General features: G+C 35.8%; 4 protein-coding genes, 5 long non-coding RNA genes, 1 other non-coding gene and 1 pseudogene across 84 annotated transcripts in view; 3 read left to right on the top strand and 8 right to left on the bottom strand.

Moving 5' to 3' along the window:
* The first annotated feature begins 17,467 nt into the window (after positions 1 to 17,467).
* Positions 17,468 to 19,131, top strand: LOC123901640. Its single transcript, XR_006807098.1, has 3 exons — positions 17,468 to 17,787; positions 17,956 to 18,026; positions 18,859 to 19,131. It is a non-coding gene; the product is annotated as an uncharacterized LOC123901640 (long non-coding RNA).
* Positions 19,037 to 24,915, bottom strand: LOC123901639. 22 transcript variants are annotated; one of them, XR_006807085.1, is made up of 11 exons: positions 24,480 to 24,914; positions 22,978 to 23,071; positions 22,331 to 22,836; positions 22,113 to 22,201; positions 21,648 to 21,822; positions 21,111 to 21,410; positions 20,580 to 21,024; positions 20,422 to 20,505; positions 19,936 to 20,230; positions 19,334 to 19,414; positions 19,037 to 19,255 (listed from the first exon to the last, which is right to left on the bottom strand). It is a non-coding gene; the product is annotated as an uncharacterized LOC123901639 (long non-coding RNA). The 22 variants fall into 22 exon arrangements; XR_006807084.1 differs by having other exon boundaries at positions 19,037 to 19,414; positions 19,936 to 20,292; positions 22,113 to 22,169; ... (1 more) ...; positions 22,780 to 22,836; positions 24,480 to 24,913; XR_006807078.1 differs by having other exon boundaries at positions 19,037 to 19,414; positions 22,113 to 22,169; positions 22,331 to 22,442; positions 22,780 to 22,836; positions 24,480 to 24,913.
* Positions 24,916 to 51,679: 26,764 nt separating this feature from the next.
* Positions 51,680 to 57,829, bottom strand: LOC123901647 (kinesin-like protein KIN-14I). Its single transcript, XM_045951685.1, has 12 exons — positions 57,749 to 57,829; positions 57,581 to 57,677; positions 57,303 to 57,407; positions 57,041 to 57,105; positions 56,663 to 56,755; positions 56,453 to 56,575; positions 56,025 to 56,113; positions 55,569 to 55,583; positions 55,387 to 55,459; positions 54,194 to 54,473; positions 53,569 to 53,685; positions 51,680 to 51,763 (listed from the first exon to the last, which is right to left on the bottom strand). The coding sequence occupies exons 6-11, from the start codon at positions 56,526 to 56,528 to the stop codon at positions 53,589 to 53,591; spliced, it is 630 nt and encodes a 209-aa protein (XP_045807641.1). The 5' UTR covers positions 56,529 to 56,575; positions 56,663 to 56,755; positions 57,041 to 57,105; positions 57,303 to 57,407; positions 57,581 to 57,677; positions 57,749 to 57,829; the 3' UTR covers positions 51,680 to 51,763; positions 53,569 to 53,588.
* An 8,201-nt stretch (positions 57,830 to 66,030) lies between these two features.
* LOC123901642 lies at positions 66,031 to 68,892 on the bottom strand. The gene is made up of 5 exons (XR_006807099.1): positions 68,118 to 68,892; positions 67,337 to 67,449; positions 67,136 to 67,245; positions 66,370 to 66,504; positions 66,031 to 66,221 (listed from the first exon to the last, which is right to left on the bottom strand). It is a non-coding gene; the product is annotated as an uncharacterized LOC123901642 (long non-coding RNA).
* Positions 68,893 to 69,171: 279 nt separating this feature from the next.
* LOC123901643 lies at positions 69,172 to 71,095 on the top strand. The gene is made up of 2 exons (XR_006807100.1): positions 69,172 to 69,476; positions 70,864 to 71,095. It is a non-coding gene; the product is annotated as an uncharacterized LOC123901643 (long non-coding RNA).
* Positions 71,096 to 76,375: 5,280 nt separating this feature from the next.
* LOC123901638 (LETM1 domain-containing protein mdm28, mitochondrial-like) lies at positions 76,376 to 95,153 on the top strand. The gene is given in 14 exon segments (XM_045951676.1): positions 76,376 to 76,637; positions 90,051 to 90,318; positions 90,397 to 90,709; positions 90,799 to 90,945; positions 91,048 to 91,136; positions 91,255 to 91,327; positions 91,330 to 91,358; positions 92,460 to 92,586; positions 93,024 to 93,088; positions 93,173 to 93,347; positions 93,817 to 94,002; positions 94,089 to 94,136; positions 94,482 to 94,628; positions 94,785 to 95,153. Coding segments are annotated over 14 exon segments (2,028 nt in total). The 3' UTR covers positions 94,884 to 95,153.
* A 4,772-nt stretch (positions 95,154 to 99,925) lies between these two features.
* On the bottom strand, positions 99,926 to 102,691 carry LOC123901636 (annotated as a pseudogene).
* An 890-nt stretch (positions 102,692 to 103,581) lies between these two features.
* Positions 103,582 to 104,468, bottom strand: LOC123901646. Its single transcript, XR_006807101.1, has 3 exons — positions 104,398 to 104,468; positions 104,153 to 104,291; positions 103,582 to 103,611 (listed from the first exon to the last, which is right to left on the bottom strand). It is a non-coding gene; the product is annotated as an uncharacterized LOC123901646 (long non-coding RNA).
* A 261-nt stretch (positions 104,469 to 104,729) lies between these two features.
* Positions 104,730 to 114,458, bottom strand: LOC123901645 (secreted RxLR effector protein 161-like). The gene is made up of 2 exons (XM_045951684.1): positions 114,343 to 114,458; positions 104,730 to 105,451 (listed from the first exon to the last, which is right to left on the bottom strand). Exons 1-2 carry the CDS (start codon positions 114,428 to 114,430, stop codon positions 104,778 to 104,780), a joined length of 762 nt encoding a protein of 253 aa, XP_045807640.1. The 5' UTR covers positions 114,431 to 114,458; the 3' UTR covers positions 104,730 to 104,777.
* A 920-nt stretch (positions 114,459 to 115,378) lies between these two features.
* LOC123901644 lies at positions 115,379 to 121,748 on the bottom strand. Of its 5 annotated transcripts, XM_045951681.1 has the most exons (14): positions 121,467 to 121,748; positions 121,319 to 121,391; positions 120,838 to 121,244; positions 120,614 to 120,725; positions 120,504 to 120,537; positions 119,850 to 119,984; positions 119,588 to 119,678; positions 119,013 to 119,059; positions 118,844 to 118,913; positions 118,628 to 118,726; positions 117,949 to 118,020; positions 117,744 to 117,821; positions 115,797 to 116,114; positions 115,379 to 115,390 (listed from the first exon to the last, which is right to left on the bottom strand). In XM_045951681.1, the coding sequence occupies exons 4-13, from the start codon at positions 120,663 to 120,665 to the stop codon at positions 116,055 to 116,057; spliced, it is 738 nt and encodes a 245-aa protein (XP_045807637.1). In that variant the 5' UTR covers positions 120,666 to 120,725; positions 120,838 to 121,244; positions 121,319 to 121,391; positions 121,467 to 121,748; the 3' UTR covers positions 115,379 to 115,390; positions 115,797 to 116,054. The 5 variants fall into 5 exon arrangements, with proteins under 5 accessions (XP_045807637.1, XP_045807634.1, XP_045807635.1 ...); XM_045951683.1 differs by lacking the exons at positions 115,379 to 115,390; positions 115,797 to 116,114 and adding an exon at positions 118,235 to 118,506 and having other exon boundaries at positions 117,768 to 117,821; XM_045951678.1 differs by lacking the exons at positions 115,379 to 115,390; positions 115,797 to 116,114 and having other exon boundaries at positions 117,596 to 117,821; positions 121,161 to 121,244.
* Positions 121,749 to 137,213: 15,465 nt separating this feature from the next.
* LOC123901633 overlaps positions 137,214 to 144,179 on the bottom strand; it is a 12,806-nt gene continuing 5,840 nt past the window's right edge. For 40 of the 50 annotated variants that reach the window (XR_006807042.1, XR_006807065.1, XR_006807037.1 and 37 more), the window contains 14 exons: positions 142,989 to 143,105; positions 142,794 to 142,893; positions 142,050 to 142,288; positions 141,561 to 141,697; positions 140,532 to 140,655; positions 139,824 to 140,029; positions 139,644 to 139,751; positions 139,471 to 139,564; positions 139,273 to 139,329; positions 138,824 to 138,935; positions 138,605 to 138,693; positions 138,138 to 138,312; positions 137,601 to 137,900; positions 137,214 to 137,511 (listed from right to left, as the gene is read on the bottom strand). This is a non-coding gene — a transcript (uncharacterized LOC123901633). Of the gene's footprint in view, positions 137,512 to 137,600; positions 137,901 to 138,137; positions 138,313 to 138,604; positions 138,694 to 138,823; positions 138,936 to 139,272; positions 139,330 to 139,470; positions 139,752 to 139,823; positions 140,030 to 140,531; positions 141,698 to 142,049; positions 142,289 to 142,793; positions 142,894 to 142,988 lie in introns of those variants that run through there. The other 10 variants (XR_006807027.1, XR_006807028.1, XR_006807026.1 and 7 more) reach the window with 10 other exon arrangements.

The raw sequence follows: 144,179 nt of genomic DNA, 5'->3' as shown, positions 1-144,179 counted from the left end.
TGTTTTTGGCCTATTTTAGTGTCGTTCTTTAGTTTTTGGCCAATTTAAGTGTTTGTAGTCGTTTTTATGGGTTATGGCCAATTTTAGTGTTCGTAGTCGTTTTTTTGATTTTGGCCTATTTTAGGTCGTTTATATGGTTTTTGGCCAATTTTAGTGTTCGTAGTCGTTTTTTTTATTTTGGCCTATTTTAGGTCGTTTATATGGTTTTTGGCCAATTTTAGTGTTTGTAGTCGTTTTTTTTTATTGTTTTTGGCCTATTTTAGGTCGTTTATATGGTTTTTGGCCAATTTTGGTGTTTGTAGTTGTTTTTATGGTTTTTGGCCTATTTTAGGTCGTTTATATGGTTTTTGGCCAATTTTAGTGTTTGTAGTGGTTTTTAATGTTTTTGGCCTATTTTATGTACGTTCTTTTGTTTTTGGCCAATTTAAGTGTTTGTAGTCGTTTTTATGGGTTATGGCCTATTTTAGTGTTCGTAGTCGTTTTTATGGTTTTTGGCCTATTTTAGGGTCGTTTATATGGATTTTGGCCAATTTTAGTGTTTTTAGTCGTTTTTATGGTTTTTGGCCAATTTTTAGTGTTTGTAGTCATTTTTATGTTTTTTGGCCTATTTTAGTGTTTGTAGTGGTTTTTAATGTTTTTGGCCTATTTTACGGTCGTTTATATAGTTTTTTTGCCAATTTAAGTGTTTGTAGTCGTGTTTATGCTTTTTGGCCTATTTTAGGTCGTTTATATGGTTTTTGGCCAATTTTAGTGTTTGTAGTCGTTTTTATGGTTTTTGGCCAATTTTTAGTGTTTGTAGTCATTTTTATGTTTTTGGCCTATTTTAGGTCGTTTATATGGTTTTTGGCCAATTTTTGTGTTTGTAGTCGTTTTTATGGTTTTTGGCCTATTTTAGTGTTTGTAGTGGTTTTTAATGTTTTTGGCCTATTTTAGGGTCGTTTATATAGTTTTTTGCCAATTTTAGTGTTTGTAGTCGTTTTTATGATTTTTGGCCTATTTTATTGTTTGTAGTCGTTTTTATGGTTTTTGGCATATTTTAGGGTCGATATTTGGGATTTTGGCCAATTTTAGTGTTTGTAGTGGTTTTTAATGTTTTTGGCCTATTTTAGGGTCGTTCTTTAGTTTTTGGCCAATTTAAGTGTTTGTAGTCGTTTTTATGGGTTAAGGCCAATTTTAGTGTTCGTAGTCGTTTTTTTGATTTTGGCCTATTTTAGGTCGTTTATATGGTTTTTGGCCAATTTTAGTGTTTGTAGTCGTTTTTTTTTTATTGTTTTTGGCCTATTTTAGGTCGTTTTTATGGTTTTTGGCCAATTTTAGTGTTTGTAGTGGTTTTTAATGTTTTTGGCCTATTTTATGTACGTTCTTTTGTTTTTGGCCAATTTAAGTGTTTGTAGTCGTTTTTATGGGTTATGGCCTATTTTAGTGTTCGTAATCGTTTTTATGGGTTATGGCCTATTTTAGTGTTCGTAGTCGTTTTTATGGTTTTTGGGCTATTTTAGGGTCGTTTATATGGATTTTGGCCAATTTTAGTGTTTTTAGTCGTTTTTATGGTTTTTGGCCAATTTTTAGTGTTTGTAGTCATTTTTATGTTTTTTGGCATATTTTAGTGTTTGTAGTGGTTTTTAATGTTTTTGGCCTATTTTACGGTCGTTTATATAGTTTTTTTGCCAATTTAAGTGTTTGTAGTCGTGTTTATGCTTTTTGGGCTATTTTAGGTCGTTTATATGGTTTTTGGCCAATTTTAGTGTTTGTAGTCGTTTTTATGATTTTTGGCCAATTTTTAGTGTTTGTAGTCATTTTTATGTTTTTGACCTATTTTAGGTCGTTTATATGGTTTTTGGCCAATTTTTGTGTTTGTAGTCGTTTTTATGGTTTTTGGCCTATTTTAGTGTTTGTAGTGGTTTTTAATGTTTTTGGCCTATTTTAGGGTCGTTTATATAGTTTTTTTGCCAATTTTAGTGTTTGTAGTCGTTTTTATGCTTTTTGGCCTATTTTATTGTTTGTAGTCGTTTTTATGGTTTTTGACATATTTTAGGGTCGATATTTGGGATTTTGGCCAATTTTAGTGTTTGTAGTGGTTTTTAATGTTTTTGGCCTATTTTAGGGTCGTTCTTTAGTTTTTGGCCAATTTAAGTGTTTGTAGTCGTTTTTATGGGTTATGGCCAATTTTAGTGCTCGTAGTCGTTTTTTTGATTTTGGCCTATTTTAGGTCGTTTATATGGTTTTTGGCCAATTTTTGTGTTTGTAGTCGTTTTTTTATTTTTTTTGGCCTATTTTAGGTCGTTTATATGGTTTTTGGCCAATTTTGGTGTTTGTAGTTGTTTTTATGGTTTTTGGCCTATTTTAGGTCGTTTATATGGTTTTTGGCCAATTTTAGTGTTTGTAGTGGTTTTTAATGTTTTTGGCCTATTTTATGTACGTTCTTTTGTTTTTGGCCAATTTAAGTGTTTGTAGTCGTTTTTATGGGTTATGGCCTATTTTAGTGTTCGTAGTCGTTTTTATGGTTTTTGGCCTATTTTAGGGTCGTTTATATGGATTTTGGCCAATTTTAGTGTTTTAGTCGTTTTTATGGTTTTTGGCCAATTTTTAGTGTTTGTAGTCATTTTTATGTTTTTTGGCCTATTTTAGTGTTTGTAGTGGTTTTTAATGTTTTTGGCCTATTTTACGGTCGTTTATATAGTTTTTTTGCCAATTTAAGTGTTTGTAGTCGTGTTTATGCTTTTTGGCCTATTTTAGGTTGTTTATATGGTTTTTGGCCAATTTTAGTGTTTGTAGTCGTTTTTATGGTTTTTGGCCAATTTTTAGTGTTTGTAGTCATTTTTATGTTTTTGGCCTATTTTAGGTCGTTTATATGGTTTTTGGCCAATTTTTGTGTTTGTAGTCGTTTTTATGGTTTTTGGCCTATTTTAGTGTTTGTAGTGGTTTTTAATGTTTTTGGCCTATTTTAGGGTCGTTTATATAGCTTTTTGCCAATTTTAGTGTTTGTAGTCGTTTTTATGCTTTTTGGCCTATTTTATTGTTTGTAGTCGTTTTTATGGTTTTTGGCATATTTTAGGGTCGATATTTGGGATTTTGGCCAATTTTAGTGTTTGTAGCGGTTTTTAATGTTTTTGGCCTATTTTAGGGTCGTTCTTTAGTTTTTGGCCAATTTAAGTGTTTGTAGTCGTTTTTATGGATTATGGCCAATTTTAGTGCTCGTAGTCGTTTTTTTGATTTTGGCCTATTTTAGGTCGTTTATATGGTTTTTGGCCAATTTTTGTGTTTGTAGTCGTTTTTTTATTTTTTTTGGCCTATTTTAGGTCGTTTATATGGTTTTTGGCCAATTTTGGTGTTTGTAGTTGTTTTTATGGTTTTTGGCCTATTTTAGGTCGTTTATATGGTTTTTGGCCAATTTTAGTGTTTGTAGTGGTTTTTATGGTTTTTGGCCAATTTTTAGTGTTTGTAGTCATTTTTATGTTTTTGGCCTATTTTAGGTCGTTTATATGGTTTTTGGCCAATTTTTGTGTTTGTAGTCGTTTTTATGGTTTTTGGCCTATTTTAGTGTTTGTAGTGGTTTTTAAAGTTTTTGGCCTATTTTAGGGTCGTTTATATAGTTTTTTGCCAATTTTAGTGTTTGTAGTCGTTTTTATGCTTTTTGGCCTATTTTATTGTTTGTAGTCGTTTTTATGGTTTTTGGCATATTTTAGGGTCGATATTTGGGATTTTGGCCAATTTTAGTGTTTGTAGTGGTTTTTAATGTTTTTGGCCTATTTTAGGGTCGTTCTTTAGTTTTTGGCCAATTTAAGTGTTTGTAGTCGTTTTTATGGGTTAAGGCCAATTTTAGTGTTCGTAGTCGTTTTTTTGATTTTGGCCTATTTTAGGTCGTTTATATGGTTTTTGGCCAATTTTAGTGTTTGTAGTCGTTTTTTTTTATTGTTTTTGGCCTATTTTAGGTCGTTTTTATGGTTTTTGGCCAATTTTAGTGTTTGTAGTGGTTTTTAATGTTTTTGGCCTATTTTATGTACGTTCTTTTGTTTTTGGCCAATTTAAGTGTTTGTAGTCGTTTTTATGGGTTATGGCCTATTTTAGTGTTCGTAATCGTTTTTATGGGTTATGGCCTATTTTAGTGTTCGTAGTCGTTTTTATGGTTTTTGGGCTATTTTAGGGTCGTTTATATGGATTTTGGCCAATTTTAGTGTTTTTAGTCGTTTTTATGGTTTTTGGCCAATTTTTAGTGTTTGTAGTCATTTTTATGTTTTTTGGCATATTTTAGTGTTTGTAGTGGTTTTTAATGTTTTTGGCCTATTTTACGGTCGTTTATATAGTTTTTTTGCCAATTTAAGTGTTTGTAGTCGTGTTTATGCTTTTTGGGCTATTTTAGGTCGTTTATATGGTTTTTGGCCAATTTTAGTGTTTGTAGTCGTTTTTATGATTTTTGGCCAATTTTTAGTGTTTGTAGTCATTTTTATGTTTTTGACCTATTTTAGGTCGTTTATATGGTTTTTGGCCAATTTTTGTGTTTGTAGTCGTTTTTATGGTTTTTGGCCTATTTTAGTGTTTGTAGTGGTTTTTAATGTTTTTGGCCTATTTTAGGGTCGTTTATATAGTTTTTTTGCCAATTTTAGTGTTTGTAGTCGTTTTTATGCTTTTTGGCCTATTTTATTGTTTGTATTCGTTTTTATGGTTTTTGACATATTTTAGGGTCGATATTTGGGATTTTGGCCAATTTTAGTGTTTGTAGTGGTTTTTAATGTTTTTGGCCTATTTTAGGGTCGTTCTTTAGTTTTTGGCCAATTTAAGTGTTTGTAGTCGTTTTTATGGGTTATGGCCAATTTTAGTGCTCGTAGTCGTTTTTTTGATTTTGGCCTATTTTAGGTCGTTTATATGGTTTTTGGCCAATTTTTGTGTTTGTAGTCGTTTTTTTATTTTTTTTGGCCTATTTTAGGTCGTTTATATGGTTTTTGGCCAATTTTGGTGTTTGTAGTTGTTTTTATGGTTTTTGGCCTATTTTAGGTCGTTTATATGGTTTTTGGCCAATTTTAGTGTTTGTAGTGGTTTTTAATGTTTTTGGCCTATTTTATGTACGTTCTTTTGTTTTTGGCCAATTTAAGTGTTTGTAGTCGTTTTTATGGGTTATGGCCTATTTTAGTGTTCGTAGTCGTTTTTATGGTTTTTGGCCTATTTTAGGGTCGTTTATATGGATTTTGGCCAATTTTAGTGTTTTTAGTCGTTTTTATGGTTTTTGGCCAATTTTTAGTGTTTGTAGTCATTTTTATGTTTTTTGGCCTATTTTAGTGTTTGTAGTGGTTTTTAATGTTTTTGGCCTATTTTACGGTCGTTTATATAGTTTTTTTGCCAATTTAAGTGTTTGTAGTCGTGTTTATGCTTTTTGGCCTATTTTAGGTTGTTTATATGGTTTTTGGCCAATTTTAGTGTTTGTAGTCGTTTTTATGGTTTTTGGCCAATTTTTAGTGTTTGTAGTGATTTTTATGTTTTTGGCCTATTTTAGGTCGTTTATATGGTTTTTGGCCAATTTTTGTGTTTGTAGTCGTTTTTATGGTTTTTGGCCTATTTTAGTGTTTGTAGTGGTTTTTAATGTTTTTGGCCTATTTTAGGGTCGTTTATATAGCTTTTTGCCAATTTTAGTGTTTGTAGTCGTTTTTATGCTTTTTGGCCTATTTTATTGTTTGTAGTCGTTTTTATGGTTTTTGGCATATTTTAGGGTCGATATTTGGGATTTTGGCCAATTTTAGTGTTTGTAGCGGTTTTTAATGTTTTTGGCCTATTTTAGGGTCGTTCTTTAGTTTTTGGCCAATTTAAGTGTTTGTAGTCGTTTTTATGGATTATGGCCAATTTTAGTGCTCGTAGTCGTTTTTTTGATTTTGGCCTATTTTAGGTCGTTTATATGGTTTTTGGCCAATTTTTGTGTTTGTAGTCGTTTTTTTATTTTTTTTGGCCTATTTTAGGTCGTTTATATGGTTTTTGGCCAATTTTGGTGTTTGTAGTTGTTTTTATGGTTTTTGGCCTATTTTAGGTCGTTTATATGGTTTTTGGCCAATTTTAGTGTTTGTAGTGGTTTTTAATGTTTTTGGCCTATTTTATGTACGTTCTTTTGTTTTTGGCCAATTTAAGTGTTTGTAGTCGTTTTTATGGGTTATGGCCTATTTTAGTGTTCGTAGTCGTTTTTATGGTTTTTGGCCTATTTTAGGGTCGTTTATATGGATTTTGGCCAATTTTAGTGTTTTTAGTCGTTTTTATGGTTTTTGGCCAATTTTTAGTGTTTGTAGTCATTTTTATGTTTTTTGGCCTATTTTAGTGTTTGTAGTGGTTTTTAATGTTTTTGGCCTATTTTACGGTCGTTTATATAGTTTTTTTGCCAATTTAAGTGTTTGTAGTCGTGTTTATGCTTTTTGGCCTATTTTAGGTCGTTTATATGGTTTTTGGCCAATTTTAGTGTTTGTAGTCGTTTTTATGGTTTTTGGCCAATTTTTAGTGTTTGTAGTCATTTTTATGTTTTTGGCCTATTTTAGGTCGTTTATATGGTTTTTGGCCAATTTTTGTGTTTGTAGTCGTTTTTATGGTTTTTGGCCTATTTTAGTGTTTGTAGTGGTTTTTAATGTTTTTGGCCTATTTTAGGGTCGTTTATATAGTTTTTTGCCAATTTTAGTGTTTGTAGTCGTTTTTATGCTTTTTGGCCTATTTTATTGTTTGTAGTCGTTTTTATGGTTTTTGGCATATTTTAGGGTCGATATTTGGGATTTTGGCCAATTTTAGTGTTTGTAGTGGTTTTTAATGTTTTTGGCCTATTTTAGGGTCGTTCTTTAGTTTTTGGCCAATTTAAGTGTTTGTAGTCGTTTTTATGGGTTAAGGCCAATTTTAGTGTTCGTAGTCGTTTTTTTGATTTTGACCTATTTTAGGTCGTTTATATGGTTTTTGGCCAATTTTAGTGTTTGTAGTCGTTTTTTTTTATTGTTTTTGGCCTATTTTAGGTCGTTTTTATGGTTTTTTTCCAATTTTAGTGTTTGTAGTGGTTTTTAATGTTTTTGGCCTATTTTATGTACGTTCTTTTGTTTTTGGCCAATTTAAGTGTTTGTAGTCGTTTTTATGGGTTATGGCCTATTTTAGTGTTCGTAATCGTTTTTATGGGTTATGGCCTATTTTAGTGTTCGTAGTCGTTTTTATGGTTTTTGGGCTATTTTAGGGTCGTTTATATGGATTTTGGCCAATTTTAGTGTTTTTAGTCGTTTTTATGGTTTTTGGCCAATTTTTAGTGTTTGTAGTCATTTTTATGTTTTTTGGCATATTTTAGTGTTTGTAGTGGTTTTTAATGTTTTTGGCCTATTTTAGGGTCGTTTATATAGTTTTTTTGCCAATTTTAGTGTTTGTAGTCGTTTTTATGCTTTTTGGCCTATTTTATTGTTTGTATTCGTTTTTATGGTTTTTGACATATTTTAGGGTCGATATTTGGGATTTTGGCCAATTTTAGTGTTTGTAGTGGTTTTTAATGTTTTTGGCCTATTTTAGGGTCGTTCTTTAGTTTTTGGCCAATTTAAGTGTTTGTAGTCGTTTTTATGGGTTATGGCCAATTTTAGTGCTCCTAGTCGTTTTTTTGATTTTGGCCTATTTTAGGTCGTTTATATGGTTTTTGGCCAATTTTTGTGTTTGTAGTCGTTTTTTTATTTTTTTTGGCCTATTTTAGGTCGTTTATATGGTTTTTGGCCAATTTTGGTGTTTGTAGTTGTTTTTATGGTTTTTGGCCTATTTTAGGTCGTTTATATGGTTTTTGGCCAATTTTAGTGTTTGTAGTGGTTTTTAATATTTTTGGCCTATTTTATGTACGTTCTTTTGTTTTTGGCCAATTTAAGTGTTTGTAGTCGTTTTTATGGGTTATGGCCTATTTTAGTGTTCGTAGTCGTTTTTATGGTTTTTGGCCTATTTTAGGGTCGTTTATATGGATTTTGGCCAATTTTAGTGTTTTTAGTCGTTTTTATGGTTTTTGGCCAATTTTTAGTGTTTGTAGTCATTTTTATGTTTTTTGGCCTATTTTAGTGTTTGTAGTGGTTTTTAATGTTTTTGGCCTATTTTACGGTCGTTTATATAGTTTTTTTGCCAATTTAAGTGTTTGTAGTCGTGTTTATGCTTTTTGGCCTATTTTAGGTTGTTTATATGGTTTTTGGCCAATTTTAGTGTTTGTAGTCGTTTTTATGGTTTTTGGCCAATTTTTAGTGTTTGTAGTGATTTTTATGTTTTTGGCCTATTTTAGGTCGTTTATATGGTTTTTGGCCAATTTTTGTGTTTGTAGTCGTTTTTATGGTTTTTGGCCTATTTTAGTGTTTGTAGTGGTTTTTAATGTTTTTGGCCTATTTTAGGGTCGTTTATATAGCTTTTTGCCAATTTTAGTGTTTGTAGTCGTTTTTATGCTTTTTGGCCTATTTTATTGTTTGTAGTCGTTTTTATGGTTTTTGGCATATTTTAGGGTCGATATTTGGGATTTTGGCCAATTTTAGTGTTTGCAGCGGTTTTTAATGTTTTTGGCCTATTTTAGGGTCGTTCTTTAGTTTTTGGCCAATTTAAGTGTTTGTAGTCGTTTTTATGGATTATGGCCAATTTTAGTGCTCGTAGTCGTTTTTTTGATTTTGGCCTATTTTAGGTCGTTTATATGGTTTTTGGCCAATTTTTGTGTTTGTAGTCGTTTTTTTTATTTTTTTTGGCCTATTTTAGGTCGTTTATATGGTTTTTGGCCAATTTTGGTGTTTGTAGTTGTTTTTATGGTTTTTGGCCTATTTTAGGTCGTTTATATGGTTTTTGGCCAATTTTAGTGTTTGTAGTGGTTTTTAATGTTTTTGGCCTATTTTATGTACGTTCTTTTGTTTTTGGCCAATTTAAGTGTTTGTAGTCGTTTTTATGGGTTATGGCCTATTTTAGTGTTCGTAGTCGTTTTTATGGTTTTTGGCCTATTTTAGGGTCGTTTATATGGATTTTGGCCAATTTTAGTGTTTTTAGTCGTTTTTATGGTTTTTGGCCAATTTTTAGTGTTTGTAGTCATTTTTATGTTTTTTGGCCTATTTTAGTGTTTGTAGTGGTTTTTAATGTTTTTGGCCTATTTTACGGTCGTTTATATAGTTTTTTTGCCAATTTAAGTGTTTGTAGTCGTGTTTATGCTTTTTGGCCTATTTTAGGTCGTTTATATGGTTTTTGGCCAATTTTAGTGTTTGTAGTCGTTTTTATGGTTTTTGGCCAATTTTTAGTGTTTGTAGTCATTTTTATGTTTTTGGCCTATTTTAGGTCGTTTATATGGTTTTTGGCCAATTTTTGTGTTTGTAGTCGTTTTTATGGTTTTTGGCCTATTTTAGTGTTTGTAGTGGTTTTTAATGTTTTTGGCCTATTTTAGGGTCGTTTATATAGTTTTTTGCCAATTTTAGTGTTTGTAGTCGTTTTTATGCTTTTTGGCCTATTTTATTGTTTGTAGTCGTTTTTATGGTTTTTGGCATATTTTAGGGTCGATATTTGGGATTTTGGCCAATTTTAGTGTTTGTAGTGGTTTTTAATGTTTTTGGCCTATTTTAGGGTCGTTCTTTAGTTTTTGGCCAATTTAAGTGTTTGTAGTCGTTTTTATGGGTTAAGGCCAATTTTAGTGTTCGTAGTCGTTTTTTTGATTTTGACCTATTTTAGGTCGTTTATATGGTTTTTGGCCAATTTTAGTGTTTGTAGTCGTTTTTTTTTATTGTTTTTGGCCTATTTTAGGTCGTTTTTATGGTTTTTTTCCAATTTTAGTGTTTGTAGTGGTTTTTAATGTTTTTGGCCTATTTTATGTACGTTCTTTTGTTTTTGGCCAATTTAAGTGTTTGTAGTCGTTTTTATGGGTTATGGCCTATTTTAGTGTTCGTAATCGTTTTTATGGGTTATGGCCTATTTTAGTGTTCGTAGTCGTTTTTATGGTTTTTGGGCTATTTTAGGGTCGTTTATATGGATTTTGGCCAATTTTAGTGTTTTTAGTCGTTTTTATGGTTTTTGGCCAATTTTTAGTGTTTGTAGTCATTTTTATGTTTTTTGGCATATTTTAGTGTTTGTAGTGGTTTTTAATGTTTTTGGCCTATTTTACGGTCGTTTATATAGTTTTTTTGCCAATTTAAGTGTTTGTAGTCGTGTTTATGCTTTTTGGGCTATTTTAGGTCGTTTATATGGTTTTTGGCCAATTTTAGTGTTTGTAGTCGTTTTTATGATTTTTGGCCAATTTTTAGTGTTTGTAGTCATTTTTATGTTTTTGACCTATTTTAGGTCGTTTATATGGTTTTTGGCCAATTTTTGTGTTTGTAGTCGTTTTTATGGTTTTTGGCCTATTTTAGTGTTTGTAGTGGTTTTTAATGTTTTTGGCCTATTTTAGGGTCGTTTATATAGTTTTTTTGCCAATTTTAGTGTTTGTAGTCGTTTTTATGCTTTTTGGCCTATTTTATTGTTTGTAGTCGTTTTTATGGTTTTTGACATATTTTAGGGTCGATATTTGGGATTTTGGCCAATTTTAGTGTTTGTAGTGGTTTTTAATGTTTTTGGCCTATTTTAGGGTCGTTCTTTAGTTTTTGGCCAATTTAAGTGTTTGTAGTCGTTTTTATGGGTTATGGCCAATTTTAGTGCTCGTAGTCGTTTTTTTGATTTTGGCCTATTTTAGGTCGTTTATATGGTTTTTGGCCAATTTTTGTGTTTGTAGTCGTTTTTTTATTTTTTTTGGCCTATTTTAGGTCGTTTATATGGTTTTTGGCCAATTTTGGTGTTTGTAGTTGTTTTTATGGTTTTTGGCCTATTTTAAGTCGTTTATATGGTTTTTGGCCAATTTTAGTGTTTGTAGTGGTTTTTAATGTTTTTGGCCTATTTTATGTACGTTCTTTTGTTTTTGGCCAATTTAAGTGTTTGTAGTCGTTTTTATGGGTTATGGCCTATTTTAGTGTTCGTAGTCGTTTTTATGGTTTTTGGCCTATTTTAGGGTCGTTTATATGGATTTTGGCCAATTTTAGTGTTTTTAGTCGTTTTTATGGTTTTTGGCCAATTTTTAGTGTTTGTAGTCATTTTTATGTTTTTTGGCCTATTTTAGTGTTTGTAGTGGTTTTTAATGTTTTTGGCCTATTTTACGGTCGTTTATATAGTTTTTTTGCCAATTTAAGTGTTTGTAGTCGTGTTTATGCTTTTTGGCCTATTTTAGGTTGTTTATATGGTTTTTGGCCAATTTTAGTGTTTGTAGTCGTTTTTATGGTTTTTGGCCAATTTTTAGTGTTTGTAGTCATTTTTATGTTTTTGGCCTATTTTAGGTCGTTTATATGGTTTTTGGCCAATTTTTGTGTTTGTAGTCGTTTTTATGGTTTTTGGCCTATTTTAGTGTTTGTAGTGGTTTTTAATGTTTTTGGCCTATTTTAGGGTCGTTTATATAGCTTTTTGCCAATTTTAGTGTTTGTAGTCGTTTTTATGCTTTTTGGCCTATTTTATTGTTTGTAGTCGTTTTTATGGTTTTTGGCATATTTTAGGGTCGATATTTGGGATTTTGGCCAATTTTAGTGTTTGTAGCGGTTTTTAATGTTTTTGGCCTATTTTAGGGTCGTTCTTTAGTTTTTGGCCAATTTAAGTGTTTGTAGTCGTTTTTATGGATTATGGCCAATTTTAGTGCTCGTAGTCGTTTTTTTGATTTTGGCCTATTTTAGGTCGTTTATATGGTTTTTGGCCAATTTTTGTGTTTGTAGTCGTTTTTTTATTTTTTTGGCCTATTTTAGGTCGTTTATATGGTTTTTGGCCAATTTTGGTGTTTGTAGTTGTTTTTATGGTTTTTGGCCTATTTTAGGTCGTTTATATGGTTTTTGGCCAATTTTAGTGTTTGTAGTGGTTTTTAATGTTTTTGGCCTATTTTATGTACGTTCTTTTGTTTTTGGCCAATTTAAGTGTTTGTAGTCGTTTTTATGGGTTATGGCCTATTTTAGTGTTCGTAGTCGTTTTTATGGTTTTTGGCCTATTTTAGGGTCGTTTATATGGATTTTGGCCAATTTTAGTGTTTTTAGTCGTTTTTATGGTTTTTGGCCAATTTTTAGTGTTTGTAGTCATTTTTATGTTTTTTGGCCTATTTTAGTGTTTGTAGTGGTTTTTAATGTTTTTGGCCTATTTTACGGTCGTTTATATAGTTTTTTTGCCAATTTAAGTGTTTGTAGTCGTGTTTATGCTTTTTGGCCTATTTTAGGTCGTTTATATGGTTTTTGGCCAATTTTAGTGTTTGTAGTCGTTTTTATGGTTTTTGGCCAATTTTTAGTGTTTGTAGTCATTTTTATGTTTTTGGCCTATTTTAGGTCGTTTATATGGTTTTTGGCCAATTTTTGTGTTTGTAGTCGTTTTTATGGTTTTTGGCCTATTTTAGTGTTTGTAGTGGTTTTTAATGTTTTTGGCCTATTTTAGGGTCGTTTATATAGTTTTTTGCCAATTTTAGTGTTTGTAGTCGTTTTTATGCTTTTTGGCCTATTTTATTGTTTGTAGTCGTTTTTATGGTTTTTGGCATATTTTAGGGTCGATATTTGGGATTTTGGCCAATTTTAGTGTTTGTAGTGGTTTTTAATGTTTTTGGCCTATTTTAGGGTCGTTCTTTAGTTTTTGGCCAATTTAAGTGTTTGTAGTCGTTTTTATGGGTTAAGGCCAATTTTAGTGTTCGTAGTCGTTTTTTTGATTTTGGCCTATTTTAGGTCGTTTATATGGTTTTTGGCCAATTTTAGTGTTTGTAGTCGTTTTTTTTTATTGTTTTTGGCCTATTTTAGGTCGTTTTTATGGTTTTTTTCCAATTTTAGTGTTTGTAGTGGTTTTTAATGTTTTTGGCCTATTTTATGTACGTTCTTTTGTTTTTGGCCAATTTAAGTGTTTGTAGTCGTTTTTATGGGTTATGGCCTATTTTAGTGTTCGTAATCGTTTTTATGGGTTATGGCCTATTTTAGTGTTCGTAGTCGTTTTTATGGTTTTTGGGCTATTTTAGGGTCGTTTATATGGATTTTGGCCAATTTTAGTGTTTTTAGTCGTTTTTATGGTTTTTGGCCAATTTTTAGTGTTTGTAGTCATTTTTATGTTTTTTGGCATATTTTAGTGTTTGTAGTGGTTTTTAATGTTTTTGGCCTATTTTACGGTCGTTTATATAGTTTTTTTGCCAATTTAAGTGTTTGTAGTCGTGTTTATGCTTTTTGGGCTATTTTAGGTCGTTTATATGGTTTTTGGCCAATTTTAGTGTTTGTAGTCGTTTTTATGATTTTTGGCCAATTTTTAGTGTTTGTAGTCATTTTTATGTTTTTGACCTATTTTAGGTCGTTTATATGGTTTTTGGCCAATTTTTGTGTTTGTAGTCGTTTTTATGGTTTTTGGCCTATTTTAGTGTTTGTAGTGGTTTTTAATGTTTTTGGCCTATTTTAGGGTCGTTTATATAGTTTTTTTGCCAATTTTAGTGTTTGTAGTCGTTTTTATGCTTTTTGGCCTATTTTATTGTTTGTAGTCGTTTTTATGGTTTTTGGCATATTTTAGGGTCGATATTTGGGATTTTGGCCAATTTTAGTGTTTGTAGTGGTTTTTAATGTTTTTGGCCTATTTTAGGGTCGTTCTTTAGTTTTTGGCCAATTTAAGTGTTTGTAGTCGTTTTTATTGGTTATGGCCAATTTTAGTGTTCGTAGTCGTTTTTTTTATTTTGGCCTATTTTAGGTCGTTTATATGGTTTTTGGCCAATTTTAGTGTTTGTAGTCGTTTTTTTTTATTGTTTTTGGCCTATTTTAGGTCGTTTATATGGTTTTTGGCCAATTTTGGTGTTTGTAGTTGTTTTTATGGTTTTTGGCCTATTTTAGGTCGTTTATATGGTTTTTGGCCAATTTTAGTGTTTGTAGTGGTTTTTAATGTTTTTGGCCTATTTTATGTACGTTCTTTTGTTTTTGGCCAATTTAAGTGTTTGTAGTCGTTTTTATGGGTTATGGCCTATTTTAGTGTTCGTAGTCGTTTTTATGGTTTTTGGCCTATTTTAGGGTCGTTTATATGGATTTTGGCCAATTTTAGTGTTTTTAGTCGTTTTTATGGTTTTTGGCCAATTTTTAGTGTTTGTAGTCATTTTTATGTTTTTTGGCCTATTTTAGTGTTTGTAGTGGTTTTTAATGTTTTTGGCCTATTTTACGGTCGTTTATATAGTTTTTTTGCCAATTTAAGTGTTTGTAGTCGTGTTTATGCTTTTTGGCCTATTTTAGGTCGTTTATATGGTTTTTGGCCAATTTTAGTGTTTGTAGTCGTTTTTATGGTTTTTGGCCAATTTTTAGTGTTTGTAGTCATTTTTATGTTTTTGGCCTATTTTAGGTCGTTTATATGGTTTTTGGCCAATTTTTGTGTTTGTAGTCGTTTTTATGGTTTTTGGCCTATTTTAGGTCGTTTATATGGTTTTTGGCCAATTTTTGTGTTTGTAGTCGTTTTTATGGTTTTTGGCCTATTTTATTGTTTGTAGTGGTTTTTAATGTTTTTGGCCTATTTTAGGGTCGTTTATATAGTTTTTTGCCAATTTTAGTGTTTGTAGTCGTTTTTATGCTTTTTGGCCTATTTTATTGTTTGTAGTCGTTTTTATGGTTTTTGGCATATTTTAGGGTCGATATTTGGGATTTTGGCCAATTTTAGTGTTTGTAGTGGTTTTTAATGTTTTTGGCCTATTTTAGGGTCGTTCTTTAGTTTTTGGCCAATTTAAGTGTTTGTAGTCGTTTTTATGGGTTAAGGCCAATTTTAGTGTTCGTAGTCGTTTTTTTGATTTTGGCCTATTTTAGGTCGTTTATATGGTTTTTGGCCAATTTTAGTGTTTGTAGTCGTTTTTTTTTTATTGTTTTTGGCCTATTTTAGGTCGTTTATATGGTTTTTGGCCAATTTTGGTGTTTGTAGTTGTTTTTATGGTTTTTGGCCTATTTTAGGTCGTTTTTATGGTTTTTGGCCAATTTTAGTGTTTGTAGTGGTTTTTAATGTTTTTGGCCTATTTTATGTACGTTCTTTTGTTTTTGGCCAATTTAAGTGTTTGTAGTCGTTTTTATGGGTTATGGCCTATTTTAGTGTTCGTAGTCGTTTTTATGGGTTATGGCCTATTTTAGTGTTCGTAGTCGTTTTTATGGTTTTTGGCCTATTTTAGGGTCATTTATATGAATTTTGGCCAATTTTAGTGTTTTTAGTCGTTTTTATGGTTTTTGGCCAATTTTTAGTGTTTGTAGTCATTTTTATGTTTTTTGGCCTATTTTAGTGTTTGTAGTGGTTTTTAATGTTTTTGGCCTATTTTACGGTCGTTTATATAGTTTTTTTGCCAATTTAAGTGTTTGTAGTCGTGTTTATGCTTTTTGGGCTATTTTAGGTCGTTTATATGGTTTTTGGCCAATTTTAGTGTTTGTAGTCGTTTTTATGATTTTTGGCCAATTTTTAGTGTTTGTAGTCATTTTTATGTTTTTGACCTATTTTAGGTCGTTTATATGGTTTTTGGCCAATTTTTGTGTTTGTAGTCATTTTTATGGTTTTTGGCCTATTTTAGTGTTTGTAGTGGTTTTTAATGTTTTTGGCCTATTTTAGGGTCGTTTATATAGTTTTTTGCCAATTTTAGTGTTTGTAGTCGTTTTTATGCTTTTTGGCCTATTTTATTGTTTGTAGTCGTTTTTATGGTTTTTGGCATATTTTAGGGTCGATATTTGGGTTTTTGGCCAATTTTAGTGTTTGTAGTGGTTTTTAATGTTTTTGGCCTATTTTACGGTCGTTTATATAGTTTTTTTGCCAATTTAAGTGTTTGTAGTCGTGTTTATGCTTTTTGGCCTATTTTAGGTCGTTTATATGGTTTTTGGCCAATTTTAGTGTTTGTAGTCGTTTTTATGGTTTTTGGCCAATTTTTAGTGTTTGTAGTCATTTTTATGTTTTTGGCCTATTTTAGGTCGTTTATATGGTTTTTGGCCAATTTTTGTGTTTGTAGTCGTTTTTATGGTTTTTGGCCTATTTTAAGTGTTTGTAGTGGTTTTTAATGTTTTTGGCCTATTTTAGGTCGTTTATATGGTAAAGTTTCAAACTTCTCAGTTGATTTCGATGGTGTCTTGTGGTTGAATTCTCGGTTATGTGTTCCAAATGTTGGTGAGTTAAGGAGAAAAATATTGGAGGAGGCTCATCATTCTTCTTATACCATACATCCAGGTTCTAACAAGATGTATCAAGATTTGAGAGAATTTTATTGGTGGGAAGGGATGAAGAAAGATGTAGCTGATTTTGTCTCTAAATGCTTGGTGTGTCAATAAGTAAAGGCTGAGCACCAAAAGCCTGCAGGTTTACTTCAACCTGTTAAAATACCTGAATGGAAGTGGGAAGACATTGCGATGGATTTTGTCACAGGTTTACCGCGAACTCAAAAGGGTTATGACTCTGTGTGGGTAATTATAGATCGATTGACCAAGTCTGCACATTTTTTACCTGTGAAGACAACCTATACTGCATCACAGTATGCTAAACTTTATTTGGAGGAGATTGTCTCTTTACATGGTGTTCCGGTGTCTATTATCTCTGATCGTGGGCTCAGTTTACCGCTCAGTTTTGGAAGTCTTTTCAATCTGCATTAGGGACTCGTTTGAATCTTAGTACTGCTTTTCATCCTCAAACTGATGGTCAATCCGAGAGGACTATACAAATCCTAGAAGATATGCTTCGTGCTTGTGTTCTTGATTTTGGAGGAAGTTGGGATCGATATTTGCCTATGATGGAATTTGCATATAATAATAGCTATCAATCTAGTATTCAAATGGCTCCTTTTGAGGCATTGTATGGCAGACGGTGTAGGTCTCCTATAGGATGGTTTGAAGTTGGAGAAGCTAAACTAGTGGGTCCGGAGTTGATTCAAGATGCCATCGAAAAGGTTAAATTGATTCGAGATCGTTTAGTGACAGCCCAGAGTAGACAAAAGTCTTATTCTGACAAGAGGCGTCGTCCCTTAGAGTTCACAGTGGGAGATCATGTATTTTTACGTGTTTCACCAATGAAAGGAGTTTTACGGTTTGGCAAAAAGGGTAAATTAAGTCCAAGGTTCATCGGCCCGTTTGAGATTTTGGAGAGAGTCGGGCCTGTAGCTTATCGCTTAGCACTTCCACCGGATTTGTCAGGAGTCCATCCGGTCTTTCATATTTCAATGCTTCGGAAGTACCTTTATGATCCTTCTCATGTTATTAGTCATGAAAATATTCAATTAGATGAGAATTTGTCATACACAGAACATCCGGTAGCGGTAGTAGACCAGAAAATTAGACGACTACGTTCAAAAGATATTGTTTCGGTGAAGGTTCTTTGGAAAGGACCGTCAGGTGAAGAGACAACGTGGGAATCCGAAGAAGTCATGCGTTCGAAGTATCCACACTTATTTGAAAATCAAGGTTAGTAGTATAAATTCGAGGACGAATTTTCTTTAAGGGGGGAAGATTGAAACGCTCCGTTTAGTTTAAATAAATAATAAAGTTAAAAAAAAAAAAAATGGAATACAGTAAATAACCCAAAACCCACGTGACCCATTCCCACTTTCATTTCACACTTCCATTATCCAATTTCTTTCTCTTCTTCTTTGTTTCCTGTTTCTAGAATTTTCATCCAATATCATCTCATTTCAAACCACCAACTCCATTCATACATCATTCCTCGTCCAAAAGGAAAAATGATACACCTCTAAAAGCTCTCTCATAATTTCACATATGTAATTGAGGATGAATTGGGGTTTAGGGTTAGTCCTCTAAGGAAGAGGATGAGTACCCATTTCTTGAAAATTGCTTATTGAGACTCTTTGAGGTAAATATATCATCTATAACTCAACAATTATCTTTGGGTATATGTAATTTGGTTTAGAAAATTAATATTAGAGATTAGAGTAGATATTTGGGAAATTTATGGTTCCTTATGCTTAGTTTAAACTCTAGAATGATTTTCTAAATTTTAATAAACATGATTGATGTTCAGATTCAACCGTTGCTGCTTCATCTGCTTCTCCCGGAGTTGTTGGAGAGCAAAATTAGCCGGTCTTCATAGTTGTGAGTTGATGACAATCATTATCACTTATTTTAACTACCGTTATAAATTATATGTTACTAATTTTCTATGTTAATATTGATTATAAATATTTTTATTGGGAAACACGCCTTTGAAACCGTTTTCGTCATCCTTATTTGTTTACATAAGAACTCTAGTTTGATTTCTTATGATATATAAAGTAGCGGATTGAAAATTATGGTTTTATTGTGTTTAATTTTACATAAGTTTGGAACTGTTGTTAAAACATGGTTTTAGTGGAATGTATTTTGAATTCACGGTTTTGACCATTTAGCCGTTAACGAGAATAACGATCTAGGTGCACCTAGTTATATGATATCAAGGAGAAAAGGGCTATCCGTTAGATGGAGCCGCCCCTAAGTGAAAGGCCGCTCTTAGGAGGAAAGGGCTATCAACGAGATGGAGCCGTCTCTTGATTCTATCGTAACGAATTCATTTTATTTGATTGGATGAGAATGCGTTTTTGTAATCGGTGAGAAAAGGGCTATCCGTTAGATGGAGCCGCCCCTAAGTGAAAGGCCACTCTTATGAGGAGAGGGCTATCAACGAGATGGAGCCGTCTCTCGATTCTTTCGTAACGAATTATTTTATTTGATTGAATTTCTATATTTGTTTCTTATTTCAATTTTTAAACTCTATAACGAATTGAATCGAATATTATTTATATTACATAGTTACTACTATACAATAATTGTTACAAGCTTCTAAAAATCAAACGCTCGTGCTTTTGTGTGTTCCCCATCTAGTTGGTAGTGGTTGTTATCTGTCACTAAGTCTTTGTGACTTACCCCTTCTTCTTACATTTTTTTTCAGATTCCCAGTCAGCTGAGTAGCAAGTTGTTAGCATATTCAAATCTTCATCAGTCTCACTCTTTTGGTAGGCCTCCTTTATGGTTTGATCAAATATCTGCAGCTATTTTGAGTCTAGGAATATTTCATTTTGGGATGTATAAAGTTAAGAATGTAAATGTTGAAACTTTGACTAATGATGTATATGCTGCAAACAGGGTTTATTTTGATTTGGAAACATTGTAAATACAGATGTGATTTTGTCGAGATTTCAATAAATATTATTTTTGAAGTAAATGGTCATTTTGGAAATCTTATATTTATTGTTAAACTCGGTCATTAGGCTTGCCGGACTAGGTATTAGTTCGCGCGCCGGTCACGATTTGTTTTGGGTCGTGACACCTCTGCTTGCAGCTTGTATCTGTATAGCAGACAAGCGAATCGAGATAAAACTTCGGCGGAACAAATAGGAACGAACTTTCCTTTGAATAATGCTTACCGACTTTCCTAAGATCTCGCTTCTATAAGTATCTAGTTCTGCCATTTGACCAGCTCTAAGAAACACTTTGGTTTTACCGATCTGCAGCAATAAAGAGAACCATTAAAATAATTCACACTTTGATATATATATATATACACACAATTACCTCGTGGTCATTTAGAGTTCATTAGCACACTTAGCAAACAGACAGGCACAAAAGAGTTCTCGTTCCTAAACCTAAAATATACTGTCAAGATTTGCAGCCCTAGGAATGGTCATGAAACATGGAAGAACAAAGAAAGGAAAAATATAGCTATAGTCCCAGCAGAAACTCAAACAGCAACCAGATAAAATGAGTTTTATGATATTAGTTCCCAAAAAGTAAAACATTATTAGAACTTAAAAGAATAAAGTTTGGAGAGTTTTTGTCAATACTCAAGTCAATGAAGATTTCTGAATAAAACATAGCAATGTTCCAATCCAAGTAATCCTCAATGAATTGATAGAAAAGTGTTCCACCCATTTCAGAAACAAACATATCCCAAACTCCGCTGATAAAAGTCAAACACAATAATAAATCTCTATAGAATAAAGTCAGTGGACCACATGGTAATTGTTACCTGATATCCTTTAAGCCCAACCTTCTCCAAAATCCTCTTGCAAGCAGTGACTTCATCAGAACATATTAAAAATCTAATAGCCTGACAAGGAAGGAAGATTAACAACTTATATACCAACGATCAAAAGCTTCAGGTGCAAGAAGCCCGAATTGATCCACGAATTCATCAAACGTTTTTCTGGTGGGATAGCCTCCATGACACCCCCTACAAGCAGGCATACTATGTAATAAGCACAAACTCAAGGGTAGTGTGGCTCAGTGGAACTAAGAATTTCAAGTAGTGCTTGTAATTGTTGCTGCAGGACAAACGAACAAGGATATCAAAAGTGCATAAGGAGGATGAAAACCAAATCATATTCTGTCAAAAAGAGAATTAAAGGGGATTCAAACAAAGAGAATTAACAGTCCTAATTGACAATTGTAAAAGAAATTTGAATATAGTAGCATAAAGAACAGGAATATTAGATATAAAATTTTAAGCACACACATGTTGACATTCAATGTATGATCTCCTTAATTTGCTATCAGACTCTGTACCGAACTTTTTCACAGGTGTGTCAATCTGTGTTTCCTGCAAAGACAACCCATTTTAGATATATGCTATAGAAAGAGAATGTAGATAAGAGTAGAAACTAATGTACTTACAGTAGCTTTCTGATCTTCTACCAAATGGTGACCACTATGCAAATCCATTGGAAGTATATATATGTGGCGGTAACTGCAAAAGAACAAAAAGCATTTTGAGATGAAGAAAAATAGAAAAGTCAATTTAGTTATTTAACAGTCTACTCCCGGTTGACGCCTAGCCGCCATTCCAGCATGGGCTTCAAACTGTGAAGGGCTTATCTGTTTACCTGTGAACAAAAATCATAAAGCTTATCTTGTTTGTAACTTACAAGTAGTTTCTGAAAAGCACATCAGTCAAGTCACATATTTAAGAAAAATAAAAATAACGTGCAGATCAATCCATAAACACAAAATATTAAGAGATAATATCAAGTCAGACTCGTGTCCTTTGACATAGTAAGCCAACTCAGCACCGTCTGGTAGGCCATTAGGCATAAAAAGTAACCTGTGCAAATCATTGTCCCTGAAAAAAGATAAATCCAATTCAAATTTCAAACTTCGGTAGCTAAGATATTTCAGTTCAAATGTTAGATTTTTTAATTGATATACCTTGACTTGCTTTTGAATGATTGCTTCGCCTTCTTTCCTGTTCCAGAACCTCTCTGTTTCGTCTTTTTATCCTTCATGTCAGTCTGGAGTAGCACCCGCATTTCTTCTGTCCTTGAAGAGGAAGGCTTTCACGAAGGATTGGGTTTATTAGATTTCTTTTGAGGCTTCTTCACAATCTTGCCAGAGTGTAGTGCCCTTTGGGTGGCCTTTACTGCTTTTGTCCGTCGGTAATATTGTGGCTACCTTGCTCTTTTGCGCTCTTAAACGAACTTTAAGGCCAATTTCTTCATCTCTTTTGGCCTAAAAGGTAGTGAAAATGCAGATTAGTTCTTCATATTAGGAACAAATATATTTTGGAGTAGAAAGACCAAATAGCAACAGAAAGTTTAAGATAATATATAACAGATTTATCAATGGCATATATCATTGAACTCATATGATTAAGCTTACAAATAGAGGGAATTTATAATTAAGAATAAGTTCCATTCTGTTTAGTTATGTTTTTAATAAACCAATAGCATATTCAAACATAATTACCTTGGAATGCAATATGACGTGGTTTGATAGATTCCACATTCCGCCTAAACGAAGCTCTTGGTGAACATCTTGCACGATTAATAAATGTACCATTATGTACTGTATATTTCCATGTCTTCAACGAACTTATTGTCTGTGATGATTTTGCTGGTTTATTTCAAAGATGAAGAACCAACTGCAGATATACAAAATCAAATTCAAAAACTCTAACTCAATTTCTTCCATAGAAGGCTAATAATTATATTCTGATAGTGAAAAATAACGATGCTGCAAAAAGAGGGCATATTTGGTTCAAAGCACAATTGCTATAAAAATGACACAACCAACACACTTCATGCTGCAAAAAATAAAAAAAAGGGTAAGTCCAAAATCACTACAGCAGGTCGAAATAGCAGTTGCAGAAGTGTATTTCATTTAATTATAATTACACTACTATACAAAATTGCATTTAAATTGATTCATTACCGTTAGCAATATCATTTAAAGGAATTCTTCTCGCCGATCCAATAACACCATGCTCTCCTTGAAACCCATGAAAGGAAGGGGTTTAGTCACTATATTTCATAAAAACAAAATCAAAAATCCCCAAATTCATAATTAAAAAAAGGTGAATATTAATTAGGAGACAACATTAGAAAATATTCAATTAAAGAGAATGAATGGGTTTGTTTGGATATACTCACCTGATTATTCGATAACAATTAGTAGTTAGATCAGCTTTCAAAATTGGCCAAGAGATTATCTTGCATAATTATACAGAGATAGAACAACAAAGGCAGCACATTTTAAATGTCCCTAGACAACCAAAACAAATGAGAGATTTCTCCAATCAACCCAAACTCCTACTCCAACACACTATGGAATACTCGAGAGTCAACTCAACTACTCAAGAATAAATTATGCAATCATCAACCAACAGAAACATATCAAATAATTTATTTCCCCCAAACCCTACTCGAATAACAACCAACACCCAATCTTTTTAATTGAAAAATCAAACAACAACTCTACACAAACACCAACAATTTTTCAAAATAACAATTAGAAGACGAGAACAACATAACATTCAAGTAGTATCATTTGCACAAATTGATAGTGAAAGGGTCTATGACTAAGGACACAATTTTCAAACCTTTTGTGTGTGTAAAGGCATCCCATCCAACATACTAGGACCTCTACCACCTTCTATCTAGAAATAATCATAGAATATCATAAAACTGAATCAAGTGTTAAGAAAAAGTTCAGTAACAGTGAATTAAGTTAAATACAATATTTACAGAGGCTTACATAAAAAGAGACAACAATATTTAGGAATTAGAGAGAAAATTACCTCACAAACAACTTTCATAGATTGTGTCATATTAACAGCTTTTGAAACTTCAAAAACAACATTAACAGTCTCATATGCCTTTGTTAGCTATGCACTGAAAGTAAGTATGAAATCAAGAGAGATTTTAGTTAGATCACATTCTAATTCCATATGGATTCATCAAAGTAATATACCCTTCTGTGTTGATGTAGGATAATCTCTCCTCCATGCGGAAACATGCAACATCAAAAGCATTTTTGCAGGAAGCAGGGATTTCTGTTTGATCAACTAGTCCCTGATCGTGTGACAACGCAATGGTACTGCAAGTATACAGTCGTGTCGTGTAGTTTTAAAAGATATCGAACCCAAAGGACCAATAATCGACCTACCGTATTCTAGTGTTGCTTTGTAAATCTAAGGCTAATGATTTAAAGGGTTATGATTAATTGAATAACTAAAATAAGAGAAATAAATATTTTTTTTAGATTTTTAATATGTAAATAAAATATTGCTAGGACGTGCTATTAGTTGCTTCGGAGGGTTCAATACTTAGTTCGCGCTAGACAAAATTACTACCACATCTAATTGTCGTATTTTAATAAAATCGATGCTCCAGGCGAAAGCCGTTCTCACTTCCAGCTCTCACAACTCTCATCATGAAATTAATAAAATACTTTACAAAGTAGTTGCATTACTTCTAGATTTTAGTGGTGTAACAATTAAATTTTCGAAACTATATTGTTTTAAAAATACAATTCAGATAGTATTATAATTTATAAAGGTGGTGCTTAACTCTCGTCCTCACACCCGCTAATAAAATACTCTTTGAAAAACAATATAATTTAATTAATTCTAATCCCAACTCTCGTTGCGAATTAGATTTAATGTTCAGTTTTTACTATCTAGTAGAAATCTCACGCTCTCGCTCTATTGATTTTTACTTTAATTAATTCTCACTCTCGTGGCGAATTATAATCAACGCTTAATTAAAAACTGCTTAAGAAAATAAAACCGTTGTCAGTTTTCAAGAATTATATTTAATTTAAAAACACTAATCTCAGCTCTCGCAAATCTTGACTAGCGTTATACTTAGATAAAATAAATGCTCAGCTCTCACGCGCTCACTTACCTATATAAGTACCTTTGAAAATCAATATAAAACTCATTAATCCTAAATAGCTCTCGCGGACTTAGAACTAACGGTCAGTTTTAACTATCCGACCCTAAACCTCAACTCTCGTCAATGTTGGTTTAATGCCTTTAAAACAATCCTCACTCTCGTGACGAATTATTTGAAAACGTATTTATTTAAAACTGGTGGTTGAAAACTATTAAGCGCGAATTAACTACCGAACCCCTATTAGCTACTAACTACACATCCTAGCAACGCTAAATTTAGCTAGACATAACTAAAAATAAAGACATAAAATAAATAAATAAAAATAAAGACATTAAATAAAAACAGAAAAATAAAATAAATAAAATAAGCATAAAAATAAAGAAAAGAAAATAAAATAAAGAACCTGAATTAATAAAAGAAATCTTGAGTACGGACACCGACAGCGCAACAGCAGGAAATAAAAATATTAAACTAAGAGAAGAAACCAAGAATTAAATCTTAGTCTCAATTCTCTTCCTCAACTGTTACAAGTTGGTGTGTGTCTAAAGTGTAAGAAAGGACACATATTTATACTAAAATACAAGTGGGGGGAGGAATGGTTTGGCCGATGTGGGACTTAGAATGGTGTGGCGAGAGCCACACGATTTGATTAAGAGGGAATGGCCATGATTAAAAGCTGGCGGTTGCCATTTGTATTTAGCTGGCGAGCGGCACTTCTTTGCTTGTGGACTTGCGTGTTTGTTTTGTGTGGGCTGCACATGTGTGGCCCAATTGGCTGCACATGTGTGGCCCTTTTGTCCATTTTTGCTCCTTTTCGGTCCGTTTTCGCTCCTTTCTTCAACTCGTACACTTTTTATCTGTTTATTTAAAATATGAGAAATAAGTAACTATTTATATAGTAAAACTTCGGAATCGAAATAAAAACATATAAAATATAATAGTGAATTAACTAAATAAATAGCATATTTTTAGGTGTATCAAACTCCCCTAAACTTGAACCATTGCTTGTCCTCAAGCAATTTAGCTTGCATATAGAAAACATTTGAAATGCGAAGTTACTCACACACACGGACTTAGAGAAAAATAACATCACAAGTACTCATACGTGGTCAGAAATTCAAATCGGCTAAGATTAATTAGTTAGGTTCTTTATACAATCAAGAAGGGTATTTCAACGACACACAAAGTTCTCCCTCTTATACATATCGAATTTGGATCATGTCGTTGTACTAAAATCTAAATCTTCTCCTTTGTTTCATCCTTTTTCATTCTAGACAGTCACATTAAAACCCTTTATCTATGCCACACACATGGTAAGAAAGCCGGTTAGCGTCTTTGTTCATCTTTTTCAACTCGCAATTAGCTTGATGATACAAATTTTGATGATACAAATTTTTGTATTAGCAATCATATAAATATATATTTTTTCTAAGGTTTAACCGTATTACCACAGTATGACCTTATATATTTTTTTCTTTAAGGTTTAACCGTATTACCACAGTATGACCTTAAGAATTTGCTTAGATGATTCGCTTATATTCATCGACAAACCTACTTAATGTGTGACTTTATAGATGGTGTCCGACTGGATAGATAAACTACTAAAGGATTCCACAAATTTAAATCAAGAGATTTTGGCACAATGGTTATTCAAATTGATATCTATACTAGGGAGACTTCTGGGTGTTGGAAAAATACCGATTTTGTTGTAAAATTCCCTAATTTCCTTAACTTAGCCTCTCGTCTTTTCTTAACCTATATACTTTCTAAGTGAGCTATTAGCCTAAGTCTTTTGAAAAAAATTTTAATTTGGCTCAAGAAAAGGAAAAATTTAGAAAACCAAAGAATATACTATAAATTCAATTTTTTTTTTATTATGCGAAAGGAAATAAAAATTCAAATAACTAAAAATTAAAAGTAAATAAAGATAGTAGAATACTCCCCTAAACTTAAATCCAACAGTGTCCTCACTGTTGCGACTCAAGAGTAGAATTGGAGCGTAAAACCTGTGGTAGATCATGGGGGAGGCTGTTGATGGTTTTGGAATTTGTTGAACTGAAGCCTCAAACCGCCTAGCTCTTGTATGACATTGTCGAGCTGTTGTTGACGGTGCTCTTCTGAGCTCTCCCATCTATGATAATAGCCCTGCATCTCGTGTTGGTTTTGAAGAATTTGGTTTTGTTGGGCTTGCATGAATGTCATTTGTTCCATCATCTCCTCTTGTTGTTGGTGCATGGCATAAAATAATCCATCGCGCTCTTGATTTAATTCATTTTGGGCGCGTATCTCATGGAGTACATCATCGATGGTGCTTTGCCTTGATGAGGAGGAACTACCTGCAAAAGTGTTAGAAAAATGTGTAGTGTGTGCAGGTGGAACAATGCTTGCGCCCCCACCAGCAGCAGCATTTGGAGAAATGTGCGTGGGAGCTCTATTAGTCGTAGAATTATTAGTATAGCAAAGATTTCTCGGGTCACGTACATCCGTTAGCCATTGGTTAGGAAGGGTGATATTATAAAAAACACGATTTTGAATCATTAAATCATATCTACCATCTTCTCTTAACCTTACTAGGTTCATACTCCTTACCATATCTTCATTGATTAACCGAGGTGGAATATGTTCTAAATTTTCTAATCGAGGTCCTAGTCCTATGGCTTTGGCTATGGTCGTGATTAGGCCTCCAAAAATTATCGCTCCGCCCCGACTTGTATTAACTTGTGAAAGCATATGTGAAAATAAAAACGGGACGGTGTTAATTTTCATTTTTCTAATTGCAGCAAACATGTAAAACATTTCTTTGGAGTTAACTTTGCTTAAAGAGGCTCGGCCAAAGATGGTATGTGCCAATAAGTGACGGAAATAGCGTAAGGCCGGATTATGGATGGATGAGGCCTTATTTCCTTCATGACTATTAATTTGTTTACCGGTGATAGTCATCCAAAAAATGGCTAAAACTATTTTGCCACTGTTCATTATCATGGACTTCACATGTTACATTTGGTCCATGGGGGAAACGCAAAATGTCAGCCATATCATTGAAAGAAAATTCATACTCAGTATTAAACATTCGAAAATAAACAGCGCCATGCGAACTCCTAGTTTCACGAACAGTGTTAACGATTAAAGAGCTTGGGAATTCTAGCGTTAGTTGAGTATAAACAGGATTTTGTTGAGATAGGAAATGTCGAAGATTTAGATTATCAAGCAAATAATTTACGCTATCTAACAATCCTAATTTTCTTAAGAGAGAATTATCGGCATACCTTGTAGCTTGTATTTCCCTTCTTTGCAAATCCTCGTAAATTTGAGATTGATTTGAACTTCTTCTAAAAACTAACTCATAAACCATTTTGTGATTTGGAAATAGATATAGAATTTATGCTTTAGAAAGAATATTGTAGAAATGGTGAGTTTAGTTTATGGTGAAAGACATGTATTTATAACTTGAAAAAGAATCTCCTTATGAAACACAAGGTCCTACCAATTAATTGTCATTGATTGTTTTGAAAGGTGGAAAGGAAATTGTGTAAGGGAATCAAAATTTGCATGCCATGAACTTCCAAAAACATTTTCCCTATGGAATCTATAGCATGGTCACGCCATGCTCCTTGTAAGAGTGTGGGAAATTGAATTTTATTTGCTTTGAAAAAGGCTTTTTGACCAAAGACTACTCTTTTGATTGAATGCACATTTAATTTATGTTTGACCAATTTAATAGACATTTGTAAATGCATATACTAATCGACTAATAGACGGTTACGAAAATAATTAAAAATCATTAAAAATAATTTTCGTAATAATGACTAAAATAAATACTAATGAAAATATTTAAGAACGTATTGAAATGGAAAAGAAAACGTCTGAATGAAAATACTAAAATATGCAGAAATAAAATCACACGGAAAAACAGGGAAATAATTAAAAGAAAAACAAAGCAAAAATAAAAGAAAGTGATTAAAAGTCATGGGTTGCCTCCCACGTAGCGCTTTTGTTTAACGTCGTTGGCTCGACTGTTTAGAAGTGTAAGCACTAAGGGTGTTTTAAAAATGAATCTCCGATTAAACTTCTAATTAATCTTGGTTTCCATCGCCACCTTTCAACCCATCTTCCATAACCTTCACTCTTTATTTTCTTTTTCCTATAGGGAGATTCAGAGGTCTGAACGTGTGGTGGTGGTTCTGGATCAATTTTTATTATTAGTTTTTCGGGACTGAGTTTAGTTTCTTCATTCGCCACCTCAAAGTCTACTCTCCCCTTTTTAACACTAATAATTTCCCTATTGTCCTCTAAATTTCTCTTTTTATACGGGATTTCATACAAAGGGGCATTAGTGTTTATGTTTTTCAACTCTTCTACATCCCTTTTAGATTGGGATTCTCCCTTGGCTTCCACAAGCCCTTGGGTGAAAGGGGTCGGTGGATTGTAAGGGGGAGGAAGAATGTAAGGTGTTTCTTTCTCTACCTCTTTGACAACCTCCTCTTTAGGTGGTGTAGGTGGAATTTTCTCAATCTCTATATTTTCCTCGTTAGATTTCTCATTGATTTCATTATCACTCTCTTTAGGATTTTCAATCTGACTTTCATTAGTTGTTATGTCGTCTACATGATTCTTAGTGAACGATCCTAGAGATGCTTGTGCAAGCAAAGAGATTTGAGTCTCTATTGCCTTGCTATCGGCCGCGAGGGACTCGACCTTAGTGTTTAACTTCATGAAAGCTTCATTTACTTCTTTATTTATGCGAGTTTGTGCTTCCACAAACTCTAGCCTAAAGAGTGTTTGAGTCTTAATGAAATCCTCCATTAATATTTCGAGATTGGATTTATAGTGATTTTGTGGTTCCTCATAATATTGGGGGTGGTGGTCGTAGAGGAAATATGAGTAATCCATTTTAAAAATTTAAAATAAAAGTGCCTTAGTCTCTACGGTGTAACACTGGAGTTACGATATCGACTAAATTGGTCCCCGGCAACGGCGCCAAAAACTTGATCGTGTGACAACGCAATGGTACTGCAAGTATACAGTCGTGTCGTGTAGTTTTAAAAGATATCGAACCCAAAGGACCAATAATCGACCTACCGTATTCTAGTGTTGCTTTGTAAATCTAAGACTAATGATTTAAAGGGTTATGATTAATTGAATAACTAAAATAAGAGAAATAAATATTTTTTTTAGATTTTTAATATGTAAATAAAATATTGCTAGGACGTGCTATTAGTTGCTTCAGAGGGTTCAATACTTAGTTCGCGCTAGACAAAATTACTACCACATCTAATTGTCGTATTTTAATAAAATCGATGCTCCAGGCGAAAGCCGTTCTCACTTCCAGCTCTCACAACTCTCATCATGAAATTAATAAAATACTTTACAAAGTAGTTGCATTACTTCTAGATTTTAGTGGTGTAACAATTAAATTTTCGAAACTATATTGTTTTAAAAATACAATTCAAATAGTATTATAATTTATAAAGGTGGTGCTTAACTCTCGTCCTCACACCCGCTAATAAAATACTCTTTGAAAAACAATATAATTTAATTAATTCTAATCCCAACTCTCGTTGCGAATTAGATTTAATGTTCAGTTTTTACTATCTAGTAGAAATCTCACGCTCTCGCTCTATTGATTTTTACTTTAATTAATTCTCACTCTCGTGACGAATTATAATCAACGCTTAATTAAAAACTGCTTAAGAAAATAAAACCGTTGTCAGTTTTCAAGAATTATATTTAATTTAAAAACACTAATCTCAGCTCTCGCAAATCTTGACTAGCGTTATACTTAGATAAAATAAATGCTCAGCTCTCACGCGCTCACTTACCTATATAAGTACCTTTGAAAATCAATATAAAACTCATTAATCCTAAATAGCTCTCGCGGATTAACTAAAACTGGTGGTTGAAAACTATTAAGCGCGAATTAACTACCGAACCCCTATTAGCTACTAACTACACATCCTAGCAACGCTAAATTTAGCTAGACATAACTAAAAATAAAGACATAAAATAAATAAATAAAAATAAAGACATTAAATAAAAACAGAAAAATAAAATAAATAAAATAAGCATAAAAATAAAGAAAAGAAAATAAAATAAAGAACCTGAATTAATAAAAGAAATCTTGAGTACGGACACCGACAGCGCAACAGCAGGAAATAAAAATATTAAACTAAGAGAAGAAACCAAGAATTAAATCTTAGTCTCAATTCTCTTCCTCAACTGTTACAAGTTGGTGTGTGTCTAAAGTGTAAGAAAGGACACATATTTATACTAAAATACAAGTGGGGGGAGGAATGGTTTGGCCGATGTGGGACTTAGAATGGTGTGGCGAGAGCCACACGATTTGATTAAGAGGGAATGGCCATGATTAAAAGCTGGCGGTTGCCATTTGTATCTAGCTGGCGAGCGGCACTTCTTTGCTTGTGGACTTGCGTGTTTGTTTTGTGTGGGCTGCACATGTGTGGCCCAATTGGCTGCACATGTGTGGCCCTTTTGTCCATTTTTGCTCCTTTTCGGTCCGTTTTCGCTCCTTTCTTCAACTCGTACACTTTTTATCTGTTTATTTAAAATATGAGAAATAAGTAACTATTTATATAGTAAAACTTCGGAATCGAAATAAAAACATATAAAATATAATAGTGAATTAACTAAATAAATAGCATATTTTTAGGTGTATCAAACTCCCCTAAACTTGAACCATTGCTTGTCCTCAAGCAATTTAGCTTGCATATAGAAAACATTTGAAATGCGAAGTTACTCACACACACGGACTTAGAGAAAAATAACATCACAAGTACTCATACGTGGTCAGAAATTCAAATCGGCTAAGATTAATTAGTTAGGTTCTTTATACAATCAAGAAGGGTATTTCAACGACACACAAAGTTCTCCCTCTTATACATATCGAATTTGGATCATGTCGTTGTACTAAAATCTAAATCTTCTCCTTTGTTTCATCCTTTTTCATTCTAGACAGTCACATTAAAACCCTTTATCTATGCCACACACATGGTAAGAAAGCCGGTTAGCGTCTTTGTTCATCTTTTTCAACTCGCAATTAGCTTGATGATACAAATTTTGATGATACAAATTTTTGTATTAGCAATCATATAAATATATATTTTTTCTAAGGTTTAACCGTATTACCACAGTATGACCTTATATATTTTTTTCTTTAAGGTTTAACCGTATTACCACAGTATGACCTTAAGAATTTGCTTAGATGATTCGCTTATATTCATCGACAAACCTACTTAATGTGTGACTTTATAGATGGTGTCCGACTGGATAGATAAACTACTAAAGGATTCCACAAATTTAAATCAAGAGATTTTGGCACAATGGTTATTCAAATTGATATCTATACTAGGGAGACTTCTGGGTGTTGGAAAGATACCGATTTTGTTGTAAAATTCCCTAATTTCCTTAACTTAGCCTCTCGTCTTTTCTTAACCTATATACTTTCTAAGTGAGCTATTAGCCTAAGTCTTTTGAAAAAAATTTTAATTTGGCTCAAGAAAAGGAAAAATTTAGAAAACCAAAGAATATACTATAAATTCAATTTTGTTTTTATTATGCGAAAGGAAATAAAAATTCAAATAACTAAAAATTAAAAGTAAATAAAGATAGTAGAATACTCCCCTAAACTTAAATCCAACAGTGTCCTCACTGTTGCGACTCAAGAGTAGAATTGGAGCGTAAAACCTGTGGTAGATCATGGGGGAGGCTGTTGATGGTTTTGGAATTTGTTGAACTGAAGCCTCAAACCGCCTAGCTCTTGTATGACATTGTCGAGCTGTTGTTGACGGTGCTCTTCTGAGCTCTCCCATCTATGATAATAGCCCTGCATCTCGTGTTGGTTTTGAAGAATTTGGTTTTGTTGGGCTTGCATGAATGTCATTTGTTCCATCATCTCCTCTTGTTGTTGGTGCATGGCATAAAATAATCCATCGCGCTCTTGATTTAATTCATTTTGGGCGCGTATCTCATGGAGTACATCATCGATGGTGCTTTGCCTTGATGAGGAGGAACTACCTGCAAAAGTGTTAGAAAAATGTGTAGTGTGTGCAGGTGGAACAATGCTTGCGCCCCCACCAGCAGCAGCATTTGGAGAAATGTGCGTGGGAGCTCTATTAGTCGTAGAATTATTAGTATAGCAAAGATTTCTCGGGTCACGTACATCCGTTAGCCATTGGTTAGGAAGGGTGATATTATAAAAAACACGATTTTGAATCATTAAATCATATCTACCATCTTCTCTTAACCTTACTAGGTTCATACTCCTTACCATATCTTCATTGATTAACCGAGGTGGAATATGTTCTAAATTTTCTAATCGAGGTCCTAGTCCTATGGCTTTGGCTATGGTCGTGATTAGGCCTCCAAAAATTATCGCTCCGCCCCGACTTGTATTAACTTGTGAAAGCATATGTGAAAATAAAAACGGGACGGTGTTAATTTTCATTTTTCTAATTGCAGCAAACATGTAAAACATTTCTTTGGAGTTAACTTTGCTTAAAGAGGCTCGGCCAAAGATGGTATGTGCCAATAAGTGGCGGAAATAGCGTAAGGCCGGATTATGGATGGATGAGGCCTTATTTCCTTCATGACTATTAATTTGTTTACCGGTGATAGTCATCCAAAAAATGGCTAAAACTATTTTGCCACTGTTCATTATCATGGACTTCACATGTTACATTTGGTCCATGGGGGAAACGCAAAATGTCAGCCATATCATTGAAAGAAAATTCATACTCAGTATTAAACATTCGAAAATAAACAGCGCCATGCGAACTCCTAGTTTCACGAACAGTGTTAACGATTAAAGAGCTTGGGAATTCTAGCGTTAGTTGAGTATAAACAGGATTTTGTTGAGATAGGAAATGTCGAAGATTTAGATTATCAAGCAAATAATTTACGCTATCTAACAATCCTAATTTTCTTAAGAGAGAATTATCGGCATACCTTGTAGCTTGTATTTCCCTTCTTTGCAAATCCTCGTAAATTTGAGATTGATTTGAACTTCTTCTAAAAACTAACTCATAAACCATTTTGTGATTTGGAAATAGATATAGAATTTATGCTTTAGAAAGAATATTGTAGAAATGGTGAGTTTAGTTTATGGTGAAAGACATGTATTTATAACTTGAAAAAGAATCTCCTTATGAAACACAAGGTCCTACCAATTAATTGTCATTGATTGTTTTGAAAGGTGGAAAGGAAATTGTGTAAGGGAATCAAAATTTGCATGCCATGAACTTCCAAAAACATTTTCCCTATGGAATCTATAGCATGGTCACGCCATGCTCCTTGTAAGAGTGTGGGAAATTGAATTTTATTTGCTTTGAAAAAGGCTTTTTGACCAAAGACTACTCTTTTGATTGAATGCACATTTAATTTATGTTTGACCAATTTAATAGACATTTGTAAATGCATATACTAATCGACTAATAGACGGTTACGAAAATAATTAAAAATCATTAAAAATAATTTTCGTAATAATGACTAAAATAAATACTAATGAAAATATTTAAGAACGTATTGAAATGGAAAAGAAAACGTCCTATAATAACCAGCCCAAACAAACGCTTCACATCCCAAACAAACGCTTGATCCTTCCGAGTCAACTGCGTTAATGGCAAAGCCAACTTCGAAAATCCCTCAATGAACCTCCTATAATAACCAGCCAATCCAAGAAAACTTCTTATCTCTGAAACAGACTCCGGCGTTCCCCATTGCAATACGGCATCAACTTTCGCTGGGTCAACCGCTATTCCTCCACTTGAAATCACATGACCAAGAAAACTTACTTCTTTCAACCAAAATTCACACTTCGACAATTTGGCATACAACTTCTTTTCCTTCAAAACTTGTAAAACAATCCGCAAATGCTCCTTATGTTCCTCTTCGGACTTTGAGTAAACCAAAATATCATCGATGAATACCACTACAAACTTATCCAAGAATGAATGAAAAATCCTATTCATGTACTCCATAAAAACACCAGGTGCATTGGTCACACCGAAAGGCATCACCGAATATTCGTAATGACCATACCTCGTCCTAAAAGCAGTCTTTGGTATATCCTCCGTTTTCACTCTAATCTGATGGTATCCGGATCTCAAATCAATCTTACTAAACACGCAAGCTCCAACCAATTGATCCATCAAATCATCTATCCTCGGAAGTGGATACTTATTCTTGATCGTCACTTTGTTCAACTGTCGGTAGTCGATACACAATCTCATACTCCCTTCTTTCTTCTTAACCAACAACACAGGTGCACCCCACGGCGATACACTAGGTCGAATAAACTTCTTCTCAAGTAGTTCCTCTAGTTGCTTCTTCAACTCATTCAACTCTGATGCTGACATTCGATACGGTGCCATAGATATCGGACTAGTACCAAGTACCAAATCGATCGTAAACTCTACTTCTCTTTTCGGCGGTACATCTGACACGCCTTCCGGAAATACATCGGGAAATTCACAAACAACCGGCAACTCTTCCATCTTAACTTCACCTTCCATCTTCAAGGATGCAAACAGCGCATACACCTCTACAGGTTCCTTCAACGATTCTACTACTTCTTTCTTACTCATCAAATGCAAACTCTCCTCCGGTTTAGGAAACACAACAGTCTTCTCGCAACAATTGATATGGACTCGATTAAATATCAACCAGTTCATACCAAAGATAACATCTATTCCACTAAGTTGGATACACACTAGGTCCATTCCAAAGTGTCTACCAAACACGGTTACGGGACAGTCACGACATACGAGATGGGTAGTTACAGAACCATTAGCAGGAGTTTCTATTTCCATACGACCAGACATTTCAGACACAGGTATACTAAGACGCTTCATGCAATCAACGGATATAAAAGAATGTGTTGCTCCCGTATCAATAATCGCAATTAAAGGAGTGTTATAGATGAAACACGTACCTCTAATGAGATTATCCCCCTGATCCGCATCATCTCCACTCAAAGCAAACACCTTTCCCACAGTCTTCTTCGGCTTCTTGCACATAGGACTCTTGTGACCCTCTTCACCACAATTGAAACAAGTCACCTTCACTTGACACACATCCGACTTGTGTCCTAGCCTCCCACAATTGAAACACTTGTCCACCTTCTTTGGGCACTCATAAGACTTATGACCCAACTCACCACACTTGTAGCATTGTCCACCACCTCTCTTCTTTCCACCACTAGTCTCAACAACCTTCTTCCCCTTGTCACCATAAGGCTTCCCACGGTCTTGACCTTTTCCTCTCTTGTCACTCATGGCCTTGTAGTAGTTAGTCTTGGCCTTTCCATCATCATCACAGATACGACACTTATCCACCAAAGTTGCAAAGTCTCGGATTTGAGAAAATCCGATAAGATGCTTGATGTCCGGGCGCAACCCACTTTCAAACTTGACACACTTGTCATTCTCAGCTTCCACGGTGTTGTAGTGCGGACTAAACGCACATAGCTCCTCAAACTTCACGGAATACTCCGCCACAGACATGTTCCCTTGCTTGAGCTCCATGAACTCCACCACTTTCTTGTTCCTAATATCAGCCGGAAAGTACTTCCTCAAGAATTCTCCCTTGAACATCTCCCAAGTGATTACCACACCACCAACTCCCATCCTCAGCTTAGCATTCTTCCACCACTTGTTAGCTTCCTCACGAAGTACATAAGTACCCAAGGTCAACTTACTCTCCTCGGTACACCTCATAGCCTCAAAGACAATCTCTACTTCCTCTATCCACTTGACAGCAGCCTCCGGAGTATAGCCTCCAGTGAAAAGCTTCGGATTATGCTTCATAAACCTCTCCAACCTCATCTCATCTTCCCTCCCGGGGTTGATGATCTCTAGCCACGATGTTGGTTAAAGTAGCTATCGCATCTGCCATCTGATTGTTAGCCCTAGCCGCCATGATCCTGAACAACCAACCAATCCAAGAACAGACTTAGAAAGGTAATATCAACAGTGTTATCTCTACACAAGTTGAATATATGGGCAACTATTCCTAATTGGTTCCACATGAACCGACCTTGCTCTGATACCACTATTGTAACACCCAAACCCCTTAAACGAGAATTTATTAAATATAAATAAATAAAACACTTAAGAAGAATCTAGGCGTCACATGTTAAAAATTACAAACCACGGCATAATTTAAAATCATGCTAGCACAGCGGAATTAAAAGCGAATAATTAACATAGTGCATATCATACAATAGTCATAATTGTTCACACAATATCCCTAGGCTCTAGGCCATATCAACAAAGGATATTATGTTTACAACTCAAAAGATAGGATTAGCAAAGTCTAATATGCCATCACGGGCTTAATACAATTCAAACGAATAACCCGACCCGGTAAAACCCTATCAGAGCAATTCTATACAACCCATCAAAAGAGATATACAAAATATATCTAAAGGAGTAGTCTAGGCTAAACTCCTCACCAAAAAGCGCTACACTAAGCACGAGCAACTCCTCTAACTCCGAGCAGGATCCTCAACCTGAGAACCTGAACCCCCAACGGTCCAGCACATAACACAAAGCATGAGAGTTAGATCACATAATCAAAATATAAGTGCAAGTAAAAGGTACTTAAACACTCCATCAACAACAACAAGCATATTCATAATTTATAAACATGCATCACCATTAACTACTCAATTACAAGTTCTAAACATGTATAATCAAGTACCAAATAATCTATCTACAATTCATTACACTTAGCCAAATTATATGTCACATATCACTTATCAAGTAATGCACACATATAACCTAATGCAACTCTAATGCTTCAACTTCATGAATGTCAATCCTAGACATTACTAATGCATGTGGTACCATCTTCTTTATTAGAGTATCTCACCTCTAATATCCTTCTTTATCGGATAAATATAATCCGATATACTTCTTTATTGGAATATCCAATATCCTATTTAATTCATGAATGCATGTATATGTGTTCATGAATTCACTCACAATTAATTAACATAAGCTCTTCATTTATTATGTGGAACACTATCCAACATACTTCATTATTAAGATTTAACAAAACCTTAATATTCTTCATTTATTACTTCATACATGATTAACAATCTTCAACGAATAGCAATGAGCATTATAAGCATCAACAAGCATCAATAATCATGCAAGAGTATCATTAAACCAAGTTACAATTGCCTACAAGTACTGTAAAACATCAACAAAAAGTTGCAGAAACAGAGGCTGTAACGACCCATTTTTCGTATTCGTATATTTTATTAAATGTTATTTTATTTATTAATTGGCTTTTATTATTTTAGTGAGCGACGAATAATTATTTAGCCGAACGTAAGTTATTAGACGAGAGAACCTTTGTTTTGGGCTTAATGGGCGTGAGAGGCAATGGGCCTAAGCCAATTGGGCTTGGTTCATGACTTTTAGGGAGAGGTATTTAAAGAACCTTGTCATGAGACTTAGCTCATTTCATGACCTTTTGTCTTAGAAGCAAGATAGAGCAAGGGCTAGGGTTTGATCAAGAGAGAAAGCTTGAGCAAGAGAAGGCTTGGATCATCATCTTTGCTTAAGGTAAGAGATTAGAATTCATGATTCTTGAGTGGCAAGGAGAGGGGAGATTGTCTATGTCTCCATTCCCGAACTCTCCCACTCAATTTCTTTTAGACTTTTGATTAAGCTTTTGTATGTGAGTGTGATGTTCTTCATCATCACTTTGTATGTGTTAATCACTAGCTTGATTTCATGAAAAATATGCATGTGTTTGGATCATGTTGAAAAAGTTTATGAAAGTTGCTTAAAACCCAAGAAATTGGCATGATTTTGATTGTTTGAGGTATTTGGATGTTTGGAAGGGATGATTAATGTTCCTTGATACCATATATGCTTGAAATAGCTGTTTATAAGAATTTATAACATGTTTGAGTGAATTTTTGAGTTGATTCAATGTTAAACCGCCTTATTGAAACTCAAGAACAGATATTTTTCTGGTATAGTTCGCTAAGCGACCAGGAGTTCGCTGTAGCGAACATGTTCGCTGAAGCTCGCCAATGCTCGCCATGAGCAGGTGACTTCCGGGTGAGGTTCGCGTAGGCTCGCTAAGCCTTCGCTCAGCGACTAGTTCGTTGAAGCTCGCCAATGCTCGCCATGAGCAGGTAACTTCCTGGTAAGGTTCGCCATGTCCCGCTGAGGCTTCGCTTAGCGAAGGCCTCTGTGACAGCAATTTTTATTGATGTTTGTAAGTGTGATTAGGCACTTGTAACATGGTTTAATGGTATCCTTACATGATTGTTGATACATGTTGATACTGTTAATGCTTATTGTTAATCGTTATATGATTGATAAACGTGTATGCAATAAGTTGTAGCTTAAAGTGAGCAATGTTATGTTTTGGCATTAATTTGCAATGTTAAGTGAATGTGTTAGGATTTGTGTTCCCGCATTCATAAAAGAGTAGCTTCGAGCTAGAGAATATCATATGGTTGATATGTGTATGCATACATGCATTCATGATTGTATGTGAACATTGGAAACTTGGGTTCCAATAACGAAAATGGATTATGTGTCCATAATGAAGCCGAGGATCGGATTAGATAAATCCATGAGTCCGGAGTTGCTATCCAACAGGATATAAAACTGTGTTGGCTTATCCAAGGGAGATAAGATGGTTCGGTAAGTTCCGACATATCCAGCAAGATATAAAACTGTTCTTGGTCCACCGTTGGTGAGACACCTTGGTACCACATGCATTTAGTTATGTCTAGGGATGGCATGACAGTGAATTAATTGGCATTAGATACCTTAGGGTAAATGCGCATATATTTGATAAATGGTATGTGACATTTATTTGGTTGAATTGTGTTGAACTTTATTAATTGATAATTGTTTAGTGCGATGTTTTGACGTGAGTTAGAATATGTATGATGTAGTTCGAAAGTGTAAGACCTTTCTTATACTCGTATGATATGCGGTTATGTTTTCTAACTCTCTGCTTTGTGTTATTTGCTGGACCTTTGGGGGTTCAGATATTCAGGCTGAGGACTGTGCCGACGTTTAGACTGCTTTTTTAGCTCGGTGTTGAAGTACCTTTTGGTGAGGAGACTTAGCATAGATTACTCCTCTTAGTACTAGCTTTTGGTTAGAGTTTGTAAATAGTAAATGCTATGGTAATGTAACATCGAGTCGGGGATTACGCTTGGATTTTCATCGTATATCGATGTTACCTTTTGATATGCTAGTTCTTGTATAAGTGACATCCTTAGGGATGAATATGGCTTATGTATATATATATGTATATATATGCATGCTTGGTGTGATTGAATCCGCTGTTGCTTTTCATGTTAAACTTCATGACGCTCTGTGTGTGTATGCTTGTGTTTTAATTACCGCGTGGCACTCTGCCTTTACACTTGTTAAAAAGTTTTTAAAATTACGTTTTTAAGGGTAGTATGGGTTAGGGTGTTACAATAGTGGTATCAGAGCAGGTCGGTTCGTGTGAACCAATTAGGACTTTTCTTTTCCCCGTATGAGCATGTGTAGGGAACACTGTTAGTACTTTCTAACGTCTAGTTGTGATTCGTTCAGGAATCATGGCTGCTGCGAGAACGAATGCCCAGATTGCGGAAGCTTTGGCCGCACTCACCAACATAGTGGTTAGAGATCATCAACCTGGAAGAGAGGTAGAGATGAGGTTGGAACGGTTCATGAAGCAGAAACCGCCAACATTTACCGGAGGTTACAACCCGGATGGAGCTCACAAGTGGCTGGAGGAACTTGAAATAATTTTTGAAGCAATGGATTGTTCCGAGGAAGGGAAGACAACCCTTGGGACATATGTGTTGCGTGAGGAAGCGAATGTGTGGTGGTAAGAAGCCGGTGAATGGGAATTGTTACAACTGTGGAGAAAGGGGTCATATGTCATATGATTGCCCGAAGAAGGGAGATAGGTGTAAGAATTGTGGAAAGCTGGGCCACAAGACCGAAGCTTGCAGAGTAAAAGTGGTGTGTTTCAATTATGGTGAAGAAGGCCACAAGAGCCTGACTTGTAAGAAGCCCAAGAAGGTGATGGGCAAGGTGTTTGCTTTGAGTGGAGAGGATGCTAGCCTTGAGGACAATCTCATTAGAGGTACGTGTTTCATCTATAACACTCCTTTAATTGCGATTACAGATACGGGAGCGACGCATTCTTTTATTTCTTTGGATTGTGCGAAGTGTCTTAGTATTCCAGTAACGGATATGACGGGTAGGATGGAAATAGAAACTCCTGCTAATGGTTCAGTGATTACCCGACAAGTATGTCGTAATTGCCCCGTAACCATTTTTGATAGGCACTTTGGTATGGATTTAGTGTGTATTCCACTTAGTGGTATGGATGTAATTTTTGGTATGAATTGGTTAATCTTCAACCGAATTCATATCAACTGTCGTGAGAAGGCCGTTGTTTTTCCGAAGCCGGAGGAGAACTTGCATTTGATGAGCGGGAAGGAAGTATCGGAAGCATTGAAAGAACATGCCGAGATGTTCATGATGTTTGCATCATTGAAACTCGAAGGAGGAGTTAAGATAGAAGAGTTACCGATCGTTTGTGAATTCCCAGATGTGTTTCCGGATGATATATCTGACGTGCCTCCAAAGCGAGAGGTAGAGTTTTCTATCGACCTAGTACCTGGAACTAGTCCGATATCGATGGCGCCGTATCGAATGTCAGCGTCAGAGTTGAATGAGTTGAAGAAGCAACTTGAAGAGCTGCTTGAGAAGAGGTTTGTTCGACCGAGTGTTTCGCCATGGGGAGCGCCGGTATTGCTTGTGAAGAAGAAAGATGGAAGCATGAGATTATGTATAGACTATCGTCAGTTGAACAAAGTGACGATCAAGAATAAATATCCACTTCCGAGGATAGATGATTTGATGGATCAACTAGTTGGAGCTTGCGTGTTTAGTAAGATCGATTTGAGATCTGGATACCATCAGATTAGAGTGAAGACGGAAGACATACCTAAGACTGCATTCAGGACGAGGTATGGGCACTACGAGTATTCAGTTATGCCGTTTGGTGTGACCAATGCACCCGGAGTTTTCATGGAATACATGAACCGAATTTTCCATTCATTTTTGGATAGATTCGTGGTGGTGTTCATCGATGACATTTTGATTTACTCGAAATCCGAGGAAGAGCACGAAGAGCACTTGAGGATTGTTTTGCAAGTCTTGAAGGAGAAGAAGTTGTATGCCAAGTTGTCAAAGTGTGAATTTTGGATGAAAGAGGTGAGTTTCCTAGGGCATATAATTTCAAGTGGAGGAATCGCGGTAGATCCTGCGAAGGTTGAAGCTGTGTCACAGTGGGGAACGCCGGAATCTGTTTCAGAGATTAGAAGTTTCCTTGGTTTAGCCGGTTATTATAGAAGATTCATCGAAGGTTTTTCGAAGTTGGCTTTGCCGTTAACCAAGTTGACGAGGAAAGATCAAGCGTTTGTTTGGGATGGTAATTGTGAGAAGAGCTTCCAAGAGCTCAAGAGAAGATTGACTACTGCACCCGTGTTGATTTTACCTGATGCCAAAGAGTCGTTCGTCGTGTATTGCGATGCTTCGAAGTTAGGACTTGGCGGAGTGCTTATGCAAGGGGGTAATGTGGTAGCATATGCTTCAAGGCAACTGAAGGTTCACGAGAGGAACTATCCAACGCATGATTTGGAGTTAGCCGCAGTGGTGTTTGCTTTGAAAGTGTGGAGACACTACTTGTATGGATCGAGGTTTGAAGTGTTTAGTGATCACAAGAGTCTGAAATACTTATTCTACCAGAAGGAGTTGAATATGAGGCAACGAAGATGGCTCGAGTTCTTAAAGGACTACGATTTTGAATTGAGTTATCACCCCGGAAAAGCCAATGTGGTGGCCGATGCATTAAGTAGGAAAACTTTGCATATGTCATCATTGATGGTGAAAGAGTTAGAGTTGATTGAGGAATTCCGAGACTTGAGTCTTGTGTGTGAGGTTACTTCTTCAAGTGTGAAGCTTGGAATGTTAAGATTGACGAATCCTTTTCTTGAAGATATTAAAGAACGTCAGAAATCGGATAAGAAATTGATGGAGAAGATGGTACTCATCAATGAAGGCAAGGAGACCAATATCAAGATTGACGAAAGTGGAGTCATGAGATTTCACGGAAGAGTTTGTGTACCGGATGTACCCGAATTGAAGAGAATGATCATGGAAGAAGGTCACAGAAGTGGTTTGAGTATTCATCCTGGAGTAACCAAGATGTATCAGGATTTGAGGAAGTTATTTTGGTGGCCGGGAATGAAGAGGCAAATTTCTGAATTTGTTTATTCCTGCTTAACTTGTCAGAAATCGAAGATCGAACATCAGAAGCCGTTTGGTTTGTTACAACCAATGTTTATACCCGAATGGAAATGGGATAGCATTGCAATGGATTTTGTGGGAGGTTTACCGAAGACCAAGAAAGGTAACGAGGTGATATGGGTAGTGGTAGATCGTCTGACGAAGTGTGCTCACTTCATTGCTATCAGGAAAGGTACTTTGGTGCCTAAGTTGGCCGAGATTTATGTGGAGCAGATTGTGAAGCTACATGGTATTCCAACAAGTATTATTTCGGATAGAGATTCGAGATTTACTTCCAGATTTTGGGAAAGCTTGCAAGAAGCTTTAGGAACGAAGTTGAGGTTGAGTTCAGCTTATCACCCTCAAACAGATGGTCAGTCGGAGAGGACGATACAATCCTTAGAGGATTTGTTGAGAGCTTGTGTTTTGGAGCAAAACGTGAATTGGGATTCTTGTTTGCCGTTGGTAGAGTTTACATACAACAACAGTTACCATTCTAGTATCGGAATGGCACCGTTTGAGGCTTTGTATGGGAGAAGGTGTAGGACACCTCTGTGTTGGTATGAAACTGGAGAAGGTGCAATTCTTGGACCAGAGATTGTACAAGAAACAACAGAGAAGATTCGGATGATTCGTGAGAAGATGAAAGCGTCTCAGAGTCGACAGAAGAGTTATCATGATAAGAGGAGGAAGGACATTGAATTCCAAGAAGGGGATCATGTATTCCTACGAGTTACATCGACTACTGGAGTAGGACGTGCGTTGAAGTCGCGAAAGTTAACATCGAGGTTTATTGGGCCGTTTGAAATTTTGAAGCGAGTTGGGAAAGTTGCGTATAGGATTGCATTACCGCCATCATTGGCGAATTTGCACGATGTTTTCCATGTATCACAGTTGCGCAAGTATGTGTCTGATCCGACACACGTGATTGAATCGGACGATGTTCAAGTGAGGGATGACTTGACCGTCGAGACTGTGCCTTTGAGAATCGAAGGAAGAGAAGTGAAGAGGTTGAGAAACAAAGAGATTGCATCCGTGAAAGTCGTGTGGGGAGGACCGGCTGGTGAGAATGCGACGTGGGAGCTAGAAAGCAAGATGAGAGATTCTTATCCCGATCTGTTTCTAGGTAATTTCGAGGGCGAAATTCTTTTAAGGGGGGTAGGATTGTAACGACCCATTTTTCGTATTCGTATATTTTATTAAATGTTATTTTATTTATTAATTGGCTTTTATTATTTTAGTGAGCGACGAATAATTATTTAGCCGAACGTAAGTTATTAGACGAGAGAACCTTTGTTTTGGGCTTAATGGGCGTGAGAGGCAATGGGCCTAAGCCAATTGGGCTTGGTTCATGACTTTTAGGGAGAGGTATTTAAAGAACCTTGTCATGAGACTTAGCTCATTTCATGACCTTTTGTCTTAGAAGCAAGATAGAGCAAGGGCTAGGGTTTGATCAAGAGAGAAAGCTTGAGCAAGAGAAGGCTTGGATCATCATCTTTGCTTAAGGTAAGAGATTAGAATTCATGATTCTTGAGTGGCAAGGAGAGGGGAGATTGTCTATGTCTCCATTCCCGAACTCTCCCACTCAATTTCTTTTAGACTTTTGATTAAGCTTTTGTATGTGAGTGTGATGTTCTTCATCATCACTTTGTATGTGTTAATCACTAGCTTGATTTCATGAAAAATATGCATGTGTTTGGATCATGTTGAAAAAGTTTATGAAAGTTGCTTAAAACCCAAGAAATTGGCATGATTTTGATTATTTGAGGTATTTGGATGTTTGGAAGGGATGATTAATGTTCCTTGATACCATATATGCTTGAAATAGTTGTTTATAAGAATTTATAACATGTTTGAGTGAATTTTTGAGTTGATTCAATGTTAAACCGCCTTATTGAAACTCAAGAACAGATATTTTTCTGGTATAGTTCGCTAAGCGACCAGGAGTTCGCTGTAGCGAACATGTTCGCTGAAGCTCGCCAATGCTCGCCATGAGCAGGTGACTTCCGGGTGAGGTTCGCGTAGGCTCGCTAAGCCTTCGCTCAGCGACTAGTTCGTTGAAGCTCGCCAATGCTCGCCATGAGCAGGTAACTTCCTGGTAAGGTTCGCCATGTCTCGCTGAGGCTTCGCTTAGCGAAGGCCTCTGTGACAGCAATTTTTATTGATGTTTGTAAGTGTGATTAGGCACTTGTAACATGGTTTAATGGTATCCTTACATGATTGTTGATACATGTTGATACTGTTAATGCTTATTGTTAATCGTTATATGATTGATAAACGTGTATGCAATAAGTTGTAGCTTAAAGTGAGCAATGTTATGTTTTGGCATTAATTTGCAATGTTAAGTGAATGTGTTAGGATTTGTGTTCCCGCATTCATAAAAGAGTAGCTTCGAGCTAGAGAATATCATATGGTTGATATGTGTATGCATACATGCATTCATGATTGTATGTGAACATTGGAAACTTGGGTTCCAATAACGAAAATGGATTATGTGTCCATAATGAAGCCGAGGATCGGATTAGATGAATCCATGAGTCCGGAGTTGCTATCCAACAGGATATAAAACTGTGTTGGCTTATCCAAGGGAGATAAGATGGTTCGGTAAGTTCCGACATATCCAGCAAGATATAAAACTGTTCTTGGTCCACCGTTGGTGAGACACCTTGGTACCACATGCATTTAGTTATGTCTAGGGATGGCATGACAGTGAATTAATTGGCATTAGATACCTTAGGGTAAATGCGCATATATTTGATAAATGGTATGTGACATTTATTTGGTTGAATTGTGTTGAACTTTATTAATTGATAATTGTTTAGTGCGATGTTTTGACGTGAGTTAGAATATGTATGATGTAGTTCGAAAGTGTAAGACCTTTCTTATACTCGTATGATATGCGGTTATGTTTTCTAACTCTCTGCTTTGTGTTATTTGCTGGACCTTTGGGGGTTCAGATATTCAGGCTGAGGACTGTGCCGACGTTTAGACTACTGTTTTAGCTCGGTGTTGAAGTACCTTTTGGTGAGGAGACTTAGCATAGATTACTCCTCTTAGTACTAGCTTTTGGTTAGAGTTTGTAAATAGTAAATGCTCTGGTAATGTAACATCGAGTCGGGGATTACGCTTGGATTTTCATCGTATATCGGTGTTACCTTTTGATATACTAGTTCTTGTATAAGTGACATCCTTAGGGATGAATATGGCTTATGTATATATATATGTATATATATGCATGCTTGGTGTGATTGAATCCGCTGTTGCTTTTCATGTTAAACTTCATGACGCTCTGTGTGTGTATGCTTGTGTTTTAATTACCGCGTGGCACTCTGCCTTTACACTTGTTAAAAAGTTTTTAAAATTACGTTTTTAAGGGTAGTATGGGTTAGGGTGTTACAGAGGCCTTCGCTAAGCGAAGGCTTAGCGAGACATGGCGAACCTCATCAGTAAGTCACCTGCTCATGGCGAGCATTGGCGAGCTTCAGCGAACTATTCGCTGAGCGAAGGCTTAGCGAGCCTACGCGAACAATGCCAGAGACACACCTGCTCGTGGCGAGCTTCAGCGAGCTGTGGCGAGCTGCTCGCCACACGTTCGCTGAGCGAACCCTTCCTGTCAGGACAGTTCAAAAATTGCGATTTCTACACCAAATCACCAAAAAATCCCATTTTTCATGTTATAAATCCCAAAAGAGTTTGTATTCACACATAACAAACATAGATAGATACAAAAGGACAGTCCATTTCTCAGATCTACCTCTTAAACATCGAAAAAGTAAGGATTGACACTTTTTCATCAAAACTCTCAAGAACACAAAGTTCTTGAGTTTAATCTGTTATAAAACTCGTTTTTATCCATTATTTTCGTTCATTAATCATGTTAAAAGCATGTTAAACATATTAAGAACCTTAGGAACGAATTCCATCAAGAAAATCCGATCTAAGCTAAAACGAAAATGGGGTGGAGGAAGTTCGGGTGAGGAGAAATCGACATTCTCCCCTTCCTCGAGTCACCCACGATTAAGGAATCTACTCTCATACCTGGATTCGAAGAAAATACGAAGATTTGATCTTGATTCTCCTCACTTCCTTTGCCCTAGCTCTTGAGCTCTCTTCTCTCTCCAACTTGTCAAGAACAAGAACAAATGAAATGTTCCCTCATGACTTGGCCATATGGCCGCCCCACTCATGCTCACAAGGCCCATTGGGCCTCAAGCCCATTGGCTTGGCCCAATTCACGTTAACTCTCACTACTCGCCTAATAACTAAAGTACTCGATAAATAACTCTAGTTATTAACTTAATTAAAATGCCACGTTAAATAAAATATTTTAACTCATTAAAATTAATAAATGAAAAATTGGGTCGTTACAACTCTACCCTCCTTAAAGAATTTTCGCCCTCGAAAATTACCTGGAAATAACTCTGGATACGAACTCATCATCTTGCTCTCCAATTCCCACGTCGCATTCTCACCAGCGGGTCGTCCCCATACAACCTTCACCGAGGCGATATCTTTGTTCCTCAACTTCTTTACTTCTCTCCCTTCAATCCTTAAAGGCACAGTCTCGACCGTTAAGTCGTCCCTCACTTGAACATCATCCGATTCAATCACATGTGACGGGTCTCTAACATACCTCCTCAATTGTGACACGTGAAACACATCGTGCAAATTCGCCAATGATGGCGGTAAAGCAATCCTATACGCCACCTTCCCCACTCTTTTCAAAATCTGATAAGGACCAATAAACTTCGACGTCAACTTTCTCGACTTCAAAGCACGTCCAATTCCGGTAGTCGATGTAACTCTTAAGAAAACATGATCACCTTCTTGAAATTCAATGTCTTTCCTCCTCTTGTCGTGATAACTCTTCTGACGACTCTGAGACGCTTTCATCTTCTCTCGAATCCTTCTAATCTTTTTCGTAGTCTCTTGTACAATCTCCGGACCAAGAATCACACTCTCTCCGGATTCAAACCAACAAAGCGGTGTTCTACACCTCCTTCCATACAAAGCCTCAAAAGGTGCCATTCCAATACTCGAATGAAAACTATTGTTGTACGTGAATTCGATCAACGGCAAACACGAGTCCCAACTTACTCCTTGCTCCAAAACACAAGCCCTCAACAAATCTTCCAAAGATTGTATTGTCCTTTCCGATTGGCCATCCGTTTGAGGATGATAAGCCGAACTCAACCTCAACTTAGTCCCTAAAGCCTCTTGTAAACTTTCCCAAAATCTCGAAGTGAACCTCGGATCTCGATCCGAAACAATACTCGACGGAATACCATGCAACTTCACAATTTGCTCCACATAGATCTCGGCCAACTTAGGCACCAAGGTACCTCTCTTAATAGCGATAAAATGCGCACACTTCGTCAAACGGTCTACCACTACCCAAATCACTTCATAACCTTTAGTAGTCTTGGGTAAACCTCCCACAAAATCCATCGCAATACTATCCCACTTCCATTCCGGGATAAACAAAGGTTGCAATAAACCAGACGGTTTCTGATGCTCAATCTTCGACTTCTGGCAAACTAGACAAGCATAAACAAACTCAGAAATTTGCCTCTTCATTCCTGGCCACCAAAATAACTTCTTCAAATCTTGATACATCTTGGTTACTCCAGGGTGAATACTCATTCCACTCCTATGACCTTCTTCCAAAATCATCTTCTTTATTTCGGGCACATCGGGTACGCACACTCTTCCATGAAATCTCACAACTCCATTCTCGTCAACTTTGAAATTAGCTTCTTTTCCTTCCTCAACCACTATTGCCAACTTCTCCATTAACTTCTTATCCGTCTTTTGACATTCTTTGATATTCTCTAGAAAAGGATTCGTCAACTTCAACATTCCCAATTTCACACTCTTAGGAGTCACTTCACACACTAGACTCAAATCTCGGAATTCTTCAATCAACTCTAACTCTTTCACCATAAGTGATGACATGTGCAACGATTTCCTACTCAACGCATCGGCCACCACATTAGCCTTTCCAGGGTGATAACTCAAATCAAAGTCATAATCCTTCAAAAATTCGAGTCATCTTCTTTGTCTCATATTCAACTCCTTCTGATCGAATAGATACTTCAAACTCTTGTGATCACTAAAGACTTCAAACTTCGATCCATACAAGTAATGCCTCCATACTTTCAATGAAAACACAACTGCGGCTAACTCGAGATCATGTGTCGGATAGTTCCTCTCGTGAACCTTCAGTTGTCTCGACGCATACGCTACCACTTGACCTTTTTGCATAAGCACACCTCCTAGTCCCATCTTCGAAGCATCACAATACACGACGAAAGATTCCTTAGCATCCGGTAAAATCAACACAGGCGCGGTAGTCAACCTCTTCTTAAGCTCTTGAAAACTTTCTTCACACTTCACATCCCAAACAAACGCTTGATCCTTCCGAGTCAACTGCGTTAATGGCAAAGCCAACTTCGAAAATCCCTCAATGAACCTCCTATAATAACCAGCCAATCCAAGAAAACTTCTTATCTCTGAAACAGACTCCGGCGTTCCCCATTGCAATACGGCATCAACTTTCGCTGGGTCAACCGCTATTCCTCCACTTGAAATCACATGACCAAGAAAACTTACTTCTTTCAACCAAAATTCACACTTCGACAATTTGGCATACAACTTCTTTTCCTTCAAAACTTGTAAAACAATCCGCAAATGCTCCTTATGTTCCTCTTCGGACTTTGAGTAAACCAAAATATCATCGATGAATACCACTACAAACTTATCCAAGAATGAATGAAAAATCCTATTCATGTACTCCATAAAAACACCAGGTGCATTGGTCACACCGAAAGGCATCACCGAATATTCGTAATGACCATACCTCGTCCTAAAAGCAGTCTTTGGTATATCCTCCGTTTTCACTCTAATCTGATGGTATCCGGATCTCAAATCAATCTTACTAAACACGCAAGCTCCAACCAATTGATCCATCAAATCATCTATCCTCGGAAGTGGATACTTATTCTTGATCGTCACTTTGTTCAACTGTCGGTAGTCGATACACAATCTCATACTCCCTTCTTTCTTCTTAACCAACAACACAGGTGCACCCCACGGCGATACACTAGGTCGAATAAACTTCTTCTCAAGTAGTTCCTCTAGTTGCTTCTTCAACTCATTCAACTCTGATGCTGACATTCGATACGGTGCCATAGATATCGGACTAGTACCAAGTACCAAATCGATCGTAAACTCTACTTCTCTTTTCGGCGGTACATCTGACACGCCTTCCGGAAATACATCGGGAAATTCACAAACAACCGGCAACTCTTCCATCTTAACTTCACCTTCCATCTTCAAGGATGCAAACAGCGCATACACCTCTACAGGTTCCTTCAACGATTCTACTACTTCTTTCTTACTCATCAAATGCAAACTCTCCTCCGGTTTAGGAAACACAACAGTCTTCTCGCAACAATTGATATGGACTCGATTAAATATCAACCAGTTCATACCAAAGATAACATCTATTCCACTAAGTTGGATACACACTAGGTCCATTCCAAAGTGTCTACCAAACACGGTTACGGGACAGTCACGACATACGAGATGGGTAGTTACAGAACCATTAGCAGGAGTTTCTATTTCCATACGACCAGACATTTCAGACACAGGTATACTAAGACGCTTCATGCAATCAACGGATATAAAAGAATGTGTTGCTCCCGTATCAATAATCGCAATTAAAGGAGTGTTATAGATGAAACACGTACCTCTAATGAGATTATCCCCCTGATCCGCATCATCTCCACTCAAAGCAAACACCTTTCCCACAGTCTTCTTCGGCTTCTTGCACATAGGACTCTTGTGACCCTCTTCACCACAATTGAAACAAGTCACCTTCACTTGACACACATCCGACTTGTGTCCTAGCCTCCCACAATTGAAACACTTGTCCACCTTCTTTGGGCACTCATAAGACTTATGACCCAACTCACCACACTTGTAGCATTGTCCACCACCTCTCTTCTTTCCACCACTAGTCTCAACAACCTTCTTCCCCTTGTCACCATAAGGCTTCCCACGGTCTTGACCTTTTCCTCTCTTGTCACTCATGGCCTTGTAGTAGTTAGTCTTGGCCTTTCCATCATCATCACAGATACGACACTTATCCACCAAAGTTGCAAAGTCTCGGATTTGAGAAAATCCGATAAGATGCTTGATGTCCGGGCGCAACCCACTTTCAAACTTGACACACTTGTCATTCTCAGCTTCCACGGTGTTGTAGTGCGGACTAAACGCACATAGCTCCTCAAACTTCACGGAATACTCCGCCACAGACATGTTCCCTTGCTTGAGCTCCATGAACTCCACCACTTTCTTGTTCCTAATATCAGCCGGAAAGTACTTCCTCAAGAACTCTCCCTTGAACATCTCCCAAGTGATTACCACACCACCAACTCCCATCCTCAGCTTAGCATTCTTCCACCACTTGTTAGCTTCCTCACGAAGTACATAAGTACCCAAGGTCAACTTACTCTCCTCGGTACACCTCATAGCCTCAAAGACAATCTCTACTTCCTCTATCCACTTGACAGCAGCCTCCGGAGTATAGCCTCCAGTGAAAAGCTTCGGATTATGCTTCATAAACCTCTCCAACCTCATCTCATCTTCCCTCCCGGGGTTGATGATCTCTAGCCACGATGTTGGTTAAAGTAGCTATCGCATCTGCCATCTGATTGTTAGCCCTAGCCGCCATGATCCTGAACAACCAACCAATCCAAGAACAGACTTAGAAAGGTAATATCAACAGTGTTATCTCTACACAAGTTGAATATATGGGCAACTATTCCTAATTGGTTCCACATGAACCGACCTTGCTCTGATACCACTATTGTAACACCCAAACCCCTTAAACGAGAATTTATTAAATATAAATAAATAAAACACTTAAGAAGAATCTAGGCGTCACATGTTAAAAATTACAAACCACGGCATAATTTAAAATCATGCTAGCACAGCGGAATTAAAAGCGAATAATTAACATAGTGCATATCATACAATAGTCATAATTGTTCACACAATATCCCTAGGCTCTAGGCCATATCAACAAAGGATATTATGTTTACAACTCAAAAGATAGGATTAGCAAAGTCTAATATGCCATCACGGGCTTAATACAATTCAAACGAATAACCCGACCCGGTAAAACCCTATCAGAGCAATTCTATACAACCCATCAAAAGAGATATACAAAATATATCTAAAGGAGTAGTCTAGGCTAAACTCCTCACCAAAAAGCGCTACACTAAGCACGAGCAACTCCTCTAACTCCGAGCAGGATCCTCAACCTGAGAACCTGAACCCCCAACGGTCCAGCACATAACACAAAGCATGAGAGTTAGATCACATAATCAAAATATAAGTGCAAGTAAAAGGTACTTAAACACTCCATCAACAACAACAAGCATATTCATAATTTATAAACATGCATCACCATTAACTACTCAATTACAAGTTCTAAACATGTATAATCAAGTACCAAATAATCTATCTACAATTCATTACACTTAGCCAAATTATATGTCACATATCACTTATCAAGTAATGCACACATATAACCTAATGCAACTCTAATGCTTCAACTTCATGAATGTCAATCCTAGACATTACTAATGCATGTGGTACCATCTTCTTTATTAGAGTATCTCACCTCTAATATCCTTCTTTATCGGATAAATATAATCCGATATACTTCTTTATTGGAATATCCAATATCCTATTTAATTCATGAATGCATGTATATGTGTTCATGAATTCACTCACAATTAATTAGCATAAGCTCTTCATTTATTATGTGGAACACTATCCAACATACTTCATTATTAAGATTTAACAAAACCTTAATATTCTTCATTTATTACTTCATACATGATTAACAATCTTCAACGAATAGCAATGAGCATTATAAGCATCAACAAGCATCAATAATCATGCAAGAGTATCATTAAACCAAGTTACAATTGCCTACAAGTACTGTAAAACATCAACAAAAAGTTGCAGAAACAGAGGCCTTCGCTAAGCGAAGGCTTAGCGAGACATGGCGAACCTCATCAGTAAGTCACCTGCTCATGGCGAGCATTGGCGAGCTTCAGCGAACTATTCGCTGAGCGAAGGCTTAGCGAGCCTACGCGAACAATGCCAGAGACACACCTGCTCGTGGCGAGCTTCAGCGAGCTGTGGCGAGCTGCTCGCCACACGTTCGCTGAGCGAACCCTTCCTGTCAGGACAGTTCAAAAATTGCGATTTCTACACCAAATCACCCAAAAATCCCATTTTTCATGTTATAAATCCCAAAAGAGTTTGTATTCACACATAACAAACATAGATAGATACAAAAGGACAGTCCATTTCTCAGATCTACCTCTTAAACATCGAAAAAGTAAGGATTGACACTTTTTCATCAAAACTCTCAAGAACACAAAGTTCTTGAGTTTAATCTGTTATAAAACTCGTTTTTATCCATTATTTTCGTTCATTAATCATGTTAAAAGCATGTTAAACATATTAAGAACCTTAGGAACGAATTCCATCAAGAAAATCCGATCTAAGCTAAAACGAAAATGGGGTGGAGGAAGTTCGGGTGAGGAGAAATCGACATTCTCCCCTTCCTCGAGTCACCCACGATTAAGGAATCTACTCTCATACCTGGATTCGAAGAAAATACGAAGATTTGATCTTGATTCTCCTCACTTCCTTTGCCCTAGCTCTTGAGCTCTCTTCTCTCTCCAACTTGTCAAGAACAAGAACAAATGAAATGTTCCCTCATGACTTGGCCATATGGCCGCCCCACTCATGCTCACAAGGCCCATTGGGCCTCAAGCCCATTGGCTTGGCCCAATTCACGTTAACTCTCACTACTCGCCTAATAACTAAAGTACTCGATAAATAACTCTAGTTATTAACTTAATTAAAATGCCATGTTAAATAAAATATTTTAACTCATTAAAATTAATAAATGAAAAATTGGGTCGTTACAATGATCAGCAACACCAGGTGCCAAAATGTTCTTAATCTGAATCAAAGCAACATCTCGAGGATCAGGGAAAAGCCTTGTTGTATATCACATATTATTATTTAATCAATCTTGAAAGTGTTACTAACCTAAGATGCTACCTTTCTGTTCATTTGATGTGCGGACTCCAGCAAAAGAAATGAGAAAAAGTTGAGTTTTTGGGGTGACATGCTGGCGGACTTATTATGAAATACCTCCAGCTGGAGCTGCTCCAAGTCATTTAATGTTCATTATCCAAGGAATGTAAGTAATATTGGGTAAGATATCTTGTACTCGGCATATGAAGATGAGTTACACGAATTGAGTATGTCACAATTATGGAAAGAAGAATTTGCAATATATCCATACTGAGACAACTAAAAAGTAGCATTGTTGTGTCAAAACACACCTAAATTTTAGTGCAATAGTAATCCACGAATAGTATCCAGAAAAATAATCAACAAAACTTGGTAGTTAGTTTTTTTACCTTTAATTGTGATGCAAATTTAAATTTAAAAAATGACCAAATTGTTAAGGTTAAATTAGTCGAGAAAATTGTCACACTAAAATAGTGCACATTTCTTACAGACTCATTATCCAGCCTAGCAATAACCAATCGGCTTTCTCAAATTTGGTTTTTGTTAAGAACATATGAAATGACTATCTATTTTGAAATTTAAAATAAAGGACCTAAAAACTACAGTGCTAATTAGATTAAGAAGAATTAAAACTCACTTCTTAGTAGGCTGGGTAGAGTTTTCCACTAGAAGATCTCTTATATTCTCATTGTAAACCTCCAACATACTAACATGTAAGTCATACTTCATTACACCCTTTCTCTCTTCGGATATCCTAAACAATTCTTCAAGTGTTCGGTAATTAACTCCCCTCTCTTCTGGTGTTCCCTCCATTGTAAATGTTTTACTAGTTCTAGTTTGCCCATAAGCAAATATACAGACATTAAAACCATCCTTTACTGATGTAGCAATAGGTTTAGTTTGAGAAAAAACAGCCTCTGCATCATTATCAAATAACACACATTTGATCAGCTTCGAGAATGAAAATGAAATATTTAATGCAACGATATCAAAAGTTGCAACTCCTAATATACCATACCTTGGTTATTGAATGAAAATGCGAAATTTCTCAGCGAGCATTTGAACCAAACAGTTAATTGTATCACAATTGTGTGGGGATAGAAGAGTAAAGTAGTAATTTCCATAGAAATATTTAACATTAACATATATGTGTGGAAGTATAACTAGACCAGAAATACACACACACACATAAACACCAGAGAAAGATATTCCTAACCTGCCTTTACTGCTTCTTGCAACGTTTCAAGTACCGTATGCAAGGAAACCATATTAAGGTAACTAGATAACAACAAGTTGGTGTTCTGAATCAATCAATTTACTGATTTTCTGAATGTGATGGTATGATTAAATTTGATAATTTTCCATTCATTTACTTTAGAAATCATCGAAGGTTAGTCAAGGGGAAAAGAGTTGAAGGAAGTAAAAATTGAAAAGTTGGTGGATGAATTTCCACAGGCTATCTTCTCTTCAGGTATGGTTGTATTGGCTGTCCATTGTGTTTTTTTCCTTCAAAAATACTCGTGAGAAGGAATTCAGATCAGATTGTGGAAATAAAAAGGCTTGGGTTATGTTTCTTTAATCTGCCATACATACATGCATAAAATGAAGGAAAAAATCAATATATCCAGATTTTGCTGAAATCTGAGCGAAACAGTGCTTTAATATGAACTAGAAAGTGAGTAGTTCCTTCAATAGAAGGAAGGAAATTCTTCCACTAACTATTTTTATCAAACTTTGTCCGGTTTAATGTCATTTTCCTGCGTTATTTGAATAAGCTCTGATTTGTAAGCATTCTATTTGCAGGAAAGATAAATGATGACAAAGAATTACCTGGTGCAGCTTTATTATGCTTCTCTTTCACTCCTAAAAATGTGTACTCAGCCTGCTCGAGATAATCTGCAGCCTAAAGTGAAACATAGGTTGCATCATGAACACTTCTTAACTGAAAGTTCTAAAAGAAGTAAAGTATATATCAAGATCAATCAATTAAAATCAGGGCAAATTAAACTCACTTTGGTTACTGCTCGCTGGACAAAGAGAAAAGTGAAATACAAATATCAGACATGATCGGGGTATTTTAGGACTCGATCATACAACAAAGACAATTTTGTCCCCAATAGAATAATAAAAAGGAAGGAAAGAAGTTAGTATCTTCTTAATTTATAGTAACAATTTTATATGTTGCCAAATTATTTTTGTGCATAAGAAAAAATATAACAGAAGAGTACCTACATGCTTAAATATGCTATACTGCATTGATATCATTATCATGAAAGCAATGAAAATGTTTCTTTAAACTGTCTCAAACAGACTTACAAGTGTTTATGCTAGTAGATAAGTTCAAATAAGTCTATCCAAACAGACTCTTATTATATACCAGAAAGACTATTTCCTTATATATTATATACCAGAAAGACAATTTCCTTGTATCAATGAATGGTTGCAAGTAGTAACTTCAATTAACTCACCAGGAATAAACAGAGATTCGGGATCACCACAATTGCAATGGAAGTTGGAATTATCATAATATGATCACTGTATAACCCAGCACAGTAAACTAAACAAAGGTCAGTTATGCTGATATTATAAAATCCAGTGAGTTCAAAATTTATCAGAGAACGAGTGACCTAAATCTCGATATGAAACACGGTATTTCAAATTAGTAACAATTCAAGTAGACATGCAGATGCAGCATGATGAGAAGAATGAATGAAAGAGAGTATTGAAAAAATCTCTCTGCTCAGCCGATTGATCATTTCATTTTTAATTTTTTTTTTCAAAACCACCAAACCTCAATTTAAACAGTGCATAGAAATTTTAAAGAGTAATTGAAAAACATAAACACAATAACATCTGAATAATACCAAAAACAATTTAACAGTAAGATTTCTGGAACCTAGCACGAGTACCACGACCACCAAACTTCTTAGGCTCACAGCGTCTATGATCAGCAACAAGAAGAGTACGATCATAACGAACAAGAATATCAGGGCTTCAAAATTGAGGTAGATGATTTGTCCTGAAAAGAAAAATAATGACAAAATATAGATCAATAGTAGAAACGACGTAAGAGTAAAGAAAATTTTAACTCGAGAATATTGCTTACATTTAATGCCTTTTCAATTCCAGGAATGAGTGACCCAATGTGGTCTGCAAGACAGTTGGCCAAGACAATGAGTTCTTTCAGAACTTGGTCTCACTGATAAGGCCAGCCAAAATAACAGATTTCCATAAATATAAATGAAAAGCATAAGAAAGGGTGCATAGTTGTGTTAAATACTTAATACGAAAATACTGGAGGTACTTCTTGCATTATAATATTTCAATACACGTGGACAAAAATTAAGTCTGTTGTTAACTGTCCAAATACTCACGAAATCACTACGTTTATCAGCTACACAATCTTTAGACTAGTGCAGAAACTTTTTCTAATCCCTAGTTTTCATGTTTGCATATTTATAATAAACTGAGCCTGTCATATTACCTGACACAAATTATAATTTTGTTGTAGTCCCAATCTTCAACCCATCTACATACATATAGCACATCCTGGATAGTTGTTATAAACGTTTAATTACCAATTTAAAAAAGGTGCTAATCTTTTACTACTTGTCACATGTTTTACAGACAAACCAACTAAGTTTATTTAGTTAATAACTATAACAGACAAAAACTATGATGATAAACAAAGCACAATAAAGAAGAAAAAAATTACGTAAAACAATTATGAAGGAGTTTATGCTTACAAGTCAAGGCTTGGAAAATATATTTCTTCCACACCATTGCAGAGAACAATGACCTTCTTTTGAAGTACTACCTGCCCATTGTTTTTGTTGCATCCATAAAAAAACCTCCAATATAGTCAAAAAGACAAACTATAAGAAGCAAAACAAAATTATGTTTATTCAAAAACCTAAAGAAAAGAAATATGTTAAAATGGCAGACATGGTTGACTCTTAAATGGGATAAAGTTACATGGAATTAGTTAGGATACAAATAGGGGATGTGGAGAAAAAACACGAACCATGTCTATAAAACTTTCTTGGTTTTTCAGAATCTGATAATTCAAAATTAAACTTCACTTTACAAGCAGGGAAGAAATAATCGGTGCTTCAAAGATTCTTCAAGAAACAGATAATAAAAATCAGAATAAAACAATTACATATCAACTGTGGTGGTGTAATGGATAAACCTTCAATTATAACGTTTCCATGAATCACTACGTTTATCATCTTCTTTATGTTCCTAGGTATAATTGTAATGAAGTTGTTCTGAGAGAGGAGTGCTAGTTGTAACACCCAAACCCATTATTTATATATTTCTATCTTAGTAAAATCTTTTTCAAAATACGCAACGGAAAATCACATTTAATTTATTGAATATCGGTTCGAGTATTACACTCCTCTACTAAAATAATACTAATGTAATTAATTAGTAAAAACGGTGTTTATACAAAATAATCCTCTTTATCAAAATGTATAGTTTTACAAATAAATATCAAAAGCCATAAAGACTCTATAGTCTAAATACAACCCTTTTCCCGTGTCACAATCAGAGCGGAGCTTCACCGACGACTCGACATCGAATACCACAAAACCTGTGAATCTAGACCCCCAACGGTCCAGCACATAACACATAAAAGAGAGTTAGACAACATACTCAAAATATAAGTGTAAGTAAATGGTACTGAAACACTTCTTCATAAAAACATGCATAATCATACATTATACATATACATCACCATCATTCATGCATATTCATATATCATGCATATACTTCATTTATCACATAATCAATCATTCACAAAATACACCAAACATATAGTTTCACGTCGTCTCGGACAATACCAAAACATCAACAAATATCACATAACTCAATTACAAATAGGGATATACATAAAGTTCCTAATGTAATCTAACACCACAAATACATTGTTCAGATTATGGTCATGACGGACCCTGCGTTGTTCATTTTATAGTCATGACAGACTCTGCTCCTCACATACGGATTAACAATCAACATTTACCAAGTACGTGTCAAACATCATTTATCATAAAATGCACACATAATCCCTAATGCAATCTAATGCTTCACATTCATGCTATGTCCTCTAGACACCTCTAATGCATGTGGTACCATCTTCTTTATTAGAGTATATCACCTCTAATATCCTTCTTTATCGGATAAATATAATCCGATATCCTTCTTTATTGGAATATCCAATATCACATATATTCATGAATGCATGTATGTATTTCATGAATTCACTCACAATCAATAGCATTAAGCTCTTCATTTACTAATGTGGAACACTATCCAACATTACTTCTTTATTAAGATAACACTATACCTTAATATCCTTCTTTATCGAATAACATAATTCGATATACTTCTTTATTAAGTTAATTAACACCTTAATATACTTCTTTGACATTTTAACAAACATCATCAACACAATCAACAACAATTATATTCCACACATATAATCAACAACTATCATCACAATACAATTAATCATGGTTATAAACACCTAATTGCATGTTAGGATACCTTAAATCCATGTTACAAGTGCCTAATTGCAATTAAAACAACTATCAAAAAGTTGCTGGTCCAGTACTGTTCGCTAAGCGAAGGCTTAGCGAACCTCACCAGGGGATCACCTGCTCATGGCGAGCATGCAGCGAGCTGTGGCGAGCTGTTCGCCACACGTTCGCTGAGCGAAGGCCTAGCGAGTGTCTCCTGTCAGGACAGTTCAAAACTTGCGTTTTCTACACCAAATCACCCAAAAATCCCATTTTTCATGTTATAAACCCCAAATAAGTTTATATTCAAGCATAACAAGCATATCTAAACACAAAAGGACGGTTCATTTCACCGATCTACCATTTTTACTACGAAAAAGTAGAGATTTAACATTTTTACTCAAAACTCTCAAGAACACAAAGTTCTTGAGTTTAATCATCTATAAACTTCGTTTTTATCCAATAAATTCGTTCATACATCATGGTAAGAGCATGTTAAACATGTTATGAACCTTAGAATCGATTTTCATTAAGAAAATCCATTCACAACTAAAACGAAAATGGGGTGGAGGAAGTTCGGGTGAGGAGAAATCGACATTCTCCCCTTCCTCGAGTCACCCACGAATATGAAATCTACTCTCTTACCTGGATTCGAAGAAAACACGACGAAGATCTCGAATCCCTAGCTCTCCCTTGCCCTAGCTCCTCAAGCTCTCTGTTCCTCTCTTCAAGAACACAAAGAACATGAGAAATGAATTCTCTCTTCCCTCACTATGCCCATATGGGCGCTCCACACACACACAAGGCCCATTGGGCCTCAAGCCCAATTGGCTTGGCCCAATAACACGTTAACTCACTCTACTCGCCTAATAACTAAAGTACTCGATAAATAACTCAAGTTATTAACTTAATTAAAATGCCACGTTAAATAAAATATTTTAACACATAAAAATAATAATATGAAAATTGGGTCGTTACAACTCTCCCCCACTTAGAAGATTTTCGCCCTCGAAAATTACGCTACTAAAACAACTCCGGATAACTCCTGTATCCGACCCTCCAACGAAACACTCAAAACGCTACACATTACTAAGTTTGACAAAATTGGTTTATCCCATCCAACACAATTTTTGTCTATTTATCAACAAGAGATCAAGGACGGCCAGTTCCTCAATTTGTCGATAGATAGTCAACAATCATGATATCGGCATAAACCATTCTTATCAAACCGCTAAAACGTCAACTTCGCACGAAACATCCACAGACTCACATTCTACGGTACTCACAACTCTGCCCCAAAACAGGTACAACCAATCGAACACTCTCCGAAAGATACTTCCACAACTCCATAATTCTCATAAATCTTTGATTCCCTCATGAATTACTTAACTGTGCTACACCACTTATTCATATTCGAATCTTATTCCAACTTATCACTCGATATTTCAATTCCAACAATCACTTGATGACCAACATTCTCAAACTTCATTGACACATGCTAAAAACTACCGTCTCTAACCGTCAAATTCCTTTTCTCACATTGAGTCGAATCCAATACGACTACTCTGTTCCCAAGTAATCTCTCAACCAATATTTGCATTCCTTAACGCAAACATTTTCCAATACCACTTCTCATTAATCCCTTAGCAAATCGCTACTTCAAAATTAGGCTACCGCCTAAAATTGGTTCTCCAAACAATCATAACCTCTATCTCGTTGATTCTAAACGACATCTTCAATTCGCCCATAATCCATCTATCGATGTTCCTCATCATCTTGCATTGCAACAAGCATACTCTTCTCCGTTTATTCACTCATCGAATTCTTATTCACCTCCGACCTCTACCAATCATTATCTCTCTATGGACAACTATCTTTAAACTCTCCCTTAGTACGTTCGATACCAAAATCAAACTCTTGAATTTAATCTACAAAGCTCCAAATATTCGTCATACAATCTAATTCTATCCATTAAATTCTAATCAACCTTTGTCTTAGTATTCTTACTCATGACTCCTTGTCTAATCCCAATATGACATCTCTAGAAAATTTCCAAAATTCTCGTCCAAATACATTTTAAGTTATGCACCAAGTCACTACCGTTCCATCATCCATGATGAAACAATTTAAAATCCTTTACTTCATTGTCACCGATTGTGACCATACCACATCAACATCCACGATGCATCTAACAAAACTAGTCTCTACCGACTCTTCCATTCCATGAATCCAAATTCCTTAGCAAATACTTACTCACTCTTATCTTTTGGGCACTACAAAATGCTCTCTGACACTTACTTTAGGCATAGCCTTCAACTCCTTACTATATGTGCTAAAACACGACATCTACTCACATGTGCGATAATCCTTTTCGCAAATTCTCACTTAACACAAGTCACTTCCAACATTATCTCCCATTACTCATTCTCTGCACGTTCTTTAACGGCTAACTTTCTTATTCTTCATCATTCAAAAATGATACCTCTCTTTTAGCTTCATCTCCACCTCTAGGATCTCTACGTTCTCGTTCAACATGTGACACAAATTGTCCGGTCATTATCCAAATCCAATCACTCTTTCTTCGACAAGCCTCTCACAAAATCTTTCGAATTGTTATCCTACTTCCATCTTCGAATAAACTCGACTACTCATACAATCCTTACTTCCAACGATTCAACAAACATACCAATCCTATTATGATATTTCTCAATTCCATTCTCATCTACTTTAAAACTTACTTCCCTTCCTTGATTAATTAACACCAACGGTTCACTAATCTTCACATCTCTTTCTCTAAGCTTCTCAAATCTCTTCTGAAAATCACTTCACACACTAGACTTAGAATTCCAAATTGTTCAACCAATTCAACATACTACCATATGCACGACTCACGTAAAACTTCTTACTCCAACATCCGGTACAACATTTGATCCACTTGGATGACAACTTACTTCAAAATCATCACCTCCCCAAGAATCTTAATCACTCCCTCTTCCTCACATTCGACTCCTTTCGATCAAACAGGTACTTCAACTTTGGTCCACAAAACACGCCTCCATACTTTTAGTGCAACACACGATCTCCAATCATTCCGAATACTCTTCATCTCACTTAACCAATCTCACTAACGCCTCACGGCGAAACACTTGGTCCGACAACTCCTCTTCTAATAGTTTCTCACAACTTGTTGTTCCCATCCATTCCACTTCGAACAATGTCACCACTTCCTGAATATTCCGCTTCAAGAACATCTTTACTCATCCAATCTTCTCACGTTCGAAACATCTCGGAGGGATATAACCTTCTCCCCCACTTATCTCAAACCCACGTACACTCTTCCACTAGAACTTCTGGTGCTCACACCTAACGGTTCTATCGCCTCTAAACATATTCTTCCCAAAAGAAGAAACTAGTATCGACATCGTTTACACGCATGTCGCATACAGGGGCAAAACCTAACCCACGATACCTAACACTAACACAAATTCATGCAAGCATTCAAGTAACCTATACTTCCCTCACTTTTCAAAGTTAGGAAATCAAAACAACACAAAAAAAATGAACATTGCATAGCAACAATTCATATTCACATTTATCCTAGCCCTAGTAAACACAAGAAGGCAAGAATCTCACATCCAATCAACTTAGGACACGACATCAACAAAATAAAATTCTTGTCTACTTCCCTCGCTTAGCAAAAGCTAGCGAGCTCCCGGCGAGACAAGTCACAAACATTCACAGGATTTAGCAAGACTTAGCGAGATTTAGCGAGGTTCATTCTTCGCCTAGCGAGCACATCCAAAAATCTGGGTGCTCTGCTACGGTTTTGAACTTACGCTCACTAAACTCTCGTTTTCTCGACTCACTAATCCACAAAATCCAAAACTTCAAGCATATAACATCATTATAAACTTGAAAGCACAATTAGAATCATGCATCAACAATCACAACATAGAATTATGAGATCTTCATGTTTTTACTCATAAAACGCATAGCAATTCAAATTCCTAGTAATCATCTAGCACATGTTATAAACAAAACATATAACAAACACACACAAAGATTCACTAACATCCTACTCTTCTCAATTTCATGAAATATTTTAGTTTTCACTTAAAAGAAAATAATTTTATATTTTCACCAAAATCTTCAAGAAATAATATTAGTTTTTAAAATTATTTCAAATCGTCATCACCACAAGCAGTTTTATATCATGCTGGATTATCACATGCAGTTTTATATCATGCCGGATCATCACATGCAGTTTTATATCATGTCGGATCGTCAACAATTAGCAAATAAGCATCAACCAGCCAAGTTTAAACTACACAAAGGTTAAACTCTAAGCATATACAACTATTATAAACATAGAAGTATAATACTCACACATCTACTCACAAAAAGAATGGATAATCTAATCCAATCCACATCACTCATAGTTCCTAGACGAACAACATGAATGATTTCACAAAACAAACACAACAATATTGTTAGACAAACACGACTGACACACAACACTCAATTGGTCTGACTGCACAGACCTGCTCTGATCGACACATAACCCACACAGTCCGAAGACAACGGGGCTCTGATACCAATTGTAACACTCAAACCCATTATTTATATATTTCTATCTTAGTAAAATCTTTTTCAAAATACGCAACGGAAAATCACATTTAATTTATTGAATATCGGTTCGAGTATTACACTCCTCTACTAAAATAATACTAATGTAATTAATTAGTAAAAACGGTGTTTATACAAAATAATCCTCTTTATCAAAATGTATAGTTTTACAAATAAATATCGAAAGCCATAAAGACTCTATAGTCTAAATACAACCATTTTCCCGTGTCACAATCAGAGCGGAGCTTCACCGACGACTCGGCATCGAATACCACAAAAGCTGTGAATCTGGACCCCCAACGGTCCAGCACATAACACATAAAAGAGAGTTAGACAACATACTCAAAATATAAGTGTAAGTAAATGGTACTTAAACACTTCTTCATAAAAACATGCATAATCATACATTATACATATACATAACCATCATTCATGCATATTCATATATCATGCATATACTTCATTTATCACATAATCAATCATTCACAAAATACACCAAACATATAGTTTCACGTCGTCTCGGACAATACCAAAACATCAACAAATATCACATAACTCAATTACAAATAGGGATATACATAAAGTTCCTAATGTAATCTAACACCACAAATACATTGTTCAGATTATGGTCATGACGGACCCTGCGTTGTTCATTTTATAGTCATGACAGACTCTGCTCATCACATACGGATTAACAATCAACATTTACCAAGTACGTGTCAAACATCATTTATCATAAAATGCACACATAATCCCTAATGCAATCTAATGCTTCACATTCATGCTATGTCCTCTAGACACCTCTAATGCATGTGGTACCATCTTCTTTATTAGAGTATCTCACCTCTAATATCCTTCTTTATCGGATAAATATAATCCGATATCCTTCTTTATTGGAATATCCAATATCACATATATTCATGAATGCATGTATGTATTTCATGAATTCACTCACAATCAATAGCATTAAGCTCTTCATTTACTAATGTGGAACACTATCCAACATTACTTCTTTATTAAGATAACATTATACCTTAATATCCTTCTTTATTGAATAACATAATTCGATATACTTCTTTATTAAGTTAATTAACACCTTAATATACTTCTTTGACATTTTAACAAACATCATCAACACAATCAACAACAATTATATTCCACACATATAATCAACAACTATCATCACAATACAATTAATCATGGTTATAAACACCTAATTGCATGTTAGGATACCTTAAATCCATGTTACAAGTGCCTAATTGCAATTAAAACAACTATCAAAAAGTTGCTGGTCCAGTACTGTTCGCTAAGCGAAGGCTTAGCGAAGGCTTAGCGAACCTCACCAGGGGATCACCTGCTCATGGCGAGCATGCAGCGAGCTGTGGCGAGCTGTTCGCCACACGTTCGCTGAGCGAAGGCCTAGCGAGTGTCTCCTGTCAGGACAGTTCAAAACTTGCGTTTTCTACACCAAATCACCCAAAAATCCCATTTTTCATGTTATAAACCCCAAATAAGTTTATATTCAAGCATAACAAGCATATCTAAACACAAAAGGACGGTTCATTTCACCGATCTACCATTTTTACTACGAAAAAGTAGAGATTTAACACTTTTACTCAAAACTCTCAAGAACACAAAGTTCTTGAGTTTAATCATCTATAAACTTCGTTTTTATCCAATAAATTCGTTCATACATCATGGTAAGAACATGTTAAACATGTTATGAACCTTAGAATCGATTTTCATTAAGAAAATCCATTCACAACTAAAACGAAAATGGGGTGGAGGAAGTTCGGGTGAGGAGAAATCGACATTCTCCCCTTCCTCGAGTCACCCACGAATATGAAATCTACTCTCTTACCTGGATTCGAAGAAAACACGACGAAGATCTCGAATCCCTAGCTCTCCCTTGCCCTAGCTCCTCAAGCTCTCTCTTCCTCTCTTCAAGAACACAAAGAACATGAGAAATGAATTCTCTGTTCCCTCACTATGCCCATATGGGCGCTCCACACACACACTCCCAATTGGCTTGGCCCAATAACACGTTAACTCACTCTACTCGCCTAATAACTAAAGTACTCGATAAATAACTCAAGTTATTAACTTAATTAAAATGCCACGTTAAATAAAATATTTTAACACATAAAAATAATAATATGAAAATTGAGTCGTTACACTAGCAACACACTCTTTAACAAACACACTCTAACACACTCTCTTTTATTGGTTAAAATTTATATGGGTCTCATAAAAGTTATATGGGTCAACATTTTTTTATGGGACCCATGTGAATTTCAACTAATAAAAGAGAGTGTGTTGGAGTGTGTTTGTTAAAGAGTGTGTTGCTAACATTATTCTGTTCTGAGAATACTTGTCCACTGTTGATACAGCCGATGTCAGCAAATATACATGCCAAGCTTAATTAGAATAATGTTTTTATTTAACTACCACCCGGTGATCTGCTCTCCAGAAAGCTCTGCAGCATCAAAGCCCTCCTGTAATACATCATACCACGCACTGCAAATCCAAAGAGGAGGGGATGGAAGAAATATTAGCACAGTGTGCAGGGAAGAAAAATTTTACTGAAAATACACTATTTATGCATAAACTCATGTCAAATGGAAACTCAAACTTATACGAACAGGATTGGGCAAGAAATTATAACCTGTTCTAGCCAGAGTCTGCCCTTGATAAGATGCCCAAAAGCGAAGTTCCAAAGCATCACTAGAATTTTCTTGAAGTTCTGCATCCTCGGTAGACGAATCTCGACCAATTCTTTCAGGAAAATGGACCCACTCATCTGCAATGTAAAATAATTGAATTTTAATCCTAAAATAGCAAGGTTCATCGTAACAAAAATCATTCCATGTCCGTCTCCTATCTACCAAGAGCTATAATTTTTCAAACAGTTCCCTCTTGACAGAAAATTGGCAAGAAAAATTTACTTCCCCTGCTGCATTTTTTTTTTTTGGCTCCAAAATTGACTAAGAATGGGAAAGGGGAACACGATAGGATAATAATGAAGTTAAAAGACATAACGATTAATGGATGAATCTTTCAAGAATCAAAAGTAAATACAACTCTAACAAGGATGGAAACAGCCTGCATTCAGTCAATATTTTAGAAACATAACACTGTATTAGTGTTGTTCTTCGAGAAGAGAAAAAATACAATTCTATGAGGAATGAAATGATTGTATTGTTGATTCTTTCTATGATACATATTATAGTATTTATACAATGCAAATGAAAACAACAGGAAATTCAACCAACACTAACTGTTTCAACTGACCTAACTGCCAGTACAGAAAGTAAGCAAAACTTTCAATTTTACATCATGAATATATACTCTGATACATTGAGTACCGATAACTCTAAGAACTCTAACATTGCATGTTCAAAGGGGGGAATCAAAGAGAAAAGAAACATTACCTGGAAATATCTTTTGAAGATAGAATAGAATAGAAATTCCAACTTCATTCTCCTATTTCAATTCAGATGTACTATAAAGCACAGGTTCACTATAGTATGGAGTGAAAACACTGACAAATAAAACACAATCAACAAATGTTAAATATTAAGAGAGATAGAATTAACACAATAAAGTATAAGTATATGCATGTGCACTCATACCTGAATGGTAATGTTTCACTAACAGGTTTTGCCCTGGCTTCTAGATTTTTTGGAACATTAGCATCAGAGTCCTTTACGGCAAGCAGAAGATATAACCGCTTCACAAGCTCTTTCTACAAAAAGAAACCTTATTAATTACATGATATGTATAAACAGTGAAAAAAGGACTATCAAAATCACTTGTTGTCTTAGAAGATCTATTCCTCTTATGATGGGCTACAGAATGAGAAACTACACAACAATGTTAAACCTATTAATTTATGATTGTTTCCCATATCTTATGTAGATAACTAAGTTACATAAACAAATGAACATATAAATAAATTTCAAAATTCTAAATCTCTTAGCCATATGAATGCACAAATAAAGAAATATGATTCAAACTCTACTGAAGAAACATGCATAATATTCTCAATTATAAACCAGATATGTTGGAATTAAACAAAAAGCTGACTTTTAAAATATTGATAAACAAAATTGGATCTTGAGACAGAAAGAACACCTTTTGCACAATTAGGGTTGTTTTGTTTTTTTCATTTCTTGAATGATCAAGAATCGATTATAAACCAGATGGGGCAAATATGTTAGAATGAAAATTCCAAAAAACGAGTGAAACTCGCTTATCGTGACAAACAAAAAAACTGTCTTTTAATGTTCTTTTGGGACAGAACAGAACATCCTTTGCACAATTAGGGTTCATTTGTTTTTCTCAAGCAGAAGATTTGATGTTCTTGAATAATCAAGAATGGGAAAAAATGGGTAAGAAAGTTGAGAAAATTACCGTAGCAAAGAGAAGAGATTATGTTTGTTGATGTTGAAAATAATAAAGATAACTGAGCGAACCACCGAACATCCACAGAGGTTTGATCAAGAATGTATTGCGCGTGTTTCATTCTTTTCTTGAATACTATACTAAACTACTCAATCCAATTCTCTCATCTCATTTTCCTCTGTCTAACCCTAAAAAATTAATCACAAATTCAAGACTCAAACAAGAAATCAGCACCTTAACAAACCCCAATCTTGTAACAAAAGACAACGCCGTAAAGGAAAAGCTTCTTTAACCTTCTATCTTCAATTAAAGATGGATTCAAACAAAACCTTGAAAACTCAGAACAACATAATCTCTCTCAGAAGAGATAAATTATTCACGAAAACAATCGATTAACCAAAACAAACAAAACCATTCAAGAATTTGGCACGATTGAAAAACCCAAAAAAAAATTATCGCTATCGCCCTATTAGGGCAAAGAATGCTTATCGTAAACAGAAACCCTAGAAATTTGGGAATTGGAAATTGAAAAGGAAATAAAACTAATCCAAAACCTAGGGTTCCAGAGAGAGAAATTTGGGAATTGGAAATTGAAAAGGAAAAAAAGGAGAAAAGGAAACAACAGTTTTATGCAAAGTGTTAGTTGATTGTGTGTTTTGGAATGAGAAATGGAAATGGAAATGGAAACGGAAATAAAAAAAGAAGAGACAAAGAGAACAGTTGAAGAGAGTGGGAAGTTAGAAAAATAGGGTTTTGTTTTGTGAGGAGAGTGGTGTGAGGCGTGTGTGTATGAAAGGAGTTAAGATTTGCTCCAGGTTGTAACGACCCGAAATTTATTATTCGTTATTTAATTATTTTATTACGCGAGGGCGTAATTCATAATTATTTTATTAAGCAGCGAATAATTAATAGGCGCGAATATAAGTTAATACGCGAGTTAGGAGCGTTACGTGAGTGAACCGTATTATTGGACCTTGGATTTGTTATTGGGCTTTTGGCCCAATGGGCCAAGACAAGTGGGAGGGGAGATATTTTCATTGCTTGGTTGTAAGAAAAGTCAATAAGGTGGAAAGGAGATAAGAGCAAGAGAAAGTGAACTTGGTGACTTAGAGGAAATCACAAAACTCATCCTTCTTCTTCCTCCTTGGCCGTGTATCTTCATTCTTCTTTCTCTTCCATCACCAAAATTTCATACCTTCACCAAATTGATCCATCTTAAGCTTGTTGGAAACATGAGAGTTCATGGATCATCATCCCTAAGCTAGGGCAAGCAAGAGAGCAAAGCAAGAGGGTGCTAGGGCTTGAGAAAGAGAGGAGCTCATGAGAGCTAGAACATTAGGAGCTTGAGGATTCATCAACTTTGCGAAGGTAAGAGATTAGAATTCATGATTCTTGAGTGGCAAGGATAGGGGAGATTGTCTATGTCTCCATTCCCGAACTCTCCCACTCAATTTCTTTTTAGACTTTTGATTAAGCTTTTGTATGTGAGTGTGATGTTCTTCATCATCACTTTGTATGTGTTAATCACTAGCTTGATTCCATGAAAAATATGTATGTGTTTGAATCATGTTTGAAAAGTTTATGAAAGTTGCTTAAAATCCAAGAAAAGGGCATGATCATGATTTTGTGAGGTATTTGGAGGTTTGTAAGGGATGATTAATGTTCCTTGATATCATATATGCTTGGAATTGTTGTTTAAGAGAATTTATAACATGTTTGAATGAATTTTTGGTTGGATCCAATGTTAAACCGCCTTAGAAAACTCAAGAACAGATATTTTTCTGGTGTAGTTCGCTAAGCGACCAGGAGCTTCGCTTAGCGAATAGCTCGCTACCTGTTCGCCATGCACCTGTAATCCTCTGACGTAGTTCGCTGCAGCGAACTGAGCTTCGCTTAGCGAATAGTTCGCTACCTGTTCGCTACTGCTTCGCTTAGCGAACAGTACTAAACCTGCAACTTTTGTTAATGGTTGTAAGTGTAATTAGGCACTTGTAACATGGTTTAAGGGTATCCTTACATGATTGTTGATACATGTTGATGCTGTTAATGCTTATTGTTAATCGTTATATGATTGATAAACGTGTATGCAATAAGTTGCAGTTTTAAAGTGAGTAATGTGATGTTTTGGCATTAATTTGTAATGTTAAGTGAATGTGTTAGGATTGTGTTCCCGCATTCATAAAAGAGTAGCTTCGAGCTAAAGAATATCATATGGTTGATATGTGCATAAATACATGCATTCATGATTGTATGTGAACATTGGAAACTTGGGTTCCAATAACGAAAATGGATTATGTGTCCATCATGAAGCCGAGGATCGGATTAGATGAATCCATGAGTCCAGAGCTGCTATCCAACAGGATATAAAACTGTGTTGGCTTATCCAAGGGAGATAAGATGGTTCGGTAAGTTCCGACATATCCAGCAAGATATAAAACTGTTCTTGGTCCACCGTTGGTGAGACACCTTGGTACCACATGCATTTAGTCATGTCTAGGGATGGCATGACAGTGAATTGATTGGCATTAGATACATTAGGGTAAATGCGCATATATTTGATAAATGGTATGTGACATTATCTGGTTGAATTGTGTTAAACTTTATTAATTGATAACTGTTTAGTGCGACGTTATGGCGTGAGTTAGAATATGTATGATAGTTCGAAAGTGTAAGGCCTTTCTTATACTCGTATGATATGCGATTATGTTTTCTAACTCTCTGCTTTGTGTTATTTGCTGGACCTTTGGGGGTTCAGATATCCAGATTGACAGGTTATATGTTAGCTTGTCCGAGTAGCGTGGTGAAGCTCCGCTCTGATTGTGACACGGGGAGAAAATGGGTTTTGTACATATATATATATATAAATTCCTTTAGAAAATTACTCTGTAATTGCTTATGTTTTCATATAAGAATTATTCTTTGTGAAAAGTATTGGTTTTGTATAACTTATAACACATCGTGTTGATGCGGAGGATTTTGTATTTTGTGATATTCAAACCAGCGCTTTATAATCAGATTTTCAATTTTTCCGCTGCGTATTTACGAAAAAGATTTTATAAAGGCAGAGTTAATTAAATAACGGGTTTGGGTGTTACACAGGTCCTCTCTTATATAACATGTGTGCAAAATTCGTCGTAATTATATTTATTTTATTTTTTGTGTGATTTTCGGCCACAACAAAGTGAAGGGTCCGTTTTGATGCATAGGATAAGAGACAAGATAGGATAACTGTATCATATCCTGTCTCAATTCAATGTTTGGTGATACAGAATGATATGATAAGTTAATCCCGAAACTTATCATATCATGTTTCTCTAGTTAAAATATTTATCCTGAATTTGAGTTGAGTTATCAACAGGATAGGATAAGAAAAAAATTTGTAGATTTATTCTATAAAATATATTTTAAAATAAAAAACTGAAAATTAATAAAATATAAATAATAAAATAATTAATCTTTATATATATATATATATATATATATATATATATATATATATATATATATATATATATATATATATATATATATATATATATATATATATATATATATATATATATATATATATATATATATATGTGTGTGTGTGTGTGTGATTTTCTCATAAGGGTAATTTTGTAATTTATATAATCTAAAAAATTAAAATTCTCCTAAAATTTAAAGTAAAATAATTATTAAAAAATTGCAAAATAGGAATGTTAATTTAAATTTAATAACAACTTAAATATAATTCTTTTGCAATGGTAGCTTTATTATTTACATATGAGATGTATCATATATTTATTTAGCTTATCTAACATGTATAATTGAGTTATTTATTTGATCATGATTCATATAAAAAAACTTAATTTGTTTATTTTCTCATGATTTGTATTTAAAATTTAAAGTTATTTGATTACTTATTTATATTTTTATTTATAAAATTCAAAGTATTACAATATAATTTTTAAAAAATAACAATTGTTTTACAAGGGTAATTTTTTCATTTAAATATGTAATGTATCTTATCATATTGGTATGAACAAGTATGTATTAAAAATATGATATAATAGTTATCATGTTTGTTATCTTGTGTGCACCAAACACATGATATGATAACTGAAGATAACTGTTATCCTTGCTGATATCCTATCTTATCAATATCCTGTTGTATATCCTATCATGTCACTATCCTATCCTGCGCACCAAACGGGTCCGAAAAGATCTACTAACCTAAAAACAAACAGAACAGAGTCATGTCCACCTCCAACACCATCACCATTCACCACAAGGTGTTTACCCTTCCTCCACCGCCACTTTTCCATCACCACAAAAACCAACCTCCCAAATCTCTTCAAAATCCCTTCCAGACACAGAAACCTTGTTATTCATGAAGCTCAAAAAGCCCTCATCGATTACCTCCACGGCACAAGGTGTTTACCCTTTACCTATGCAGAACACATTGCCAACAACTCTCTTTGTTCTCTCACAAATCTCATTTCAAAGGTAGATTTTTACCTACCCACTTTCTCTAATAACATTAACAGGGTCTTTAGGTATAACCCCATTAACGAATTTGAGGTCCTTTTTGAAAGCATAGGCATTGATTACAATTTGGTTTCTGGTTTGTTGCCTCATGATAAGTTGTTTTTTTCTCAAGATAGGACTCTTTTATAAGCTGCTTGTACACTTTCTGATTTTGGGTTTCCTTGGGAAAAATTTGGTATTTTGTACCTGGAGAAGAGTTCTATATTTGAGAAAAGTGCTCAGGATTTGAATTCAAGGCTTTGTAGATTAAAAAGATTTGGTTTTGGTAATGTTGAAGTTATTGGGATATGTTTGGCTTTTCATTTTGTTTTGAGTGAGGAACTAGATCAAAAGGGTGTTGTTGGAATTGATGGGTTGTTTAATGATCTAAAGTTGATTTTTTTGGATTTTTCTTTGGGAAGTTTTTTTTTTTTTTGGTTACGTGATTTTTCTTTGGGAAGTTATGTTGCAGGAAATGTAGATTCTTGGCATGAGGTGTGTAGAAAGCTGCGATTGTTTTACGATTTAATTGGATGGAAGGGCAATGTAGGAGAACTTATGGGGAGGAATAAGAGTGTATATTTGTTGAACACAAAAAAGATGAGTTAGTACATAAAGTAGAGTATTTTTGTAGATTTGGCGTGAAGAAGGAGGAAGTTGCTCAGTTGATTCTACTATGTCCTGAATTGTTGAAGGTTGATTTGGAGAAGCAGGTGATTAATGTGTTGGAGCTGTTGAAACACTATGGCATGAGCTCTAAAGATTTGGAGGATATCAGTATGTGTTGGGAACAAATAAAATGGTTAATCTGCCTAATGTGACGAAGGCTATGGGTTTGCAGGAGTGGTTCTTTGAGAAAATCAAAGGCGGACATCATCGGTTGTTAGTGGATTATATCACAAGTTATCCTCCTAATGAAGATCGGGATAAATATTATCAAGATGGTTTGAGGAGAATTCATAGATCACGAGCTCGAGTCATAGCATTAATAAATTAAATTTCTTGCATGGCTTAGGCTTTGGAGAAAACGCCTTGACTATGAATCTTTTGGATCGTTTGCACGGCACAAGCAGTGAGCTACAAGAAAGATTTGACTGCCTTCTACGCTTAAGGATCGAATTCTCAAAGCTCTGCGTGATGGTAAGAAAAACCCCAAGGATTCTAAACCAAAACTATGAAATTATTGGGAACAACTTTGGACTATGTGGAAACTTTTCCAGCAATGTTGCATTATCACTTGGAGGATCGAGTTATACCCAGGTATAGATTCCATATGTGGCTTATAGAAAAGGGTCTGTCAAATAGAAGAAAATATTCCATCCAAAGTATGATCACTGACAGTAAAAAGAAATTTGTAGCTCGAGTGTTTAAAATTCATCCAGCTGCTCCAAAACATTGGTTCGAGCAATTCTGTCGCCGTAAATTGCCAATGTAACGAATGTGGTATTTATACCTAGTATAGTGTAAGAAAGAACGTATGATGAACTTCAGGAATATCTCTCAATAATTTTGTACAGTTTACACAGTTACACACCATTAAACTTTTGATGATTTCAGTTAGCCTGTGACAAAACTCTATCTTCTTTAAACTTACTCACTGAGCCATAAAGAATGTGCTTTATTTGTTGGACCAAATTTCAGGTAAGAGAAGGAAACCTGAAGTTCGGTGAACCGTAAATGATAAGTTCTGCTTTATGGGTTAAATATTTTTTTGTCCTATAAAATGGCGACCTTCTAAGTTTAGTACTTAGTTTATTTTTAGTCCTTAAAAAATTATCGTGCACTCAATTTTGGTCCCTACTGTTTTTTTCTTTGGTCCATACTATTAATCCAACGTGTATTTTTGAATGATTTTTTCGCATGTATGTTTATAATATTATAAAAAGTACTTTAAAAAAAAAGAACATTGTAAAATTTCCTCCAAAAAAACCGAGCTCAAAATTTGATTTTCTGGTCATAATGTTCGTTAGTTTTGCCATTAACTTTTTTTTTGGGATTAATTTTATCTTGAACTTTTGTCATTTAAAAAATTCATATTTAATTCATCTCATGTTAAAAAAATCTAAATTTTGCAAATAAATTTTATATGATATTTTAAATATGTCTAAAAGAAGTCATTCAAAACTTTTAAGAGTTTAATGAGAATTAAACGATACTAAAACTATCCAAGAGCAAGAAAAAATTTATAATATTAAAAATATAATAATAAAAATAAAGTAACCTAAGGGCCCGTTTGATGCACAAGATAAGAGACAGGATAGGATAACTGTATCATATTCTGCCACAATCCAGTGTTTGGTGATACAGCAGGATATGATAAGTTAATCCTGTCTCTCTGGTTATAATTCTTATCTTGAATTTGAGCTGGGTTACCAGCAGGATAGGATAAAAAAAAATTACTGATTTATTTTATAAAATATATTTTAAAATACATAAAATAAAATTAATAAAATATAAATAATAAAATAATTAAATTTCAAATATATATGTGATTTTCTCACAGGGGTAATTTTGTAATTTAAATATTCTAAAAATTCAAAATTTTACTAAAATTACAATATTTTAAAGTAAAATGATTATTAAAAAATTGACAAATAGGGATATTAATTTAAATTTTATAAAAAATAAAATATAATTCTTTTGCAATAGTATTTTTATTATTTACGTATGAGATATATCATATATTTATTTGGCTTATCTAACATGTATATATTATTGAGTTATTTATTTGATCATGATTCATATAAAAAATTAAACTTGATTATTTTCTCATGATTTTTATTTGAAATTATATAAAGTTATTTGATTACTTATTTATATTTTTTATTTATAAATTCAAAGTGTTACAAAATAATTTAAAAAAAATAACAATTGTTTTACAAGAGTAATTTTGTCATTTAAATATGTTATATATCTTATCATATTATTATGAGTTATTAAAAACAAAATATAATAGTTATCATGTTTGTTATCCTGTGTGCATCAAACACAAGATATGATAACTAAGTATAATTGTTATCCTGCTGTTATCATATCCTATCATTATCCTGTTTTATATATCATGTCACTATGCTATCATGCGCACCAAACAGGCTTTTTTCTCAAAATATACCCCATGTCCCTTCTAAGTTCCCGTAATATCCCCTCCATAATTTTTTTCCCGTATTTTCCCTCTGAGGGGACAACTTTTGTTGTTGCAGAAGGGAAAGAAGATAGTGATATTCTGGTTGTCGTCATGCACACAGGGTAGCGACATTGCAAATGTCGCCATTGACCTGAGTTTTTTTTTTTTCGATCTACATGGGGAGAAGTGTTTTTTTTATATATATTTTTATTCAATATAGGATTTTTAGTAAATGTTATTTTTTTTAAATGTCAAAAAAATTATGATAAAATTAAAAACAAATTATACATAATTTGTTTTGGAAGATTTGAAGTTAGTTTATAATATAAATTATAAAACACCGTTCGCTACTTAATTAGCGGATGGGTAAAAATATGAAGCGCGAGAAACTCGTAAGTAGCGGATGAGTAAAAATAGGGCGCGCGAGAAACTCATACGTAGCGGATGAGTAAAATTAAGACGCGCGAGAAACTTGTAAGTAGCGGATGAGTAAAAATAGGGCGCGCGAGAAACTCATAAGTAGCTGATTATGTGATTTATGTGATTTGTGTCAATGACATTGAAGCATTATGTTCTTCTTCTTATTATTATTATTAAGTGTTTTATTTGGGAAAATGTGATATTATTTGTTGTTATGGCTTCAAGACTTATTTTGCAAAAGAAAAGGAACTTTTTGTTTACTCAACATACTCGCTTTATTCTCGGATTCTCGAGTATTGAAACTGGTCAGATATTTGAGTCTAGTGAATTAGATGGTTTGAGTCGGTTTCCCTTCTCGACATCTACAATTACCGGACACCGACATGAACAACGGGAAAGAAATTTATGTACTGTTAACAAAGATGATTTAGTAGTTTCTTCGGCGTCAAGGTTTTACTTGCGTAGACCCTTTGGAGGTTCGAATTTTGGAATTAGAACTGCGAAGGAGGAGTAAGTTTCTCTTTCAAGATTGGGATGGACGTCCCATAGTGTCCGTGTTGGAAAATATTTAGTTTCCTAGTTTGTTATTTCTAGGAGATTTTAAGCTTATCTATTATTTCCTTTTATGTTTGTACTCTTCCTATTTAAACCAGCCTTGAGCTGAGGAATAACATATAACAATATTCACTTATTATTTTCTACATGGTATCGAGAGCTCCCGATTTTGGGGGTCTCGCTTCCGCAAAACCCTAGCCGCTGTCGTGTTTACAATCTGACCACGACAACTGATTTTGTGTGCGGCACTGTTCACCCGAGGTACTGTTCATACGCACTGTTCATCCGCTAGTACTGTTCACGACGGTACTGTTCACGTGGTTACTGTTCACAATTACTGTTCACCGGTATTAATTTTTCTTTGCTGCTTCCGGTACTACTTGGCTAAGATTATTAATTATGACGTTTTTTTATTCTCGACGACGATCATCCACTTTCAAATACCGTCGTGAATGCAAATATTATCATCGTTTGGGACATACTATTTTTCAATGTTGGAAATTACATGGTCTTCCGCGACCTTCAAATCAGAAGAACAAAGGTGGAGGTGAGGGTCATACATTCCAAGCCAGTAATTCTGATCAAGAGCATCAGTCTCCTTCAATTCAGCTTTCATTCACGATGGAACAACTAGACAGACTGTACAAAATTCTTGAATCCAACACTCTTTCTGGCTCTGTTGCCCCCAAAGGTACTTCTGCCCTTTTTAGTGTCAGTCCCAGTCGTGCTTGGATAGTAGATTCGGGTGCAAGTGATCACATGACAGGTGATTCTACTCTGTTTTCTTCTTATAGTCCATGTGCAGGTAACCATAAAATAAAAATTGCGGATGGATCCTGTAACGACCCGTTTTTCGTATTCGTATATTTTATTAAATGTATTTTTATTTATTAATTGGCTTTTATTATTTTAGTGAGCGACGAATAATTATTTAGCCGATCGTAAGTTATTAGGCGCGAGAAACCATTGTTTTGGGCTTAGGGGCGTGAGAGACCTTATGGGCTTAAGCCAATTAGATTTGGGCTTGGTTCATGACACATGAGAAGTAGTATAAGTAGCAAGTCCAACTTATGAATAGTATCATAAATTCATTTCTTTGAGTTTGAGTGAGTAGAAGCAAGATAGAGCAAGAGCTAGGGTTTTGGCTAAGAGAAAGCTTGAGCAAGAGAAGGCTTGGATCATCATCTTTGCTTAAGGTAAGAGATTAGAATTCATGATTCTTGAGTGACAAGGAGGGGGGAGATTGTCTATGTCTCCGTTCCCGAACTCTCCCACTCAATTTCTTTTAGACTTTGATTAAGCTTTTGTATGTGAGTATGATGTTCTTCATCATCACTTTGTATGTGTTAATCACTAGTTTGATTCCATGATAAATATGTGTGTGTTGGGATCATTTTTGTTAAGTTTATGAAAGTTACTTAAAACTCAAGTAATTGCCATGATTTTGATTATTTGAGGTAATTGGATGTTTGGAAGGGATGATTAATGTTCCTTGATACCATATATGTTTGGAATAGCTGTTTATATGAATTTATAACATGTTTGGATGAATTTTTGAGTTGATTTGAGGTTAAACCGCCTTAGATAACTCAAGAACAGATATTCTGTTCTGGTGTGGTTCGCTAAGCGACCAGGGGTTCGCTGTAGCGAACAGGTTCGCTGGATCTCGCCGAAGCTCGCTATGAGCAGGTGGTTCCCGGGGGAGGTTCGCTTAGGCTCGCTAAGCCTTCGCTCAGCGAATAGTTCGTTGAAGCTCGCCAAGTCTCGCCATGAGCAGGTGACTTCCTGGTGTGGTTCGCCAAGTCTCGCTAAGGCTTCGCTTAGCGAAGGCCTCTGTGACAGCAATTCTTGTTGATGTTTCTAAGTGTGATTAGGCACTTGTAACATGGTTTAAGAGTATCCTTACATGATTGTTGATACATGTTGATACTGTTAATGCTTATTGTTAATCGTTATATGAATGATAAACGTGTGTGCAATAAGTTGTAGCTTAAAGTGAGCAATGTTATGTTTTGGCATTAATTTGCAATGTTAAGTGAATGTGTTAGGATTGTGTTCCCGCATTCATAAAAGAGTAGCTTCGAGCTAGAGAATATCATATGGTTGATATGTGTATACATACATGCATTCATGATTGTATGTGAACATTGGAAACTTGGGTTCCAATAACGAAAATGGATTATGTGTCCATAATGAAGCCGAGGATCGGATTAGATGAATCCATGAGTCCGGAGTTGCTATCCAACAGGATATAAAACTGTTTTGGCTTATCCAAGGGAGATAAGATGGTTCGGTAAGTTCCGACATATCCAGCATGATACAAAACTGTTCTTGGTCCACCGTTGGTGAGACATCTTGGTACCACATGCATTTAGTTATGTCTAGGGATGGCATGACAGTGAATTAATTGGCATTAGATACCTTAGGGTAAATGCGCATATATTTGATAAATGGTACGTGACATTATTTGGTTGAATTGTGTTGAACCTTATTAATTGATAATCGTTTAGTGCGATGTTTTGGCGTGAGTTAGAATATGTATGATGTAGTTCGAAAGTGTAAGGTCTTTCTTATGCTCGTATGATATGCGATTATGTTTTCTAACTCTCTGCTTTGTGTTATTTGCTGGACCTTTGGGGGTTCAGATATTCAGGCTGAGGATTGTGCCGACGTTTAGACTGCTGTACTAGCGTGGTGTTGAAGTACCTTTTGGTGAGGAGACTTAGCATAGATTACTCCTCTTAGTACTAGCTTTTGACTAGAGTTTGTAAATAGTGAATGCTCTGGTAATGTAACATCGAGTCGGGGTTTACGCTTGGCTTTCATCGTATATCGGTGTTACCTTTTTGTTATGCTAGTTCTTGTGTAAGTGACATCCTTAGGGATGAATATGGCTTATGTATATATATATGTATATATATGCATGCTTGGTTTGAATGAATCCGCTGTTGCTTTTCATGTTAAAGTTCATGACGCTCTGTGTGTATGTATTGTGTTTTTAATTACCGCGTGGCACTCTGCCTTTACACTTGTTGAAAAGTTTTTAAAATTACGTTTTTAAGGGTAGTATGGGTTAGGGTGTTACAATAGTGGTATCAGAGCAGGTCGGTTCGTGTGAACCAATTAGGACTTTTCTTTTCCCCGTATGAGCATGTGTAGGGAACACTGTTAGTACTTTCTAACGTCTAGTTGTGATTCGTTCAGGAATCATGGCTGCTGCGAGAACGAATGCTCAGATTGCGGAAGCTTTGGCCGCACTTACCAACATTGTGGTTAGAGATCATCAACCTGGAAGAGAGGTAGAGATGAGGTTGGAAAGGTTCATGAAGCAGAAACCGCCAACATTTACCGGAGGTTACAACCCGGATGGAGCTCACAAGTGGCTGGAGGAACTTGAGATAATTTTTGAAGCAATGGATTGTTCCGAGGAAGGGAAGACAACCCTTGGGACATATGTGTTGCGTGAGGAAGCGAACGTGTGGTGGAAGAACGCTAAGTTGAGGTTAGGACCCGGTGGTATGACTATACCATGGGCAATGTTTAAAAGAGAATTTTTGGTTAAGTATTTTCCTGTGGATGTGAAGAATAAGAAGGTGGTGGAATTCATGGAGTTGAAACAGGGAAATATGACGGTAGCTGACTATGCCGTCAAGTTTGAGACTTTGTGTGCGTTTAGTCCGCATTACAACACTATGGAAGCGGAGAACGACAAGTGTGTGAAGTTTGAAAGTGGTCTACGTCCAGACATTAAGCATATGATTGGATTTTCACAGATAAGGGATTTTGCGACCCTTGTGAACAAAAGTAGGATCTGTGATGAAGATGGTAGAGCTAAGGTGAACTACTACAAGGCTGCGAATGACCGAAAAGGGAAAGGACAAGAGCGCGGGAAACCTTATGATAACCGCGGTAGGGGTAATACAAGTGGTGGTAAGAAGCCGGTGAATGGAAGTTGTTACAACTGTGGAGAAAGGGGTCATATGTCTTATGATTGCCCTAAGAAAGGAGATAGGTGTAAGAATTGTGGAAAGCTGGGCCACAAGACCGAGGTTTGTAGAGGAAAAGTGGTGTGTTTCAATTGTGGTGAAGAAGGCCACAAGAGTCCGACTTGTAAGAAGCCCAAGAAGGTGATGGGCAAGGTGTTTGCTTTGAGTGGAGAGGATGCTAGCCTTGAGGACAATCTCATTAGAGGTACGTGTTTCATCTATGACACTCCTTTAATTGCGATTATAGATACGGGAGCGACGCATTCTTTTATTTCTTTGGATTGTGCGAAGCGTCTTAGTATTCCTTTAACGAATATGATGGGTAGGATGGAAATAGAAACTCCTGCTAATGGTTCAGTGATTACCCGACAAGTATGTCGTGACTGCCCCGTAACCATTTTTGGTAGGCATTTTGGTATGGATTTAGTGTGTATTCCACTTAGTGGTATGGATGTGATTTTTGGTATGAATTGGTTAATCTTTAATCGAATTCATATCAACTGTCGTGAGAAGGCCGTTGTTTTTCCGAAGCCGGAGGAGAACTTGCATTTGATGAGCGGGAAGGAAGTATCGGAAGCATTGAAAGAACATGCCGAGATGTTCATGATGTTTGCATCATTGAAACTCGAAGGAGGAGTTAAGATAGAAGAGTTACCGATCGTTTGTGAATTCCCAGATGTGTTTCCGGATGACATATCTGACGTGCCTCCAAAGCGAGAGGTAGAGTTTTCTATCGACCTAGTACCTGGAACTAGTCCGATATCGATGGCGCCGTATCGAATGTCAGCGTCGGAGTTGAATGAGTTGAAGAAGCAACTTGAAGAGCTGCTTGAGAAGAGGTTTGTTCGACCGAGTGTTTCGCCATGGGGAGCGCCGGTATTGCTTGTGAAGAAGAAAGATGGAAGCATGAGATTATGTATAGACTATCGTCAGTTGAACAAAGTGACGATCAAGAATAAATATCCACTTCCGAGGATAGACGATTTGATGGATCAACTAGTTGGAGCTTGCGTGTTTAGTAAGATCGATTTGAGATCTGGATACCATCAGATTAGAGTGAAGACGGAAGACATACCTAAGACTGCATTTAGGACGAGGTATGGGCACTACGAGTATTCAGTTATGCCGTTTGGTGTGACCAATGCACCTGGAGTTTTCATGGAGTATATGAACCGAATTTTCCATTCATTTTTGGATAGATTCGTGGTGGTGTTCATTGACGACATTTTGATTTACTCAAGATCCGAGGAAGAGCACGAGGAGCACTTGAGGATTGTTTTACAAGTCTTGAAGGAGAAGAAGTTGTATGCCAAGTTGTCTAAGTGTGAATTTTGGATGAAAGAGGTGAGTTTCCTAGGGCATATAATTTCAAGTGGAGGAATCGCGGTAGATCCTGCGAAGGTTGACGCTGTGTCACAGTGGGGAACGCCGGAATCTGTTTCAGAGATTAGAAGTTTTCTTGGTTTAGCCGGTTATTATAGAAGATTCATCGAAGGTTTTTCGAAGTTGGCTTTACCGTTAACCAAGTTAACGAGGAAAGATCAAGCGTTTGTTTGGGATGGTATTTGTGAGAAGAGTTTCCAAGAGCTCAAGAGAAGATTGACTACTGCACCCGTGTTGATTTTACCTGATGCCAAAGAGTCGTTCGTCGTGTATTGCGATGCTTCGAAGTTAGGACTTGGCGGAGTGCTTATGCAAGGGGGTAATGTGGTAGCATATGTTTCAAGACAACTGAAGGTTCACGAGAGGAACTATCCAACGCATGATTTGGAGTTAGCCGCAGTGGTGTTTACTTTGAAAGTGTGGAGACACTACTTGTATGGATCGAGGTTTGAAGTGTTTAGTGATCACAAGAGTCTGAAGTACTTATTCGACCAGAAGGAGTTGAATATGAGGCAACGAAGATGGCTCGAATTCTTAAAGGACTACGATTTTGAATTGAGTTATCACCCCGGAAAAGCCAATGTGGTGGCCGATGCATTAAGTAGGAAAACTTTGCATATGTCATCATTGATGGTGAAAGAGTTAGAGTTGATTGAAGAGTTCCGAGACTTGAGTCTTGTGTGCGAGGTTACTTCTTCAAGTGTGAAGCTAGGAATGTTAAAGTTGACGAATCCTTTTCTTGAAGATATTAAAGAACGTCAGAAATCGGATAAGAGATTGATGGAGAAGATGGTACTCATCAATGAAGGTAAGGAGACCAATATCAAGATGGACGAAAGTGGAGTCATGAGATTTCACGGAAGAGTTTGTGTACCGGATGTACCCGAATTGAAAAGAATGATCATGGAAGAAGGTCACAGAAGTGGTTTGAGTATACATCCTGGAGTAACCAAGATGTATCAGGATTTGAGGAAGTTATTTTGGTGGCCGGGAATGAAGAGACAAATTTCGGAATTTGTTTATTCATGCTTAACTTGTCAGAAATCGAAGATTGAACATCAGAAGCCGTTTGGTTTGTTGCAACCAATGTTTATACCCGAATGGAAATGGGATAGCATTGCAATGGATTTTGTGGGAGGTTTACCGAAGACCAAGAAAGGTAACGAGGTGATTTGGGTAGTGGTAGATCGTCTGACGAAGTGTGCTCACTTCATTGCTATTAGGAAAGGTACTTTGGTGCCTAAGTTGGCCGAGATTTATGTGGAGCAGATTGTGAAGCTACATGGTATTCCAACAAGTATTATTTCGGATAGAGATCCGAGATTTACTTCCAGATTTTGGGAAAGCTTGCAAGAAGCTTTAGGAACGAAGTTGAGGTTGAGTTCAGCGTATCATCCTCAGACAGATGGTCAGTCGGAGAGGACGATACAATCCTTAGAGGATTTGTTGAGAGCTTGTGTTTTGGAGCAAAACGTGAATTGGGATTCTTGTTTGCCGTTGGTAGAGTTTACGTACAACAACAGTTACCATTCTAGTATCGGAATGGCACCGTTTGAGGCTTTGTATGGGAGAAGGTGTAGGACACCTCTGTGTTGGTATGAAACTGGAGAAGGTGCAATTCTTGGACCAGAGATTGTACAAGAAACAACAGAGAAGATTCGGATGATTCGTGAGAAGATGAAAGTGTCTCAGAGTCGACAGAAGAGTTATCATGATAAGAGGAGGAAGGACATTGAATTCCAAGAAGGGGATCATGTATTCCTACGAGTTACATCGACTACTGGAGTAGGACGTGCGTTGAAGTCAAGAAAGTTGACATCGAGGTTTATTGGACCGTTTGAGATTTTGAAGCGAGTTGGGAAAGTTGCGTATAGGATTGCATTACCGCCATCATTGGCGAATTTGCACGATGTTTTTCATGTATCACAGTTGCGCAAGTATGTGTCTGATCCGACACACGTGATTGAATCGGACGATGTTCAAGTGAGGGATGACTTGACCATTGAGACTGTGCCTTTGAGAATCGAAGGTAGAGAAGTGAAGAGGTTGAGAAACAAAGAGATTGCATCCGTGAAAGTCGTGTGGGGAGGACCGGCTGGTGAGAATGCGACGTGGGAGTTGGAAAGCAAGATGAGAGATTCTTATCCCGATCTGTTTCTAGGTAATTTCGAGGGCGAAATTCTTTTAAGGGGGGTAGGATTGTAACGACCCGTTTTTCGTATTCGTATATTTTATTAAATGTATTTTTATTTATTAATTGGCTTTTATTATTTTAGTGAGCGACGAATAATTATTTAGCCGATCGTAAGTTATTAGGCGCGAGAAACCATTGTTTTGGGCTTAGGGGCGTGAGAGACCTTATGGGCTTAAGCCAATTAGATTTGGGCTTGGTTCATGACACATGAGAAGTAGTATAAGTAGCAAGTCCAACTTATGAATAGTATCATAAATTCATTTCTTTGAGTTTGAGTGAGTAGAAGCAAGATAGAGCAAGAGCTAGGGTTTTGGCTAAGAGAAAGCTTGAGCAAGAGAAGGCTTGGATCATCATCTTTGCTTAAGGTAAGAGATTAGAATTCATGATTCTTGAGTGACAAGGAGGGGGGAGATTGTCTATGTCTCCGTTCCCGAACTCTCCCACTCAATTTCTTTTAGACTTTGATTAAGCTTTTGTATGTGAGTATGATGTTCTTCATCATCACTTTGTATGTGTTAATCACTAGTTTGATTCCATGATAAATATGTGTGTGTTGGGATCATTTTTGTTAAGTTTATGAAAGTTACTTAAAACTCAAGTAATTGCCATGATTTTGATTATTTGAGGTAATTGGATGTTTGGAAGGGATGATTAATGTTCCTTGATACCATATATGTTTGGAATAGCTGTTTATATGAATTTATAACATGTTTGGATGAATTTTTGAGTTGATTTGAGGTTAAACCGCCTTAGATAACTCAAGAACAGATATTCTGTTCTGGTGTGGTTCGCTAAGCGACCAGGGGTTCGCTGTAGCGAACAGGTTCGCTGGATCTCGCCGAAGCTCGCTATGAGCAGGTGGTTCCCGGGGGAGGTTCGCTTAGGCTCGCTAAGCCTTCGCTCAGCGAATAGTTCGTTGAAGCTCGCCAAGTCTCGCCATGAGCAGGTGACTTCCTGGTGTGGTTCGCCAAGTCTCGCTAAGGCTTCGCTTAGCGAAGGCCTCTGTGACAGCAATTCTTGTTGATGTTTCTAAGTGTGATTAGGCACTTGTAACATGGTTTAAGAGTATCCTTACATGATTGTTGATACATGTTGATACTGTTAATGCTTATTGTTAATCGTTATATGAATGATAAACGTGTGTGCAATAAGTTGTAGCTTAAAGTGAGCAATGTTATGTTTTGGCATTAATTTGCAATGTTAAGTGAATGTGTTAGGATTGTGTTCCCGCATTCATAAAAGAGTAGCTTCGAGCTAGAGAATATCATATGGTTGATATGTGTATACATACATGCATTCATGATTGTATGTGAACATTGGAAACTTGGGTTCCAATAACGAAAATGGATTATGTGTCCATAATGAAGCCGAGGATCGGATTAGATGAATCCATGAGTCCGGAGTTGCTATCCAACAGGATATAAAACTGTTTTGGCTTATCCAAGGGAGATAAGATGGTTCGGTAAGTTCCGACATATCCAGCATGATACAAAACTGTTCTTGGTCCACCGTTGGTGAGACATCTTGGTACCACATGCATTTAGTTATGTCTAGGGATGGCATGACAGTGAATTAATTGGCATTAGATACCTTAGGGTAAATGCGCATATATTTGATAAATGGTACGTGACATTATTTGGTTGAATTGTGTTGAACCTTATTAATTGATAATCGTTTAGTGCGATGTTTTGGCGTGAGTTAGAATATGTATGATGTAGTTCGAAAGTGTAAGGTCTTTCTTATGCTCGTATGATATGCGATTATGTTTTCTAACTCTCTGCTTTGTGTTATTTGCTGGACCTTTGGGGGTTCAGATATTCAGGCTGAGGATTGTGCCGACGTTTAGACTGCTGTACTAGCGTGGTGTTGAAGTACCTTTTGGTGAGGAGACTTAGCATAGATTACTCCTCTTAGTACTAGCTTTTGACTAGAGTTTGTAAATAGTGAATGCTCTGGTAATGTAACATCGAGTCGGGGTTTACGCTTGGCTTTCATCGTATATCGGTGTTACCTTTTTGTTATGCTAGTTCTTGTGTAAGTGACATCCTTAGGGATGAATATGGCTTATGTATATATATATGTATATATATGCATGCTTGGTTTGAATGAATCCGCTGTTGCTTTTCATGTTAAAGTTCATGACGCTCTGTGTGTATGTATTGTGTTTTTAATTACCGCGTGGCACTCTGCCTTTACACTTGTTGAAAAGTTTTTAAAATTACGTTTTTAAGGGTAGTATGGGTTAGGGTGTTACAGATCCTTTTCAGCCATTGCGGGTAAAGGTTCGGTTGTGTTGTCTCCAAGTCTAACCCTTAAAGATGTTCTTCATGTCCCAAATCTATCTTGTAGTCTCATGTCTGTCAGTAAATTAGCCCAAGATAGAAATTGTCAAACTAATTTTTTCCGTACTCATTGTGTTTTTCAGGATTTGAACTCGGGTAAGATGATTGGTAGTGCTAAGGAGAGTGGAGGACTCTACTACTTCGACATTGAACCTGAATCACAACTACCTTCCAAACCAATAAGTTCATGCTTTGAATCTTTTTTAGTTCTGAATAATAATAATGATGATGTTATGTTATGGCATTCACGATTAGGTCATCCTAGTTTTCCTTATTTAAAACACTTATTTCCTGAGTTATTTCGTAATAAGGATTTATCTTTGTTTAAATGTGAAGCATGTGAATTTGCAAAACATCATCGTTCTCATTTTCCATTACAGCCCTACAAACCATCAAAACCTTTTTCTGTTATTCACAGTGATGTTTGGGGCCCTAACCGAACGAGTACACTTTCTCATAAAAAATGGTTTATCACATTTATAGATGATCACTCAAGAGTTTGTTGGGTGTACTTGTTAAAGGGGAAATCTGACGTTTGTCAGGCGGTAAAAGATTTTGTTAAAATGGTGCAAAATCAATTTCAAACAAATATTCAAGTATTTAGAAGTGATAACGGCAAAGAATATTTTAACTCAATGTTGAGTGATTTTTTTTCGTGAAAATGGAATTGTGCATCAAAGTTCATGTCCTAACACTCCCCAACAAAATGGAGTTGCAGAAAGAAAAAATAGGCACTTGTTGGAGGTGGCTAGAGCTTTACTTTTCGCAAGTAAAGTACCAAATTATTTGTGGGGTGAAGCAGTTTTAACTGCTGCATACTTAATTAACAGAGTGCCCTCCAAAGTTCTTAATTTTAAAACTCCAATTGATATTTTCAAAGAATGTTTTCCTAATGATCGTGTTTCAAACGATTTGACCTTAAAAATCTTTGGTTGCACTGCATTTGTTCATGAACATAAGAATATTAGCAAACTTGAACCGCGTGCTATAAAATGTGTTTTTGTTGGGTATTCTCCAACCCAGAAGGGATATAAATGTTTTGATCCAAAAAATCAGAAAATGTTTGTCACCATGGATGTTACATTCTTTGAAAACAAACCTTTTTTTGACACGCATCTTCAGGGGGGAAATTTAAATGAAGATTCGTCTCAAACTGAGGACATGAGTTTTTTTAACTCGTTTCAAACTGAGGACATGAGTTTATTTAATAATTTATCTTTGCCGGTATCACAAAGTTCTAAGACTTATACTTCTGCACCAACGAAAAATGGCCATGATTCTTTATCTAATCCTACTCCTGTTATGAGTAGTGAGCTTGGTGAATCCGAGCCTACATTTTCTCATGAAGAAAACAATGAGAATCTTGAAAACAATGATAATGATGATCTAATTGAAATGCCACAAAATAATGAGTCATATAAAGATAATAGGTTTGAAGCAGGAAACAAGACTTGGAAAGAAAAGGTTTTTGTGAGAAAGAATCACAAAGAAAGTGATGAGTCCACATCTCAACACTGTCATGAATCTGAACCGGGGGATGATCAATTTCCTAAAAAAAGAAAAGGTAAGTCTATCTCTGTTTCTGAGAGTCGTATTTTGTATCCCGATATCGATGATCCTGTGGCTGTTAGAAAACCTGTTAGATCTTGCACTAAATACCCATTGTCCAATTTTATATCATATTCAAATTTGTCTTCGTCTTTTTCTATCTTTACCTCAAAATTGTCTAGTGTAGAGATTCCAAAAAATGTACAGGTTGCTCTAGAAGTTCCAAAGTGGAGGGAAGCTATACTTGAGGAGATGAAAGCTCTTGAAAAGAACAAAACCTGGAGTGTTATGACACTACCGGATGGCAAGAAGACGGTTGGATGCAAATGGGTGTTTACTGTGAAGTATAATTCAGATGGGTCAATCGAAAGGTACAAGGCTCGATTGGTGGTTAAGGGTTTTACTCAAACTTATGGTATAGACTACTCAGAGACTTTTGCTCCTGTTGCAAAATTGAACACTGTCAGAATTCTCTTGTCTCTTGCTGCTAACTTAGATTGGCCCCTACATCAGTTGGATGTTAAGAATGCTTTTCTCAATGGTGATTTAGAAGAAGAAGTATATATGGACATTCCTCCTGGCTTTGAAGACAAGTTTGGATCAAATGTATGCAAACTAAATAAGTCTTTGTATGGATTAAAGCAGTCTCCTAGAGCTTGGTTTGAAAAGTTCACTTATTCCATGAAGAAACAAGGGTACATTCAAGGACAAGCTGACCACACCTTGTTCACAAAGTTCTCCCAAGATGGAAAAATTGCTGTCCTAATTGTTTATGTTGATGATATCGTCCTTACTGGAGATGATATAGTTGAAATGGCAAGAGTTAAAGAGAAATTAGCATTAGACTTTGAAATCAAGGACTTGGGATCCATGAGATATTTTCTTGGTATGGAGGTTGCTCGATCAAAAGATGGTATTTTAGTTTCCCAGCAAAAATACATTCTAGATTTATTGAAAGAAATAGGAATGAGTGGATGTCGACCAGCAGATACTCCCATGGATACTAATGCAAAACTTTGGGAAGAAGGTAGTGTTCCTGTTGATGCTGGAAGGTACCAGAGATTGGTTGGGAAACTGATTTATTTGTCACACACTAGACCTGACATTGCTTTCTCGGTTAGTGTAGTAAGTCAGTTTATGCATTCTCCTTTTGAGGAACATCTTGAGGCAGTCTATAGGATACTGCGATATTTGAAAGCAAATCCTGGAAAGGGATTATTTTTTAAGAAGACTAATGAAAGAAATGTGTCTATCTTTACCGATGCTGATTGGGCAGGTTCAGTCACTGACAGAAGATCAACCTCCGGATATTGTACCTATGTTTGGGGTAATCTTGTGACATGGAGGAGCAAGAAACAAGGAGTTGTAGCAAGAAGTAGTGCAGAAGCTGAGTTTAGAGCTATGGCTCAAGGAATTTGTGAAGGATTATGGATCCACAGAGTCCTAGAAGAGCTTAAGATGAAAATTGAGCTTCCATTGAAATTATACTCTGACAGTAAAGCCACTATTAGCATAGCTCATAACCCAGTTCAACATGACAGAACCAAGCATATTGAGATCGATCGACATTTCATAAAAGAGAAGTTAGATGCCGGAATCATATGTCTACCTTTTGTAACTTCGAGTCAGCAAACTGCAGATATCTTGACCAAAAGCTTAGCAAGACCCACCTTTGAGCATTTGATCGGCAAGTTGGGCATGATAGATATCTATGCACCAACTTGAGGGGGGGTGTTGGAAAATATTTAGTTTTCTAGTTTGTTATTTCTAGGAGATTTTAAGCTTATCTATTATTTCCTTTTATGTTTGTACTCTTCCTATTTAAACCAGCCTTGAGCTGAGGAATAACATATAACAATATTCACTTATTATTTTCTACAGTCCGTTACATTTCCGCGACTTCCACTATTCAATCTGGATTGAGTAGCAGTAGTGGTGGAAATGAACAATCTGTTACTAAACAGAAGAAGGAAGCTTCACCAGAGGAGTGTGATGAGGCTGTTGAAGACTTGAGTACGGTAAAAGCTAAAGCTAAAGCTAAACAATTACAAGAAGAGCCCCATAAGAGTACTGAATCTATTGTAAAGAGATTATGGGCTAAGATTCTAGGAATTGGTCCAGCTTTCAGAGCTATTTTGTCAATGAGCAGGTTTAAATTTACTACCTCTTGTTTTTGTGTGTGATGTAAATATGTGTGTGAGACTTTTTCTGGTTTTCCATTGCCTAGGGATGACTGGGCAAAGAAGTTAAATCATTGGAAAGATGAATTTAAATCTACTATACAACACTATTGGTTTGGTACGAAACTACTATGGGCCGATGTTAGGATAAGTTCCAGATTATTGTTGAAACTTGCCGATGGAAAGCGTCTTTCTAGAAGGGAGAGGCAGCAACTCACAAGGACAACAGCCGATATTTTCAGGCTAGTTCCATTCGCTGTATTTATCATAGTTCCATTCATGGAGATTCTATTGCCTGTAGCCCTGAAACTGTTTCCCGACATGCTGCCTTCCACTTTCCAGGATAAGATGAAAGAACAGGTAATTATCAGTGTACTCATCAAACATTGTGTGCTTAACTGTTGACGTGCTTTTATTATCACTCAATGTTGGGAAGGCTTGACTTGTAGGAGGGATTTAAAAGAAAGCTAAATGCAAAAATAAAATATACCGAGTTTCTTCAAGAAATTCTTAAACAAATGTCGGACGAGGTTAAGAATTCACAAAGTGGAGAAATGAAGAAGACAGCGGAAGATCTTGATGAATTTATGAACAAGGTCAACCATGCTCTTCGTCATATAGTATTTTATTATATTTAGTAATCACCTTATGGGCAATATTCATATATTGTATCTGTAATTATTATGGTAATGGAACAGGTCAGAACAGGTGCTCGAGTTACAAATGACGAAATATTAGGCTTTGCCAAATTATTTAATGATGATTTCACTTTGGATAACATTAGCAGGTTGCTTCTTCTACCACTGATTCTGCTCAACTAAACGCTCTCCTTTTATGAATCTCATATTTTTTGTTACCATCATCATTATGCTAACGTGTCCTTTGGTTTTGAAAATGGAGAACAGGCCTCGCTTGGTAAATATGTGTAAATACATGGGTATCAGCCCATATGGCACATATGGCACTGATGCATATTTGCTTTATATATGCTCCGCAAAAGATTACAGGAGTAAGATTCATTAATATCTTTTTTTCTTTTTGGAATAGCTCGGACTCTGGTGTATGTATAAAATTCATTGGCCCTTGAAGGTTAGAGTTAGGAAAGTTTCTTTATGTTTTATGTCTGACTTTACATTTTATCTGGTCTAGATAAGGGTTTTCTTTCAATCATTATACATTTCTCATGCATGTTACAGCAATACATGGATGCCTACCTTCTCACTTACATTTTGGTTTCGTTGTATTGCATAACTGAGTTGTAGGAAATGGATGTATGGGATTCCTGTTTTGTTGAGATTGGACTGAAAAATAGTATGTTTCTCCCTGAATTCTGATGATGCGGCATTCCAGTAGTCGGGGAGTATTTTCTTAGTGCTGAATTCTTGGTTCTCATGGAAATTCAAACACCGGTTGTGGGAGCAAGTTGTCTTACTTCATAGTTGGCACAACTTGTTATGCTGATGACCAATGACTATTTTAAGGTTTTGTTTGGCAGTTAGGAGGGAAAAGGAAGGGGGATTTTGAGGGGAGAGCAGGAGGGGGAGAAATGAAGGGAAATCATTTACCTTATTTAGAAGAGTATATATATATATTTATAACTTGGAAGGGAGAAATCATTATTATTAATTGAGTTTGTTAGTTACATAGTAGTTGAGTGGTAAATCAAGCTCATGTCTGCACCCAATCATATTAAAGTAGCCAAGTACATGAAACTCAAACAAAATGGAGATAGCCAACCATTTGGAATATCACCTTAGTCATGATCCTTAACATCTACCATCAGATAGCCGAGATGCCAGAATCTATCATTTTCATAATACTCATGTGCCATAGAATACCAAAACTTAAGTGTGCAAATAAAGGAATACTTTATATAGGCTGCAATAGTCTTCCCAAGCTTGGCTTGAGAGATTCACAAAGGCAATGTTGTCCCTAACCTATATATTCATATTATTGTTTGTAATCTCTGCATTGAAATAATATTCAGAATATGTCCAAAGTTCTACGTGCTATGAAAACTAAAGTTCTTCTTTAACTAAATTTAACATATTCAGTCAATAACTTCACCGTTGTTTTGGGAGTATATATTTGAATCATTTGGCTCTGGCAGGATAAAAAATGATGATAAACTGATTCAAGAAGAAGGTTTTGAGTCTCTTTCAGAAGCAGAGCTTCGTCAAGCTTGTAGAGATCGAGGATTGCTCGGATTGTGTTCAGTGGAGGAAATGCGACAACAGGTTAATAATAAATGTTTAAATGGAATTCGTGCACTGGAGCTCGATTCTGAAATCTTCAACATTGTATTAATTTACTAGCTGGACAATTTTTGTGGACTAGATACTGCCTATAACTGCTACTTTTAGAAATAAGAACCATTATCTTACCATTTTTACAACTTTCAGAACCTTTATATTCTCGTAATTTCTACTTTGAGAACTTTTCTTATTGAACTTTTTTCTAATCAATTTTAACTTGAAATCAATTATATAAGATATAACTCGATCATATCTCAAGATTCTCGAATGCTATTTTGTTGGGCGAGGGTCATAAGTTGATATTTACATAATATAGTTGGAAGACATTTCTTAATGCTGAATAAAAGACGTCATCTTGTGGTTGAATTGTTAAAACAAATATCATGTTTAGGGGTTGTAAATTGTTCATTTCTTTGCAGCTTAATGACTGGCTGGATCTGTCTCTCAACCATTCATTGCCATCTTCCTTCTTGATTCTTTCTAGGTATCTTAATATTTTCTCTGTTGGAATTCTATCGTCTTAAGTTTTCCCTCCTGAAAAGGCATAGTCGTCTCATTCTCTCTGTAGAGCATTTTACATCTCAGGAAAGGTAAAACCAGAGGAGGTTGTTCAAGCTACACTCTCTGCTATGCCGGATGAGGTTGTGGATACTGTTGGTGTGACAGCTTTGCCATCTGGAGATTCTGTTTCAGACAAGAAGAGAAAATTAGAATATCTTGAAATGCAAGAGGAGCTAATCAAGGTTAATTTTTTGTGCATTATATATGCCTTCATCAGAGATATTTATGTTTTGGGGGGGAGGCATGAGTTGGTCATTTCCATTATAATTTTAAAGTAGATTGTTAAAAGCCATGGTTCATGTCACTTTAACTTCGTGAATAATTACCTGTGGCAGGAGCATAGAATTCACATATGTATATGTAATGAAGTCTACTACCAAGAAAGATAGAATGGAAGAGGGGAAGATAAATAAAGTTATTGTGCTAGCCTACATAAATCATTTTTAAAAAATGCAGTTCTATATTTGATTATTTTCCTTTTTTTTTCGTGCATTGGTAATCAATTATGTAATAGAATTTTTCAACTATAGTCATCTAATCAAACATTGTGTCTGAATCACCAAATATGCTGATTTTCTTGTTGAAGTTGCTAAGCTATTGGTATAGTTGTTGCTTTAGCTTTGATATTGATGATTACATGTTATCTAATAGGAGGAGGAAGAGAAAGAGGAAGAGGAGCGGGCCAAAGTAATAGAATCTATTGGTGGCGAAAGAAATTTGGCTAAGAAAGAGATGGCTTCAACGGCCGAACAAGCACGAGAAGAAGTAAAGGCGTTGGAGAAGCACGAGCAACTTTTTGAGATCAGCCAAGCATTAGCTGTTTTAGCATCAGCATCTGTAAGGAAAGCATATTTTATTCTTGCTTACTATTAAACATTTTTCATAAATGCTTGGACTCAATGATTTTTCTGATGATTTTTCAGTCGGTGAGCAGAGAACGTGAAGAGTTTTTTAGGCTTGTTAAAAAGGAGGTATGTAGATTGTAGCAAGTATCTGTCTTTAGGGATGGTACTAAGCAGTGAATAAGTTATGTGCATTCAAGTCTTGAAACACAAATGGAAATTTCTGTCTAGAATTGTGTTAGTGTTGACTGTTGAACTTGCCTTTTTGTATGTAATTCATTCATATAATTTAACATTCATTTGTTAATAAAGTATTTTCTAGATAAACCAAATGCAATTTTTAGAAGCTTTAATTTAACATTTGTCAGTATTTTTCCCTGTTGTTTGATAAAAGATTTTAAAAATGTTTGCTCTAGTTTAAGATTATCTATTATGACTGATTGGGCTTATTATATCTGTTATCTATTATGGCAGATGGAGCTGTATAATAGTATGGTAGGAAAAGAAGATACTGAAGGTGAGCAAGAAGCTAAGAAGGCCTATAGAGCTGCAAGGAAGGATAGTGATGGTGCTTTGGCGGCTGATATTAATGACAAGGTTTCTTCAGCACTTGTTGACAAGGTAATTCTATGACCCTTTAGTTTTTATTTGATGGCGATGCCATTTAATAACTGAAAAACAAACGAGAAAACCAATTATTTGTTAATCATTAGTTTAATGCCTGAATTACAATCTGAAACTGGAAATAACTGATGGGTAATTTTATATGCTACTTAGGTTGATGCTATGCTCCAGAAACTTGAAAAAGAAATTGATGATGTTGATGCTAAAATTGGAGACTGCTGGCGGTTGCTAGACATGTTTTTTCTTAGTTAAATACTTGCTTGAAAGAACACCATGATTAGTTACTGTTGTTTTCTTTATGTAAATAATGAATGTTTGATAATGACATTTTACAAAAAAAAAAAAAAAAGCAGTTAGCCAATTTCAATGGCAAAATTCATTTAGGACGTCATGCTTGCGAGGGGAATCCTTTGATCCATTAATTACTATTATTTTTATTTGTGACCTGTTGTGAGGAGATTAAAGAACTAAATCAAAACTGACGAGTAACATTTTCAAATCAGTAAATTTACAATTCATAAAGTTTTAGACAGCATTATGACATGGATACACTTTTATATTGCTTTCTTATAAATCTTTATAGGTAATTGTTGGAAATAATTGTCATTCAAATGTTTGGCCATGTTCTGGCAGGGATAATGATGGGAAAGTGACACCTGAAGAGGTTGTATCCGCTGCAACGTATCTGCAGGACACTTTCGGAAAAGAAGGAATTCATGAACTTCTCAACAACCTTTCTAAGGATAGCGGTTAGTTCTTCCGTCAATTCCTCCTTATTCTCATATATTGTACCAAGAGATAGAAAATATGAATACTTATCAAATATGAGCGTTGCTGATGCGCTCTCTCAAGTTAATGCAAATAACACTTAACTAATCTAATACTACAAAAACACAGAAAAACCTAATGAAACACTAGGTTTTCTTTTTCAAGCTTGTTTTTCTTTCCTTTTGTTGTTTCTTTGATACACCATCTTTTAGGAGCTATGTCTATGAGCAATGACCAATGAGAGGATATAGAGAAAACTCCTTCAAAAATAATTTCAAAGCAGTTTTAAAACTCGACCGTTCTATGTTGGTAACATCAGGGACGGATCCAGAAATTTTAGTAAGCGGGGTCAAAATTATAACGTAAAAAAATATAAATTGTTATTTATAGAATTTTAACATTTTCTTATACAATAAAAATGATAATACCAAATATATGAGGTCACATTGCATAAATAATACTAATATTAACTAAAAATATAATATGCAAATGGGGTCGGCTGACCCCACTGCCTCTGCACTAAATCCGTCCCTGGGTAACACACATGTATATGTAACTCTAACCTTTAAAATGTCTATATAGATTATACAATATCTTATAATTTGAAAGTTTGTTCAACCGGTTATGAGTTACAACTATTTTGTGAACTTTTTTTAATCATAAACAGATGGGAAAATATTGGTGGAAGACATTGTCAAATTGGGCACCCAGAAAGAGGATGTAGATAAAGACGATGTTGGAAGATCAGTGTAGTGTGTTTATTTGTGATTTTTATTATATTGTCATGTTATTTTTTAATGTAACTTGACAATAATGGTTGGTATGTATTCATAGAATCTCATTCCCCTAAAATGTATAAACAAAAAAGATTGGGCTCTTGTATTAGGATGGAGTATTTCAACGAGAAAAAGTAATGTTTTGAGTGAATTAAAATGATTTAAACGAACATGGTGGCTCACACTTTAACTAGACATTTTTAGGTCTAATCGCAAGTTCTTTGATTAAGTCTCTCATTGTATTGTATTGTTAATGAAATGAGTTGATTGTGTTTGTTAAAAAAAAAAATACATATTGAGTTAAAATTTATTGTTTGAGTAATAATTTAAGGGTCATGCTAAACAGTGCCCTTGGGGCACTAGTTAAGCATACTAAAAAAGAAAACAAATGATAAAGTTAATGATGAGAGAGAATAACTTTTCACATCATTAAAATATTGAATGCACAATTTACGAGATAAAACTTCTATATTTGTATCCTTAACTAGTGCCCCGGAGGCACTGTTTAGCATTTTCCATAATTTAAAGGATGTGGTAAATTTCAAGCATTTTGAAAAGTATTTTTTTCCTTCCAAAAATGAGGAATTTTAACATAATACATTTTTTGTTCTCGTATTTCTAAACTCAACTTTTTGGTCCCTATTATCAAAGTGAATATTTTTTTTGGTCCTCCTATTTTAATGATGTGGCACTTAGGTGGCATTAATGGATTGGGAAACTTGTTTTCCATTTCATTATTATTTATTTTCTTTATAAATTAAAATATTAAAAATGAATTAAATAAAAAAAAGTTTCTTCATCATCAACAACACCATCGCATCAGAATCTAAAAACACATAAATCTCTCACACAAGAAGTCTCCAAGACTTCCAATTCATTTTCATCCTGCTTCTCAATCTCTAATTTCCTCGACAAAGTCACACATTCTCCCTTACAAACAGTGACAACTGCTTAGAATCAGAAATCTTACTCGAATCACACGAAACTGAAAACTTCTCCCGGCGAAATCCGAATTGGAGCTTGAACTCGAATCAACTAAAAAACAGACAAATTTTGACTCTTCCATAAGCTTTCTCGGCGAAACAATTAGCACCGACGAGATCTGACGTCTTCTCCGGCAAGGAATCTTTTATCGGAGCTTCACCGGCGAGGAAACTTTGTGTTTTGATTTAATCCAGGTCTGATTAATGATAATGATGATTTTGGTGTTTTTAGATTTTAAATTTGGGGTTTGTGTTTCTAAACTTGAGATTTGTTTCTATATTTAATAATGATAGCATGATTGTGATGAATCTGCTGGTGTAGATGTAGTGGTGTTGTTGATGGTAAAGAAGAAGAAACCTTTTTTATTTAATTCATTTTTAATATTTTAATTTATAAAGAAAATAAATAATAATATTAATTATTAATTATAAATAATAATGACATGGAAAACAAGTTTCCCAATTCATTAATGCCACCTAAGTGCCACATCATTAAAATAGAGTGGGACCAAAACATTATGTTGACTTTGATAATAGGGACCAAAAAGTTGAGTTTAGAAATAAAAGGACCAAAAGTTCAAAAAAATTAAAATAGGGGACCAAAAGTGCATTTAAGCCAATTATTTAATTTAAAATAAATAAAAAAACCATTTTTCTAAAAAAGCCAGTTAACGCCAGACCACCACCGGTCAACGCCGGACCACCGCTAGAGTTCTGTCGTCAACTACCATGTTTATATAGTGGAATATTATGGTTAACAATATGGTAAGGTTCTCCATGTGCACGTGATCAACCACAAATATTCACTAAGTGTTATTTATTCAGTGTTTGGTAACATGTATTGGAATAATAGACCTTCATTCTGTGGTCGTTAATATTTATGTAGGCATTCCAGAGCCACATGAAAGACTTATCCGTTCTAATGAGTCTTTTTCAGTTTTTGTATATTGGGATTTAGCCAGGCGAGAACAATAATGAAGAACCACCCTAAATCCCCAATTGTCATTCTTTCATTCATTTTCTATTTTTGATAATTTAATTAATGTTTTTTAAGAAAATAAAATTACTACCACTATTTCTAAATATTTGATTCATTTGGAAAAATTACAAAGATTAAGAAATTGATTGTCGTGCTAATTTGTTGAGAATTAATATTGTTTTTACAATTTCATCATTCAAGAGAGATAACGAGTTAATATGTTTTTAGAGTATTTATTAAATATCGTAGAAAAACATGCACTATAATTTGGGGTATATTTGAAACAAAAAAATAATAATACCGTTAAAAATTTAAAATGAGTCTTATAACAAGAGACAAAGAAAAATCTCAAGAAAGTCTTATACTTTGTGAGTTAGTTAGTACAATTTAAAATATTAAAAACAAAAGAAAAATATGACATGGTTGCCACATCATCATGGTGTAAAAGTCCATGTCATTTAATGAGTTGGCATGTCTTCCAAATTCAAGATCAAAATAAGAGGGGGGCAAATGTATGTAATTTTAAAAATAGGGGGACCAAAATTGCGGATTTAGCAAAATAGGGGGACCAACACTACATTTAATCCTAAATTTAAAGAATTTAAAATTACTCAAAAAATAGGAATTTGAAATTTCTTTTTCCCACATGTTTGAATTTTTTTTTAATCGACCCTATAAACTTCTAGAAATTGCATACTGATCCCTAACTGTTTTTAAAATTGGTCCATAATATTATTTTTCAATATGGTCCTTTAAATTTTATAAAATTTCAAATTGATTTCTATTTCTCAAATTTTAAATTTAACCCAAATTTTTTTTTGAACCAAATAAACTTACTGGATTTCATTAATTATCAAAAGTTCAATACATAAAGGAATAATCTCAAATTTAACCCAAAAATTTTAGAATTTATAAAAGTGGTAAGAAAAAATGTAAATGATAAAAGTTTATATTGCACCACATAGGTACTGCCAAAATGCAAGCTTGATCATTAAACCACACAAGTACTACCAAAATACTTAGATACTAAAAACCTTAATCAAATCCCCAAAATACGCATATAAACATAGGCTACCACATTCGTGCATATTACATGGCCAGTTATGTAAAATGCATCCTTTGAACTTCAGTTACAGTCCTCCAAGAACAGTTCCATGAGATTTCGGTTTCCAAAATCACCATTGAACCTTGGGAATTTTTTTTTAACCTTGGGAATTAACCACCTTATTAGTATGCTGAACCTGAACACTGCTATGCTCAGCAACAAAATGTTTTGTATTTATCAAGCAGAAGATTGAATCTTATTGAATGATAAAAATGGGTAAGGTTCTACCTTTTTTCAGTTACTAAATCCAAGACTTACATTTATAATTATCAACACAAATCTAGTGCTATTATGCCAACACCCACTGAATTTTATCAAATACAACCTCATTATGGTTTCCTCCATTGATCACAATGTAAGCATCCTTATATGGCATAGGTTGTCTGCATAATGCCATACATACATACCAGATCGATATTATAAGAAATAGTTTATACTCCAAATAGTTGGTTTCTTTGTACTTTGTTCCTGAGAATTCCTTTGAAACCCTTATCAGTAGGGTCATCAAAGCACAATAGATATTATCCTTGTATTATACTATGAATGAAATTTTATATTAAAATTGCATATAAGTCAACAACTAGCTTTCACAATATGGCATCATCCCGCATTTTTTGGCCACCAAGACAATTCTTTACAAAAATCATGGAACAAAGTATATCCGACTTTGTATACCATACAGTGTGACAGTTTCACAATTAGGGTCATAAAAAGAGAATAGACATCATCCACGTTTTGAATAAAATTTCATATTAAATTTCTTTCCTTTGAAAGCCACCATTCAACTTTTCCATTATGAATAAAGAATTGATAATGCATTTTTCTCAAAGGTCATTGAGGCATCCATCCCTTACAAAACTTTTGAAACATTTGGGACAAGGATCATTATGTTCATAATGCAAAATCACTTCTAATTGCAGTTGCAGAATTGAATTTAGGGACTAAGGGTCATCAAAGCAGGCTATATACTCATTCATGCATTAATATATGAATAAAATTCATAATTTTTTTAACAGAAAAACGGGCACTGATAGAGACAATTGCTTGAGTAACAATTAAGGCAACAACTAGCTTTCGCATTCAGGGACTAGGGTCATTAAGTAATTTATCCAGCATGTTTTGGGCATCAAGACATCCGATCAATTTTTATCGAAGCAGAAGATTAAAGTTTTTATCGAAGCCCATCATCGTTCCCAACAGGTATTGATTATAAACCAGATAGGGCAAATATGTTGGAATGAAAATTCCAAAAACTGTTGTTTTAAAATATTGGTACCAAACATGATCTTGGACATAACACTTTTTGCACAATTAAGGTTCTTTTTGTTCTTCGATGATCAAGAACGAGAAAAATGGGTACCTCTTTTTCAAGCAGAAGATTGAATGTTCTTGACAAAATAAAAAATGTAAAAATGGGTCTTTGTAATGTTCTTGAGGCCAGAAAAACAGTTCATTACCTTCCAGGAGGCATCATGAAGGACTTTGTAATGTTCGGCAACTTCTGAAACTCAAGCTTTTCATATCTTTCATCACCATACCCTCCTCTTTCTGCAGCTTTCTGATATGAATGTGCAAAGAATATAAATAAGCAAAACAGGGAAACATGCATGAACCAAGCTCAAACAGTGTAACCCATCAATAGTGAAAAAAAGTCAGAAGATCATGGTGGATGAACTTTAGAAGCAAGAGAGCTGAAATCATTTATGTATTAGGACTTGAACCACCCTCTTGAAGAAATGTAATCATCTAACTTTTGTAAATCAACGCTCCACTCCTTATTTAATTCAAAATTTTATATCCCAACCCAACAACATGGAACATAGAAAAGGGAGCAGAAGCAGATAAACATTATAAAAAATAAGCATCGTTTTACAGAATAAAAACCTTTTCCAGCATGAAAATAAGCAACATTGAAATCATGTCTCAACTTAACCCAACAAACTACTATTTGCTGGCCACGTAGCAAGTGTTGCTTACATCTGGTGAGATGTCAAGATCTGGAAAGTCCTCATGAATCTTTTACCTTACACCATTCAATATTTAGTCCCTTAGAAGATGAGAAGGCCACCCCGGAAAAAGAATAACGATCAACAATGAGTGTTATTCCACTTTTCAATTTTGTTTCCATCAATGACCTGCACCAACAATACAACATAATCAAAGAAATCTTGGAATTTCAATTGTCATGAGCAAGTACCAGCAAAAATATCCAAATGGTTCTATTGCTATAAAACTCAAACGCAACATTAGCTAATAAGAACAACATTCTAGGATATAACCATATTAACATAGTAACTAGAGCCATGTATCAAGCTTTATTTTATATTTATGCTTCCCTCAGAGTCAGAAACCATGCCAGCTTTACAACACTACGTCGTCACAACTTGCTTCTGCGGATTACATAAAGGCTAAGGAAACTGGAGGTTTTGATCAAAGGACTTGAATGCCTAAGCTGTCTATGGTTACCATTTCTTCCTTTATATCCCCACTCTTCTTGGAATACTTTATCCCCTTTCTAGCTAGACAATGGTCCATGGCCATATATTAAACTTACAAATGATGAATAAAAAAAATTTGTTGTTCTTTCCGTGCTACTTTTTACAAACAAACCTCCTAAGCCCCCGCCAAGACCGTCCTCATAGAAGCTACAAGCTTTCAGAAAACAAGTGAAATTAAAACATAATCACGGTTCACATGACATAAACTTCACAAACTAAACCCCAAAAAGCTGCTTATGACAAATAATAACATAACTGATAGGAAAATAAAAACAAAAGCATAGAAACCTCTTTTCCCAACGATTAGAACTGAATATAAGCTGAATAGTATGATCATCCAACTGTGATGCATTTGTAAGATAAGCAGATACCTCCAAATTGTTCGTGAACTGTTTTTCTGGGATAAAAAATGAAAGTTCCAAAATTTACCTTACCAAATGAAAAAGTTAATCTTTCAAAAATTCGTGCCAAACAAACAAAAGGGTCATGGGAAAGAACACATTTGCTCAATTAAGGTTCTTTTGTTTTGTTTTTATGAAGCAGAAGTTGAATGTTGTTCATAATGCAAAATCACTTCTAATTGCAGTTGCAGAATTGAACTTAGGGACTAAGGGTCATCAAAGCAGAATATAAAAATTCATAATTATTTTTAAAAGGACGTCGATAGAGACAATTGCTTGAGTAGCAATTAAGGCAACAACAAGTTTTCACATTGAGGGACTAGGGTCATTAAGTTCATCCAACATTTTACTTTATGGTCATTGAAACATCCATGATCCATCTGTTACAAAATTTATAAAACAAAGTATATTCATCGATTCCAACGGTCAACTTTAGGGTTACTAGGGCAATATACTCCCCACCCCTTTTTCAGATAATGAAAGAGATTCCGTCACACAATGATTCAGTCTTATAGGGTTTTTATACCCGTTTAAATTGGAAACCCGCCATCGTTTCCAACATGTATCGATTATAAACCAGACTGGGCAAATATGATAGAATGAAAATTACAAACACGAGTGAAACGCCTTTATCACGACAAACAAAAAACTGTCTTTTAAGGTACTTTAGGGACAGAACAGAAAACCTTTTGCACAATTAAATTAAGGTTCTTTTGTTTTTCTCAAGCAGAAGATTGAATGTTCTTGAATGATCAAGAATGAGAAAAATGGGTAAAGTTGTACCTTTGCACAATTAAGGTTTTTTTTTCCCTCGAGCAGAAGTTGTACCTTTTTTTCAAGCAGATGATTGAAATTAGGACAACGGATCATCAAAGCAGAATATATATATATATATATATATATATATATATATATATATATATATATATATATATATATATATATATATATATCCAGTCATGCATTATTATGAGACTACACCTTTAGGCATATATCAAACTCAGTGCTTGCAAAGGAATTTACACTAAGCTATGGCACATATAACTATAAGTAATTTTTTCGTCATAATATGTCAACCAGACAGCCACAGTGAAACATACTATAGCACAAACCTAGCAAACATTATTTTCTGGTTAACCAGTTCAGAGCTCACCAGAAGCATCAGTCTACTGTCCCCCAGTGTGTAGAAACACTCCAATAAGAGTCCTTTTATGGCATCAACAAGTCCCTTTCACACCTTTTGTGAAGAGTGAATACAGATCTGTAATTCAATGGTTTTACTGATCACATAAATCATTACGTTGAAGTATTAAAATAAACACATAGCATTATGGTCATAAAGAACTCCGCGAATGTTATTGACCATCAATACAAACTTACATGTGGAAAAGTTGCAGTCAACAGCTTATTTACATGTACTGAAAATAATCCCAAGGAAACGAATGTTATTAACGCATCTGCAGAACCAACCTGCAAAAGTAAACCAGCACAAATCAATTGATTCAAATTCTTTTATGAAAGAATTCATTAATGAAAGATGGTATTGTAGAGGTAAACTTATAACATAAAAACGGCCAAAAGATAATGATTAGCCGAGAAAAAAATATTTCCAAACCTTTATAAAGGAAAATGTTTCTTACACAACAAGAATGATATGAGCAAAGTATAGAAATAACTGTGGATAACAAAACAACTATTTCTAATAACAACAATTGGTGGTAATTTGTTTTCCTTTTATTCCTTTTGTTTCAAGGATGGGTTTTTAACAGGAATCACACAGATGACATATAATAGTGGTTAAAAGACCACATGAAGCGCTCTCCACAGAAGTGCTTATGTGGTGTTAGCTTGGAAAGAGAATTACTTCAAGGTATTTCACAGATAGAGGTATAAACTATATGAGGGAATCCTGATTGTGTAGTTATTTATATATTTTCTGGGTAGGATGCCCAAATTTTCAAGAGTGTTTCATTTTCTTTATTGTTGTAATTAGATAGTAAAGTTTTTATACCTTCTCTTTGGTCCTCCCTTAGCATGGTTTCTTTATTGGAATTTGGAACCTTCCTATAAAATTTGCTTAGAGAGCAAAAAGCTTGATTGCACTTTTTTACATTTTTGCTGTCCTTTCCAGGGATATTATTCCCTCCTTTCTATTTGTACCTAAACTATTCAGCGCTAGAAATATTTCTCTTACTTTTGCAAAATAAATAAATAAATGCTACATATTTTTCAAAGAGCTTAATTTATTTGCATTACCTTAGCAACCAACACCCTCAGAGTTTTGAAGGCTTCAATTCTAATTCTTGCAGAACTCCGTTGTCCCCTTGCAGCCTGTTGGTTTATGGCAGAATAATATTGAAAACTAAAGTATGTTGAAGAGAATAATACTGAGATGAAATAGGGAAATTCGGTTTATTAATGACTGCATCAATACACTAAATAGTAAGTTCAAAATATCAAAACAGAACACAACCACATCACCATAGAATTAGGAATGTGGGATAATAAAAGCTACTTTCTCTCCTAAGATGTAGGAACCACTTATTGACTCAAATAAAAAACTAAAACAATAGAAAATAAAGATAAAACAGCCACGTAATGCAGTCCAAAAGCAATAATTAACACTCCTCCTTGCTTTAGGATCTGCAAACTCCAATTTTCTGCCTTAAAAACTCAAACTTGCTGACAGGAAGTGGCTTTGTAAACAAATCTGCCAATTGATCCCCTGACTTGCAATAAACCAAAGTCACTTCTCCATTTTGCTGCATTTCTCCTAAAAAATAGAGCTTGATGTTAAAATGTTTAGTCTTCCCATGACATACAGGATCCTTTGAAATTGCAATTGCTGCCTGGTTGTCAATAAATACCTCTATCTTATGATTTTGTTGGAGATGTAAATCAAATAAAATCTTTTTTAGCCACACAACTTGATTTACAGCTGTTGTTGCTGCTATGAATTCGGCTTCTGCAGTGGATTGTGCTACTGTCTCTTGCTTCTTTGTGCACCATGAAAAAACTCCTGAGCCTAGACTGAAACAATATCCAGAGGTACTCTTCATGTCATCAACGGATCCAGCCCAGTCACTATCAGAGAATCCACACAACTTGAATGTTGGACAGCTCTCAAATTTGACACCATAATCAACAGTGCCCTTAATATATCTCAGTATTCTTTTTGCTGCTTTTAAATGCATTTCACTAGCACAATGCATAAATCGAGAGAGAATACTTACAGCAAATAGAATGTCTGGCCTTGTTGCAGTGAGATACATTAAACATCCAATAAGACTCCTATAGTATCCTTCATCAACTTTGTCAAACCCATCTTCCTTGCTCAACTTCTCCTTTTGGTTCATTGGTGTGCTAACTGTTTTGCACTCCTCCATCTGAAATTTTTTCAATATTTCCTTTGCATACTTCTTTTGGTAGATGAACACATCATTCTCATTTTGCTTGATCTCAATTCCAAGGAAAAATGTCATCAAACCAAGATCTGTCATTTCAAAAGCTTGCATCATTTCTTGTTTGAATTCCTCAACAAGCCTTGTATCATCTCCAGTTACTAAAAGATCATCAACATAGAGGGAAATTATGAGAGAAGTTTTACCCTTATGTTTCACATAAAGAGTGGACTCAAATAAACTTTTTTCAAAACCTATGCTCAATAAGTGATCATTTATCTTACTGTACCAAGCCCTTGGTGCTTGTTTTAAGCCATAAAGGGCCTTCTTAAGAAGATAGACTTTATCTTCTCCACCTTGCACCGCAAATCCCTCTGGCTGCTCCACATATATCTCTTCTTGTAAATCTCCATTTAAAAAAGCTGATTTAACATCTAACTGGAAGACTTTCCAGCCTTTTTGTGCAGCAATTGCTAACACCAATCTAATTGTATCTAATCTTGATACAGGTGCAAAAGTGTCAGAATAATCAACACCAAAAATTTGTGCATACCCTTTAACTACGAGTCTGGCCTTGTATTTATTGATCGAGCATTCTGCATTAAGCTTTGTTCTGAAAACCCATTTAACTCCAATGATGTTTCTATCTTCAGGCTTGTCAACGAGTTCCCATGTCTTGTTTTTTTGAATCATTGACATCTCCTCCTCCATTGCATTTTTCCATTTTGGATCTTTTAGTGCTTCTTCACAGCAAGCAGGTTCACATACTGCAACATTGCATCTTTGATAGATATCTGACAGCAGCCTTGTGCCTCTAATGGGAGGATCATCTTCTAATTCGTTCTCACACAACTCTGTTGTTTGCTTTTCAAGATAATCATCTTCAATATCATTGAAAGATCCAATTGTTTTTTTAGGATTCTTCCAGTCCCATTGTTGATCTTCATTAAAATGCACATCTCTAGAGACAGTCATTGATCACCGTCGTTTCGTGATCAAAATAATTTTAAAATAAGTAGTACAAGGTAGTAACCTTGGTCGTTTCGCAAGGACTCACAATCGGTTTAACAATGTTAGAATCAATTTAAAGATTGCAAATTGGGGGTTTTCGGTTTTGAAAACAGTAACAACAATAACGAATTTAATCAATGTGAAAGTAATCAATCCATTGGTTTTAGGAAATCTTGTTTATCATCTATCCTAGGTTCTCATAAGATTGTTCGTTAGTTTATGCTGGGCTGATTATAGAACTAATTTAACAAGCGAAAATCAATTCTATAAAGAATTGTTGATTAAGCACCAACGTGTTCAATTGACTATGGGGATGATCAAGCGTCACCGATAACATAGATAAAATCATAACAATAATTCATTCAGCCCCTTTTTACAAGCGAAAAAGCATATATCAATTTCTATTCAAATTAATTTATACAAGCGATGAATGAATTCGAATGGTCTTGATAGTATGAATATGAAACAGAATAATTAAGCATCAATTGTATCAAACTCATACATAAAGAAGGAGACACGAAAATTGATATATGATAAGCATAAACATATGAATTGATAATAAAACCGAACCTCAAGAATCAAGAACAAAATTCCTTACACCAATGGGTTGAAAATAAGTTTAGTTCTCCATGAAGGTAGTGGCTGCTCTGGGGATTGGTTTCTCGTGAAATCAGAATGAATAATCTCTGACCTAGGTCAGGTTTTCGTTTTAATACAGCAAGCAAAATGGGCCATAAATCAATTGGGCCGAAAAACATAAAGTTGTGCTGAAATTAAATTCGTCTGGAACATAGATGCAATTATTTGACACACTTGCGCTCCGAACTGGGTTTTGGCCTCAACATGAAAGTTGTAGCTCTTGATCTCAGCTTTCCAACGCATCTTCCCGCGCCTCAATCCGATATTTGTAACTCCAGTTATGACCTGCGGACTGGAAGGGTGTCAAAGTGCTATTTATTCATAAATTAAGTGCGAAAATAAAATAAAGTTAGAAATAAACTTAAACATAAAAACACATTAAAATAGTGAAAATAGTAAATTAAACCATAGGAATACACTAGTACAATAGTAGAAGAATGTGCATTAAAATGCACTGATCAAATTCCCCCACACTTGAACTTTTGCACTCCGAGCAAAACTCAAATGAAAAACTTAAAAAAAAAAAAAAAAAAAAAAAAACAAATCACAAGCAGTCGACATATTCCAGGTTTCAAGCTTCAAACCTCGGGTCAAAATTCAAAGATTGGCACAATTCTTATCTATCAACTTTCAATAATAATCTTGCGTGTGTGTGTGTACCGTCTCCCACTGTCAACCAAAGTAATGTCAAGATCCCTCTCTGAAACTACCATTCTAGATGCTAAGCTGTCATTCTTTTCCTATAATTTTGGATTTAACCAGAATTTTAGACTAAGGGGGGCTATTTCTTTTCAAGAGATCCAAAGCTTTTCAACATCAACTCAAGGGCAACTACTTTCAAGCTTTATTATTTTATTTTATTTTATTATTATTTATTGTTTTTAAGCTTTAGGTACTACTCCACCTTTTCACCTGACGGGATCTTACTTGTAATAAGTCCAACCTGTTACTCAGAGTAGAGCATCCTACACAGCACTTGTTCCTCCAGTTTCGGGCACAGGAACTTGTTCCTCCAGTTTCGGGCACAGGAACTTATTATATTCATTATTTTTAGCTCTTAAGCAGTTTCCTTTTTCTCAATTAATAGCAATGATCGGTCTATCTGTTACTCTAGCCTTTCCCCCACACTTAGTTCTAATCATACCCTCCATTATATTCAAATTAGAGAACTCAGTCTAAAGAATAAATATTTCAGAGATTTATCTAGACATTACTAAGTTTGACAGTGTTCAAGCAGTTGTGCATTAAGTTGCAAAGACTATCATGTCAAGTATCATAACAAAAAACTCCAAAAATTTCACTGACCCTACAGCTATCTGCCCTAGCCTTAGAACATGTGACTACTCATGACAATTTATTTTATTATTATATTTTTTTTTTTAAAACACAAAAATGTAAATGTAAATGTAAAATGTCCCTCCCCACACTTAAACCAGACAGTGTCCGCAATGTAATCTAAACATAAAGTGAGAGTAAAGGAAGGAACACACCCAAGGGGCTAAGGTGTAGCGGCTGGTGCTGGTGCTTCTATGTCTGGTGGTTTTGGTGGAAGCCCTTCCACACTTTTATGGAGCAGCTTCAACCGCTGTCCTTTTGCTTTGAAAACTTTGCCAGTACCTGTACTTTTAATTTCTATAGCACCAGAAGGAAAAACATTAGTCACGACAAAGGGGCCAATCCACTTGGATCGAAACTTACCAACCATATCTTTCAGGCGAGACTTAAACAACAAGACTTTTTGGCCAACAGAAAATTTCTTTTTGGAAATCATCTTATCATGGAAGTGCGTAGTCTTTTCTTTATCATGGGAGTGTTTGGTTGGGGCAGCCGGAATGTCAAGAACTTTAACCGTACAGACTGCCTCATTGACAACAACTTCACCTGTATGAATGTTATTATCCTGCAAATCAGACTCAATCTTAGCACAAACAGAGCAAAGGTTAGTGTTAGTAACTAAATCCATATAAAAAACAGAATGTTCTTCCACGGGATGTTTCATGGCATCAAAAATGTTAAACTTAGCGACAATGTCGCCAAACTCCATGGACATGGTTCCATCATAAACATCAACTTTTGTTCTTGCCGTTCTCATGAATGGTCGGCCTAGAATGATGGGTGCCCTGCTGGAATTAGTTTCTCCCTCCATGTCTAGAATGTAGAAATCTGCAGGAAGAATCAAGTCATTAACTTGCACCAGGACATCTTCTACCTTCCCATCAGGGCGGGCATTGCTCCTGTTTGCTAATTGCACGATTAAACCTGTAGGCTGCAAAGGACCAAGATCAAGGTTATTATAAATAGAAGTAGGCATAACATTAATACCTGCTCCCAGATCAAGCATACAATTTTCAAACTTGCGATCCCCAATGGAACAGGGAATAGCAAAAACTCCTAGATCATCACACTTTTCTGGCATGGTCTGACTGAGAACTGAGACATTAGCTGAGGAACCAGTTTTGGGCTGAATGAAAGCAGAAACATTTCGTCCCAAACTGACTCTCTCATTTTCCTTCAACTTCCTCTTGTGTGTGCACAAGTCTTTCAGGAATTTTGCATATTTAGGAATCTGTTTAATTGCATCAAGGAGAGGAATGTTAACCGCACATTTTCTGAATACATCTAAAATCTCCTTGTCTTCCTCAACCGTCTTCTTGATATTTTTCTGCACCCTTTGAGGAAAAGGAATTGGTGGCACATATACTCTTTCTTTTTCGGGTTCGGTCTCAATTGTAACAGAAGGAGGTTCAGGAGCAGATGATGCTGCAACGGTTTTCTTCTTCTTTTTCTCTGGAGCTGGTTCTGACACTCTTCCGGATCTCAAAGTAATTGCACTCACATTTACATTCGGATTCGGCACTATTTGTGCAGGAAGGTTACCTGAGCCCTGAGCTTGTAATTGGCCTATTGCATTAGCCATTTGTCCCATCTGTGTTGTCATGTGCCCCATCTGAGTTGTCAAGTTCTGAATGCTAACATCTGTTGTTGTTGGTACTGTATGTTACTTGTAGCCATTTGCTTGACAAGGTCCTTCAATGAAGGTGAAGGGATGGCTGGTGGGGCAGAGGGGGCTGCAGCCTGTGACTGATTACCGTATCTGAGGTTTTGATGATTCCTCCAACTAGGATGATACTGGTTGGTGGAGAGGTCAGGATTGTTGTACCTGTTCTGATTGTAAAGGGCTGCTGCTGCATATGCTTGAGGTAGCTGGGTTATTGTTTCATCTTGCAGAATAGGACATGTGTCGGTTGGATGTTCAGGAGAAGTACAAATGCCGCACACTTTAGCTGTTTGAGGTCTATTAACTGCCAACTGTTTCACCAAGGAAGTAAGTTCATCAATTCTAGCATCAAACTTGGTTTCGAGCGCCTTGATGGAAGGAGAGGAAGACTGAACCTCATTCACACTTGCAGAATTATTTCTAGTTGTAAACTGTTGCGAGTTGAGTGACATGTTCTCGATCAAGGCCTTTGCAGCAGCTGGAGTTTTATCAACAAGTGCTCCACCACTAGCAGCATCCAAAATGTTCCTATCCATTGGTAGCAACCCCTCATAGAAATACTGGATGAGTAATTGCTCGGTGATCTGGTGTTGAGGACAACTAGAAACTAGCTGCTTGAATCTTTCCCAGTATTCTGCCAATGATTCGTTTCCCTGCCTAATGCCGCATATTTCTTTTCTGATTAACGCAGCTCTAGAAGCGGGAAAGTATCTCTCTAGAAAGACCTTCTTCAAATCATTCCAAGTTGTGATAGAATTCGGCTCAAGATAGTACAACCAATCTTTGGCAGCACCCTGGAGCGAGAATGGAAAGGCTCTAAGCTTGATATGATCCTCTGTTATACCTTCAGGCCTCAATGGTGTAGAACAAACTACCTGAAATTCCTTCAAATGCTTATGTGGATCCTCACCTGCAAGACCATGAAACTTGGGCAACAACTGTATCAAACCAGATTTCAATTCAAAAGGAATATCAACGTCAGTATATTGAATGCATAGACCATTGTAATTGACATCAGGAGCAACAAGCTGCCTTAGTGTTCTTTGTTCAGCCATGTTATCAAAAACAAGTTTAGAATTAAATAAAGTATGCAAAGAGAAACTATGTAAGAATCAGAATCAGACTCGTTAATGAAACAAATAGAAAGAAGAGATATGGTTAAAATAGATTCAAAAAAATATAAAAACACGAAATTTAGTCTAATTAAGTAAAATAAGAATTTTGGAAATTAGTTTGGAATTTTCTCAAACTATAAAAACAGAAATAAATTAAAATAAAATAGTAAAACACGGAATTTGGACTTTTTAGATTTCCGTCACCTATTTTGTCTCAAAATAGGCGATTTTGAACTCTGATTTTTTTCTGATGAACAGGTATAGGAAAAACTCGATTTGGAGAAGATTTTCCAGAAAACTGTTTTTTTACGAAAACTGATTATTAGGGCACGTAAAAGCCAGAAAACACGGGAAAGCAAGGCTAGAACGCAACCACACAGAAACTGAGTCTAATATTAGCTAAAATCAATTGAGAGTCCCCGGCAACGGCGCCAATTTGATCACCGTCGTTTCATGATCAAAATAATTTTAAAATAAGTAGTACAAGGTAGTAACCTTGGTCGTTTCGCAAGGACTCACAATCGGTTTAAAGATTGCAAATTGGGGGTTTTCGGTTTTGAAAACAGTAACAACAATAACGAATTTAATCAATGTGAAAGTAATCAATCCATTGGTTTTAGGAAATCTTGTTTATCATCTATCCTAGGTTCTCATAAGATTGTTCGTTAGTTTATGCTGGGCTGATTATAGAACTACACTGCAGCCATTCATTTATCTAAAAATCCTATAATTTAACAAGCGAAAATCAATTCTATAAAGAATTGTTGATTAAGCACCAACGTGTTCAATTGACTATGGGGATGATCAAGCGTCACCGATAACATAGATAAAATCATAACAATAATTCATTCAGCCCCTTTTTACAAGCGAAAAAGCATATATCAATTTCTATTCAAATTAATTTATACAAGCGATGAATGAATTCGAATGGTCTTGATAGTATGAATATGAAACAGAATAATTAAGCATCAATTGTATCAAACTCATACATAAAGAAGGAGACACGAAAATTGATATATGATAAGCATAAACATATGAATTGATAATAAAACCGAACCTCAAGAATCAAGAACAAAATTCCTTACACCAATCGGTTGAAAATAAGTTTAGTTCTCCATGAAGGTAGTGGCTGCTCTGGGGATTGGTTTCTCGTGAAATCAGAATGAATAATCTCTGACCTAGGTCAGGTTTTCGTTTTAATACAGCAAGCAAAATGGGCCATAAATCAATTGGGCCGAAAAACATAAAGTTGTGCTGAAATTAAATTCGTCTGGAACATAGATGCAATTATTTGACACACTTGCGCTCCGAACTGGGTTTTGGCCTCAACATGAAAGTTGTAGCTCTTGATCTCAGCTTTCCAACGCATCATCCCGCGCCTCAATCCGATATTTGTAACTCCAGTTATGACCTGCGGACTGGAAGGGTGTCAAAGTGCTATTTATTCATAAATTAAGTGCGAAAATAAAATAAAGTTAGAAATAAACTTAAACATAAAAACACATTAAAATAGTGAAAATAGTAAATTAAACCATAGGAATACACTAGTACAATAGTAGAAGAATGTGCATTAAAATGCACTGATCAGTCATCTTTCCACTTTGAGGATGATACACCTTGTAGGCTTTTGAAACAGAACTATATCCCACAAAAATTCCTGGAATTGCTTTCTTGTCAAGTTTATCACGCTTAACTTGTGGAACATGTGCAAAACAAACACAACCAAACACTTTAAGAAAGGTTAATGAAGGCTTATACCCATACCAAGCCTCAAAAGGAGTTTTATCTTTCAAAACCTTTGTGGGGAGTCGATTTTGAAGATAAACAGCCGTGTTGGCTGCTTCTGCCCAAAATTGTTTTGGCAAGTCTTTCTCATGCAACATGCATCTAGCCATCTCCATTATGGATCTATTTCTCCTTTCACTAACTCCATTTTGCTCCGGAGTGTATGGAGTTGTGAGTTGATGTACAATGCCAGCTTCTTCACAAAATAAATTAAACTGTGTTGATGTATACTCCTTCCCATTATCGGATCTTAGAAATTGAATCTTGCAGCCACTTTGAGTTTCAACCATATTCTTGAACTTTACAAATACTCCAGCCACTTCATGCTTAAATTTCAAGAAAAAAATCCAGCACATTCTTGTAAAATCATCTATGAAGAGAACAAAGTACAGACTACCTTGTAATGACGGTGTTCTTTGAGGTCCCGCCACATCAGTGTGAATGAGTTGCAGCTTTTGAGAGGCTCTCCAAACAGTTTTTGGAAATGGTTTTCTGATTTGTTTACCAAATTGACAAGCATTACAATTTGGCAAATGATTAGAAAGCACCGGTAGACCTCTTGTCATATCATTATTCTTCATGTTCATCATTCTTTGAATATGACAGTGACCAAGTCGCTTATGCCACAGTTCAGTGGGACTGACTTCAGTGAAATAAGCACTCTGCTCCTCCTCAATTGGATCAAATGAGAAGCTTTTACCTCTCATCTTAACCCTTAGAATCTCCCGACCAGTGGTGTCGAAGATTAGACAAAGTTGATTTTCAAAAGATACTTTAAATCCTTTTTCAATCAATTGGCCTACACTAAGCAGATTTTGGTCAATATCAGGTACATAAAGAACATCTGAGATTGTCTTTATACCTGAACTCGTTGAAATTACCACAGTTCCTTTTCCTTTTGCAGAAATATAGCCACCGTTCCCAATTCTGACTTTTGAGATTTGAGTATGCTTCAAATCTTTGAAGAGAGTTCTATCATATGTCATGTGGTTTGTACAACCACTATCAATCAGCCAGCATTCTGAACTACTTTTAGTTGAAAAACACGTTGCCACAAAAATCTGATCTTCTTCATCTTGCTCTACAACCTGGGCATTGACTTCATGTTGTTGAATTTTGCTTTTGCAAATTATAGCTTCATGTCCAAGCTGATTGCACTTGCTGCACTTTGCGTCTGGTCTTCTCCAACATCTAAATGGTGGGTGACCGTCGAGGCCACAGTGCTTGCAAGATGGATAACTTTTCTTTTTACCTTTGTCTTTTCTTGGGTTGTTTGCGGTACTTCCAACTTCATGATGCTTGGCTTGTAAAGCACCTTCCACCACATGATCCTGTCTCATAAGCCTTCGTTGCTCCTGGGCTTGCAAGGCGTGCAATACTGCTGCTAAAGTGATTGTGGACAGATCTTTTGTGTTCTCCAAAGCCGTTATTGATGCTTCATATCTCTCTGGTACTGTAACCAAAATTTTTTCTACGATCCTCGAATCAGCAAATTGAGTTCCGAGTAACCTAACCTTGTTTGCAATGGAAAGCAATCTATCTGAGTAATCTTTAACTGTCTCAGACTCTTTCATTTTCTGCAATTCGAATTCCCTCATCAAGTTCAGCACTTGCATGCCTCGAGTCCTCTCATCCCCTGCGTATTCTTCCTTCAAATAGTCCCAGATGGCCTTGGCTGTTTTGAGCGTCATGATTCTGGTGAAAACAGTTTGTGAAACACCGGCAAAAAGACATGATTTTGCCTTTGCCTTTCTAGTTTTTTTCTCCTTGTGATTTTTTAACTGAGCCATGGTTGGATTATTCGGCAGCGGAGGAACTTCATAATCCTCTTCCACGGCTTCCCAAAGGTCCAAAGCTTCTAGATATGACTCCATTCTTACTGCCCAAAGGTCATAGTTGTCCCCATCAAAGACAGGAGGAGCAACTTGTGAGAAACTTGTTTCAGTTTCCATTTTCACAGGTCCCGTAAGATGATAGCTCTGCTACCAATTTGATGGTTTATGGCAGAATAATATTGAAAACTAAAGTAAAGTATGTTGAAGAGAATAATACTGAGATGAAATAGGGAAATTCGGTTTATTAATGACTGCATCAATACACTAAATAGTAAGTTCAAAATATCAAAACAGAACACAACCACATCACCATAGAATTAGGAATGTGGGATAATAAAAGCTACTTTCTCTCCTAAGATGTAGGAACCACTTATTGACTCAAATAAAAAACTAAAACAATAGAAAATAAAGATAAAACAGCCACGTAATGCAGTCCAAAAGCAATAATTAACACAGCCTCTGTATCTGCAGCCGTTTTTTGTAAGAAATAGGTATTACAAACTTATATGAAATGACTTAAAATTTGAATTTGTATTACATCGATGTACTCTATCAGTTTGAATGAATGAATATCCTTTATTTTTAGTCAAAAAAAAAAATGAAATGACTTAAAATATTTTCGAAAATAAGAAAGGAGAATTCCATTTAAGTCCTTTTCAATAAACAGAACTCTGTCTCTCTGTCTTGATTACTTGAAGTTGTCTTTTGCTATAACAGAATGCCGTTTATTCTTCAATTGAATTTTGGTTATTTCATAATAAAATGTGATCAGAAACAATTATTAAAAAACTTAATCATGCATCCCAACCAAAAAAAAAAACTAATTTGGAGCGTCTCGATGAAAACTCTACAATGGTATAAATTAACATACTTGGAGAAGAAGTGATATCCAGTGTCCTGTCCTACAGCAGCTGACGCAGTTTGAGACCGGAGAAATGCAAGTAAACATTCTTCTGATTCTGAATCATACTTGAAATTTTTATGAATTTTATGGTTATAAACATTGTCCGACAGTGCAGGTAAACCAGGAATTTGTTTACAAGAACATAACGCATCATAACAGGAATTTAAATTCAAAAGCAGTGCCCTGAAACAGAACAAATATCCTTCACGAAACTCCTCTGAAGCTTCAGACGGTGATAGAAGAGCCCCATATGTTAACTTCTTCATTCTTCAGTATCACAACCATCTGTTAAAGAACGAAAAAATTGAGTTTAAACAATTGGTCATGGCTTATGGTACTCCATAGCAGTTGTGTTAACAAAACCAAGGTATATTATACTTATTGGTTTTTGCACCTTCCTCTACATGCAAGCTTCCATCACTGTATGCCAAATCACCATACAGGCCCATTGCAATAAAAAGCATTTATGATGGATAAGTTAAATAAATAAACATACCATTAGCTCAAATCAAAAGGGAGCAAAATGAACAGGACAACTATGTATAATTGCATCAAATAATATTGCACAAGATATCTTCATCTGTTCCAAGTTTAAAACAGGAAAACGTTCCCTCTATAGTGATGCCTCGGCATACCGTTTTATAAAAATAAGAAACAAGAACACTAGAAAATATTGAGAACCGTCATGTATTTGGACCCCCATGGATGGCTACAAATATAGTGCAATGGTTCTATTGCTATAAAACTCGCACACAACATTAGCTAATAAGAACAACATTCTAGGATATAACCATATTAACATAGTAACTAAAGCCATGTATCAAGCTTATATTATGGTTCCCTCAGAGTCAGAAACCATGCCAGCTTTACAACACTACGTCATCACAACTTGCTTCTGCGGATTACATAAAGGCTAAGGAAACTAGAGGTTTTGATGAAAGGACTTAAATGCCTAAGCTGTCTATGGTTACCATTTCTTCCTTTATATCCCCACTCTTCTTGGAATACTTTATCCCCTTTCTAGCTAGACAATGGTCCATGGCCATATAATTACAAGTGATGAATAAAAAAAAATTGTGGTTCTTTCCGTGCTACTTTTTACAAACAAACCTCCTAAGCCCCCAACAAGACCGTCCTCCTAGAAGCTACAAGCTTTGAGAAAACTACAAGTGAAATTAAGACATAATCACGGTTCACATGACATAAACTTCACAAACTAAACCCCAAAAAGCTGCTTATGACAGATAATAACATAACTGATAGGAAAATAAAAACAAAATCATTAGAAACCTCTTTTCCCAACGATTAGCACTGAAGAAAAGATGAATAGTATGATCATCCAACTGTGATGCATTTGTAAGATAAGCAGATACCTCAAAATTGTCCTTGAACAGTTTTTTTGGGATAAAAAATGAAAGTTCCAAAATTTACCTTACCAAACGAAAAAGTTAAACTTTCAAAAATTCGTGCCAAACAAACAAAAGGGTCATGGGACAGAAAGAACACCTTTGCTCAATTAAGGTTCTTTTATTTTGTTCTTATGAAGCAGAAGATTGAATGTTGTTCATGATGCAAAATTACTTCTAATTGTAGTTGCAGAATTGAATTTAGGGACTAAGGTAAGGGTCATCAAAGCAGAATATATATTCATGCATGCATTATTATGAATAAAAATTCATAATTTTTTTTAAAGGACACCGATAGAGACAATTACTTGAGTAGCAATTAAGGCAACAAATAGCTTTCACATTGAGGGACTAGGGTCATTAAGTTCATCCAACATTTTACTTTATGGTCATTGAGGCATCCATGATCCATCCATTACAAAATTTATAAAACAAAGTATATAAATTTTGAAATAAGTCTCTTGAGAAAAAAGTCCATCCCTGTTACTTTTTTGAAATAAATTCTGACCTTTACATTCATGACAAATGCTGGGAAGATTGCAGATTCCAATAGAGTTGTAAAATGTGGAGAAACTAACCGCCATCCCTGTGTTATAATTGAAATATAACGTCTTTAAATTGAAGAATATATCAATTACAAAATTCAAAACATCCTAACAATTAAAACAGACACTAAAAATAAATTGCAAGTCAATAAAATTGATATAACCTACAGGACCAGTCTCCAGCACATTTGAAATTACTTCATAACCAAGGGAGAGAATCTCTCTGAAAGGAAAGGAAGTCTATGCAAAAAGGAATTACACTGTTAAGATTTTGAAATGACAAAAAATAAATAATATAATTATAAAATTAAGGTTACACAAGTCTAGAATCAAGTTATAGATAACAGAAGATTTGGAAGTCGTGTGGAAAATGAATATAGCAAGCATAACCATTAATCAAGCCAACTACTAATCAAATATTAAGAAAAGAGTAGATGAGCATGTAGGACTTTACCTATCAGTAGGAAAGTCTCCTTCAAAAAAAAAAAAGTAGGAATGTCGGATTAAAAATGAATTAAAAATTTCAAATTAATTAGCAACAAAATAAAAAAAAATTACCATATAAAGACCATAACTTCAGAGGGAGGAGAAAAAATTCACATACATTCTTGAACCAAATACCAAAAGAGAAATAAAAGGTTACAATAGCTGACATTTTGCATTAAATAACAAAAATTTACAAATTATCAAGACCGCCAACAGTGAATTTCGAATACCTGAAAGGGTCTGAGAAGGAGCGCATGAAGAACAATAAGTGCATTGATGGTAAAAATAAAATTAATCTACGGAAGTAAAAATATCAAGCATTGATAACAAATTCAGATCAAACAAATTCTCATACTGTTACCTTGATATAAGGGTGGAATACATCAGGAGAATGCGAAGATAATACCAATCTTCTAAATATCAGGGCTTCGATCTTCAAATTTAAGGTAGATAATTTGTCCTGAAAAGAAAAATAATGACAAAATATAGATCAATCACCATTTCCACTTCACTTTGATACTAGGTGGATCCCATTACCGAAAAAATAACCATGCATAGAAAATTATAAGGCACTTACCATAGAACTAGCAGCAACACTTCGGGTATATGCAGGTCTCTTTTCAAACCACTCAGCTGGGTGTAAAAACCTCTCCAAGAAAAAGAAATGCATGACATGTTGGCCAAGCCCATATACCCCATACAAAATCCTAACGATTAATTATAATAACTCTTCACACGAAATAAACCTGAATTTCTCGCAAACCTCCTGAAATGCTTTGCTCTTGTCCCTTTCCTATAAAAAATCATCACACTGTATTACTATTCTTATTTGGTATATCAGAAAATGAATGTTAATATATATAGTGTCAGTATTTTCAATTTGTTTTGCAATCTCTTTCTAAGGCAATGTACAGTACTTAATTGTGAATTTTACATGAGGGTTTCCCAACAATTAACTCCCGACATTAATGATCCTGTTATAGTAACTAAGGTATCTATAAATAAGAACAGTAAGAATGGAAATATATAGATTTATGTAATTATAGCCAGCTAGATCCACTAGGCATGATGATTTGACCAAGACCACCCTTAAACCCTAATTTGACCAACATAAACCCAATACTACTTTATAACAATAACAATAAAACAGCCATAAGCATAAGCTAATAGTATATGAATTGGTAAAGAGACCACAAATAATAAACAAATAGGAAACAATCAATAAACCGGATAATCAAAATAGAGTACAAAAATACACTTATGGCTGCACTGGTCTGCTTCCTAAAGCGCAGCGAGCAGCGAGCAGCCATTCCTCGCATACCAGTTTGGATAGAAATAGTTGAGCTGTACAATCCATTGTATGCCTTCCTAGCAATATGCATGCGTAAACTTGCCAAATCCATTGAATGATCAGACTAGAAAGCCTCTTGCCACAATCCCTCGTATACTTTCCGAGCAAGTTGTCGTGTGATAGCATATAAAAGAACTCATGAGTCTGCAATAGAACTAGTAGGATAATATTTTGAGAAACTTGGCAGATACCTCTGCTTGCAGCTTGTATCTGTATAGCAGACAAGCGAATCGAGACAAAACTTCGGCGGGACAAATAGGAACGAATTTTCCTTTGAATAATGGTTACCGACTTTCCTAAGATCTCGCTTCTATAAGTATCTAGTTCTGCCATTTGACCAGCTCTAAGAAACACTGGTCTTACCAATCTGCAGCAATAAAGAGAACCATTAAAATAATTCACACTTTGATATGTATATATATATACAGTTACCTCGTGGTCATTTAGAGTTCATTAGCACACTTAGCAAACAGACAGGCACAAAAGAGTTCTCGTTCCTAAACCTAAAATATACTGTCAAGATTTGCAGCCCTAGGAATGGTCATGAAACATGGAAGAACAAAGAAAGGAAAAATATAGCTATAGTCCCAGCAGAAACTCAAACAGCAACCAGATAAAATGAGTTTTATGATATTAGTTCCCAAAAAGTAAAACATTATTAGAACTTAAAAGAATAAAGTTTGGAGAGTTTTTGTCAATACTCAAGTCAATGAAGATTTCTGAATAAAACATAGCAATGTTCCAATCAAAGTAATCCTCAATGAATTGATAGAAAAGTGTTCCACCCATTTCAGAAACAAACATATCCCAAACTCCACTGATAAAAGTCAAACACAATAATAAATCTCTATAGAATAAAGTCAGTGGACCACATGGTAATTGTTACCTGATATCCTTTAAGCCCAACCTTCTCCAAAATCCTCTTGCAAGCAGTGACTTCATCAGAACTAACATATTAAAAATCTAATAAGGAAGGAAGATTAACAACTTATATACCAACGATCCAAAGCTTCAGGTGCAAGAAGCCCGAATTGATCCACGAATTCATCAAACGTTTTTCTGGTGGGATAGCCAGCACAGCTTATCCTAATTGCCTCCATGACACCCCCTACAAGCAGGCATACTATGTAATAAGCACAAACTCACAAGCTACAATTTAACCTTCAATTATCACTTTAACTATATGATCCAGATCAGGACAAAAGTGCAAGCAGACTTACTCCACAGCGCAGTTGCTGCAAAACATTTTTGTGCTCAAAGATTGCTGGCTTGAGAAGATTATCGGGTTTGACACAACGAATGTAGTGTGGCTCAGTGGAACTAAGAATTTCAAGTAGTGCTTGTAATTGTTGCTGCATGACAAACGAACAAGGATATCAAAAGTGCATAAGGAGGATGAAAACCAAATCATATTCTGTCAAAAAGAGAATTAAAGGGGATTCATACAAAGAGAATTAACGGTCCTAATTGACAATTGTAAAAGAAATTTGAACATAGTAGCATAAAGAACAGGAATATTAGATATAAAATTTTAAGCACACACATGTTGACATTCAATGTATGATCTCCTTAATTTGCTATCAGACTCTGTACCGAACTTTTTCAAAGGTGTGTCAATCTGTGTTTCCTGCAAAGACAACTCATTTTAGATATATGCTATAGAAAGAGAATGTAGATAAGAGTAGAAACTACTGCACTTACAGTAGCTTTCTGATCTTATACCAAATGGTGACCACTATGCAAATCCATTGGAAGTATATATATGTGGCGGTAACTGCAAAAGAACAAAAAGCATTTTGAGATGAAGAAAAATAGAAAAGTCAATTTAGTTATTTAACAGTCTACTCACGGTTGACGCCTAGCCGCCATTCCAGCATGGGCTTCAAACTGTGAAGGGCTTATCTGTTTACCTGTGAACAAAAATCATAAAGCTTATCTTAGCACTTTCACTCCGGTAGGTATATGAACATACCTCTACATCACAACAACCACAGACTATACCATTTCCTTGTTTGTAACTTACAAGTAGTTTATGAAAAGCACATCAGTCAAGTCACATATTTAAGAAAAATAAAAATAACGTGCAGATCAATCCATAAACACAAAATATTAAGAGATAATATCAAGACAGACACGTTGTAACACCCCGTTTTTCAAAACATAAAAAGGGGTATTATTTTTTTTTTTTTTAAAACAACACGCTTAAATAAAATGGCGCGCGTGAACGCCCGCAGCTATCTCGGCAATTCGTCATTCAATAGAAAATAAATATAACATCAACACATTATATTACAGGGCTTCCTCGAAGCAAAGTGTGTGCCTGAATAATTTACATACAACGGATACATTAAGTTCATCAACCAAAAGACACGAGTTATGAACCGAATATATCACAAGGCCAAAAGGCACTAAACATGTCTGAGTATAAATGTATAAGACATACAGTCATCCAAAATACAAACTAGGCCCTAAGCCTAACCAAAAATGTAGCCTAACAAGCGCTACTCTCTACACTCCGGGATAGTCCACGAAGTCCTCGCCATCCACACGACCCACAGTCTCGCTTGGCTCTCCGTCATCTAAGGTGGGGGATAACCCGTTCATTTATCACTTACAAAGTGTAGAAAATAATAAGTGAATATTGTTTTTTGTGTTATTCCTCAGCTCAAGGCTGGTTTAAATAGGAAGAGTACAAACATAAAAGGAAATAATAGATAAGCTTAGAATCTCCTAGAAATAACAAACTAGGAAACTAAATATTTTCCAACACCCCCCCTCAAGTTGGTGCATAGATATCTATCATGCCCAACTTGCCGATCAAATGCTCAAAGGTGGGTCTTGCTAAGCTTTTGGTCAAGATATCTGCAGTTTGCTGACTCGAAGTTACAAAAGGTAGACATATGATTCCGGCATCTAACTTCTCTTTTATGAAATGTCGATCGATCTCAATATGCTTGGTTCTGTCATGTTGAACTGGGTTATGAGCTATGCTAATAGCGGCTTTACTGTCAGAGTATAATTTCAACGGAAGCTCAATTTTCATCTTAAGCTCTTCTAGGACTCTGTGGATCCATAATCCTTCACAAATACCTTGAGCCATAGCTCTAAACTCAGCTTCTGCACTACTTCTTGCTACAACTCCTTGTTTCTTGCTCCTCCATGTCACAAGATTACCCCAAACATAGGTACAATATCCGGAGGTTGATCTTCTGTCAGTGACTGAACCTGCCCAATCAGCATCGGTAAAGATAGATACATTTCTTTCATTAGTCTTCTTAAAAAATAATCCCTTTCCAGGATTTGCTTTCAAATATCGCAGTATCCTATAGACTGCCTCAAGATGTTCCTCAAAAGGAGAATGCATAAACTGACTTACTACACTAATCGAGAAAGCAATGTCAGGTCTAGTGTGTGACAAATAAATCAGTTTCCCAACCAATCTCTGGTACCTTCCAGTATCAACAGGAACACTACCTTCTTCCCAAAGTTTTGCATTAGGATCCATGGGAGTATCTGCTGGTCGACATCCACTCATTCCTGTTTCTTTCAATAAATCTAGAATGTATTTTTGCTGGGAAACTAGAATACCATCTTTTGATCGAGCAACCTCCATACCAAGAAAATATCTCATGGATCCCAAGTCCTTGATTTCAAAGTCTAATGCTAATTTCTCTTTTACTCTTGCCATTTCAACTATATCATCTCCAGTAAGGACGATATCATCAACATAAACAATTAGGACAACAATTTTTCCATCTTGGGAGAACTTTGTGAACAAGGTGTGGTCAGCTTGTCCTTGAATGTACCCTTGTTTCTTCATGGAATAAGTGAACTTTTCAAACCAAGCTCTAGGAGACTGCTTTAATCCATACAAAGACTTATTTAGTTTGCATACATTTGATCCAAACTTGTCTTCAAAGCCAGGAGGAATGTCCATATATACTTCTTCTTCTAAATCACCATTGAGAAAAGCATTCTTAACATCCAACTGATGTAGGGGCCAATCTAAGTTAGCAGCAAGAGACAAGAGAATTCTGACAGTGTTCAATTTTGCAACAGGAGCAAAAGTCTCTGAGTAGTCTATACCATAAGTTTGAGTAAAACCCTTAGCCACCAATCGAGCCTTGTACCTTTCGATTGACCCATCTGAATTATACTTCACAGTAAACACCCATTTGCATCCAACCGACTTCTTGCCATCCGGTAGTGTCATAACACTCCAGGTTTTGTTCTTTTCAAGAGCTTTCATCTCCTCAAGTACAGCTTCCCTCCACTTTGGAACTTCTAGAGCAACCTGTACATTTTTTGGAATCTCTACACTAGACAATTTTGAGGTAAAGGCAGAAAAAAGATGAAGACAAATTTGAATATGATATAAAATTGGACAATGGGTATTTAGTGCAAGATCTAATAGGTTTTCTAACAGCCACAGGATCATCGATATCGGGATACAAAATACGACTCTCAGAAACAGAGATAGACTTACCTTTTCTTTTTTTAGGAAGTTGATCATCCCCCGGTTCAGATTCATGACAGTGTTGAGATGTGGACTCATCACTTTCTTTGTGATTCTTTCTCACAAAAACCTTTCCTTTCCAAGTCTTGTTTCCTGCTTCAAACCTATTATCTTTATATGACTCATTATTTTGTGGCATTTCAATTAGATCATCATTATCATTGTTTTCAAGATTCTCATTGTTTTCTTCATGAGAAAATGTAGGCTCGGATTCACCAAGCTCACTACTCATAACAGGAGTAGGATTAGATAAAGAATCATGGCCATTTTTCGTTGGTGCAGAAGTATAAGTCTTAGAACTTTGTGATACCGGCAAAGATAAATTATTAAAAAAAACTCATGTCCTCAGTTTGAAACGATTTAAAAAAACTCATGTCCTCAGTTTGAGACGAATCTTCATTTAAATTTCCCCCCTGAAGATGCGTGTCAAAAAAAGGTTTGTTTTCAAAGAATGTAACATCCATGGTGACAAACATTTTCTGATTTTTTGGATCAAAACATTTATATCCCTTCTGGGTTGGAGAATACCCAACAAAAACACATTTTATAGCACGCGGTTCAAGTTTGCTAATATTCTTATGTTCATGAACAAATGCAGTGCAACCAAAGATTTTTAAGGTCAAATCGTTTGAAACACGATCATTAGGAAAACATTCTTTGAAAATATGAATTGGAGTTTTAAAATTAAGAACTTTGGAGGGCACTCTGTTAATTAAGTATGCAGCAGTTAAAACTGCTTCACCCCACAAATAATTTGGTACTTTACTTGCGAAAAGTAAAGCTCTAGCCACCTCCAACAAGTGCCTATTTTTTCTTTCTGCAACTCCATTTTGTTGGGGAGTGTTAGGACATGAACTTTGATGCACAATTCCATTTTCACGAAAAAAATCACTCAACATTGTGTTAAAATATTCTTTGCCGTTATCACTTCTAAATACTTGAATATTTGTTTGAAATTGATTTTGCACCATTTTAACAAAATCTTTTACGGCCTGACAAACGTCAGATTTCCCCTTTAACAAGTACACCCAACAAACTCTTGAGTGATCATCTATAAATGTGATAAACCATTTTTTATGAGAAAGTGTACTCGTTCGGTTAGGGCCCCAAACATCACTGTGAATAACAGAAAAAGGTTTTGATGGTTTGTAGGGCTGTAATGGAAAATGAGAACGATGATGTTTTGCAAATTCACATGCTTCACATTTAAACAAAGATAAATCCTTATTACGAAATAACTCAGGAAATAAGTGTTTTAAATAAGGAAAACTAGGATGACCTAATCGTGAATGCCATAACATAACATCATCATTATTATTATTCAGAACTAAAAAAGATTCAAAGCATGAACTTATTGGTTTGGAAGGTAGTTGTGATTCAGGTTCAATGTCGAAGTAGTAGAGTCCTCCACTCTCCTTAGCACTACCAATCATCTTCCCCGAGTTCAAATCCTGAAAAACACAATGAGTACGAAAAAAATTAGTTTGACAATTTCTATCTTGGGCTAATTTACTGACAGACATGAGACTACAAGATAGATTTGGGACATGAAGAACATCTTTAAGGGTTAGACTTGGAGACAACACAACCGAACCTTTACCCGCAATGGCTGAAAAGGATCCATCCGCAATTTTTATTTTATGGTTACCTGCACATGGACTATAAGAAGAAAAAAGAGTAGAATTGTAACACCCTAACCCATACTACCCTTAAAAACGTAATTTTAAAAACTTTTCAACAAGTGTAAAGGCAGAGTGCCACGCGGTAATTAAAACACAAGCATACACACAGAGCGTCATGAAGTTTAACACAATTCAACCAGATAATGTCACATACCATTTATCAAATATATGCGCATTTACCCTAATGTATCTAATGCCAATCAATTCACTGTCATGCCATCCCTAGACATGACTAAATGCATGTGGTACCAAGGTGTCTCACCAACGGTGGACCAAGAACAGTTTTATATCTTGCTGGATATGTCGGAACTTACCGAACCATCTTATCTCCCTTGGATAAGCCAACACAGTTTTATATCCTGTTGGATAGCAGCTCTGGACTCATGGATTCATCTAATCCGATCCTCGGCTTCATCATGGACACATAATCCATTTTCGTTATTGGAACCCAAGTTTCCAATGTTCACATACAATCATGAATGCATGTATCTATGCACATATCAACCATATGATATTCTTTAGCTCGAAGCTACTCTTTTATGAATGCGGGAACACAATCCTAACACATTCACTTAACATTACAAATTAATGCCAAAACATCACATTACTCACTTTAAACTGCAACTTATTGCATACACGTACAAATCATATAACGATTAACCATAAGCATTAACAGCATCAACGTGTATCAACAATCATGTAAGGATACCCTTAAACCATGTTACAAGTGCCTAATTACACTTACAACCATCAGCAAAATAATCCTGTCACAGAGCTGTTCGCTATAGCGAGCAGGTAGCGAACAGACACAGAGCCAAAATCCAATTAGCGAGCAACTGGCGAGCATGTTCGCTATAGCGAGCAGGTAGCGAACAACTGGCGAACATGTTCGCTATAGCGAGCAGGTAGCGAACGGAAACAGAGCCAACACCTCAACTGGCGAGCTGTTAGCGAGCTGTTAGCGAGCGTGTTCGCTGTAGCGAGCAGGTAGCGAACCACACCAGAAGAACATCTGTTCTTGAGTTTTCTAAGGCGGTTTAACATTGGATCCAACCAAAAATTCATTCAAACATGTTATAAATTCTCTTAAACAACAATTCCAAGCATATATGATATCAAGGAACATTAATCATCCCTTACAAACCTCCAAATACCTCACAAAATCATGATCATGCCCTTTTCTTGGATTTTAAGCAACTTTCATAAACTTTTCAAACATGATTCAAACACATACATATTTTTCATGGAATCAAGCTAGTGATTAACACATACAAAGTGATGATGAAGAACATCACACTCACATACAAAAGCTTAATCAAAAGTCTAAAAAGAAATTGAGTGGGAGAGTTCGGGAATGGAGACATAGACAATCTCCCCTCTCCTTGCCACTCAAGAATCATGAATTCTAATCTCTTACCTTAGCAAAGATGATGATCCAAGCCTTTCCTCTTCTCTCTTTCTCGTGAATCTCCTAGCCAAAACCCTAGCTTAGCTTGTTCTTGCTCTTGCTCACTCAAAGAAATTAAGTTATGATACTATTCATGGGTTTGACTTGCTACTTATACTACTTTCTATTGTCATGAACCAAGCCCAATTGGCTTAGGCCCATTGCCTTTCCACGCCCATTAAGCCCAAAACAAAGGTTCTCGCGTCTAATATCTTACGCTCGGCTAAATAATTATTCGTCGCTCACTAAAATAATAAAAGCCAATTAATAAATAAAATAACATTTAATAAAATATACGAATACGAAAAATGGGTCGTTACAATCCTACCCCCCTTAAAAGAATTTCGCCCTCGAAATTACCTAGAAACAGATCGGGATAAGAATCTCTCATCTTGCTTTCCAGCTCTCACGTTGCATTCTCACCAGCCGGTCCTCCCCACACGACTTTCACGGATGCAAACTCTTTATTCCTCAACCTCTTCACTTCTCTTCCTTCAATTCTCAAGGGTACGGTCTCAATGGTCAAGTCATCCCTCACTTGAACATCGTCCGATTCAATCACGTGTGTCGGATCAGACACATACTTGCGTAACTGTGATACATGGAAAACATCGTGCAAATTCGCCAATGATGGCGGTAATGCAATCCTATACGCCACTTTTCCCACACGCTTCAAAATCTCAAACGGCCCAATAAACCTCGATGTTAACTTCCTTGACTTCAACGCACGTCCTACTCCAGTAGTCGATGTAACTCGTAGGAATACATGATCCCCCTCTTGGAATTCAATGTCCTTCCTCCTCTTATCATGATAACTCTTCTGTCGACTCTGAGACGCTTTCATCTTCTCACGAATCATCCGAATCTTCTCCATTGTTTCTTGTACAATCTCTGGTCCAAGAATTGTACCTTCTCCAGTTTCATACCAACACAGAGGTGTCCTACACCTTCTCCCATACAAAGCCTCAAACGGTGCCATTCCGATACTAGAATGGTAACTGTTGTTGTATGTAAACTCTACCAACGGCAAACAAGAATCCCAATTCACGTTTTGCTCCAAAACACAAGCTCTCAACAAATCCTCTAAGGATTGTATCGTCCTCTCCGACTGACCATCTGTCTGAGGATGATAAGCTGAACTCAATCTCAACTTCGTTCCTAAAGCTTCTTGCAAGCTTTCCCAAAATCTGGAAGTAAATCTCGGATCTCTATCCGAAATAATACTTGTTGGAATACCATGTAGCTTCACGATCTGCTCCACATAAATCTCGGCCAACTTAGGCACCAAAGTACCTTTCCTGATAGCAATGAAGTGAGCACACTTCGTCAGACGATCTACCACTACCCAAATCACCTCGTTACCTTTCTTGGTCTTCGGTAAACCTCCCACAAAATCCATTGCAATGATATCCCATTTCCATTCTGGTATAAACATTGGTTGCAACAAACCAAACGGCTTCTGATGCTCAATCTTCGATTTCTGACAAGTTAAGCATGAATAAACAAATTCAGAAATTTGCCTCTTCATTCCCGGCCACCAAAATAACTTCCTCAAATCCTGATACATCTTGGTTACTCCAGGATGAATACTCAAACCACTTCTGTGACCTTCTTCCATGATCATTCTTTTCAATTCGGGTACGTCCGGTACACAAACTCTTCCGTGAAATCTCATGACTCCACTTTCGTCAATCTTGATATTGGTCTCCTTGCCTTCATTGATGAGTACCATCTTCTCCATCAATTTCTTGTCTGATTTCTGACGTTCTTTAATATCCTCGAGAAAAGGATTCGTCAATTTTAACATTCCAAGCTTCACACTTGAAGAAGTAACCTCACACACAAGACTCAAGTCTCGGAATTCTTCAATCAACTCTAACTCTTTCACCATCAACGATGACATATGCAAGGTTTTCCTACTTAATGCATCGGCCACCACATTGGCTTTTCCGGGGTGATAACTCAATCCAAAATCGTAGTCCTTTAAGAATTCAAGCCATCTTTGTTGCCTCATATTCAACTCCTTCTGGTCGAATAAGTATTTCAGACTCTTGTGATCACTAAACACTTCAAACCTTGATCCATACAAGTAGTGTCTCCACACTTTCAAAGCAAACACCACTGCGGCTAACTCCAAATCATGCGTTGGATAGTTCCTCTCGTGAACCTTCAGTTGCCTTGAAGCATATGCTACCACATTACCCCCTTGCATAAGCACTCCGCCAAGTCCTAACTTCGAAGCATCGCAATACACGACGAACGACTCTTTGGCATCAGGTAAAATCAACACGGGTGCAGTAGTCAATCTTCTCTTGAGCTCTTGGAAACTCTTCTCACAATTACCATCCCAAACAAACGCTTGATCTTTCCTCGTCAAATTGGTTAACGGTAAAGCCAACTTCGAAAAACCTTCGATGAATCTTCTATAATAACCGGCTAAACCAAGGAAACTTCTAATCTCTGAAACAGATTCCGGTGTTCCCCACTGTGACACAGCGTCAACCTTCGCAGGATCTACCGCGATTCCTCCACTTGAAATTATATGCCCTAGGAAACTCACCTCTTTCATCCAAAATTCACACTTCGACAACTTGGCATACAACTTCTTCTCCTTCAAGACTTGCAAAACAATCCTCAAGTGCTCTTCGTGCTCTTCCTCGGATTTCGAGTAAATCAAAATGTCGTCGATGAACACCACCATGAATCTATCCAAAAATGAATGGAAAATTCGGTTCATATATTCCATGAAAACTCCGGGTGCATTGGTCACACCAAACGGCATAACTGAATACTCGTAGTGCCCATACCTCGTCCTGAATGCAGTCTTAGGTATGTCTTTCGTCTTCACTCTAATCTGATGGTATCCGGATCTCAAATCGATCTTACTAAACACACAAGCTCCAACTAGTTGATCCATCAAATCATCTATCCTTGGAAGTGGATATTTATTCTTGATCGTCACTTTGTTCAACTGACGATAGTCTATACATAATCTCATGTTTCCATCTTTCTTCTTTACAAGCAATATCGGCGCTCCCCATGGCGAAACACTCGACCGAACAAACCTCTTCTCAAGCAGCTCTTCAAGTTGCTTCTTCAACTCATTCAACTCAGACGCTGACATTCGATACGGCGCCATCGATATCGGACTAGTTCCAGGTACTAGGTCGATAGAAAACTCTACCTCTCGCTTCGGAGGCACGTCAGATATATCATCCGGAAACACATCTGGGAATTCACAAACGATCGGTAACTCTTCTACCTTAAACTCCTCCTTCGAGTTTCAATGATGCAAACATCATGAACATCTCGGCATGTTCTTTCAACGATTCCGATACTTCCTTCCCGCTCATCAATTGCAAGTTCTCCTCCGGCTTCGGAAAAACAACGGCCTTCTCACGACAGTTGATATGAATTCGGTTGAAGATTAACCAATTCATACCAAAAATTGCATCCATACCACTAAGTGGAATACACACTAAATCCATTCCAAAGTGCCTATCAAAAATGGTTACAGGGCAATTACGACATACTTGTCGAGTAATCACTGAACCATTAGCAGGAGTTTCTATTTCCATCCTACCCGTCATATCCATTACTGGAATACTAAGACGCTTCGCACAATCCAAAGAAATAAAAGAATGTGTCGCTCCCGTATCTATAATCGCAATTAAAGGAGTGTCATAGATGAAACACGTACCTCTAATGAGATTGTCCTCTTGGCTAGCATCCTCTCCACTCAAAGCAAACACCTTGCCCATCACCTTCTTGGGCTTCTTACAAGTCGGACTCTTGTGGCCTTCCTCACCACAGTTGAAACACACCACCTTTCCTCTGCAAGCTTCGGTCTTGTGGCCCAGCTTTCCACAATTCTTACACCTATCCCCCTTCTTCGGGCAATCATAAGACATATGACCCCGTTCTCCACAGTTATAACAACTTCCATTCAGCGGCTTCTTACCACCACTTGTATTACCCCTACCGCGGTTATCATAAGGTTTTCCGCGCTCTTGTCCTTTCCCTTTTCGGTCGTTCACAGTCTTGTAGTAGTTCACCTTTGCCCTACCATCTTCATCACAAATCCTACTCTTGTTCACAAGGGTCGCAAAATCCCTTATCTGTGAAAATCCGATCATATGTTTAATGTCCGGGCGTAAGCCACTCTCAAACTTCACGCACTTGTCGTCCTCCGCTTCCAAAGTGTTGTAATGCGGACTAAACGCACACAAAGTCTCGAACTTGACGGCATAGTCAGCTACCGTCATATTCCCCTGTTTCAGTTCCATGAATTCCACCACTTTCTTGTTCTTCACATCAACAGGAAAATACTTAACCAAAAATTCCCTTTTAAACATTGTCCATGGTATAGCCATACCACCGGGTCCTAGCCTCAACTTGGCGTTCTTCCACCACACATTCGCTTCCTCGCGCAACACATATGTTCCAAGGGTTGTCTTCCCTTCCTCGGAACAATCCATTGCTTCAAAAATTATTTCAAGTTCCTCCAGCCACTTGTAAGCTCCATCCGGGTTGTAACCTCCGGTAAATGTTGGCGGTTTCTGCTTCATGAACCGTTCCAACCTCATCTCAACCTCTCTTCCAGGTTGATGATCTCTAACCACTATGTTGGTGAGTGCGGCCAAAGCCTCCGCAATCTGGGCATTCGTTCTCGCAGCAGCCATGATTCCTGAACGAATCACAACTAGACGTTAGAAGGTACTAACAGTGTTCCCTACACATGCTCATACGGGGAAAAGAAAAGTCCTAATTGGTTCACACGAACCGACATGCTCTGATACCACTATTGTAACACCCTAACCCATACTACCCTTAAAAACGTAATTTTAAAAACTTTTCAACAAGTGTAAAGGCAGAGTGCCACGCGGTAATTAAAACACAAGCATACACACAGAGCGTCATGAAGTTTAACACAATTCAACCAGATAATGTCACATACCATTTATCAAATATATGCGCATTTACCCTAATGTATCTAATGCCAATCAATTCACTGTCATGCCATCCCTAGACATGACTAAATGCATGTGGTACCAAGGTGTCTCACCAACGGTGGACCAAGAACAGTTTTATATCTTGCTGGATATGTCGGAACTTACCGAACCATCTTATCTCCCTTGGATAAGCCAACACAGTTTTATATCCTGTTGGATAGCAGCTCTGGACTCATGGATTCATCTAATCCGATCCTCGGCTTCATCATGGACACATAATCCATTTTCGTTATTGGAACCCAAGTTTCCAATGTTCACATACAATCATGAATGCATGTATCTATGCACATATCAACCATATGATATTCTTTAGCTCGAAGCTACTCTTTTATGAATGCGGGAACACAATCCTAACACATTCACTTAACATTACAAATTAATGCCAAAACATCACATTACTCACTTTAAACTGCAACTTATTGCATACACGTACAAATCATATAACGATTAACCATAAGCATTAACAGCATCAACGTGTATCAACAATCATGTAAGGATACCCTTAAACCATGTTACAAGTGCCTAATTACACTTACAACCATCAGCAAAATAATCCTGTCACAGAGTTGTTCGCTATAGCGAGCAGGTAGCGAACAGACACAGAGCCAAAATCCAATTAGCGAGCAGCTGGCGAGCATGTTCGCTATAGCGAGCAGGTAGCGAACAACTGGCGAACATGTTCGCTATAGCGAGCAGGTAGCGAACGGAAACAGAGCCAACACCTCAACTGGCGAGCTGTTAGCGAGCGTGTTCGCTGTAGCGAGCAGGTAGCGAACCACACCAGAAGAACATCTGTTCTTGAGTTTTCTAAGGCGGTTTAACATTGGATCCAACCAAAAATTCATTCAAACATGTTATAAATTCTCTTAAACAACAATTCCAAGCATATATGATATCAAGGAACATTAATCATCCCTTACAAACCTCCAAATACCTCACAAAATCATGATCATGCCCTTTTCTTGGATTTTAAGCAACTTTCATAAACTTTTCAAACATGATTCAAACACATACATATTTTTCATGGAATCAAGCTAGTGGTTAACACATACAAAGTGATGATGAAGAACATCACACTCACATACAAAAGCTTAATCAAAAGTCTAAAAAGAAATTGAGTGGGAGAGTTCGGGAATGGAGACATAGACAATCTCCCCTCTCCTTGCCACTCAAGAATCATGAATTCTAATCTCTTACCTTAGCAAAGATGATGATCCAAGCCTTTCCTCTTCTCTCTTTCTCGTGAATCTCCTAGCCAAAACCCTAGCTTAGCTTGTTCTTGCTCTTGCTCACTCAAAGAAATTAAGTTATGATACTATTCATGGGTTTGACTTGCTACTTATACTACTTTCTATTGTCATGAACCAAGCCCAATTGGCTTAGGCCCATTGCCTTTCCACGCCCATTAAGCCCAAAACAAAGGTTCTCGCGTCTAATATCTTACGCTCGGCTAAATAATTATTCGTCGCTCACTAAAATAATAAAAGCCAATTAATAAATAAAATAACATTTAATAAAATATACGAATACGAAAAATGGGTCGTTACAAGAATCACCTGTCATGTGATCACTTGCACCCGAATCTACTATCCAAGCACGACTGGGACTGACACTAAAAAGGGCAGAAGTACCTTTGGGGGCAACAGAGCCAGAAAGAGTGTTAGATTCAAGAATTTTGTACAGTCTGTCTAGTTGTTCCATCGTGAATGAAAGCTGAATTGAAGAAGACTGATGCTCTTGATCAGAATTACTGGCTTGGAATGTATGACCCTCACCTCCACCTTTGTTCTTCTGATTTGAAGGTCGCGGAAGACCATGTAATTTCCAACATTGAAAAATAGTATGTCCCAAACGATGACAATATTTGCATTCACGACGATATTTGAAAGTGGATGATCGTCGTCGAGAATAAAAAAACATCATAATTAATAATCTTAGCCAAGTAGTACCGGAAGCAGCAAAGGAAAATTAAAACCGGTAAACAGCACGCGTGAACAGTAACCACGTGAACAGTTCGTATGAACAGTGCCAGCGAATGAACAGTACCGCACACAAAATCAGTTGTCGTGGTCAGATTGTAAACACGACGGCGGCTAGGGTTTTGCGGAAGCGAGACCCCCAAAATCGGGAGCTCTCGATACCATGTAGAAAATAATAAGTGAATATTGTTTTTTGTGTTATTCCTCAGCTCAAGGCTGGTTTAAATAGGAAGAGTACAAACATAAAAGGAAATAATAGATAAGCTTAGAATCTCCTAGAAATAACAAACTAGGAAACTAAATATTTTCCAACACAAAGCAAGGGTCACCATCTGGAAACAGGAAATACAAATACCAAATAGAAAGCGGCTAAACACTTATCATTTTCCTCAACACACGCATAATAAATAAAGTGCGCACATAGCCTAATGCAAACCTCTAATGAATGAGTGTGGCACCCCGTCACAGGATCGCCACGGTAACACCCCGTCACAGGATCGTTACATGCATGATTTCCGGAAATATCCTCTCATAAAGGAGAGTCGTAGGTTTCTAGCAACACCTCGTCACAGGATCGTTACCTCTACTATCATCAACACAATCTCAAGGATTAGAGTGGACACCCCGTCACAGGATCGTCACACTCCGTGACACCCCGTCACAGGATCGTCACGTATTGGGACTCAATAAAGATCCCGAAGGATTAAGGTGGACACCCCGTCACAGGATCGTCACACCCCGCGGCCCACTCGCGCGGCCACGTACTATGAGTGCATGAGCATACGATACCCCTATCTATGCCATTTCAACACATTACATATATTCCAAACCAAATTATATGTAAGACCAAAAGCAACATGTATTCATTACGAACTCAACTCGAGAATACATTCACAATCATGCCAAGCACAACAAGCAAAACAACTAAGCACAACAAGCAAAACAACCAAGCACAACAACAAGCAACCAAGCACAACAAGAAAGCATACCCTAATGCTATCGACGGAATTTAAATACGGAAATAAAAACGGTGCCCTTACCTCGGCAATGCTTCCAACCAAAAACCACAACGTTTCACACTATCTACCGTTTCGCATTTCCTAAAAATAACGAGCGGACAATGAATAAGTTTCTCCCAAAATATCTTAACGAAACTAAACCTATCAACAAAGGTCTAGAGGTGTCTAAGGCACTTCCTAACACTCTCGGATATTATTTCTGAGTCCTCCCCATGGTGATTAAAAATTCCCGAAGTTAAATACACTATTTTTCAAAAAACAACACATTTTCGTTTTCAAAGCATACCATTGCTCTCTATGGTTTTAAACTTCAAAGGACACTTTCACACACTACCAAAACACTTGAAAACAACCTAAAAATTTTACGAAAATATCTCGACAAAATAATCGAGTTTTTCTTGCGTCGCAAGTTTCAAGTTTTTCTTTCCAAATACAATCCTATAATCATACTTTGACCCACCTATGATCATTTCATCAAAGCATGATCATTTTTCCCAAAATTGTGGACTTAGAAAAATTTCACAAATTTCCCCCCAAACACCATTGAGGTTCGGCCATTGAAAATGGAAGTGGCACTTCCGCTCAAAATTTTTCGCTTCCGAGGGCATGGTAATATCCCATAATACCCCCGAGTCACTAATCCAAGCCCCAAAAAATTTTCCGGGCAAAGCCTCAAATTACGAAAATTCAATTTTTGGTTCTTTAACACACATACAACACCAAAACCATTTTTTACCCAAAACTTTTTGCATGGTAATTCACCGTAGGCCACCATTGTGCCTCCCCCAAAGCCCTAACCAATTTTGAAACCTCTCCCACACTTTTCCGAAATTTCACATGACCAAAAGTTTTGAAAATGTGAACCATACCCAAAAATTTTCCAATGCCAATACATAGCAAGCCTCTAATAGTTCACAAGCCTATGGAAATGATCAACCAATTCATTTTGAGGGTCAAAACAAGAATTTCTAAAAATTTGTTCATAAAGTCCTCAAGAACACACACAAAAATATTTTTCCTTGTTTCACAAAATCAAAGTCATTTCCTAACATCCATTTCCCTATAATGCTTATAAACAACACCAAAAATAAAAGCACAACACAAGTTTTCAAAGTTATGAGCATTTCAAATAGATTTTCCAAACCCTAACAAAAGATTTCATGAAATTCTTAATCACCATGGAAACCAACATGTGCCAAGCTTAAACAAGCTTATAAACTACTCCTAACCACTTCCCTAGAACCACCAACATCCAAAACTTATTCTAGAAAATTTTACTCAAGAACAAGTCATGACAAACTCTAAAATTATTCTAGAAATCATGACTTTTAGCTAGACAAAAGCATGGAGAAGATGAGTTACCTTAAGAGGAGTGATTTCCTTGCAAGTTCCTAGTTCCAAGGAGACAAATCCAAGCTTGAATGGATGAGAAATGGAAATTTCAATGGTGAGGGTGAGTGAGAGAGAGGTGGGCGGTTTATGAGAGGAAGAGGGAAGAGCTTTGCAAATTTTTTCTAAGTTAAAAAGTCTACCAAACAAATCATATGATAAAAGTGGTCTTGCTCCATCATAGCCACTTGATTCAAAAGACAAAACTCTAGGCCAGTCCTAGCCATCCATTTTACTTTAACAAATATCTAGATATTTTCTCTCACGCCCCACAGCTCTCGCGCGCCGCGACGAGCAAAACTCGTAAAACAGAAAACTTACGGAACGGAAGTCCGTCTTAAAATAATTCCAAAACTTATCGCCGAATCTTTTTCCGCGACTGTAATTTTCTTCCACACTCTCGAAAATTATTCTCAGGACATATCCTAACTCGCGCAGATATATAAAACTTCCACCCAAAATTTTACTGAATTCAGAAACCGTAAAATTTTACGTCAGTGGGTAAAATTTCTACTCGTTTTTCCAAAAGCGAGAATAATCCAAAACTCGTCATTCTGAATTTGCATAAACCTTCTCATACATAAAAGAGGATTACAGCCCAAAAGTCTGTGCCTTTTCAGCGCACGAGCACAAAACAGACTTAAACTCAGCCAAAAATGCCGTTATTACAACGATACATACAAAACGACTTAAACAAACCCTAAAACTTTTATCCAATATTTATTCTCCTTACACAAAATAAACTGTGAAATTACGGGTCTTACACACGTGTCCTTTGACATAGTAAGCCAACTCAGCACCGTCTGGTAGGCCATTAGGCATAAAAAGTAACCTGTGCAAATCATTGTCCCTGAAAAAAGATAAATCCAATTCAAATTTCAAACTTTTTCGGTAGCTAAGATATTTCAGTTCAAATGTTAGATTTTTTAATTGATATACCTTGACTTGCTTTTGAATGATTGCTTCGCCTTCTTTCCTGTTCCAGAACCTCTCTGTTTCGGCTTTTTATCCTTCATGTCAGTCTGGAATAGCACCCGCATTTCTTCTGTCCTTGAAGAGGAAGGCTTTCGCGAAGGATTGGGTTTATTAGATTTCTTTTGAGGCTTCTTCACAATCTTGCCAGAGTGTAGTGCCCTTTGGGTGGCCTTTACTGCTTTTGTCCGTCGGTAATATTGTGGCTACCTTGCTCTTTTGCACTCTTAAACGAACTTTAAGGCCAATTTCTTCATCTCTTTTGGCCTAAAAGGTAGTGAAAATGCAGATTAGTTCTTCATATTAGGAACAAATATATTTTGGAGTAGAAAGACCAAATAGCAACAGAAAGTTTAAGATAATATATAACAGATTTATCAATGGCATATATCATTGAACTCATATGATTAAGCTTACAAATAGAGGGAATTTATAATTAAGAATAAGTTCCATTATGTTTAGTTATGTTTTAAAGAAACCAATAGCATATTCAAACATAATTACCTTGGAATGCAATATGACGTGGTTTGATAGATTCCACATTCCGCCTAAACGAAGCTCTTAGTGAACATCTTGCACGATTAATAAATGTACCATTATGTACTGTATATTTCCCTGTCTTCAACGAACTTGTTGTCTGTGATGATTTTGCTGGTTTTTTTCAAAGATGAAGAACCAACTGCAGATATACAAAATCAAATTCAAAAACTCTAACTCAATTTCTTCCATAGAAGGCTAATAATTATATTCTGATAGTGAAAAATAACGATGCTGCAAAAAGAGGGCATATTTGGTTCAAAGCACAATTGCTATAAAACAGACACAACCAACACACTTCATGTTGCAAAAAAAAAAAAAAAAAGGGTAAGTCTAAAATCACTACAGCAGGTCGAAATAGCAGTTGCAGAAGTGTATTTCATTTAATTATAATTACACTACTATACAAAATTGCATTTAAATTGATTCATTACCGTTAGCAATATCATTTAAAGGAATTCTTCTCGCCGATCCAATAACACCATGTTCTCCTTGACTCCCATGAAAGGAAGGGGTTTAGTCACTATATTTCATAAAAACAAAATCAAAAATCCCCAAATTCATAATTAAAAAAAAGGTGAATATTAATTAGGAGACAACATTAGAAAATATTCAATTAAAGAGAATGAATGGGTTTGTTTGGATATACTCACCTGATTATTTGATAACAATTAGTAGTTAGATCAGCTTTCAAAATTGGCCAAGAGATTATCTTGCATCATTATACAGAGATAGAACAACAAAGGCAGCACATTTTAAATGTCCCTAGACAACCAAAACAAATGAGAGATTTCTCCAATCAACCCAAACTCCTACTCCAACACACTATGGAATACTCGAGAGTCAACTCAACTACTCAAGAATAAAATATGCAATCATCAACCAACAGAAACATATCAAATAATTTATTTCCCCCAAACCCTACTTTAATAACAACCAACACCCAATCTTTTCAATTGAAAAATCAAACAACAACTCTACACAAACACCAACAATTTTTCAAAATAACAATTAGAAGACGAGAACAACATAACATTCAAGTAGTATCATTTGCACAAATTGATAGTGAAAGGGTTTATTACTAAGGACACAATTTTCAAACCTTTTGTGTGTGTAAAGGCATCCCATCCCACATACTAGGACCTCTACCACCTTCTATCTAGAAATAATCATAGAATATCATAAAACTGAATCAAGTGTTAAGAAAAAGTTCAGTAACAGTGAATTAAGTTAAATACAATATTTACAGAGGCTTACATAAAAAGAGACAACAATATTTAGGAATAAGGGAGAAAATTACCTCACAAACAACTTTCATAGATTGTGTCATATTAACAGCTTTTGAAACATCAAAAACAACATTAACAGTCTCATATGCCTTTGTTAGCTATGCACTGAAAGTAAGTATGAAATCAAGAGAGATTTTAGTTAGATCACATCCTAATTCCATATGGATTCATCAAAGTAATATACCCTTCTGTGTTGGAGTAGGATAATCTCTCCTCCATGCGGAAACATGCAACATCAAAAGCATTTTTGCAGGAAGTAGGGATTTCTGTTTGATCAACTAGTCCCAAAAATCTACATGAGAGAATACAATCAGGTTAAGACAATGATTTTCAAATAATATTAAGAGGGTGTTAAATGGCTTACATGATTGTTTTTGCTGTCATCATCGCAGATCTTTGATCTTTGCAATGTCCTAGTGTTGATATCCTTTCTAGGATCTTCATGAACAATTTTCAGAAGGTCAAACATGAATTTTTTAAAGGTTGGTCTCTCTTCATTCTTTAGAATCGGGTGAGCTTCATTATTGAATAAGCCAATCCTAGAAAGTGTCGCCATGATCTCCCTAAACCCTGTACACAGACCCAAGAAAGCCTGGATTAGTTAATTTATGTATGAAAGAATGCCACTGTCTCACCAAATATTGCCTTGCCTAATGTAGATAAAAATATGTATCAGAGAATGTTATTAAACCGTGGAAGAAGTTGGACGGAAAAATAGTAGAAACAAATAGAAACCATGCCTTCGTAACGGAGTGTACCGTGAAAGAACCCTAATGCCCTACAGCCAAAAAGTCCTTCTAGTAAAACAGTAAAGAAGATTTAAACATAACAAATTGGATACAGCAGCATTCTTGCTCAATTAATTTTTTTTAATTTTTTTAAGCACAAGTCTTATCATCTGCTCTACCCTATACTGAATTACTTCACTTCAAATATAAGAGGGTTAAGCAAAACAAAAGAACTATAACACATTAACAATATTTAACATGTACTTAATTGATCGAGGAAACAAAAGCTAAAAAGGAAAAAGAAGGCATCAAAAGCTTCAAAGATTCATTATAGTTTACATTACCTGGCCACTGTTCAATGTTTTATAAATGTAGTCGCTCAATTGTTCTGATGTTTGGAGTTCCAAACTCCTGAACTATGTCTGATCCATCGTAGAACTTCCAGTAACATATTAGACATGAAAAAAGCTAAGTAATAATTTAGAGGTCAGAGACTCTGAGTAGATATTATATCCAAACATGGTTTATGAGCAGGAAGATGAAATGTAATAAATTTTAGGGCAAATTACACTAACCTCCCCTGAGGTCTTTTTAAATAACACAAACACCCCCTCTAGTTTTTAAGTGATCACTAACCTCCCATATTTTTCTATCAAATAGACAAACACCTCCCTTTCACCTTAACTCCTTCACTTTTGCTCACACAAACTGAGTTCTTTTACTTATTGGTCAACATTTTTTCTTCAACTGTTGCACTCGTTCTATTTTCTTCAACATTTTATGAAACTGCTATTCTAAGACGGGTTTCCATTTTTTTAATACGCTAAATGATAAATAATCATGTTTGAAAGAAAATCTAACAAAGCACAATGCAGGAACTACTAACATACTGGAACATGAAACAGTGGGCAATACATTGTCGGTGCACAAAGAATAGGAAGAAAAAAAAAGCACTAATAATATTTTGACTATTTTATTTATTCAATCTGAATTTTGGCTAAACTAAATGCTTTCTTTCTCTTCAAATTCCTAACTTTTCAAATCCCTAAATGCTCTCATTAGAAATTCACATCGGCCAGCATATTTGATTTTCCTATAAGATTTTGATCTGTAGAGAGCTTAAGATACGGTTGAGTGATAGAGAGAAGCACAGATCAATTTCGGAAGAAACAACAATAAAACAGTTTTTTTTAATCTTTACCTAACAGTAGTTTGACGGTGTTAAAAATGAGGGGAGGTGAGTGTTTTATGAAAACTAGAGGGGGTGTCTCTGTTGTTTAAGGAAACTTCAGGGGAGGTCAATTACATTTTCCCTAAATTCTATATCCAAGAAAGAAAACAGGTGGAAAGGGAAAAAGAAATAACAAAACAACCTGTGTTGTTGATTGTACAGGTGGTGGTCTCATAGCAATGGATACCCTGCTTATTGGTCTTGCAAGGCTTTCTATGTGTTTGTTGTCATTGAATTCCTTCGAGCAAAATTTTCCTTTCCGTTCATTTGATGTGCGGACTCCAGCCAAATCAGAATGAATGAAAGAGAGGTTTATAAGCAACGCATCATCATAATCATAAACATAAAGCCAACTTTTGGTTTCTTCTTGGGCAAGGTAGTGGTTTTTTAACATTGACATGAATTTACTTCACAAAAGGCAAGTCAATATAAAAAAGGCGGGATAAGGACTAAATATCATTTGGAATAATCCTGTTTTCTCCCCAAGTGAACAACATTGTTACAACAGTGAACAAGCATATGGAATAAATATATATAAATAATAAATAGCAAAGGTGCAAGCTTCAATGTTTTATGAACTTTGATTTATCTAGCACAGGGGTGGAAACTGTGATTTGGTTCAGAAAAGTACCTTCGATAAACCATGGCTATGGCCATCCAGATGCATTATAGACTGCTCTAAACAAGGAAGGGTTTGAACCATTATTACTCAATTGAGCTCGCCAACTGGATAAAATTATATCATGACCGAAAGGACTCATATCAGGTAGTAGCGGCAGAAGATCATCAGAGTCTAATTAGCACACCTTGATTCATCACGGCACTTGTGAATTTGGAAGTCATAAAATCCCAAAAGTTACCATTATTTCCCTTCAGAAAGAAAGTTTAAAGATTAGACAACAATAAAAGGGGTTATTTTTTGCATAAAAAAATAGGCCAAACACATAATAATTATCTATTAAGAAAATTCAAATCTTCATAATCGTCATAGTTTTACTAAACATCTGGTCTTCAGCAGGTTGTCAACAACAGGAGATACAGGCCACATTATTGTTTTCTAAATATTTAGGGAGGTTACACCAAACACAAGAAACCACATCAATGAACTTCATGCCTTTAAGATGAATGATAGACAAGTCATTATCTGTATGTACATATCGCACCAAGTGGAATATTTAAAAGAAAGGATGCACCAAATAAAATGAAATAAAAAATAACTGAACCATTAAAGAAGAATATGACCGGACACACATTAACTAAAGACAACTTCAACAAGATAACACTGTGTAGGAAACAATAGCTTAAGGGATATGCATACAGTTAGGACTTAGGATTTGACAACTATGAAGGAAAAAATTCAGAACAAAAAATCCACCTTGCATTGGATCAAGCTGATTAGAAGAGCAGTTGTTTATATCTAGCTTGCAGCTAAGCCAGTGCCCATGATGATCAGCAACACCAGGTGCCAAAATGTTCTTAATCCGAATCAAAGCAACATCTCGAGGATCAGGGAAAAGCCTTGTTGTATATCACATATTATTATTTAATCAATCTTGAAAGTGTTACTAACCTGAGATGCTTCCTTTCCGTTCATTTGATGTGCGGACTCCAGCAAAAGAAATGAGAAAAAGTTGAGTTTTTGGGGTGACATGCTGGCGGACTTATTATGAAATACCTCCCGCTGGAGCTGCTCCAAGTCATTTAGTGTTCATTATCCAAGGAATGTAAGTAATATTGGGTAAGATATCTTGTACTCGGCATATGAAGATGAGTTACACGAATTGAGTATGTCACAGTTATGGAAAGAAGAATTTGCAATATATCCATACTGAGACAACTAAAAAGTAGCATTGTTGTGTCAAAACACACCTAAATTTTAGTGCAATAGTAATCCACGAATAGTATCCAGAAAAATAATCAACAAAACTTGGTAGTTAGTTTTTTTACCTTTAATTGTGATGCAAATTTAAATTTAAAAAATGACCAAATTGTTAAGGTTAAATTAGTCGAGAAAATTGTCACACTAAAATAGTGCACATTTCTTACAGACTCATTATCCAGCCTAGCAATAACCAATCGGCTTTCTCAAATTTGGTTTTTGTTAAGAACATATGAAATGACTATCAATTTTGAAATTTAAAATAAAGGACCTAAAAACTACAGTGCTAATTAGATTAAGAAGAATTAAAACTCACTTCTTAGTAGGCTGGGTAGAGTTTTCCACTAGAAGATCTCTTATATTCTCATTGTAAACCTCCAACATACTAACATGTAAGTCATACTTCATTACACCCTTTCTCTCTTCGGATATCCTAAACAATTCTTCAAGTGTTCGGTAATTAACTCCCCTCTCTTCTGGTGTTCCCTCCATTGTAAATGTTTTACTAGTTCTAGTTTGCCCATAAGCAAATATACAAACATTAAAACCATCCTTTACTGATGTAGCAATAGGTTTAGTTTGAGAAAAAACAGCCTCTGCATCATTATCAAATAACACACATTTGATCAGCTTCGAGAATGAAAATGAAATATTTAATGCAACGATATCAAAAGTTGCAACTCCTAATATACCATACCTTGGTTATTGAATGAAAATGCGAAATTTCTCAGCGAGCATTTGAACCAAACAGTTAATTGTATCACAATTGTGTGGGGATAGAAGAGTAAATTAGTAATTTCCATAGAAATATTTAACATTAACATATATGTGTGGAAGTATAACTAGACCAGAAATACACACACACATACACACCAGAGAAAG

This window comes from Trifolium pratense, unplaced genomic scaffold, assembly GCF_020283565.1.
Source record: "Trifolium pratense cultivar HEN17-A07 unplaced genomic scaffold, ARS_RC_1.1 scaffold_71, whole genome shotgun sequence".
Taxonomy (NCBI): domain Eukaryota; kingdom Viridiplantae; phylum Streptophyta; class Magnoliopsida; order Fabales; family Fabaceae; genus Trifolium; species Trifolium pratense.
This window is presented reverse-complemented; position numbering and strand designations above follow the sequence as displayed.

Bases quoted from the DNA above. Each gene is read 5' to 3' on its own strand.
- LOC123901644 (XM_045951678.1), bottom strand. From the start codon at position 120,665: ATGAATTCGTGGATCAATTCGGGCTTCTTGCACCTGAAGCTTTGGATC. The intron at 119,679-119,849 runs GATTCGCTTGTC...GCTTTCTAGTCT, and splicing joins TCCCGCCGAAGTTTTGTCTC to GATCATTCAATGGATTTGGC. The intron at 118,914-119,012 runs GTTTATTTCGTG...TTTCTTGGAGAG, and splicing joins GAGGTTTGCGAGAAATTCAG to GTTTTTACACCCAGCTGAGT.
- LOC123901647 (XM_045951685.1), bottom strand. From the start codon at position 56,528: ATGATCGTACTCTTCTTGTTGCTGATCATAGACGCTGTGAGCCTAAGA. The intron at 56,114-56,452 runs GTTCCAGAAATC...ACCTTTGTTTAG, and splicing joins GGTCGTGGTACTCGTGCTAG to TTTACTGTGCTGGGTTATAC. The intron at 53,686-54,193 runs GTGAGTTTTAAT...GACTTGGAGCAG, and splicing joins TCTACCCAGCCTACTAAGAA to CTCCAGCTGGAGGTATTTCA.
- LOC123901645 (XM_045951684.1), bottom strand. From the start codon at position 114,430: ATGAGACAGGATCATGTGGTGGAAGGTGCTTTACAAGCCAAGCATCAT. The intron at 105,452-114,342 runs GTAAAAAGAAAA...GGTTTGACAAAG, and splicing joins CAACCCAAGAAAAGACAAAG to TTGATGAAGGATACTATAGG.